The sequence below is a fragment of the Meleagris gallopavo genome, chromosome Z, assembly GCF_905368555.1.
Source record: "Meleagris gallopavo chromosome Z, MGAL_WU_HG_1.1, whole genome shotgun sequence".
NCBI lineage: Eukaryota > Metazoa > Chordata > Aves > Galliformes > Phasianidae > Meleagris > Meleagris gallopavo.
The window spans coordinates 61,272,383-61,416,561 of NC_139435.1; the positions used below are offsets into that span (position 1 = coordinate 61,272,383).

The 144,179-nt window shown below is 36.4% G+C and overlaps 1 protein-coding gene across 1 annotated transcript; it reads left to right on the top strand.

Moving 5' to 3' along the window:
• The first annotated feature begins 5,200 nt into the window (after nucleotides 1-5,200).
• On the top strand, nucleotides 5,201-119,746 carry MAN2A1 (mannosidase alpha class 2A member 1). Its single transcript, XM_085213073.1, has 22 exons — nucleotides 5,201-5,751; nucleotides 17,750-18,010; nucleotides 25,604-25,748; nucleotides 37,481-37,652; nucleotides 39,194-39,321; nucleotides 41,114-41,287; nucleotides 43,391-43,577; nucleotides 49,717-49,894; nucleotides 52,485-52,687; nucleotides 56,867-57,052; nucleotides 57,850-57,964; nucleotides 60,985-61,052; nucleotides 76,310-76,475; nucleotides 77,484-77,720; nucleotides 77,834-77,956; nucleotides 88,094-88,208; nucleotides 90,631-90,764; nucleotides 91,842-91,983; nucleotides 95,017-95,150; nucleotides 108,619-108,813; nucleotides 115,825-115,935; nucleotides 116,822-119,746. The coding sequence occupies exons 1-22, from the start codon at nucleotides 5,617-5,619 to the stop codon at nucleotides 116,972-116,974; spliced, it is 3,462 nt and encodes a 1,153-aa protein (XP_085069199.1). The 5' UTR covers nucleotides 5,201-5,616; the 3' UTR covers nucleotides 116,975-119,746.
• Nucleotides 119,747-144,179: the final 24,433 nt, after the last annotated feature.

Sequence of the window (144,179 nt, forward strand, 5' to 3'; positions counted from 1 at the left end):
CTATATTCCTAGTTTGTGTATTAGAACTGCAGAAACCACCACAAGTTTAAGCAACTTCCTTACTCATACGTTTTCAACTATACTTCAGCTGAAATTAGATGAGGCTTCACTAATTCCCCAGGGATCCCCTCAGCTATACTACGTATCAAGATCTATACTAGGCCAGTGCAGTCTAATTCTAAAGCCATGAGTTTAAATACACATACATTTCTTTAAAATTTACATGACTTTGGTCCTTGTTTTAATCACATCATCTAAAGCAGTGTTTAAAAGCCAGGTACAAAAAGCAAGAAAAGAACTTTGATGTAGTTGAAAGCAATGCCTTATTTTGCTTCACCAGTTACTAATATTTTCGAGAAGAATAACTTGACTGATTGGAATGCCGATTGATTTTTTGCAGTCTGGAGCTTTACATATTCAATAAATGCAAAGACCAGCAAGAACTTCTACACGATACTAATACCAGGTAATGAGGCACTGCAAAACTGTTTTCTGGTTGATTTTTCATTTGGATTTAAATAAAAGTGATCGATCTGACACTGAGGGAACATAAAATGAAAATAAATTAGCTTGACAGAAATGTGAAAGCTTATTGGTTTAAATAAATAAACAAACACGTAAACAAATAAATAAATAAAGGGGAGAAAAAGGAAAAAGAAAGAAAGAGAAGACAGGAAGGAGGAGGCGAAAACTGAAAAAGTGGTAAAGGGAGGAAAGGGAACCTGCCAAGGTAGCCAAATTTCTAAGTTCCTTAAGAAATTCCTGAGACCAATTGAAGTTTTCAAATACAAAATTTGTTGATTAATTGCTGCCTAGTTCAATTATTATGATTTTAAAACACAGTGATATACTTACTGAAGTTACAAGTATTTTAAAATAGATAGGCTAAATTTCATGATTTAAAAGTCATCAACTTGGTGTGGAAACAAATTTCTGTCAGTAAATGCTTTCATAGACTTTTGTTTTTTATTTTTACAATACTGTAAAAATATGGCTGTTACCAGCCATAATTATAGCTTCTCTCCTAGAACGGACTATACTTTTCTTTACCTGAAATTCTGTGATCATTACAAATATAGAAGTTATCCAATTGGGTGGTACTCACACATCTATATTGGTCTGAAGCTAAATATGTTGTGGTATGTATTATGATTCATCTGAGCATGAACACGGAAGTAAAAGTAAGCAGAAATACTTATAGAAATGCTGTGGAAGTATGATGAGGTTTCTTAATGCAAGGTTTGTTAATGATTAATGTTTGTTGCTGATTTTGGATATTACAGTAAAACAAAGCTGAACCTCATCAGAGGTCACTAAGAATCAAATCAGTTCATCCAAGCTTGTCAGCAGAAAGTGATTTCATCTAACCAGTTATGTTTAACCTGGAGGAAACAAGAGCTATTGATTACCTCTGCACTGCTGTTTTTACTGTAGGCTACTTATAGTGAGACTTCCAGGATGAAGCATCAGCCTTCCTCTGATCCCACATCCCCTGAGTGCCACAACCTTTTCTTCTTGGTTTTCACTGTCTGCCTCCTTGTCTCTTCAGCATGGATGTAGATGTCTGAAGCAGGGAAGCAGCTTCTTGGGCCATTTCCCTTGCAATTCATAGAAGACATGCAGTACCTGAAGAATAATTTGTCTGAGTCTTCCTTCCCTTCCCTCCTTCCCTTCCCTTCCCTTCCCTTCCCTTTTTTCTCCCTCCTTCCTTCCTTCCTTCCTTCCTTCCTTCCTTCCTTCCTTCCTTCCTTCCTTCCTTCCTTCCTTCCTTCCTTCCTTCCTTCCTTCCTTCCTTCCTTCCTTCCTTCCTTTCCTTCCTTCCTTCCTTCTTCTTCCTTCCTTCCTTCCTTCCTTCCTTCCTTCCTTCCTTCCTTCCTTCCTTCCTTCCTTCCTTCCTTCCTTCCTTCCTCCCTCCCTCCCTCCCTCCCTTCCTCCCTCCCTCTCTCGCTTCCTCCCTCTGTCCCTCGCTTCCTCCTTCCCTCTGTCCCTCCCTCCCTCTGTCCCTCTCTCCCTTCCTTCCCTTCCTTTCCTCCCTTCCTTTCCTCCCTTCCTTCCTTCCTTAAAGTTAAAGGTAGGGATTAGACAGACAGTACCCAAATTCAAAAACCAATGTCTAAAAAAATTCACTGTAGCAGTTGCTAATGGCTTCAGGCATATCTGTATTTAATAATAAATTTCTTTACGTGACTGCAATTACTGTCTAGCACTTTTGCATAGGTCTATCCTAACCTCAGCACCCAGGTTGCCATCTTCCTCTAAATGGACAGATAAAAACACAAGCCTAAGTATGTATATACATAATGATACTGTTGTAGAGGCACTTGAACTAGTCCTCTCAGACATACATATATTACTACAGAGCTTTAAAGCATAGGACCAGGTACTCCTTTCAGCACCACCCATGACAGCAATTAGCATGATTCTACGCATAGCTTTACCCTCATCTTAAGCTGTGGACTCTCACTACTTGATGCATACCATCAGAACAGTGAACAGTCAGTACAGCTGCTAATTTCCTTACACTTAAGTAATATTCTGAGAAATTGTAATTTATTAAAAGCATTACTACTCTTCTCAAAATACATGTGAAGAAAGATTTAAGTTCATTGCCTTCATTAACTTCAGCTCCAAATGTGAGCACTGTGACCACAGGTCCGATCACTTGCATCTTGGTAAGAACCCTAACAGCAGAGAATCCTTCACCTGCTCTGTGTCTGGGTGACTTAACACGAGATACAAGCCCTGTAACAGAAATAGGAACAGTGACTGTGGCACTCCTGTTGTCTCAGCCACCTGACCATTACTATCTCTCCACAGTGCTCTCATCTCATTCAACAAACTACTTCTGACCTTTTTAACAAGGGAAATAGAAGGTCTGCTGATGTCTGGTTTGTTCACAGTCCTGTACTTCCCCTGTTCAACGAATGAACTAACTGTGACATGAAATAGATGAGGATATATCTCTGATCAAGCAAATGGTGAGCAAAGGCTTCTCTGTGAACCGTAATAATACATATCCCAAAATCCTGGAATAATTTTTTGAAATCTCACTGTTATCCTACTGTAGATTTAAATACAATTTTCCTCTTGGGAAAGATAAATTTGGAGATAACATCTCACACAGATCACTGCAAGGTTGGATTTTTGATATCTGACAGTCAACGGTTTATGGGCTGATTTGGCACGGTTCTGTGACTAGTGAAGCGGAGGGACTTGCTGATCTGCACCCCAGAAAGGGAAAAGGGAAAAGGATAGAGAGATGGGCCTAAAACAAAACAGTGGCAACGATTTGAGAAGAAACGAACTAATTTACTAAATAAGATATCAGAATGCAAGAGAGCACACTATAATACAATACAGTACAATATAATTAGGATTGAAGGTAATAAATCAAATATACTGAGAGAGAGTGTCTGAAAGTTGAAGGCCTTACTCTAATGCTGAGGCGAGACATGTAGTTGGGATGGGCAGAAGGGAGGAGAGCCCAGTCCTGTCACCCTGCCAGGGATTTTCTCTCTTCTCTGAACGCAGAGTCCTCTGGGGTATGTAGTTCTTCTGCTCTTCTGGGACAGGTACCCAGACTGGAGCATTAACTCTTTAAGTCCCAGTGCACTACGTGATGTTGTGATGTAGAATACCAATAATCAAAAATCATAAAACCATGACACTGACCCCCATTAACAAATTGACAAATGGAGAAAGAAGCGCTTCTACTTATTTTCTGTGTGCGTCTGCCACTAGAGGGGGAATAGAGCAAATGTAAGAAGGTAAGAGCCATGTGTTACATACACTCTTTTGCTTAGCAGAACGCTAAGTGTTTCAAAACTCCTATGTTTTATTCCAGATTCTGCAGGAGACCCACCAGCACTGTCCCTCTGTTAGACTGCTGTGCCTTTCCCCCGCTGTCTTTCACCCTGATCTGCCTCATCTCTAAACTTGCAGCTGTTACCGGTCATCGCTCCTTGCCATTTCTGTATAGCCCCACCCTTTTGTCCATCCCCTGTCCTGTCTCCACTGCACAGCTCCACCCTTCAGCCTTTTTTTTGTCTTCCCTGGTATTACAAAAAACAGACCTGAACTGAAACACAGTCTGTGCGCAAAGCAGTGAGCAGTTCTCTGCCCCCACTCACCCCATGGTGCATTGCACCCCCACCTGTGCTGCAGGAGGACTGCGGGGTCTGCCCGTCCAGAACCACCCAGTACTGTTGCACAGTGGGAGAAGGGGAGGTGGGTGCTTTGGACAGCTGGTCTGGGTCTGCAGGTTCTGTGGGACGCTGCAACACGTTCTCAATACGGACAAACTTAGCGAAGATTTGACTTTCTTGGAGCCTTCAGAAGTCTGAATGTTATTGGTCAGATCTTCTACAGTTTTAACAACTTTAGTGGGATTTTTGTGGAAAAATAAATTAAAAAAAAAACACCAACCACCAGTGGCTTTCAGGCTTCAGATCATGGGGAAGTCAGAGCTGCTTGGCAAGAGCTCACACATGCATTGCCAGAGCTTTCAGCACTGGTGTGGTTCTCATTAACAGGCAGCGTGTCCCAACTAGTTCCCCAAAGCGTTATTCAGACACAGACGCTGGGCATGGACGCTTTCAAATCTCACAAAATCACATCCGTCAAAATTAGGAACTAAACATGGCCGCGGTGGAGGACAGGCACCCTCAGCGCTGGGGCCCCCGTCGCTGAGCCACGAGGTGCATCTGCTGAAGCTTGTTCGAGTGTGGAAAACATCGACTCAATCTGGAACTTGGGGCGATCCCATTTGTCTGCGTAACACTGTACGGGAGGAACAGCGTCAGCACAGCGCACAGTCCTCGTTCTGACAAGTCTCTGCCGAGCACCGGGCTGCCGTCGACCACAGCTACGGGCAAAGAACTCCCTTCCCCGCTTCTCTCCAGGCGGCGCCCCGGGGACAGCCCCCTGCTCCGGCCTTCCGCACCGCTGCCCTCTGCGGGTGGGGCGCGGACAGCGCGGGACCAGTGCCCGCACGGCGGACGAACAGCTGCTCCGCCCCGAAGGCCGCCGCTCGCCCCCTCGGCCCCAGGGCGGCGCGGTCCGTTCCGACCCAACCGATCCGCGGGGCGGGAGCGGGGGCGGTGCCGCTCTCGTGACCTGCACCCGGCACCGCCCACCCGCGTGGGGGCGGAGCGCGGCGCTCCGGCGGCGGCGGGGCCGGGTGCTGGCGGGCGGGGGTTCCTTTCGGCGCGGAGCGTGTGCGCGGCGGCGGCAGCGCTCCGGCCGCGGGGCGGGGGAGGAGGTGCCAGACTCCGGTGCCACTTGCCGGTGGCGAGGAGGAGCGGAGCGGCCGGAGGAGGAAGGAAAGCGGGGAACAGCGGTGTTCGCTCGGCCCCGCGGCGTGCCACCACCACTTCCCTGCCGGGTGCAGCCCGAACCTGATCCGCTGCCGGAAACTGCCGGCTCGCCTCCGGCCGCGGCGCGGGGCTCCGCGCGGTGCTCTGTGCCCGGCGCGGGGGGCGACTTCTCGCACTTCTCCGGAGAGCGCTCGGGGCTGCCCCGCCGGAGGAGCGCCGTTGCCGCCGTGCCGCCGCCAACCGGTGCGGGGGCAGAACTTTCCCGCGGCTGCACCGTGCGGGGCGGCGGGAGCGCGGCGCGATGAAGCTGAGCCGGCAGTTCACGGTGTTGGGCAGTGCAGTGTTCTGTGTGGTGATCTTCTCCCTCTATTTGATGCTGGACCGGGGACACTTCGACCACCCCAAAAGCCCCCGCCGAGAGGGCACCTTCCCCAAGGTGAGCGGGGCGCCTTCGGGCCGCGGCGGGGCGAGGGCGAACGAGCGCCCTTCACACCGCGAGGGGAGAGGGCGGAGGGGACAGGGAAGCGAAGGGGGAGGGACGCCCACTTCCTGCCCTCGAGCCGCTATGCCGGGAGTAGCGGAGAAGCGCGGCTGCGCTCCTCGGCGGCGGCGGCAGCCGCGGCGGGGCGGGTGGGCCGGCGGGGCAGGACGCGCGGTGCCGCCTCTGGGCGGCGCTGCCGAGCGCGGCGCGGGCAGGGAGGGGCGGTGCTGCCTCCGGCCGCGGCGGGGCCTGGGGGCGGCTGAGGGGGGCGCGGGCTCTTCGCGAGCTGCGCTTGCAGCCGGGGAGGCTGGAGAACTGGAGGGCGAGCCTCAGCGGCGTCAACAGGTGGGCCGGGGGGCACGCCGAGTTCGCTGGGGCCGCCGCTGTCACAGCGTTGGTTTGGAGCCGGAGGTGGCTCGCAGCTGGCAGCGCGGTGTGGCTGTTGGATGGAGCGTGTCCGAACAGCTCGCCTTGTCTTGGTGCCTGCATGGGTGGAAAGCTAAAAGCTGCGTAGTTGTAGTGTTAAAATAAGCTATCTTTATTTGCAACAGGAATTAAAGTATTTTGGAGAACACGCAGCATGCTGTGCAGGAGGACTGAACTGCTGCGTATAAAGAGTTTTACGTTCTTGCAGTAGTAGACCAGAATTACAGGAAATCAGGAACTGAAGATACCGTTCGTTTTGCTTTCTTGTATTTATTCTGCTTGAGAAATTAAACAACTGGAAGCGTCTTAGTGCAGCAATGAGGTATCAGGTGGAACTCAGAAGGCATGCCAAAAAAGTAACATCTTATTTTTTTGATAGAGTAACTAGCTTCTCTTTTAGTGCAAAGATAACAGCTGACACCATTTTATTTTTGGCCAAGTTAAAAGCTTCAACTTCAGTATAGGAAAGGACACAGCTCTGTTCAGCCTCTGCTTCTTGGAGTTGCAGTTCAGCGGTCAGCTACTGGCTGTTTTTGGTACTAGGAGAATGGGAGAGAAGCAGTGGAGAAGAAAGACCAGACTTTTGCAGCTGCATTTGGTTGGTCTGTAACTCCAGCAGGAAGATAATGTGTGTGGTACTGGTAAAAGCTACTGTAAGTGCTGTTTTAGTGATACGGTCACTGCTAGAATTAGCATAGCATCTTTTATCTTTGTATTACTAGTTGAGTTTAATTCTGGTGAAGAATGGAATAGGAAAGCACATCTTTTTTATGTGATGATTGGTTTCAAAAACTGAAGTGAATATGGAAGATCTATTGGATATGTTCGGTTTTCCGTTGTCAGTATCTTGCAGTTGAAATTCCAATAGTGTAACATTGGTCTTGCAGTGTAGAGTTAGGTAGAGGAAAACATTCTACTGTCTGTCCTCCTCCTCCTCTTTTTTTCTGCCTTTTTCAAACAGAAATCTCTTTAAAGCTGGTTGCTCTCACTGCAGAATCCTCTGCCAGCACTGTTTCACTCCTTCTTTTGGGTGAATGACTACCCTTTTCCTTCCTATTTCTTTATCCTTTGAGAAGATTACATGTTAAGCTGATGGAACTTTTTTTGCTGCCCTTTGGGCTCTGAATAGAATTTTTTTCACTGTTTTAAAAACTGGAATGCTTCTGAGCCCTATCATGCATCAGCTTAAAGTAGAAATGGAAGATGAAGAAGGGCAAGGGAAGCTACCTAAAATGTTTGAGGAGAATATGCTGTTTTAGCTTATAGGAAAACTATGTCACTGTAGCATTTCCAGAATGCTGTTTTCTGTACGTTAAGTGAAACTACTCACAGATGTAAAAACTTCAAGCAGTTTTTGTTTGTGGAAAGCTTTGGCAGCAGTGTATTGCAAGTCTGTGGATACAGGAGGACATTTTTTTCATGATGACAAAGGTCAGGTTTTTTCTTACTGGTTAGAAAAAGGAATTTTTTTATGACTTTTTTTGATAGCTTCAATTTATCTTTTTCTGATCTGATAATGTGTTAGTTTTTCAACTTCATTTCAGCTTTGTTACAGCCCTGCCAGGAGACCTCGCATGTCCTGAAGGTTACCCTTCCTAATGTGTGTTTTATGTAACCTCAGAGATCAGAAGTGGATACCACTGGAGGCATCCTCCACTCTGAAGCTTATGAGTGTGTGTCTGCCTACACTTCAATTTCTGCCAGGATTAGAGCTGGGATTTCTAGCTGGCAGTGCCTGTTGACTGCATTACTTAAAGAATGTGGTACCCAGTGGTAAAATGGTGATGATTACTGTTCAGATTTCATTTACACAGTTTCTTCCAGATGCTATTTGTTGCATGATTTCATGATAGTGTGCATCAGACTGAGGCTTGTGAACCTGTCTACTTTCAGCTGCATCTGCTGTTGTGTTCAAGGATTGCTCTTCCTGAGCTTGATTTCTAGTTTGAGAGTTCAGGTAGTTGTTCAAGTATGCCAACAGAAATAATTGCCAAAATAATTTTGGGAGGAGATCTCCCAAGAAGCATAAATATCCGTAGGCAAGTGCCTTTACATGTTCTCTAACTAAAATGCTTGAAAATGCTTTTCGCTGCTGTGTGAAAGAGAATCTGCGGTCTGACTCAGGAGGTGGTGATAATATCTTCTGTTCAGGGGCTGAATTTGCAAAAGCTGGCTTTGGTAGTCACTTCCAAAGTGAATGTGGTCCATGCACCATTGTGAAGTGGCATTACGGCAACTGTAATAGCACTTGAACTAATGAGATAATTTATAGCCTTGTCATCACTAATGGTTCATTTAAATCATATCAGAAGATCTGCATGTTGCTGTAGATAGGAAGTCCCTGAGAATTTTGGGAAGATTAGGTACCTGCAGTCTACAGAGATTAAGACTTGCCTCTCTTCTGATTCCAACATGTGACTTCATGGATCCTGTCTGATTACTGTAAATGTATCGTTCTTAATGTAGCCTTATCACAAGCTCTGTCCTTCTCTCATAACTTATTTGTAGCCACTGTAGGATCTCTTCTTGGTGTAGTTACCATGGACTGTGGTTTTCTTCCACAGGAATTGTTTCCTTCCTCTCCTGTGCTATTTTTCTATATTTTCCTTCAGTATTACTCTGATGTGGATCTCCAAAGTCCAGAACTGTTACCGTGACTGCTTCCCATTAATACTCTGCTCTGGAAGAGCATTTTACTTAAAATCTCCTTAGAGAGCTTATCAGCAGTTAATAATAACCTGCTCAATACAGTTCAGGCATTGCTATGTGTACTTGTTTTAACCTTCTTATTTTAGTCAGTGTTTTTACTATAATGGTTACGCTAGTTATATAAGTTCTGGAGAGTAACAGCAGAATTACTGCTGCATACCTTTCCCATTTCTCCACTCCTTTAAGTAAACAAATAGAAGCTGCTGGGGAAAGTACCTCCTTTTGGTAAGGCTGTCTGAAAACATCTGTGACTGTGTGAATGGAGAGGAGAATGCTCCAGCTATCAGTTCTTTGCGTTTAGAAAGCTAATGAAAGATCCTGAAAGTGAGAAGGACAAATTGTACAGCTGATTTGCATGCCTACTGCCCTGCCTCGAAATAAGATGCTTCCTGTCTCAAGACACACAAGGATTCTGTGTGTCTGAGCATCCTGTCTCAGGATAGGAATGATGTTTCTGTATTGTGCAGAGACAAGCTCGAGGTGGAGGAATAACCTTAGGTGCATTTTTGTATTATTATTGAATTGAATCAGTCCTCAGCTCTTACCATTGTGTAAATCACCTAGTGAAATTTACAAAGGAAAACAAACAAAAAAAGTCATAGTGTATATTGCTTCTGTCTGTAATAACATAATTCTCAGAGATATCTTGTGACTGTCTGGTGGAATGAGGTTTTGGAATGGTGCTTAGTTCTTTGCTGTGTCTTGTGCACTGAGTGTCAGGTACACGGGATTCTTGGGCTAGATTGATACACCTAAATAAAAATTTCATTCAAATCAAGTCTGAAGTGGAGCAGCTTCACTTGAAGATCCAGTGTTACACAGATGAATATCAAATACGAATAAGCATATATTAATCTATTTCCTATTTTGGATTCAAATAACTTTAATAAGCCTAACTGCTTATTTTCTCAACTAACTTTACCTTGAGCTGAAGTAAATCCACAAAAGCTGTTCATTTACAGAAGCTGGTGGAGTATTTTTTTTGATTCTGAATTTTGCTTGACTTGAGCCTTAGAGAGCATGGTGCACTCTTAAGACAAAGAAATACATTAAAAATCCAATGTTTCTTAAATGAAGTGGAAGATTTGTTTGGAGGCAAGAATATTTTTGCTTCAGAAATACGTCCTTGGTATAGTCTTTACTCTTGTGCCTGAGCAAGTTGCTGCCAGCAACACAACAGAGCATCCTCTCTCACTACTTGGATGGTGACGCTCCGAGCTTGGAAGGAAGCAGGTTTTTTTTCTAACCACTTTCAGATAGCTTACTTTTGGCTTTTATGGGACATATCGTCACCACGTGCAAAGATATTTCTGGAGATATGTTTTTGTAACTCAGATCTGCCACAGTTCTGGTTGATAACCGGAGTAGGATGAAGTAATTGCTCCTTTTTATCTTAAGTCTTTCCCTTAAACTTTATTAGAAGGAAAACACAAACATATATTGCAACTTCAATCCTTAGTGTTTTGCTGTTTTTTCTTTTTCTTTTTTTTTTTTTTTTAAACAGTCATTTGGTCATTTGCTGTATCAAATTCCTTCTCCAGTGCTTTATTATTTCAAACTTACTCTGACACTCTCATGTATGTGAAATGCTTTTATTGGCTCTGTAGCTGCATTGTCTTGAACAGAGATGATGAAATACAGTTCTCTAAAAGCAGTTGGCTTGTTCTTTCATTTCCTATATCCTTCCAGCAAAGGATTAAGGCCTGGTTGTTGATGTTACTACTAAAGCTTCTCTGCTGGCTTCCTGTTTTCAAAGCATCCACGTGATGCTTCATATATTTTTCAACAAAAAATACAAGTAGTGATTATTGCACTGCACAGTGTTATTTAATCTGTGCTTACCAGTTGTTTGGAGGTAATACCACCTGGCTAAAATATAAATCACAGTAGTTTGGAGCAGTAATTGGGGCCAAATACATGGCAGAAACACTGGCAGCTCTCTGAGTCTGAGGACTGAACAAAGGCATCTTGTGAGCTTTGCTCTGGAGTTCCTCTGCTGAAAGGCAGCCTGCCTTCAGTTAGCCTCAGTTTCCTTTAGGTAGCTGTAACTGCAGTGCATCATCGGCTTAGGCTTCATGGTTGCTGTGCCCCTGTTCTGTGCAGTACATACTTCAACTCCCTTCAGTGTTAGCAAGTCTTTATGCCTTTTGCTTTCGAAATCACAGAATCACAGAATGTGAAGGACTGAAAGGGACCTGATATGCCAGAAATACACATCTCAGCTGTAGTTTTGCTAGACATGTAGCGAAGTAAGTGAAATCAGTGGCTTACCTAAACTACAAATGCTTACCTTTTGTTGCTTCATGTTCTTAGCATGATCTCATAAAAATATTACAGCAAGCTCAGTTAGAATGGTTCTCTGAAGGCGGGAAATTTTGCTAGACCAGTCTGGTGGCCTTCTCTGATGGAATGACAGCATTGGTGCACAAAGAAACTGAAGTCATCTTCCTGCACTTCTGCAAGGCCTTTGACAGGGTCCAGTGCCACATCTTTATCTCTGAACTGAAGAGAGATGAATACAAAAGACAGACTACTTGGTGAGTAAAGAATTGTTTGGAAGGTTGCAGCCAGGAGGTTGTGTTAAGTGGCTCTGTGTCCAGGTGGAAGCTGGTGACAAATGGTGTCCGCAAAGGGTTCATCTCAGGACCAGTGCTCTTCAGCATCTTTATCTGTGACATAGACAGTGGGACAAAGTGCATCCTCAGAAATTTTGCTGATAACTCCAAGCAGAGTTGTGCAGTTGGTATGATGGAAAGAATGCCATCCAAAAAGACCTGTACAGACTTGAAAAGTGAGCCCATGTGACCCTAGTGAGGTTTAACAAGATCAAGTGCAAGGTACTGCACTTGGGTCGTTGCAATCCCAGGTAAGAGTACAGACTGGGAGAAGAACTCATTGTGAGTGGCCCTGCAGAGTACTTGGGGATCCATAGACGAGAAACTGGACAAGAGCCATAAGTGTGTGCTTGTAGCTTAGAAGGCCAATAGTGTCCTGGGCTGCATCAAAAGAGGAGTGGCCAGCAGGGAGAAGGAGGTGATTGTCTCTTTCTCTTCTGCACTTGTGAGGCCTTATCTGGAATACTGCATCTAGGCTTGGGGCCTCAAAACAAGAAAGATATGGAGATGTTAGAGATGTCTAGATGAGGCCACGAAGATGACTTGAAGGCTTGAGCACCTCTCTTATGAGGAAAAGTAGGGGGAGCTGGGCTTATTCAGCCTGGATATTGGCGCACCTCATTGTGGCCTTCTAGTACTCAAAGAAAGCTTTGAGAGACAGGGTTTTTACCTGTTCTGATAATGATACAATGTGGGGGCAATGCCTTTTAAGTGAAATAGAAAAGATGTAGGTTAGATGTTAGGAGGAAATTCTTTTCTCAGAGGAAGATGGAGCATTGGCACAGGCTGCCCAGAAAAGCTGTGGATGCCCCATCCCTTGAGGTGTTCAGGGCTAGACTGGATAGGGCCCTGGTGTAGCCTAACGTAGCGGTTGGCAACCCTGCCCATGGGAGTTTGGAACTGGAATGATCTTTAATGTTCCTTTCAACATAAGCTACTGTGTGAGATCATTAAAAAGGTTATTTAGGTAATTTTTACTAATAAAAATAAGTCTTCTCAGTTTAATAATGGTATAAACCTTGACTTGTGCTTGTGACTGATGTTTGTTTTTTTTTCATTGTGTTCAATCTTGCATGCCCACCACCCCGTGGTGCAGACCCTTTCCCTGACACCCAGCTGCCCCTCCCCTGACACAGCTCCATGCCGTTTCCTCAGGCCCTGTCGCTGTCACACAGAGCAGAGCTCAGCGCTGCCCTCCACTCCCTGTGAGGAGCTGCAGGTGCCACAAGGCCTCCATTCAGCATCTGCTGTGGGCTGAACACACCCAGGGACTTCAGCCACTCCTCACACACCTTGCCCTCCTTCTCCGCCTTTTTGACTTCCTTTGTATGCTCCGGTAGTTTTATGTCGATGCATTGTGGCATCCAAACCCACACCCAGTGCTCCAGGTGAGGCTACACAGTGCAGAGTGGGATAGCCTTTCCCTCACTGGCTGGCATTGCTGGGCCTGATGTACCCAAGGGTACGGTCGGCCCTTTGGGCTGCAGTGGCACACTGCTGGCTCCTGTTCAACTTCCTGTTGATACTTCACTGCAGGCAGTGTTTCATTGTGTTACTGGACTTTCCTCCTTGTGCTGGGTAACACTGTGCTCTTTTCTGAAGTGATTCCTTACTACAGTATCAAATACAAATAGACTGGAACAAGTAGGAGACAGTGAGAAAGCAGACTGTTTGGACAAGTTTGGGTCTTGAAAAGAGTAGAAACATAAAGAAATGTCACTCCTACATATGATGGTAGGAGCAGGTTGTTCAGTGCAGCATGTGCATGGATTTTTTTTAATTCCCCCCCCTCATTGGGTGAAGAATTAATTTGGGTTATCTTCACTTTTGACTGAAACTAAATCTTCCAACCCCATATAACTTTGAGGATGCTGAAGGGATGAGCTGCTCGGGTGGAGCCATTCTACCAGAGCAGCTTTACCTAGCTTCAGTACTGCTGGATTTGTTGGTACTTTGCTCTACATAGAATCATAGAATATCCTGAGTTCATGTAGTAGTATTTATCATCACTGTGAAGTGAGAGCTATGTTGCCTTTCTTACTTTTAAGTAAAATCTTTATTTGTATAGCCCTTTAATATTTGAAGGTGGTAAAAATGTCTTTCTTTCATTTCTCTCCAAAGCTACTAAAAAGTAGTTGACTGGCTTTGTAAGTCAAATGATTCACATAATTTCACACTGCATTTCCTTATGTAAAATAAGCATGTAGATTCATAGAGTGGTGTTTAGTTGTCTCCATTTAGACTGAGCAATAGTTATCCAGAAAGTATATCTCCCATTTTCTATATGGTTGAGTGTAACTCAATGTCTTAGAGGAGAACTGCTTCTGTTCTAGGAAGAACTAATGCTATAAATTCTGGGCAAAATCTGCTAGTGCTTATGAATTGCACAGCAATCCATGTTTTGCTGTCCAGTATTTACAAAGCCATTTAGACTACAGTATTTCAGATACAATTGAGTAAGATAAAATTAATGCATCTCTGCTCAGTTATTAAAATAAAACTGCCCTCAACTTCCAATATGTGGAAAACTTTCTAACGTAATTTAGAAAAATACTGTTAGAGTATGATGTTAGTGATCAGTAGAGATCCTATGTGTTTTATCTTCTGTTTTATCTTTTAATTAGACTTATCTGGTGCTCTTCTAATGTGTTGCTAAACTGTTTTACTAGTAAGTTGATATCAATCAACTGGCAGCTAGCAAATGGAGCAATGTAAGTCAGCTACCTTTCTCTATCAGTGTTGAAGCTGAATTCCATTTGTGTTATTGTCTTGATAGCTTACTGTGTTTTTCTTGTTTATTTCAAATTCTACAGTAATTTCATTAACAAATACTACATTTTAAACATTGTATACTTCTACCCACTAAAAATGAGAAAGGAGAAAAGGTGAATATAGATTGGAGGAGAAAAAAAAAGCTTTTGGTAAGGGTTCTGTATGAAATTATGAACAAGAGAGTGGATTCTTGACACTCACTATTTTTATACTAAATGAAATCTGGGATCCAATTTTAGTTTGTGATACTGCTGTTTCTTAAAGTTAAATTCAATAGCTGATATATTGTATAATGAAAATTGAAAATATCTTCAAAATCTACAAAGACTTGGTTACCTGTCAGTTTTAAATTGGATACTGCGTGAGGCAGTAGTTAAATATTCTTTACTATAGCTTATTATTTGATGTTTTCCCTTCAAGCTGAATTATTAAACATCTTGTTTGAAATGTTTGTAAGAGAGACATGATACGTCTCATAGTCTTTGGAAAAGAAAGCAGATAGTTTTAATTAATGTCTGTTGTTAGTTTCCACCATGGGAGGTTAGGTAAAGAAGATGAAATAATTACATGCTTAATATTCTCATAAAAATCACTGCTCTTCAGTGTTCTAAGTAGACTTGAATTCTCTACCTTAAAAATAAATTATTGATGGAAATTTATTGTGATATATAAAATTGTTACTTGAAGATGGATGGGAAAAAAGTTGCTACTTGGATACAAGAAGAAGGGAGCTTAGTTTTAAAATATTTTTGCCGTATAATACACTGTAAAATGCTTGAACATACAGATATTTTAGGGTTGAAAGTACAGAAATTTAAGCAAAACGTCTATCTTATAAGAAATATAACGTGATCTCTGACTTTGGAAGTTTGTGCCAGAAGCTGGCAGTATACACCAATGGAAGGATGAGTCTAAACATGCATTCACTGTTACTTCTTGAAATGTTCTGTCTGCTGTTGACTGCTTGGCAAGTACTCAGCTAGATGACATGAGGTAGATTAGTGGTGTAATCAGTAATAGGATAGTTGGTGGGCTGTTGGTAATCACTATAAGGCTCTTCACTTGAAGGCATAGATAAAATATTTCTAAAACATACATGAATGAGAAGATAAGTTTTAAACAGTTGTATGTTTTTACAGTTGCAGAAGAAGAGTATATAGCGGTGAGATAGGTGAGAATAAAATTTTCACTGCTTAATCATTTGATAATTTTGAGCTATAATCATATGCAATGAAACAGGAAATACCTACAGTAGATGATGGATGTATTTTAGCTTTTTAAGAATCTAAATATCAAAGGCTGCATTGGACAGCCTGTATAGTCTGAATGCGTATTATTTTATATTGGTCTTTCAGAGTGGCATAACTGGATGTTATCTGAGTGTAGAAACTTTTCCGTGGTGGTTTTTTTTTTTTTTTTTGTTTTTTTTTTTTGGTTTTGCATATCAGACTTTGAAAGGGAAAATACTGATTTTATAAAATGTGTACCTACAATATTTAATGTAGTTTGTGAAAGATTCGTTGTTTCTTCTGAGCCACTAGGGGGCATGAGATGACACTTTTTTTTTTCTTCCTTTCGTATGTCCTGTCATCCGCATATTGATCTCATGTTCTTTGTTTATTTTATTTTGTAAGTTTCTAGTATTTGACTTCAGTCACTCTTTAGATTCTAGGGTCTTTGCCTTACATCTCAGTTAACATAATCTGGATCTATTGTCAAGATGCACTTTTGTCTTTTGAGAAACAATAAGGTTTTACATGTATTATATTAAAAACTGTTACTGTTTTCAGGATGCATAACACTAAGAACAGAATGAAACACTGAATCAGCATTTTTTGCATTGGCTGGAAAATGAGGGGACAAACTTACCAACTGTAAAATTTAAAAAAGACTAAAACTTATCTTCTGCATAATTACAAAGAACTGCTGTAGAGATAAAATTACGTAAATGACTAGTAGAGCTCAAGAGGATGACTGGTATCTTGTATCAGGGGATGCATTTTTCTACAGACTTCCAAAACAGAGCAGAATTTAAAATACAGTGCTCATCACAATTTTAAAAGAAGGTTTAATCTTGCAAACTACAGAAGTTGGAATTAGTTGACTTTTGAACAAGGCAATTTGTACATTAAGGAGAAAATGGAAGGCTCTTAAGTGAATGCTTGTCATGGGGGGAAAACGTCTAATACACTGAGGCTATTGCTGATGCTTTTTTATTCTACTTCCTACTTTCCATAGAAAAGTGTTTAACTTGTCATTAAAAGCATAGGTCACAGGAGGGTTGTCTGCTGAATGACTGTTATTTGTATTTTGTGTAATGGGTGAAACATAAACACTTGAATCAGCAGATTATTTTGTTGCAATTACAACTTCTTGATGAAACAACATCAGATACTGTGTATTTTGGGGTCTGTCCACAACTTTAAAAATAGAAAAAAAAAAAACCACTCAATTCAGTTTTGTCTTTTATTGTTGCTAAGTTGAAATCTTTCTGAGGAAAGAAAGAAATTATTATTAAGATTAACTAACCTTAAAAATACGTTAGGTGATATGGCCTCTTATGACTGTGGAAAAGCTAACACATTCATTGTTTGAAAGAAAAAAAAAAGCATATCTAAAATGATTTGGAATGAGTGGCTAGTACATCAAAGAGCAGTACCATTCTAGACATCTTCCTCTCTTGTGCTATCTCTTGTACTCCAACAATATGGTAATTAAATGCCATAAATTGCTTTGTGCTTTAGGTCTGCACCTCTCCTTCCAAGTTTTTTTGGAGCTATGTTGACTTCTTTCAGTGTGTTGATGTTATCTTCTATCCTTCCTTTTGTGGTGTACACTAGAATCATCTATGGAATCCTGTTCTCCAGCTACTGAATATGGTATTCTAAGTGCAGATGCTAGTGGTCTTTTACAGAACAGTATTGATTGTCTAATTATACTGATTATTAGAATATTCAGACAGTTAAGGAAATCTTTTTTTGTGCGTCTGTTAATTTCTCTCCACATTTCCCTGAAAATAAAAAATGATATTTATTGAAACATTTCAATTGCAGAGGGAATAACATAAAATGTATTTATGTCCTGTTAATTCCATCATGAGATGACTGTCTAAAAAAAATGGCTTTCTTTCCCTTTGGTGTTCTGATGTGGTGGCAAATGAAAAATCTTTTGTGCATCTTTGATATACGTGAAAAATTTGATTTAGGCATATTTGGTACTTGAAACAATGTGACCTCTTAGGAATATTTTCATATCTCCTTTGCTATTTTTTCGTGTTCTGAGAGTAGTTTTCTTGTGTTGTCTTCTTTATTTTGTCTTTATATAAAATACAGAATATTTTTGTGATAATGTTACTATTGTGAAATTGATGTAAAAGAAAAAATCAAGAATTAGTCTGAGAATTAATTAAATTTGGATTCTTCTTTATACAGGGGCAGCTTTCAATATTGCAAGAAAAAATAGATCATCTTGAACGCCTTTTGGCAGAAAATAATGAGATTATTTCAAACATACGAGATTCTGTGATCAATCTGAGTGAATCAGTAAAAGATGGTCAAAAGAATCCAGTGGCTATAAACTTCAGTCAAGGATCCCAGTCGGAGCTCTTTCCTTCCACTCCCACTCTGCTTTCAGTTGATTCTGAGGATTGCTTGTTTGCTACAAAGAGTGGAAGTCATAGTTCAGATGTGCAGGTAAGCAGAATGTTTTTCTTATTCTCCGAGCTGCCATTACCTCTTATAATTCTGAAAAGATCTATGTACTGATAAAAGCCTGCAACTTAGCCCCTTACCTAAGATGTAATAGAACTGTTCAACTGACTGTTGTTGTGTTTAACAGAAAATGTTATGAAACTGTTCCCTTCTACCTTCTCTAAACTATCTAGAAACAAAATGTGATTATGATGACCCAACGTGTCAGAGTGCTTTGAAGTTCTTAAAAGCAAACAATCCAAAATTAATCACTGCTTTTTGTTTGTTGTGCAGTATCCTCAGAAGTTCTTAGAGGCTCTCAGATTCATTCCTATTTCCTGAAATTCTTGTAAAGCTGATGTAGAATAATCTGGGAATATTAATCTTGATTTAACAAGGTTTTATATTTTAGTGATATATGTGTAGATGGATCTTGAAAAGAAGATGAAACTTGATTAACAGTTGATCATTTGCAACAATTTCCAGTATTGTGCCCTGTTTTGAATATTATTTTTATATTTTGGCATTCTTTGGCATCTCCAGTTTGTATTGACACTTTCTTCAGAAAGGAGGAACATATCCCTTGTTGACTGGTTGGCATGAACTGGTCAGGATGGAGTTTTTAAAAGTCAAATTTTTCAAGCTGAGTTTATTTCGCTTTCTGGTGCTGCCTGTGAGTTCATTGACTCTTATGTATTCAGTTTTAATGCAGTGTTTCAGGAGTGCAAGAAGTACCGTGTGAAGTTTGTGATCTGTACGGTTTTTGAGATTCTTGTGGGAGTGCTATAAATATTCATAGTACTCTAAAGTAAAGATTAAATTTTGAATTCCAGCTTTCTCTCATTCTACAAGTGAAAGTATTTCTATTGTAGACAAAAAACAGTGGATTTAAGGTGAATAAGTTTACACATCTGAACAGCTGTAACCTCTGATTTATCATTTATAACACCTTTCAACTCTTCAGGGATAGGCATTTCCTTAATATGTCTCTCACAGAGAAAGATTTTTAAGGGTAGTAATATCTAACTTTTTGTGTTTGTGTTGCATGTTAAGACTTATGCATTACTGTCTTGAAAACAAGTTAAGGCTAGATATTTAACAGGTTATTCCTCACACAGACTTCTTTCATATTAAGTTTTTTTAGGTGCATTAGAAATAAGTTAAAGTGGATATGCATGTTGTGAATTTTGAGGTAAAATGTTTTGGCTTAAACTAAATGACCTGTTAATTTGTTATGATTAGAAGGTGTTTTGTAGCAGAGAGTTTGTTCTATCAAATAGTCTTACTGTGCTCTTTATATCAGTTGTATCTTCTGTGGAAATAAACAGGAGAGTTACTCTTGGAGCTACCTATGTCATTTGCTTTAGGATGGTTTTACTCACTTCTAAGTCTATACACATGAATATACAAGTAGCAGGAAATGTTCTCCATCCTGTTCCTGGATTCTTACTCACACAGGCCAAGAATCTCAGTGTATCATTACCTTACAGTCATGAGGTTATCAGCCATCTATTATTAAGTAATTTTAATACTGCTTTATATACAATTTATTGTTGTGCTAGTCTGATGTGCATTTCAGTTATGGAATCTAAAATCTTGGTGTTAGCAGATTTCTGGTAGCACCAATTAACCTAAGTTAACTAATCTAAGTTACTGTTTTTGAATGCCCATACGATTTAATAACTCACCAAAGATGATATACTCTGCAACCTGAGTTCATTTGTTTTCATCTAGATTTTTATAAAGAGTAAGAAATTCTGAGCAGATTATTTGAAGAACATTTTTTTAAAAAATTAATTTTTAAATAGCTTATGAGTGTTAATTATCTGTTGTTCATAAATATTAACTTAGAACTGTAGATTTGGACCTTTATTCTTCTGTGCTTGTCTTTAGAGAGAATATATGACAAAGAAATGAGAGAATAGAAAGAAATGAGAGAGCATAGATGAAATTTAATGTTTGGATAATAATTGCTATAGAGAACGAACGCAGAAGATGCTTCACTGAATAAATTATGGGAACCATTATAGTTATCCATAATGGAGATACAGGAGAACATTAGGAGAACAGATTCAAATTTGGATTAAAAACCTCTAATATTTCAATGAGAAATATTACAAGGTTTTGTTATACCAAGAGGTTTATTTTCTTTTCATAAACTGGAGGAAATGGTATACTAATAATATGAGAACCAAAAAGTTCTTGGATAGTATTGGTGAAGGATGATTTTTAATGGGAAAATTGTAAAGAAATGATACACTTAATTACTTACAACACCCTTCCTACTTTATGGTGTAATAGAGCTGGCTGCTGAAAATAACATTCAACTGAGAACTGAGATTGTGAGGTATGTCCTCTTTGTCCCCTTCAACCACTGAACCTTCTAATATTGTGCATGACAATGTTACTCTGTTTAAAACTGAGAATGAGTGGTGGTTTTTTTTTGTTGTTGTTGTTGTTTTTTCTAAAGAGAAAAAAGTGACCTGAAGAGGCATGAACTGTGTTTTTATTTCTTTAGTTTGCACATTCACAACTTCCCTGGGTAATGTGTTTCAGTGCCTTACCACCCTGTAACTAAAGAATTTATATATAACATCTAGCATGAATTCTCCCCTTTGTAGTTTAAAGCCATTGCCTCTTGCCTTATCACTGTCAGACATTGTAAAAATTTGGTCTGCCTCCTGTTATAAGCTCCCTTCAAGTAGTGGAAAGACACAATGAGGTCTCTGCAGAGCCTTCTCTTCTGCAGGCTGAACAAGCCCAGCTTCCTCTAACTTTTGTTGCAGGGGAAATGTTCCAGCCCTCTGATCATCTTCATGGCCCTCCTCTGGACCATGAAGTTCAGGGTCTTGATTCTGTTTTTTTTTTTTTTTTGTTTGTTTGTTTTTGTTTTTGTTTTTTGTTTGTTTTGTTTTTGTTTTTTTTGGGTTTGTTTTTTTTGTTTTTTCCCATGACCATATTCCTTGAGATCATGAACTCAATCAGGACATTTTTGCTTGACTTTTCATTTATTGAGCTCTTAAGCTTGGAATAGGTGATTCTTGAATATTAACTAGTATTGTTCGGTCCTTCTTCTCTTCAGGGCATTATCTGTTGAGACTCTTCCAAGCAAAGAGACTGAGGTCAGCTCTTTTGTAATCAGGTCTTTGTTCTTCCTTTTTTACATTTACATGAGACTTTGAACTCTATCATTTCCATAGTCGTGTTTGACCATCCCCCAAAAGCCCCTCCTTGTTTGTGTGGGTGAGATTCAGCACTGTACCTCTCATTATAGATTGTGATGGAGGCATTCCAGGAAATTCCTGTTTGTTTCTGCCTTGCTGTGTTGGTAATTGGCACGAGTGAGCTACCCTTGGTTCTTGCAACCCGGGCCTGCAAACATGATGGTGCTCCCGTCTCTCTGCAGAGGACCTTATCTGCTGATCTCCTTGTCAGGCAGCCTATACCAGTCACCCACTGCAATCCATCCAAACTATCTTTTCAATCCTTACGGACAATCTCTCAGTTGGCTCCTTTGTCTATATATAGGCAGAACTCCATGCACTTGTTTTCTCACGTAATGAGTAATTCCCCTTCTTTGTCTTCCCGGTCTGTCTTTCCTCAGGAGCTTGTATTCCTTCATTTCAACACTATAGTTTTTGGAGCCATCTTGCTTTGTCTCACCCTTTGCTTGTTAACCTTGTCAGTTATTTCCTCCCTCACAGGTCTGCTGACAGCTCTCTCTTTTACCCATCATTCCTAGCAGAAAGCTCTCCCTACCACGGGAGCCATTCTACAGGCAAAGATCACTTTGGATGCTCCTCACTGGGCAGGACAATCTCTTCCAAGCAGAAACTGGTCTGCAAACGGGGTCACAGAATCCCAAATCCTGTTGCCAGCACCACTTCTTCACCTGATTATTGATCTCTGCTGTCACATCTTTTCCCTTCAATAGCAGGATTGAGAAGAATGCCTCCTGGGCCTCCATGTCCTTGACTACTGCCTCTAGAGCTCTGTATTCACTTCTGATACTATACATTTTGCCCCTGGCAGTATCATTTACAACCATAGAAGAGCAACAAGGAGTAGTAGTCAGGGGGCTGAGCAAGCTTAGAGCTCTGTAACAGCCTGCATGTGGACCTCTGGCAGGAAGCAGACCTCTCTAGATGGCACTCCAGGTCATTGAGACAGTTATTTCAGAGAACTCCTGAGTTGCAGTTCCCAGATCTTGAAACATGTGAGCATAGTGTCAGATCCCTTTTTATCTAATATATATTTTATATATATATTGTTATATATTAATATATATTATCATTATTATATATTGAGTATATTGTGGACTGTAAGCATCTTGCAGAATGCAGAACCTTTATGTGAAATTCAGGCATTGCACATGAGAAAGACTCACAGGAATATATGTGCTTCCATGAATTGTTGCTTTTTAAATAAATATATTTTTATGCCTGATACTTCAAAAGAATTTTTCAGTCATAAGGTCTATTATTGGTAACTGGCAAATTTGCAGAGTATGCACTTCATTTTCTGTGAAGGATGCATTTCATAGAAGAATCATAGTGCTTGAAAATCAAATCCTAGAAAAGCAAGGAAATGTTTTTAGCCTAATATCCATACAACCCTTCCTTGTTCTCCTTGAGCTGGCAAAACAAAATGTATGTGCCTGCTACTGTTGCAGCTGTATTTTCTGTTAAACAATGTTGTTCAAAGGTGGAAGCAATTGTGGCACAACTGTGATGGGAAATCATCTCATGCAACTCAGATATTTAGTCAAGGCCCAGCTGAGGCACTGCTAGTTCTAGGTTTATGATGGCTTATATTCCAACTTGTGTTTATGTGCGTGCACAATCTTAGCCCTGAAAACAGTTTGTACTTTATGTATTTAAATTGTATTTTTCCTGAATGTATGCCTTTCTCCTAGATTGTTCTCTCAAACAGAGTGAGATTCAGTGGCTTTTTTTTTTTTCTGAACGCATGTGAAAACTGACAATTCCAAGTGCTGTGTTTTTTGCTGTTAATCCTTCTTAGCTCAGTCACAAAAAGCAGTTGTTTTACTTGAGTTGTTGGATCAGTTGTAGAAATCTACCAAAAGAATAAAACTCTTTCTTGACTGCTGTTTTCAATTTTGCCTATTTCTTGGGAGTGCTGAGTAAATTTCACACAGCTGACATTTGTTTTGTGCCCAACTAAGCCTCTGGCTTGATTTGTAAGTCAACAAAAAATTAGTTAGAAATGGCTTTTTTTCCTCGTTTTAATTCTTGACTGACTTGAGTATAGTTATACTCATAACTTCTAAAATGCATGTGTTTGCCAGATACACTGATTAAAATGAAAGGGGAAAGAAGTTTGGGTGTTGGATCAGTTATGTGCTCCAACTGTGCAAATAAACAGATGAGAAATATATGGATCTAATCTGTGTTTTGAGAATGCTGAATACAAATTTCTAAAAAGCTTATATTCTTCTGAAAGTCAAAGGCAAAAGCGAAAAATGTAGTTTGATGGAAGTTGAAGCAGCAATTTTGGTATTTGAAGGAACTGGCTTGGGGTAGCAAATCACTGGCATATAGAAGAAACTGCTTAATAACAGAGCTGTCAAGGTTTTGACTTTCCTACAGTTACTGCTTTATTGTTGTCTTATGGTGTAGTCAAGTAAAAATATCCCATGTAATGAGGATTTTTTTGGCAGTTTATACATACTTACGGTACAAACCCATAATATCTAAAGCTTTTAGAAACTGGAAATTCTTTTATCGTGATTCATCTTGGAATAACTCATACCTACCTTTTAGCTGCTGTTAGTGAAGCATTATAATGTGTGATTAAGCAGTGTGTTTACATTGGCAATCACAAACACTGTATAATGTAGGAAAAAACAGCTTCCAGTGAAAGGCTTGAGATGACTTCACGCAGAATCTTGTCTTTTTAGGTGGTTACCAAATCAAAATGCCTTACTGTGTTAGAACTTCACCTGAGTAACTCTGAGTTACTCTTGTTAGAATAACATTTTTGCCTGTAATATCTTCCTCTGGCATTACAAATGTCTGATGTTACTGCATGTATTTCTAGTTCTCATTGGATCCCACATTTCCATTTCTTTTATCCCTAAATAGTAAAGTCAGTTTCTGCTTTACTAACTTCCTCATCTCTTTCACTTGCTTTCCATCCATCCTCCTGCCAGCTGAAATGCTCTTCCTCTCAGTCCTTTGCTTGCACCTTCTTTAAAGAGATCTGCTTTGCTTGGAGGAAACTTCTGTTTGTTTTCTGTGTCTTAATGATCTTAGAATCATAGAATCCTTAAGAGTTGGTATGTCTGTGGGCCATCTAGTCCAATTCCCCTTCAATGATCAGGGACACCACAGCTAGATCAGGTTGCCCAGGGCTGTATCCAGCCTCACCTCGAAAGTCTCCAGGGATGGGGCACCATCCACATCACTGGGCAGCCTGTTCCAGTGCCGCACCATCTTTCTTCACTGCAGAAGAATTTTTCCTTCTAAATCTACCTTCTTTGAGCTTGAAACCATTTCCCCTTGTTCCGTCACCACAAACCCTGCCAAAGACTCTGTCCCCTTCTTTCTTGTAGCTCCCCTTTAGATACTGAAAGGTCCCTATCAGGTCACCTTGGAGCCTTTTCTTCTCCAGGCTGAACAGCCCCAGCTCTTTCAGTCTGTCCTCATAGGAGAAATGTTCCATTCTGTGGATCATTTTTGTGGCCCTAGTCTGGATGCTCTCCAACAGGTCTATATCTTCCTTTACACGGTTTTGCAGTTTTGTTCTGAGATCGATGTTCTTTCTTAAATAGGAAAATGTAACTTATATCTTCCATGCTGGTTCGTTTCTCATCTTCTCACAAAAGTGTGAACATCATGGAATTTGTGTGCTGAGGAAAATAATAGAAAAAAAACCCCAACTTTTTATGCTCTTAAAATTTCTGCCAACACTGTTGTAGCACTAGTTAAAATAGCTGTCTTGTCCTTTTTGGGATGGTATAAGATAGCAACTTGAAGTTCTATTTTGTTCATGTTTTGAGCCTAATATAATGCAGTTCAAATTAACAAATCTGTAGTTTGCTCGGCTACACCTGCTGTGAAATTAAACTGAAATTGTTAAAATCCTCACCTTCTGAAAGTATTTTTTTTGGCTTTAGTTATCAGCTAAGTGCACAGCTTTGGAAAGATCTTCATGGAATGAAACCTGTTGTTACTGATACATTGTGAATTGCTTTCAAGTTGAGAAAGACTTTAAACTAGCTATCTTTGTAGGTGTTTTTTTTGTTTGTTTGTTTTTTTTTTGGGAGGGGCATACTGATTGTGAAAATACATCTACTTCTGTTCAGATTTTAAAGATGAATTTAAAAGGTAGTTTTTGTTTGATTTTGTCGGGGAAAAATGTTAAATGATATCTTTATCTAAAACTGCTTACGTGATTCAAAAATACGAAGCAAATTTTGGAGGTGTGTAAGGAGCTTCATCTTGTAATTAATCTCTCCCTTTGTAATGAACAGGCTGATCCAGTATTACTGGTGATTTTTGAAGAAAACAGCTTTGGTTAAATATATATATATATTTTTAAATTAATTTCTGTTTTATTTTTATCCCTTTTTAGATGTTGGATGTCTATGACATTCTTCCTTTTGATAATCCAGATGGTGGAGTTTGGAAACAAGGATTTGATATTACCTACAATGAAAATGAATGGGACAATGAACCTCTTCAAGTTTTTGTTGTGCCTCACTCACATAATGACCCAGGTAATACTTTCTGTTTGTGTATGTAGAGGCTTTTGAGTTAAGTAAGATACATACTACCATTTCTGTTAAAATCTGAGTGTTTTTGAGGCATGCTACATAATTTGTTACATCTAAGTTTAGTAAGACAGTCAAACAGAAACATAATTTTAATGCTGTTGACTTCAAGGGACAGCTTGTTACAATAGACTTTGTATTTGCATACATTAAATGGAGTTAGAACTTGAGTGCTGTTATTAGAAGGTAATGGTGATTTTCTGTGTTTATGTTGCTGATAAACACAGTTTATTCATTGGTGCATCAAGTATCTGTTCTTACTTTGATTTCTTAGTGTAGCTTGGATATTAAATCCTCAGCTGCTGCTAAAGGAATGTATTTTCTGGAAGATGTTGCACAGTCAAAAACCTCAGACTTGCCATTAAAACTTTCTCTATTCAACTCTCTCTGTCCCCTAGCCAAGGAGAACTATAGTGGGATAATATGAAGTCTGAATTTAAACTGAAATCTGACTGAAGTAAGGCAGGTAATTTGAGTGTAAGTGACTTTGAATACACTAGGTGCTCAGGAATAAAACAGAATGAAACCTGTAACCTGGAGTGACTGTTATCCAGTTATAACAGCTAAAATAGTGTATTGTAAAGCTACTCAGAGGAAGTCACAATACAAACTCTGATCCACGTTTTTGTTGAGCTGTCTTTAAACCTGTGTCAATGTGTTTCCTTTCTGGTTGTGCACCTGAAAACTTTTCCAATGGAAGCTACACTGTGCAGTTGTCTAATGAATGTGAAACTGCTATAAGAATTTGCAGCACTTTCTAAGACTCTCAGTTCTTTATAAAATGGGTTATGGAGTTTACCTTTCTCCCTTCTTTCTAATGATGCTAATAATATCATATTCTAAATGGAGGGAGTAGATTGGGATCCCATTAGAGGTCAGTTGCTGAGTGTCACCTCTATCCTCAGATGATTTTTGCTAGATTGAAAAATAACCTCTGCACAAGGAGCTTGATGCTTGGAGGTTACAGGTAAAAGTTTAAAAGGGCTTTGCTTAAAACTTCTTAGGTGTCCATTCACATCATGAGGTTTGATAAAAGCTCAGTTATACTAATTTCTCTTCAAGTGCGGTATATGACAGTGAAGACTAAGAGCCTGCGTTCTGAGTCAGTGTTTTCCTTGACTCTTTTCTGTAGAAAAGAGAAGGAAGTCTCTTCTGTAGGACAAGAGACTTTTTTATCACTGAAAATTATCTCCCAGATCATTTGTTCTGATAGACTTTTCCAAGCCTAAGCAGGAGATAGATGCTTTCATGTTCTAATGCTAAATATGCTGTTTTATAACTGCCTAACTAGCTAGATGTATCAGAATGCTAGATTCTGTCCTTTGCCTACTTTGAAGTACACTATTCTGTTTACTCTCCATACGAGTTCCATAACAGAACAGTTTTTGACAAGGTGAGGGTTTTTTCTTGTGTAAATTTTTTTCAAACATAACCCTTGGTTCTTTTTTTGACAGGTTTTAGTAATCCTGTTGTCTTTATTTTTATTGTTTTAATCTGATCTGTAGACACTTCATCTGTAACTGTGTTCTATGTAAGATCAAACTGGTATGATTTCATTCTACTACCTGGCCTGTCTAACCGATGCTTCATACAGAACTGAACATGTATTTTGTTATTCTGGAAGGTCTCTTTGGACCTAACCTTCAGCTTTCTGACCTTCATTCTTTTCCTTAATCTTTGTATCTACTGATAATACAGTTATTGAAAGGTTTGGGTTAGAAAAAGCCTTAAAGATCATCTAGTTCCAAGTCCCCTGCTGTGGAAAGGCTTGGAATACTCCAGATGGAGCCTCATTAGGGCAGAACAAGTGTAGCCCAGGATACTGTTGGCCTTTTGGGCTTCAGGTGTTTGCTGGTGATTCATGTCCAGCCCCTTGGCTACCAGGACCCACAAGTCTTCTCCATAGAGCTGTTATCAATGAATTCTTCTCCCAGTCTGTACACACATCTGGGATTACCGTAATTCAAGCACCATTCCTTGCACTTGGCATTGCTGAACCTTATGAGGTCCTCATGGGCCACTGCTCAGGCTTGTCCAGATACTTTTGGATGGCTTCCCTTTCTGTTGTATCAGCTGCACTACTTGGCTTGATATCATCTGCAAGCCTTGCTGAGGGTGTACTTGATCCCACTGTCTATGTCATTAATGGTAAAGATGTTAAGGAGTTAGCTGTCCCAGTACCAACCTTTGAGGAATACCGGTTATCACTGGCCTCCTCTTGGACGTACGGCCGTTGATCACAACCTTCCAGAGGACTGTGACCACCCAATTAAATAGTCCAGCCTTTGAATTTGTATCTCTCTAACTTAAGGAGAAGGACATGGTGCAGATCCACATCAAAGGTCTTGTGAAAGTCGAGGTAGATGATATCCATTGCCTTTCCTTTGTCCACCAGTGCTATTGCTATATCATATAAGGCCACCAGCTCAGTCAGGCATGAGCTGCCCTTTAGTGAAGCTAAGCTTGGCTGTCTTGGATGAACTCCTTGTCTCACACGTGAGTAAATATAGCATCCAGTGGGATCTGCTCCTAATAAGAATCATTGGCTTGTATTATCCCAGGTCTTCCTTTCTCCCTTTCTTAAAAATGAGAGTGATGCTCCTTTTTTTCCAGTACCTTCACCTGACAGTTGTGTCTTTTCAAATGTGATGGAGAGTGGCTTGGCAACCACATCAGCCAGCTACTCCAGGAACCTGGGATGCATGTCATTGGACCCCATAGATTGGTACACTTCTAGCCTCATGAGGTTGGCTTACACTAACTCTGTTCTTACATTGAGGAATTTTACCCCCTCGGCACCTGCCTAGAGGTTGAGTGATGTGAGAGGCGTGAGAAGCCTGACTGCCAATGCAGACCGAGGCAAAGAACTTGTTGAAGAAAAGAACTTCTCCATATTGAAGAACTGGTTGAAGCCAGTTCTCCCTTCTCATTTATCAGAGGGTACACTTTCCTTTGCCTTGCCTTATATGGCTGATCTAGCTAAAGAATTCTTTCTTATTTTTATATCCCATGCCTGCTAAAAGAGCCCATCAAATGGGGCATACTTGCACTCCTGACATCCCCATCAGGCCCTTGCAGGACTTTGGCATTCTGGAGATCTTCACCATCAAGGATGAGGGCAGTTCCATTGCTCCGCAGGGGATCTATCTGGGTGCACATGTTCACCCAGTGTAGTGGCCCGTCTGTCTGGGTTTCATCATCAGACTGACTGTTGTGGCAGGTGGTCACCATGTTTGCTTCAATAGAGCATTGTACCCTGCTGCTCTCAGAAGAGAGATAACGGGCTGTCTGGTGGCCAGCCTGGGCAAAGTGTTGAGCGAAAGGCCGCACCAGACCCTACTGTTGTGCTGTGCCTGCTACACACTGTCACTGTGCTCCTGGTTGCTAGGACTGCCTTTGTAGGTGTGGACGTGTTATGCTGCTGCTCCTGCCCCCTCCCACACCTCCTTAGCAGGGTTAGGTACTCCTCACAGCTGTGAGTGGTGCTGGGGTCTCCACAGTTTGTCACACTGTGATTCCTCATTCCACTCCACAATGTATCTGCACTGGAGCTGATGGCATTGGAAATTCTGTTCTGCCTCCTTTAATCAGGCAAGCAACTGCAGTAGATTTTCACAGCCAACAACTTTTTGTTGCCAGATGACCACTGACGTTGGGTGTCAGTCTCAGTTTCAGCTGAGATGGAATTTTTTTCTTCAGAGTTATCTGATACGCTGATATTTTTTTGGTTCTAGAGAAAAAAAAAAATGTTGGTAACACATTGATGTTTGTAGGTTTGTAATTGCAGATGAGCAGTGCTGTACAAAGCCAAGGCTGTTTGCAGTGAAGAGCTCAAGAAGTGGTGAGGGAACAGAATTAGGACAGCTGGATTAAAGTGATATTCCGTATCATATGACATAAAGCAGAAGGAGTTTTGAAGGAAGTGGGACTGCATCTTGCTCTTTTTCACTGCTCAGAAGGCTAGTTGGGCATTGTTTGGGAGATGGTTAGTAATTGCTTGTGCATCATTTGTTATATACATTTATGTTTGTGTGTGTGTATACGTATGTATATATAGTCATAATTATTATTCTTTTCCTTTTCTCTGTCTGAATAAATAGTTTTATTTCAGCCCATGAGTTCTGCATTTTTCTCTGTCATGTTTGGATGTTTGTTGTCTGTGGGAAGAGAAACCAAACGAGAGAGAAGCAAAATGAGTTGCCAGTATTATTAAAATTCTAAGGCAGACTTTGCTAGAGTTGTCCTGCCAGCCTCTTTTCTTAAACAATTAATTTCTTGTGTTGTCACTTACAAAACTTTCTTCCCTGCAAGTATGCTTGCAGTGTGTCATTTCTTTAATTTTACATCTGAGTGGTGATGTCTTTTGGTGTGCTTGAAAGTTCAGTTTAATGAAGTTTAATCTGATTCTACCCTGCCTACTCCAGCAGTGCTCTGGCCCACTTCCAAACACAGAGGCGTTGGTCATAATGAATTTTGCTTTTGAGATGGATTTTTACCAGCAGTCAGTTGTTTATTTTGGAGGGAGTCAGTCGTTAAATCTGTAAGGTACTTGTTCTTCCAGCTCTCAGAAAGAAGTCCTCTGTGTGGTTGCCTCTTATATAATAACATTTGAGTAATTCTGTGAAGTTATGAGACCTGTCTCTTTTTTTTCTGTAGTGATTTCTTTTTTTTCCCCTACATAGGGCATTCCTGAGGTCTTGTCCAATATCTTGGCTGACATCAGAGATAACTTTCACCTTTCATCTTACTGGCGTCTTGTTTTGGCTAACACCTTTAATATTAATATCTAAGTGACACATTTCTTTAATATAAAATCTGTATTTAGGAAACCAAGAAATCATCATTTCCTTGTGCTTACAATCTAAATGCTTTCAATCACAGTCAGGTTTCTTAACTGATACCAAATAGCATTAGACTGAGATATAGTACTGGTATGTGTAATACCTGCCATCTCTTCAGGTATGATTGTGTGAGATTGATTGTTGTTTGCTTTAGGTAGAGTGTTACCAGAGAAAATCTCCAGGCTTCTGGTAACAGCATTTTAGTGGAATTGTTTGCAGTGTGACAATGCTTATTAATAAGTGCTTGAAATAGAGAAAATTTATCTACAATAGTGATGTAAAATCTCTTAAGTATAGGTAATGGTTACATGATTCCTTTCCCCCAGAGAATTAAAGGAAAATGCCTTCTGGTGAAAAAGCTTTAAGATATGGTGAACCTACACTGTAAAAATAAACAGGAAAAATATTTACCAATAAATAGGGTTGGTTGGTAAAGATGTAACTAGAAGCCTGTATTGTATTTTCTTATCTGAGAGTGCTTTAGCTTTTCACATAACCAGTTATACCTCTGCAATCTGTAGCTGAAAGGCAAAGAAACTGCCCTGAAACAGAATCCTTGAGTGAAGAAAAGGTAGTTTTCAGTTCTGAGCTCTGTGACACGTAGTCTGATGCTCTGAAACACTTGGTATTATTAGATTCTGATAAATCTGGCTTGCCTTCTTCCATGAGAACACAACCAGGACCTGCAAAGTTAGATCTCTTCGGTTCTTCCTTCAATGATAATATATTCATTAATTATTGGGAAAATAAGTATAGGAGAATGAATACCTCTCATGCTTTGGATGAGTTGCAGACATAATTGTGTTTCAGCTACTGGCAATCAGTGAAGATCAGAGCACCTTGCTAACATGGATTCAAAGAAGACTGGCCAGCCTCTGTAGCATTTATTGCTGTATTGACTATGAGCTTGATAATGTTTTTTTTTTTTCAGTTAGTTATTGTAGAATTAAGACGTGAAATTTGTAATACATATGTGTACATATGATTTGAGTATTTGTAGCTGGATGGGTTTATTACAGGCATATATAATACAAGCAGCTCTTAAGTAGAGTTTAAAAAGATTGAAACATTTCTTTTTCCCCCAAATTTCTGCCTGCATAAAAGATATATGTGAAAATGTATATGAATGTATATCAGGCCTAAATAATGCTTGGAGAAACTTCGTTATTTGTATCATCAGTACCTTTATCTTACTAGCACAGACAATAACTCCTTTTTATTATTTAAGATTATCTCCATTTCTCAGATGGCTATCTCTGTAGCTTTAAGAAATGGATTGAAGAATTAAGATAAAAGAAAATTTAAGCATAAGATTTTAAAACACCATGTAGTTTCAGGTTTGTTTTCGGTTGACTACATCTGGATATGGTTTTCAGATGGCTTAGTTTTCCTGACATAATAGAAAGCTAATTAAGGCTGTTCTTCTTAGCCATTAAAATATAAGAACAGGGTGATGGTGAACCAGAAATTAAATATCAGTTGAATTGAATCTGAGTTTATCTTTCAAAGTTTCAGATTGTAGACTGTGAAATTGAATGTTTACTGATCGATGTGTTCATGTTGTTTTCAATAGGAAATTTAAAAGACAATCATTTATCTTCATTTAGACCTTAATAAATGGCCACAGTGTTAAACAGGGGATTATGAGAAGATCATACAGTATAAACTGAATGGTGAAGATTTAATATTTCTTTGTGGAGGACGATGAGGTCTAGGAATAGAGATGGCATTTGCAGAGCTGGGTGTTTATTTGATTTGTTTTGTGATGTTCTGAAGTATAGGAATCTCAGTTTTTATTACTGGCTTCTCAGTATTTCTGTGGTTGCATGTAAGGTGGTAGATAACTTTTAGGTAAAGAGGTTTTCTTTTCATTTTTATGTCAGGACAGTTCCCTGAAAATTGACAGTACTGTTGCAGAGAGCATGCTTTTGATTAATGATCAGTATAACTTTTCTTCCCATCTTAGGCACAAGGGCAGCAGATTTGTTATGTACACAGAAGAAATATGCCTTGCATTGTGTAAGCCAAACACATTATTCTCTCTATACTTTTTTTAAGTACCTCATATTTCATGACAGATTTTGCTTTTGGTAATCAAGTAAGTTGTTAGTTATGATTATGAAAGTATGTGTGTAGCAAGTATGTAATAATTCTTGGAATTTATTGAAGAAAAATCTTTTACAAGCTGAAGGATTGTACTGGAAAATAAGAATACTCTTTTACTGTTTTAGTATAAGGATTTCTCCTCCTGAACAGTATTACTAGAGAGAATAACTTTGGGTCAAGGTCATGTTCTGCTTATGTTCTGAATTAGCATAAATATTGCAGGTGGCTTTCTGTCATTTTCTGGTTTACAGAAATGACAGAAAAATGAGAATTAATCTTAAGACTGCTTTTTCAGTTAACTTTACTTCAGAGACAACATACTTCATCAAATTTTCTTTCCCATTCTTAGCCAAGGAGTTATTCATGGTTATTGGATAGGCACTTTTTTGTGAAATTAGCATTGAGGACTTTGTCACGAACTTTGTCATGAAAAAAGCAAAGCAATAAACTTGTTTACTTGCTTTAGTTAGTTTTGACATGATTGATAATGAGATCTCTAAATAAAGCAATTGGTGCAAGGACTTTAAGGACTTTTGTTTTTAATTGCTGGATCTACAAGCTTTTGGATTTTTTATTTCTAGTATTTGTGTTCTTACTGAATGTTCCTGTGTATGATTAGTTAAACACATGCACCATTTTAAAATTCTTGAAAGCACAGAACTAGTGGTTATGTGTCTGCCAATCTTGTCTGTTGTTCTTTTTTTTTTTTTTTTTTAAGCTTTCCATGTTACCTAAAGCATGGATATAATGTGAATCTAGACACCCTCCTTCAGCTTTTTATAACAGCTTTTTGTCTTCTTGGAACTGGTTAATTTAGTGTAGAACTGAACTATATGAATTAAAACAAACAAACATACAAAAAAAACAAAAAACAAAAAACACAACCACCAACATTTTTAAAACTAATTTGGGTGTGCATCTTAAAGTTCCAAGAATTGAAGTTTCACTACTTTGTTGTTTAACTTTTCTGAAAAGCTATACAGTGCTAACTGAAATTCAGTGGTTTTACTTAATTGTGCAGTAAAATTGATAAACCACTCAAACTTCTTTTTTTCAGTTACAAAAAGTATCAAAATGTGAACTTTGGACTAAATTATTTAATCTGATCTACTGTAAATTAAATTGGCAGTAAAAACTGCTCTCAAAAATGCATTTATGTAGTAACTGATAGTATTGTAGCCATTCACTAGATATACTTTTATATTTTCAAGGTTGATCTCTGATTCTTAGCATCATCAGGTAAAGTGCTTTTATTTATATAGGTTACTTTTTGTATTATGCTAGTTTGTCCACTTCTGTTCCGATTTTTGTTTTGAAACTTGTATCTCTACTTGCATGTTCTAAAGTTTCAGGGAGGAACTGAAATGGGAAGTATAGAGAAATGCTCTAGAATTTTTTTGAACATCAGTTGTGTTGACTCTGGGACATGACTCTTGGATTCTGTCAACCAGAAAAAAATGTGTAAACATTAGGAAAAGTGGAGATAGAGGTAGTAAAACCCCAAACAGCTAGATTACAATTTGTGGTAAGTGAGGAAAGCTGAAAATTTTTTCACTTAAGTGGACAAATATGAGTGAGGCAATCCAAGGCGTAGCAGTACACCCTCTACTCCTATGTCATACACTTGCAGGAAAGGAATGTAACTGGCAAAGCCCTAAATAGTCATTAAATCAAGAGTATCATAAGAAAATTAAAGACAATATTTTTTTCTTGTTTATTTAAAATTTTATTTTAAGAAATATCACACTGTAAGTTTAAATTGAGAATTGTGACTTTGCTGATGTAACTATGTTTAATTTTGGCAATTGTAGCTTTATGTTGCTTCACTCTTTCCACAGTATTTGTATTTGTTTTTTTTTTTTTTTTTTTTGTGATCCAAATACGGTGGTAAACCTTTTCTTTCAACTTAGGAATAAACACTTAGCTTATGTGTAAGCAAAGTATGAACTGGAGTTGTACTAAAATCTTAAGTGATGTTAGGGACTGAGATGTGAATTAATATTTAAGGTTATAGTTGCATGTAGGTAGCAATTGCAAGAGAGTTTGTTTATTGTTCTCTTCAGCTTCTGATACTTAGGTTTGAATGTTTCTGGCTCAGTGCAGAGTTGGACAGTCTCCATAAGTAAAGGGTTTAAGAGCTATCAATTTAGAACTGAATGTATCAAGTGCAGGGTACCAAATGTACAGTAATGACATGTCAGGTGTCTTTATGATGGCTTGCAACTAATTGTGTGAGTGCTTAAATTTTTCCTAAGACTTCCTCAAGATTCAGAGTGCTAATTCTACCTGTATAGTTTAGCTGAACATATATTAAAAACAAGTCTCCAAGATTTTTTTTCCTACATTATAATGTAATTTTATGTCATTTGCTTTGTTACTTGCCCTTGTCATTCTTTATGTTGGTTTATTATTGAGATTTCCTATGATGTTTAAGACAACTAATTCAGTGTATACTCCCTTTTGTTTCCGCAATGTAGTCAAGTAATAAAAGCATGCTAAAATGGTTTATGATGATGACATATTTCTGCATATGAAGAACATAAAATGATTTGAATGGTTTCACCTCATTCTGCATGAGATTTGTGCTAATGTGAGAATGTTATCCCTTGCAGAAGAAATTCCTAGTAAAAAGTTGTGGATTTGTAGCCTGCTACATGTAAATCATTTGATGCAGGTATCAATGAAATATTTATTTGGTTTGTTAAAATGTAAATTGGAAAAGATTATTTATCATGTAATCACAATTCTTTGAGTGAAAGCTTCTGTAACAAATTACCGATTGAAATAGATAGTGATTTTATGCCAAACTCTTGGGCAGAATTTTGATTAAAACCAGCATAAAACTAAAATAAGTTCAGCTTGTTCTCTTTTTTTTTTTTTTTTTTTTTTTTTTTTTTAGCCATTGTGAAATTGTAATTTACTGTCAGCTTTTTGTATTAAGCTTTTTTGATGAAAAGTATATTTCTCATCTGGATTGAAAGCTCTCAAATTAACTTTCTTAACAAAATGTAGTCTTCTTTAAATTTCATATATGAAGAAACATAGATGTGGAGATTCTTCTAGATACAGAACATCTTGTTTGCTTGTTTCTTTGTTGGTGTTTTATTTTAAGAACATTGAACTAGCACTTTTCCTCAGGAGTGTTATAATTTTCTTTTCAAGGTAGAAAACGGAAGTTTTTGGAAACTTGCAGCATTTTTTTTGTTCCAGAATACTTCTGTTTGAATCTGACCTTTCCAAACTTGAGTGCAACCTGAAAATCAGACTTCACCACAAAGTCTGATGGTTATTTCTAGTTTCTGTACTTTAAATATGTGTACAATTTGATGTAAGCAGGAAAGTAATGTTTTGTAGAGCAGTTCTTCCTAAGATTAATGCCATCTATTATTATCATGAAAATACAGCAGAATAGAATCTGAATATTGATTTAGAATTGTTATAATAACAAATATAGAGTTTATAATTATACTGAAATCTTTTGCATTTATCCAACTGTTTTGAAACAGTATTAACTAATTCCAGAACAGCTTAATGCTTATAGTTGGCATTGTCATATAATAGCGGTGACTTCACACAACAAAAACCAAGGGGAAAACTGATAATCAGCGTGAAATCATTAGGGTCAGATTTATCTGGATGAAGTCCTCACATCTCATGGGAACTTTCACAAAATCTTAAAATGTAGGTGCCCTAGGGGTGGTTTGCAGTATCACTTGTGTTCTTCTGTACTTACTGTTTATTACTGAAGCTCAGCTGCCAAGTCCCTTTTGGCAGCACCGCATTCATGACAAGAGCTGGTATGAAGAGTAGGAGTATTCTGCTCGTGTGTTAAGTAGGCAGGTTTATCTCCCCCCTCTCCCAGTTGCAGTTATGGAAAGAAGACAAATCTTCCAAGTTCTGTAGTAGAAGATGAGTGTACCTTCTCATATAAGGTGTTAGGTAAGGAATTTTATGGAAGGCTATGCAGTGTGAACCCTGAATGCATGATTAATTAGATATGCATCACTGAGTTGATACATTTTAGCAGTCATTGCTGATAGACATCTGGTAAATGATGCTGGAGTTGTGCAGCTGGGCTTTGTGCTGCTTAGTTGCTTCCATTTTACTTCTTTACACCTGAGGCTGTGCAATACCATTAATCTCTTTTCATTTTCTCTTTAGGGTCCATGTATAATGTGTTTCTAGTAATTTTGCTATGTAAGATTTTTTGATAAAGAAGAAATTCAAGGACAACTACGGGGATGTGTATGATGGAATAAGTCACAAGCTGAGAAGACACCAGTTAACATATAGTCTTCATTTGAGTGAGATGAGGAAACATAATGGAAATTATCAAGGGATATGAATTTGCAGATATTTACATCTTCTTTTGATTTCTTCATTTCTGCTTAAATTATTAAAAAAAAAAAACCCACAAGTTAAAAATCTGCATATTCTCAGCTGATCGAAGTAGAATGCCTAATAATCTGCATATTTATAATACAAGAAAATAAAACAGCTGAACTTTGTAAAAAAACAAAAACAAAAAAACAACAAAAAAGTTCCCTCTCCAAAAAAACAAAAGAAAAAAAAACATGAAGCCAACAAAAAACCCTCAGAATTTAGCACTGCAAACTGGCTAAAGCATGTAAAATTCAGCTCAAGTTTTTGCAGGGAGTGGAAAGAAGGTAGATCACTAAGACTTTTGAAAGCAACTTAAATTTTACTTTTTTTTTTTTTTTTTGGACTTAGGTTGGCTGAAGACTTTTGATGATTACTTCAGAGATCAGACACAGCATATCTTAAATAATATGGTTATTAAACTGCAAGAAGACAACCGAAGGAAATTTATTTGGTCTGAAATTTCTTACTTTTCAAAATGGTGGGATGGAATAGATAGCCAGAGAAGGGATGCTGTTAAAAGGTTTGAACACTTTTGCTACTTCTTACATTCCATATTGCATGTTTTGATACTTCACGTGTTAATTGACTACATTGTAAACTTCATATTTCACTTGTGATGCAAAATTACTAGTACAAGTGCACTAGTCAAGTACTGATTTTTTGGTTTTGTTTACTGTTTTCCAATTAAAAATTAAAACTGTTACAAGAAATATGATATGATTCTGTGACAAGTAGAGCCTTATTACTGATTTGCTGAAAAATTGTCTAGAAGTTTCCATGTCCAATCTTGAAGATGTCATTCAAATTGTTATTAAATTGTGATTGTAAGCCTAACTTCTTTATTTGAAGACATGTTCAAGTACTGACATTTGAATAAATTGTGAAATGAGATTGTTCCTTGTTAAATACATTTTTTAAGACACGTGGCACTTCCAGTTGTACAACCTTACTCCTCTAATTTATTTTTAAAATCACAAGTTGAAATATAATACAAAAGTAAATGGGTTTGCCTAGGCACTGAAGTGAGAAAATGTGCTCCTTGATAAATAAGGATCTAGTTAAGGGTTTTGAAAAACAGGTGTTTAGTTTTTAATGTGCTTTGCTTCAAGACTGGATCCAACCATCCATAGCTCACCTCTGTGATGCTCTTCTGCTCATACTCCCCCTTCAAGATGCATGGGGTGCAGTATACGTTAGGGTTATTGAAGCCTCACAACTGCAAAGCTTATGCAAACCTGAAAATCTTGAAAATGACGTGTAAATTTTTAAAATATTTTTCTAATGTGTGAATATATGTTTGAGTTCTTTTCTGAGATTGAAGAAATACTTTGGAACACCGTAAGAGGTAAATGATGTTAAGGAACTACGTGCTTTCTTCAAGGAAATTAGATATTAGTTTAAATTGCTGCAACAGTTAGGGAAACTGCACTGGTAACTTTTAGCTATATGAATTACAATACTTTTATTGGTATTATCTGTATTAGATTATTTTAACAGTTATACATTAGTGTACAACAGTAAAACTAAATTATAGAGACAGTCTGATGCTGGAAGCATCATTCTATCATTGGCATCTTAATAAAGAAACTGGATCATCTTGTGTTTCAAGAATGCATTTTAATCAGTGAGATATTCTGCAGCCTTTATATATATAATAAACTTGAAGCTTTATTAAGCTCTCTAAAACAATAAAAGGAACAAAGGATGGGAGATGTTAGTAGCGCTTTAAATGTGACATCTCACTCGATTGACCTCTAGCACCATGACATGTACAGTATTTTATTTTTATAATTTATGCATGAAATAGCTTATTTCCTGACTTGAAAAAAAAAAACTGCAGTAGAGCTGTAGTTACTGTTGTACAGAGACATTAAAAAATTCACAGTTCATGTATTCATTTGTTCACTGTTTGATTAAAAACAGCATAGTCCAATGATGGAAGTAGCATCATCCAGATTTTGTTATTGTGTCCCTTATAAATAACTATTGGATATTCAGAAATTGATTTTAAAAGTGTATTTCCAGATGCAAGGTTTTGATCACAGTTTACATAATTTTCAGGTTAATAAAAGATGGGCAGTTTGAAATAGTTACAGGAGGATGGGTCATGCCTGATGAAGCTTCTTCTCATTACTTCACTTTAATTGACCAACTGATAGAAGGACATCAGTGGCTAGAACGGAACTTGGGTATGTACACTGAATTAAAAGTTGACTTTATTAATACAGCTTTTTAAAAAATATATCATGTGCTTAAGAGGCTTTGCGTGCTCTGCGTCCCAGAAGTGTTAAATCAGATCTTTATAGTGAAAGCCATAAGACTGACTAATATTTGTAACTGCAGTTTGCAGATAAAACAAACAAACAAAAAAAATCTTCCTAGATGAAGTGTACTTAAATTATGTTCTATCCTGACGTGTTTTAGTGGTCTTTGAAAATTGTTATTCTGTGTGTTTGGGTCTATTCTGCAGTCAGTATATTAATTGGACTTCTATGTAAGATTATTAAAAAAAAATCTTAGAGTAATTGTAAAACTTAAATCTACTCTAATATCAAAATTGTTTGCATTAAAAAAAGTAAACAAGTAAAGACAACACATTCACTTTCAGAACGTTGAGGAATTATTGCAGTAAGGTATTTTTGGCTTACTTCCGTAACAAGAGAGAACCTTTTCTACAGGGGAATTATTTATTTAGTGATTTTAATGATATTTTAACATTATCCCATTTAATTAAATTATTTTGAAAAGCTGTTTTACTATCATCGAATCATAGAATGGCTTGGTTTGGAAGGGACCTCAAAGATCATCTAGTTCCAGCCCCCGTTGCTGTGGGCAGGATGGCCAACCACATGATCAGACTGCCCAGGAATGCATCATGCCTGGCCTTGAACACCTCTGGGGCTGTGGCATCCATAACTTTTCTGGGCAGCCTGTGCCAGTGCCTTGCTGTGTTCCAAGAACTTCTTACTAGCATCTAACCTAAAACTCCTTGGTTGTTTTTTTTTCAGTTTTAATCTGTTGCCCCATGTCTTATCACTATTTGTAAATACATATTTGTGAAAAAAGTTGGTCCCCCTCTTATTAGAGATGTTCCAGCCCTCTGATTGTCTTTGTGGGTCCCCCCCACCCCGCAGTATTGTGAGATTGAGATCCAGCTTGAAAGACCAGAAAGGAATAGTAGTTTTCTGGCTTTATGATACCTGGTCTCTTTTTTTTTGATGTCTCAAATGCAGCACCTGGTGAACAGCAAACAGGGTTTTTTTTGTTTTGTTTTGTTTTTCTGTCGGGTTTTTCTTTTTCTTTTTTTTTATGAGAAGGTAAAAATGTAGAGATGATGGTAAGAGATGGTAAAAATGTATCCAAAAGACCCACACTGAAGAATTATTTAAACAAGAGGAGGATACAACTTCTTTATTTGCTAATATGAAATTAAATTAAAAGGCAATAGTAACCACTATGATTCTAATGTTTGCCAGCCTAGTAAATTAATTCATTTTGAAAGAAAAAAGTCCCAAAGCAAACGTAGATTAAAATTATTTAAATTACACTGACTGAAAATTAAACAAGTCACATCATGTTTTCATCTGTTTTCATCAGTTCATTTTCTTTCAACATTCCTTTCCAATTGTAACATCTGGAAATGACTTAAATGAGGAAGTTTAATTATGTTTCCACGTAAAGCTGTTTGAGACAAAATGAAAATAGTATAACAATATAGGGTACTAATCTCAGTTTTTTTTTTTAATGCAGTTAGACAGCTTGCCTCTAGGATATTTAATTTTTTTCATAAGTAATTATCTGTTTAATTCTAGATATTTAATTTCAAGGTGTGTTCTGGAGGAGGCTTAGTACTCAGCTGTGTATTTTATTTTATTTTCTTTGAGATTCTGTATTTAATGGTCTGAACTATATTGGTACATGTTTCTTTCAATGAACAGTAAGAATTTTTTTAATCCATTTTAACTTTTTACTTGTCAACAGGAGTAAAACCAAAGTCTGGTTGGGCAGTTGATCCCTTTGGGCATTCACCAACAATGGCCTATCTTCTGAAACGCGCGGGATTTTCAAAAATGCTTATACAGAGAGTTCATTACTCAGTTAAAAAACATTTTGCAACTCAGAAGACACTAGAATTCTTTTGGAGACAGAACTGGGGTATGTGTTTTTCCTTTCTGCAGTGTGTATATTTTGTTTATACAGGGAAAATGTGGAGATAACTTGAATAAATACTCTGAAAATCTTTATAGACAGGTTGTTTAGAGTAGTTAGTCCAGAGCTAAAAAAAAAATTGAAATTCCATTAAAAAAGAAATATACTATTAATTTTATTTGAGGATACATTTTGTAACAAAATGGAAAAGTGAATACCTGAACGTTAGGGAAGGGATTAAAATACAAAAGCTGCAGGTTTTTCTGTTGGTCGTCTTATCATACTGTTTCTTCACTTTTGAATGTGTTTTTATTTCATTTTCCTTCTCCCATCTCTTTTACACAATCTGTGGGGAGGAGAAAAGTATTTCATGCTTTTTTTTTTAATTTTTTTTTTCCTATTTCCCACTTAAAAACTTTGAACAGAAGTTCACCTTCCTTTCAAGTGTATAAAAAAGTATACTTTACTTTTAAAATTAGTGTAATTGCTTTCTTATAATTTTTAATAATTACATGTTACACAGTTTGAAAGGTTTCATAATTAATGTGGTCATTGTATCTTAGAAAACTGATATGTGTTTAAATGAATGTGCTTTTCCATATGAATCTTTTGTTGTGCTTAGTATACTGTTCCAAGTCCTTACAAGCTGTGTGGTGAAGATATGCAATCAAGTTTACTTTTTGCTTTTTTAAAATAAACTGGTACATCACTATTTTGTCAGTACAGAGCATAACAAGTTTGTTTTGTACTTGCTATTGAAAGGTAGTGATCATTTTGAAGTTTTATGGTATCTGTATGTCGTTAATCAGAAATTGTAGTGAGAAAGGTACTCAGGGAAGGCAATCTGCTGCACAAGCAAACTTTTCCTGAGGAAGACATAAAACTGTGAAATAAAAAGTCTTTTAGAAACAATTCAGAGGTTTTTTTTTGTTTAAAGCTGTATATGCCACTCATTTAATAGATGACTTAACTGACCTGCCCATTTAAAATGATTGCATGCATAAATCACATTTATGCTATTGATGTAGTGTTTGGATTTCAGAAGAAGGCTTTTCAAAAGAGATCACAGATCAAAGTTCAAAGCATGCTCATCTGACATAATATGTAGGTGTAGTAACTGAGATGAAGATAACTGCTGTAGTTGAAAAGTAAATACAAATATTAGTGGATAATTGCCTTTTAAGTCAGAACAAAGTAATACTAAAATAAGAGTATTTTAATTAAAGATCTGAAGTGGAATGACAAAGACTTAAGGTTTTGAAGAGTAGTTTTGTGTTACTGGCACATTTTTCTTAGTATACAGGTTCTTTGGTACATCAGCAGCATTCATAAAATGCTTAAAGTGTGTAGTGAACTAAACAGCATTTGGAAGTTTTACCACATGAGCGAATTTAGGGTTCATTTAAGATCGGAAAGAACTTAAGATTTTCTTTGAAATTAAATTTTGGAATACCTTCTTTTGAGAAGGACCAAAGTTTTTATACAGCTCTAATTTTAGTGGGACAAACTTTAAAGAATGGACTGACTAATTGGAAAATTTAAGAATTTAGAAGTGATCTCAAGCTTACATAGAAGTATATGCACTTCTATTTACAAGTATCTAAAATGTATTTTACAAGTCTATGGAATCATGCAGGTAATGTAATGAAGTCATGAGTTCCAGAAATCCAGATACTGTTAAAGCTGATTAACTCAGATGTGCTGAAGAAAGTAGCATCATATTTATTTATTCTGAGGGAGGCTATTGCATCATTTTATTCATTTTTGTGTAGTTTCTTCTTTTTGTTTGCTTGAAGTACAAAAATATTTTTGTTCACCTCTCTAATTCTGGAAATAGTCAGCTTTGTGTGAGTGGGAAAAATCTCAAACATTTTCTTCATACATTTCCAAACCACTCAAGCTTTTTTGAGATTCTAATTGTCTGGATCCATTTTTAGCCTTTATTATTATGTTAACCATACACAGAAAAGTTTCTGCTCTACATAGAATTCAGATACGGATATTCAAAGCAAGAAATTGTCTTGGTCTTGGATTGAGATAGTGGAACTGATTTCGTTCTGGCAAATTAAGAATTTATAGTAAAGGTTTGCTCTATTTATTTAATTCCAGATTTGGGATCCAGTACAGATATCCTTTGCCATATGATGCCTTTCTATAGCTATGATATTCCTCATACTTGTGGTCCAGATCCAAAAATCTGCTGCCAGTTTGATTTCAAACGTCTTCCTGGAGGAAGAGTTAGCTGTCCATGGAGAGTTCCACCTGAAGCCATTCACTCTGGAAACATTCAACACAGGTACAATTTTTTCATATTCTGAAATAAGAAAATAACTTCAAAACCAGACAAATGAAAAATTGTTCTGGTCTAAGATGACAATTATGATTAGCTTGAGTGAGTTTATGTAGTTCTTAAGTGAAATATGTAGTGGGAAGATAATACCTAGTGTTTGCTCTTAAGTTCAAAGTATAGTAGACAGTGAAGTTTGAAAATAGATGATAATTAAGGAAGACGCATATCATTTATTGTTTTCCATTTCTTGTCATGTGAGTTTACAAGTTTTATAAGCTCTGGTAAGTCCTGATTGTAGGCATGCTAAATTTTTTCAATTTTCCTGTTCACTTGGGCCTTGCTGACAATGTACTGCAGTACATCCAGTTAAACTTGTATGTATTTGGTAATGAAACAGGAAGAGAAAAACAAGCTCAAATGTTTCTCTTGCAGAATGTCACTTCAGTTTATCTTACTGTTTCAAATACTTGCCCCATTCTCTGCCCATACTCCACTCCATTCACTCTGGTTTTGAATGCCTCAGGAATCCAAGCAGTTAAGTTGTTGCAGTTTATTGTTTTGTTTTCTGAGAACTTTTTATAGTTGTTTTTTTTTTTTTTTTTTTTTTGGTATTTAATAACTTTGAAAAAGTTTTAGGTTGATAGGAGAAACCATAAAAATAATCTTGAGTTGCATCAACTTTCTGATAGTTGTTCTCTTTTTGAATGAAAGTTTTTTTCCCTACCACTATTTACCTTTTTTACTTCATTTTCTTAAATACAGGTCAGAATTCTCAAGTAATTTGATGCATCTAAGGATCTGTATTTGGTCAGGACAGTACTGTCAGTATCACTGGACATTCACTGGTACAGCTCTGAAGTATCAGTATTATGCAAGTTGAAGTATATAAGTGATTTTTGGGTGTGAGTGGGTTATTTAGCTCCTTCAGTATCAGAATAATGGTTTGTGGTCCTAGTTACAGAAATTCTTTTAAACTTTCTGAAGCATATTTACAAAACAGAAAAAGCAACAGTCATAGAGGTAGTACTGTGTGTATTTATCAGATATCTTTATTGTTCTTTATTTTTGTGCTTCTGTAGTTCTAACCACTTTAACATGGGCCAAAACCATATTTCATAAGGTTTTTTTTATAGTATTTAAGCTTATACTATAGAAAATGTGGAACATTGTTTGAGAGTTTATCTTAAGGGAAGTGGAATCCAAGTCCACATTTGGAAAATTCTGTTAAGTATGTGCCGAATAACTGCTGAAAGCAGGATGGAGAAAGAGAGGTTTCCTGATTTCTGACTGTAAGTTTATGTAACACTATAATTAAGATTGTTCCAATTGCCCTACTTCTATAATCATTTTGAATATTCCACTGTGAAAGGGCTTTCAGTACAAAATCTAGCTAGTAGTTATGTAACATGTGGTTCACTGTAATTTTTGTGAGTTCAAGATGGTTTGATCCTTCCAGTGGAAGACTTAAGGGATAGTGGGGATAACACAGTTAAATATTCTGTAACTGCAATACAGTGAGATATTTTTCCATGGTATGTCCTCACAGTACTTGGCAATCTGTGGCCTAGGTATCCTAGTGTAAATGCTTTAAATGAGTCTATGTCCTGTGTCTTGTGTGTCCTGTTTAAAGAATAAAAATATTCAGATGCACTCGAGTTTAGAAAAAAATGAGTTGTTTTGATAATGTTAATTGAATTTCAAAGTTTTACATATCCATTTACTGTTTTGAAACTAAATAAACTGTAAGATGGAACTGCTAAAGTTTTTTATTCAGGAAGACTGTATTCTGTGGTCCTGTTTACTGCCTTCAGGCCTTTTATAACATCTGTGAGTACAAGAGAAGTCTATGAAGGTGTTCAAAATTATAGCAAATTGCTGAGTATGGCAGCTTTAAGAATAGCAGGATTACTTTAAAGTTTTAGTCTAGATGCTGACGATTTAAAGTGAGCTACTGTCATCAGAAATGTGATTTATAACCTTAAAAAATTATATCACAACTGTCATGTTTTAGAACTAGACTAGAACAATCTAGTTTAGAACTAGAAATGATGATAGGAAAAAAGTACTTTTATTTGAAACTAAAAAGGTGAAAGATGATGAGAGAGCAATAGTTATGATAGAGTACAGATAAAATTTTCAGTTACTGAGTGTTTATCATTAGTAAGGAAAAGCTCACATGTATTTAGGTCCCTGTTACATAAAGAAAAATCTTGATTATGTGACTCAATTTGTTGCAACAAGCGTATGTACGAGTGGCAAATGGTTTAACAAATACTTGAAATGTGCAGGCTATGAGGATAATATAGAGAGAGTCAGTTTGGAATGCAGTTTGAGCTTTTTTTTTTTTTTTTTAAGTTTCAACTTAGCTGGGAGATTCCAAGATGCCACTTTTGTGTAACAATCTAAAATAGACCTTGTGTTAGAAATGGTTCATTCATCATGTTACATGGAATCAATAAAAGATGAGTGGCAGATATTTTGTGAAGGTATGATCAAGTTGAGGTATATCAAGTATGGTCTCAAAAACTTAGTTTTCAGTAGATAATTGGCAAGTGTAGATAGCATGGAAATGCAACAGGTTGGTAGGCACTGTCCAAGGAGAAAGTGAAACTGACTCATTGTCTTTGTGTTCAGAGCCTGGCTTCTTTGCATTTGTGACACTAAAAAGAGCATAGGAATTTCCACTTCAATAGTGTAGTTTCAAATAACCCCATTAAACTTTAGGAAATACTGGTTTTCTAGAAAACGCTAGCAGTATAACTCATATTTAAAGAAAATGTTGAAATATTGTAGAAAACAAACTTTTCCGATTGGGCCTGTGTAACAGAAGTTTTGTAGATCTTTATGAAGAAGAGACGGGAGAAATACAGGATTAATTAGAAAATCTATATGTCACAAGCTTTCCAAGGCAAAGGTCTGTAGCACAGTCATATCTCTCATTTCTGGTTTGTTTCTTGAGTGAAAAAAATATAGGAGATCTACACTACATGGAGCTGAATAAAGTAGTATTTGATACATTAAATTTAGAGGCTGGATTTACAGTAGTGATCTTTAATCAATACTAGAATTGCAATTAAATTGATGAAACATTTCAAATATTCAGATGGGATTGCTTTTGATTTTAATACTGTTATGGCTTTATGTGCATTTTAAAGAAATACTTGATCAAGAACTTAGGACTAGTAGCTGTTGGATTTATCGTTGCCCTGGAACTTAATTGCAATAAAGCAAGGAATGAGAGAGCCACCTAATTGAAAGCCTGCCCTTTTTAAATTACATCTCAGAAAAATATTGGTTATAAAGATTCTACATGCCTAATCTTTCGATTGTACCCTCATCTACATGTTGAAGTTCTAGCTTTTGAGCAAACAGCTTGTACCTGAGTTAAAAGAAAATACAGATTTTTTTTTTTTCCTCTCCTTGAATGGAAATGAATTGTTCTGTTTGAGGAGGTATAGCTTGTTTTGATGAATATCTCTTTCCCATCTATAGATTTAGGAAAGAATTAGATCTGCAAAAATGGACACTCAGTACTCTACAAGCACAGAAAATGGGCTTTGTTTCTCTTCCCCTACTGCTCAGAAGCCACTTTAGTCATTCAGCTTCTTTTTCTTTATAATTGATGACATTGCTCAATGTGGAACTGCGAGTAGAATTAAACTGCTTTTGTGGCACTGGTGTTTGCATTTGATCTCAGATTCCTGATTCTTGAGTAGGGAGTACTTAAAATGCATAAAGATCTCCTTCACAAATTCACCTGAATAGCAAACTGCAGATCAACCAAATAGTTTTGTTTTCTAGTTGAGATCATAGAGCGAAGAGTGAGACCCTGATGCTTGATGTACTGTATGGACTTTAGTTGTGACTTCACAGTCCCTGTTATCAACCTGTCATATTGGAATAACTATTAGCTGCTGCAAAATTTCTTGTGATTTCCACAGATTCGTGGCTGCTGCTTCTCCTTTGGTAACAGCAGGAAAACCATCTTTGTCAATTGTTTTTATTTTTGATGTTGTTACTGACTTGGCTTATTAATATTATATTGATATGTTGAGAAATGCATTATGTGTTTTGTCGGTAATTACAGGAATTTTTAACTATTTAAGAAGCCAGTAAAACGGTGTTGCTTCTGTTAAAATATAGCTGTTGTTACGTGGCTAGAAAAAGTTTATCATGACTAATCCATATGGTTTTCACATTTTTATTCAGAAGGGTAGAATAAACATATCTCAAAGTCTACCTAATATCTTGCTGGGGGACCAGAAAGTGAAACTCTTTCTCAATGTGTTAGTTTTTTTCTATGAAAGTATTTTTCATCTGCAAGTTCTGCCTGCAGGTTTTTGATGACTCTTTCTCACTACTGCCTGTGAGAGTGATTTAGGAAGTTATTAGAGCGCAATTTCTCCTGAAACAGAATTTTTAGTAGAAGATATACTTGACATGCTACATTAGATTTTTCACTGGTATTTTGTAATGGAACTAGTTTGCACTGGATCCCACTGCTCCCCTAAAAATATTTAGGTATTGTACAGATAAAAGTACTTTGAGCTAATCGCAAATGACACTAATGAATTCTGCAGTGAATTCGGAAAAACAACAACAACAACAACAACAAAAACTATAGGAAGCCATTGAGGAGAGATACCAAAGGCAAATACAGCAGCAACTTACCTTTCCTGAAGTTCCGTACTTTTCAAGAGGCTGTAAAATATTTTTCTAACAACAGAGTGTAATGAAAAATATAGTCTGGCTTCTTATAAGGTAGAAATACCAAATTTTCTGTTATGTCAGTTGTTGTATTTGTTGTATGAGAAGGAAGACTTCACATTTAAATCAGCATCCTGTTGAATGTGATGGAAAATATTGATTAACACTTGGTAATATTGATAAATATTTGGTAATCTGATCTATAAAGTATGCTATAGTAAAGACAGAGGGGAGGCAGAAGCATAGTTATTAGTTGTTTGTAATCTCACGTTGGCAGAACTGTAGCTATTCAACTGAAGGTTTTGTGCTGATGTCTTCCTCCCATCACTATACATTCAGATGTATTTACTCAGTACTTACAAAATTGAATAAGAAAATGTACAAACACTGACTTGTTGATCAAATATGGGTTTATGGATTTCAAAGGTGTTTCGGTTGTTACAGAAATGTTTATATTTTGAGTACAAATTCAAAGTAGATGATGGCAAAACATCTGTTAAAATTCTGGGAGAAAAAGATTATTGGAATCTGGAATTAGCTGCTATTTTCAATTTAAAACTTCATCTCGTTCCTACTTCTGTTCTCTTGCATATGTTACTACAATTTGTGCTCCCTAATAAAATTATTTCCACATCTTTAATTAAAGAGAATAAACAACTGAAGATTTTGGTATTGACCTTTTCACTAACCCAGACTTCATACTTCGTAACTCCTAGTGTTCTTAATCTACTGCTTAATGACAGAAACGTGTTTTCCTTGTCAAAGCACTGAGTGGATGCCAAACAAGAATATCACGGCTTTTTCCTTTTTTTTTTTTTAATTGTTTGTTTGGTTTTGTATGTTGGGTTTTTTGTTTTTTTTAAGGCTGTTTTTGAGGTTAAGAAGGCTTGACTCTAAGACAGGAAGAAGTTGGCTGAAGGGGAAACAGTGGTTATTAATAGCAGTCTTCCAAAAGAAATCTTTTTTGCAAGGCTGAAGTTACTCCAAGATTAATTTATGGGCAGTTATTCTGTCAAGGATGTGGAGGTATGAATTAAGGTGTCTGAGTGAATTACAGGAGGGGATGAGAAGAGATGCTTATTATTTTAAATAAGGGCTGGAAAGGATTAGGATTCTTATCCAAATATAAAGCAAGTAAACATAATTTAAACTGTTAGTTCTGACACAGGAGCAAATTGATGCAGACTAAACTATTGTTTAAGATCTTGATACGCTTTTTGGAAGATTTAATTGGCACAGTTTCGGCAGCGCAGTTCGTTGAATGTGGTGCCCCAATAGAAGGAATTGCATCTAGCTTTTAATTACAAAGTGAAACAGTGTGTTATGTCCTTTTTAGAGTCACCATAATGCGTAGCTTGATGTCAAATAATTGTTTCAAATACTTATCTTTATTCTTCTGTTTTCTGAATTATATTATTATTATTTTTTTTTTTCAAAGGGCCTGGATGATTTTAGATCAATACAGAAAGAAGTCAAAGCTTTTCCGTACTAAAGTTCTGCTGGCTCCATTAGGGGATGATTTTCGTTATGCTGAGAGCTCAGAATGGGATCAGCAGTATCAGAACTATCAGAAATTGTTTGATTATATGAATGCTCATCCTGAATTGCACGTTAAGGTAAGTAAAAGTCTTCCTCATGTTTGTGGAGAAAACTGGTTCTCAGTATTCTGAAATACAGTGGTAAAACACTAGTAGTTTTGAAGCAAAACATTCCCAGTAGTACTACCTGCTTGAAAATTCTAAGTAATATTCAAATTAGATTACTTTTATTTCACAGAGTTCAAGTTTAGTTATTTTAAGGCTCACAGGGTTTGTCTTTGTTATTTAAAATGATTTGATTTTCTTACTGGAAGTTCAGGAAACTTATGTCACTATGTTTGGATCCTCATGTTTTTATGTCCTACAGAATTGTAACAAACAAAAAAAAGTTAACTGAAAGGTGATTGCTTGCACATATTTTTACTATTAAAATAATACTGTTTAATACAGTAAAATCTGCGATTAACCTGACTACAGAAGTAGTGAATTATCAAATGAAATTATCCATATTCTTTCATTCTACTGTGTAAAATGTGTACTTCAAAGTCTTCTACAGTATATTCTTTCTGAAGTCTGTTACATTTTCATCACTTCTTAACATGGGTCTAAGAGGTAGTGGAGCACAATCTTGGTTTTTCTTATGTATGAAGTGAGAGCGCAATTTTTTTCCCCCATATTTAATCTTTTTAAACCTGGTCTACCTTTTTCACTTCTTTTTCAGTTTGTGCATACAGTATATACCCTATCTTCTCTCAATTCTCCCCCATTACCCTAATCATGTAGGTTTGAGTAGTACATTAGTTCTTCCTGCTGGCTTCTTGACTGGTATTCTGTGTAAAAAGGATGATTTGTTGGGCTGACAGCTTGTCAGCATCCGTCTTCTGTGAGGTATGAATGACATGACAAAGGTGAATGTTTACTATGGAAGGGAATAGTCCTAGAAAATACTCTTTGGTCATCTTGCAATCACTATCTTTACTAGACTGAGCAAGGAGTTATTCTTTGGGCACTAACAGCAATAGAATTTCTGTTATCTCATTTCCTACTGATCGGAGCTATGTGAATTCATCACTGGGGCAAAAGCTGTGGGCTCTGCCTCTGGTATTGTTCTTCAAGAACCATTTCTGTAAGGTTCTGCTCAGGAGTCTGCTATTATGGTTCTAGGAGTCTACTTCATTAGCCCTTGCTTGTCCACCTGAATTAATACCTTGGAAATCACAAGACGTAACAAGCTCTTTTTCTGGTTTTTAAAACTTATACACAAAAATAAATTTAATACTCTTGTTTATCGGGTGTACTGTGTCCAGGCCTGGGGCCCCCAGTACAAGAAAGATGTGGAGCTCTTGGAACAGGTTCAGAGGAGGGCCACTAAGATGATCAGAGGGCTGGAGCACCTCTCCTGTGAGGAAAGGTTGAGGGAACTGAGCTTGTTTAGCTTGGAGAAGAGAAGGTTCTGGGGTGACCTCATTGAGGCCTTCCAATGCTTGAAGGGAGCATATAAACAGGAGTGGGAATGGCTGTTTACGAGGGTGGACAGTGATAGGACAAGGGAGAATGGTTTTAAACTGAGATGGGAGTTTTAGGTTAGATATTAGGAGGAAGATTTTTCACTCAGGAGGGTGGTGACACACTGGAACTGGCTGCCCAAGGAGGTTGTGGATGCCCCATTCCTGGAGGCATTCAAGGCCAGGCTGGATGTGTCCCTGGGCAGCCTGGTCTGGTGGCTGGCGACCCTGCACATAGCAGGAGGATGGAATGAGATGATCATTGTGGTCCTTCTCAAACCAGGCCATTTTATGATTCAAACAATCAATATCTAAGGTGCTTTGTTTGGATGCAGCACTATTAGCCCTACATTCCATCTCCTTATTTATTTAGATTTTGCTTCTTTTTTTTTTTTTTTTAATATATTGGTATAATTTATGCATGCAAATATAATCTTAGCAGCAGAACTTGCACGCTGCACCCTCGCTGCACCTTCCCAAGTGAACTTAAACTTCATAGGCAAATAAAAGGTCACGGTCAACTTCCTAAGAACTTAGAGTATATAAAATGTTCACTGTTCTGCCTTAAGAGCCATGATGACTAGGATCTTATTGGTTGCACAAGGTACTGTTTTCTGTCTTTGTAGCCCTAAAGCTTGCAGGTACTGTCTTTTGATCATGTTGGATCTCAACAAACAATTTATTTAAATGTAGGTTAAAAAAAACCCAGCAAACTACTGACATTCATTTTCAATTTTCTTATCAGCAGTCACTTGAGATCTACATATAGTATAGATTCTAGATTTTGGTGTATTACATCTAGTTTCTTGTTCAGTCCGGATGTCAACTTAGATGATACTGAGGAAATGCTTTGCTCATATATTAGATTTACACAAGAGAATACTTTTACTCCTTTTTGAGAATTAGTTTTTATTTTGGATATTAATGCATACTTAAAATGGAAAAAAAAAAAAGTTTTTCATATTTCTTGAACGTAAAATTCATGAAGAACTTCTGAAAGAATCATTACCCTTGTCTGAAAAGCGTGCAGGGAAATATTATAGCTTAGATTTCTGTTATAATTCTTCTTGAGGACTGACATATTCCTGGAATGCGTGTGTATCATTCTCTTCATATGTCTAAATAAAGAAGTTGGAACTACAGTCATTTTTATTTTCTTCCAGGCCCAGTTTGGAACTTTATCAGATTACTTTGAAGCTCTTCACAAAGAAAGTAATTTGGGTGAAAGGAGCAGCAGCTCATTTTTCCCTGTATTAAGTGGAGACTTTTTCACCTATGCAGACAGGGATCATCACTACTGGAGTGGATATTTTACATCACGACCCTTCTATAAACGACTGGATAGAGTCTTGGAATCCTACTTACGGTAAATACTGTTATCTAATAAGTTTATAACACGTCATTTAATATGTGAGAGAGATGAATGTGTAAATAAGCGTGTTGGATAGGTGGAAAACTAACTGGAAATCTGTTTTATAAATTTAGTTATAGGAAGGATAGCACAGTAGTCTCCCAGTAACGATGAGTAGTTAATATACCTGAAATTTCATCAGTCCACAGAAATACAGTGATATTTTTTCAATCCGAACAAGTAATTTGCTCGTATGTACTATTCAAGTGACCATAAAGTCCTGAATCCAGCAGGTTGCATGCTTTTTATTTCTGTATTTGATCTAGATAAGTGTCAAATCTGTCTTTCCTCAGAGTTTTGGAAGGATTTCAGAGACAGTTTAAAAGTAGTCAAGAACATACCTCAGACTGTCAGGATTGCCTTGCTGTAATAAGTGTTCGCATCTTTTTTTAAAAGAAAAATAATTATTACTCTATTAACATGGTAATTAAGTGGTTTTCCTTTGTAGTATGTGGATCAATAATAGTCTGTGGATCAAATGCATTGCAGAAACACTAAACTGTATTTATGGCTCCAGAAATGTATGCAAATTTGTGACTTGTCTATTCCCAGAACTTGGGGATTCTGTTTCCAAGGATGATTCTTAAAATGATGCTTTCTCAGAGGCTTTTTGTTGTTGTCTTTTGGAAGGACCTTTTGAAGTATAGGTACTGGAATGCAACATCTTTTGCAGATCAGACCCTTTTGGGCTATAGAAAATATGTAGAGTGATGAATGATTCTTAAAGTATTTCTGATCACATATTTTTGTGTTGTAATGGCAGTACTGGAGGGAGCAAGAAAGGTGTAATATATAGGATTTCAGAGAATCTGAAATATGGTAAAGTGTAGATTTCACAGACTTGATAAAACCTTTACATGATCTGTAAGGTCTGTTTATCTTGTAATTGTAATGGCTTTTTTAGCCTTCTGTCTGAACTCAAAGAATATAAATAGATCTGAGGAAAAATAGTGAAGAAGTGGAAAAAAGAGCAAGACTTAAGAAATTTAAAATTGAGGGCCTGAAACTTAAAAAGGTGTTTAGGAAGAAAAGATGTAATAAAACTTCAAAAGTCTTGAACTTGCAGTGAATAGGAAGAAGTTAAGAATTTTCACAAATTTCAAAGTATTGAGAAAGGAAACTGAAGTCAGTCAGCAAAGAGGTGAAAAATAAGACCAAAGTTGTAAGGAATGGTAAAAAGCAAGAAGTTTCCTTCAGCATGTAATGTAAAAATACTACAGTAAAGATGACGAAGTAGTCTGTAGTATTTTCGTTTTGGAAAATTATCAATGCATATACCTAAAGCTCGTTAATATGATGCTCTTTTTTATGCTTCATATTTCATATCATCTCGATGCTGAAATGTTTTCAGTGTTGGCTTAGTACTTTCCTATTGCTTGTCATCTAGCAGTTGTGTACCTGATCACTGGCTGTTCTGAGTCTTCCTCTTCCTGTTGTGGAAGCATTTCATTCTTTATGCAGCTTTTCAAAATGTTTTCTTACACAATTTTTTTTTTTAAATTAAATTTTCACTTAAAATATCTTATCTCTTTACGGACTCATTTTTCAAAACTGAAACAGTCTTGTTGAAATGTAAGTCCTTGAGTGACAACAATTTTAGTAGATACGGTGTGCTTGCAAGGAGTGTTCACGATATAATTAGATTTCTATTTTAGCTTTACTCATCTGGGATTTTCTTTTTTTTTCTACGTACTAGTCAATTTAAGAGTGTTTGCAGTCTTAATTTTATTATCAGAAAATAGTTACACTTGATTAAATGAACTTAATGAGAAGAGGCAATTTGAAATTGAGATATCTGGCTAAGGTTTCTTGAAAACAGTAGTGTAATGGGATGGTCAGAGGTAATAAAGGTCTTCAAAACTTTTTCATCATGCCACCCCAGCTGTAAAAAAATAAAATAAATTATTACCTTCCTCTTTCTCCTTCCCCTCATTCTGTAAATTCAAATGTCCAAATGTCTCCTGAACACTGAGAGGCATGGAGTATCAACTGTCTTTCTAGGAAACTTCTTCCAGTAATTGACTACCTGCATGGTAAAGAAATTTTCTTAATGCAGAGTTTGTATATTAGGTGCTATGGATCCCCAAATTATAGTCCCTTCCACATTCTTATCCTTCTTGGAAGTAGTATTTTGCTGTCTGATGTTAGGCTGTGAAGTGAAAGCTGTATTCTGAGAGAGTGGCTTTACAGCATAGATTTGCTAGTCTTATTACTGGGTCCTGTGGTCAAAGCCTGTTGAACTTACGAGATGTTTATTAGTTCACTTTTACTTACTAGATAAAATGAAGAAGGTGAAGAGAGTTGGGAGTAGTTCAAATGACCTTGTGTATTGTTCAATGCAAGACCTTTACTGCCATGCTTTTTTTGTTTTTGATGAACGAAAAAGCTTAATATTTAGTTTGTTTGCAGTTAAATGTCTGTAGTTCAGGCAAATGTTTTGAGAGAAAATAATTACTTGATCCATCTGCTGCCTTCTGTGAAAAAAGCTTAAAAATATTATTCAGATTGGATGGAATCTGTTTCAGTAATTATCTCTTTCTACCATGAAAAATTGTCAACCTCTGTAAGTCATTTTCCGTATGTTATTGCGCTGTGAGAAATGAAGACTTGGGGAAGCAAATCAGGTCAGAAATCTCCATTTGCACTTGTCAGATAATTATTTTAGATTTTGCAGAGTAGTCTTAAACAGTAGATTTAATCTTCATTATACTCAACTGAGCTTTTTTTAAAATATATTTTGCTAGTGCTGCTCAACATTACCCGGTAATCTGTAGGTTGCCACACAGTTGAACGTCCAGAATAGATGCTGAAATAAACATGTATCTTAATTGTTGATTTGAGCTTTCATAAGTGTTTTACTCTTTTTATGTTGGAGGTAGTTTTTCTTAAAATTCAAGTTCTAGCAGTACATAGCAACTTCCCAGCTTTTAAAATTGGACATATTAAGTGTACAGGCTAAAACATGTCAAAGCTAGACATTTACAGAAATCTTGAATATTAACACATTGTTTTTATTGAAAATGTAGGAAATTGAAATACAAAATTGTATTATAATTTCTTATACCCAGGTGCAATATGCAGATGAAATTGTGATTTGATATTTTCATATTAGAATACTTACAAAGGTGTGAAAATTCAGTTCTGGCAGATGGAATAAAAATAACTGTTTGGGTATTTGACAGCTTAATTCAAGTAAAATACCTACTGAGATCACATATTTTTCTGAAAGGCAAAAGAGTTCCAAGTGTTCCTTTTAGAGAAAGTGGCTAAGTCAATTAAAAAGAAAGATAAATTTTTTTTTGCACTTCACACTAGTAGTACGTAACTTCTTGGTTTCCTTTAACTGTGAGGAAAGTTCATTTTTAAAAACAGAACTCTAATATTGTCAGAAAAGGAGATAAGAAAAAGTTAACAGATGATACCCAAAATACTTTACAGGCATCTTTATTAGGTATTCAGAATGACTGGCAATTACAGTATTTTTGTAAAATAAATCAATACTCTCATGAAACTAGTTGAAACCTAATGATGATGATTTAGTGCCAGAAGCATTAGCATAAGAAATTAGATAGAAGGGCTTCTCACTGTGTTCAGTCTAAGCTTTTTTTTGTATCCAGAGTTCCTACATATCAGATGACTATTTAGTGTGGATGTATTATGTAAGTCTATATATATATTTGTGTGTGTGTATAAATATACGTATTTCAAATTACACAGAATTTACAGATCAGTATATTTGAGACGATGTTATTTTATAAACAGTTCCTTTTTGAAATAAAACCCATATATCCTGTAAGACAGTCTATCTCTACTGTATATATTTCAAAATCTGGTCTGTATATCTCACATTTCTGAAAATCTTATGCTATTTTATCTATAAGGATAACTATATAACTATTTTCTATCACTGACGAGCATTGCAGAAAGCTTACAAGGTGTAAAGCTAGTTGATGATGATGTGCAGTCAGGATTTTTAACTGTTTGAAGCTAGAGCAGGCTGAGAAGTACTAGATTAACATTTAAAGGTCTCATGGAACCAGATATGTCAATGCAAGTTTATTGCTCAGGTAGAATGTGTCTTGCATTTTGCTTTTTAAACCTTTAAAAATATTTCATTTTTCTCTACAATTTCAGAGCAGCTGAGATCCTTTACTCCTTGGCTTTGATACAGTCCCATAAATACAACAAGATGAGTGTATTTCCTTCAGTGGATAACTATAAATTGCTGACAGAAGCTAGGAGGAACCTTGGACTCTTTCAGCATCATGATGCTATTACAGGAACATCAAAAGATTGGGTAGTTGTGGATTATGGCACTAGGTAATTTACTATAGATGTATACACTTAAATCTCATTTTCCTATTACTTTTTTTTACAAAAAGGTTTGTTTTAAACGGGCACACATTCCAGTTTGCAAAATGCTCAGTTCTAAAAGTGTAATATTATCAGTTACAGTAATGTCTGCATTTTATTGTATAGGAGATATGCTGCCTATTGGAATATAAAGCATTACTGAATTTGACTGATCGTTGGTTGATTGTTCAGCATGTCTCTTAAATTGATTATTATTATTAATTACTATTTAAATTGCCTTTAAGATAATCTTTGAACCTACTGCGTTCATGGGGAATAATCTTAAATTTCAAAAAACTATTGATTTATCTATAAAAACAGATTAAAACATATAAGTTAGTGCAGTGTGCTCCATTGTGAGAGATAAAACAAAAGATTTTCTTCACTTTACAATTAAAATTACACAGCTGTATATTTAAGAATCTTTAAACTTTGTATCAGTTGAGAAAATGGAAGTGATGTTAATCATTTAAATGATTTTTATGTTCCTGATGGTTTCTTTAATCCTGCTTAAATACAGTCTTCACTCAACAACTTTTCAGGCCAGTCTTCCCTTCAGGTATTGGAAATGAAAAGTATAAAACACGAACTTCCCTAAGATTAACACTTTATGAAATAATGGTATGTTGGGGGCATACATTTTGTGGTATAATAGTGGAGTGGAAATTACATTTTCAAGATGCAAACTAGGAATATAATCAAATTCAGCATAAGTGACAGAAAACAATTTCTGAAAACTAATGCTACTTCAAAAATTTTAACAGGCTTTTCCATTCTCTAATGAACTTGAAGAAAGTGATAATTGACTCTGCTCACATTCTTATCCTGAAGGATAAAGGTGCTTATAATTATGATATATCAACTCCATTCCTTAAGATGGTAAGCTATATTTCTTTATTTTCCCTAAAAAAAAAAAAAGAGTACTCTTTTCAATACAGTTGAGTGGCCTGGGAAGGGTCAGATCTAAATTTGCTGCTAATAATTGTTCAAGAACCTACTTCTTACCACTGTTCATACTGAAGATGTTGGAAAATAAAAGGTGAAAACTTCAGCTGTTGATGCTGAAAAGAAGTTCACAACTTAAATAATTGGGCTTATTATGTTCTACGTTGTGAATGACATAGTTAAATTGAGTATTTATATTTTCTTACAAGTTGCATTTATTGATAATTTCAGGAGTATAGAGGAATGCATGAATATGTTATGGTATGCAGTCCTGTAATTTGACATAGCTGGTTACTTAATTTTTTTTTCTTACAATATTTTCTATCTTGAATAGAAGTATAAACCAGATTTTCAGGACAAAGTCTAGACAAGCCGTGTGCTTTTTTCTTTAGCTGAGCTCATTGTAAACAAGAATCTACTGAAGTTAGTCAGCAGTGGATGTCCATACGTCATTTTGAGACTCACTTTACGAGAACGCCCTAAAGAAGGGCACTTGCTAATATTGTTTACTTTCACTGTTCTTAATTTTTCCCCTTCCCAAACACATCCTGTCCACTTTGATGGCTAGGTAATCTTAGGAATTGCTACACCTGTATTAGATTGAAAATGAGATGCTTTAATTTGTTAGTGTATATGTGTATATATAGTGTATATATATATATATATATATATTTAGTGTATATAACCAAAGCATGTCATAAGGCCTAATATTCCCATACTTCTGTGGATATTTCATAGAATCAAAGAATGGCTTGGGTTGGAAAAGACCTCAACAATCATGAAGTTCCAACTCCCCCTGCCATAGGCAAGGTTGCAAACCTCTGAATAAGTACTACATGAGATTGCCCAGGGCCCATCCAACATGGCCTTAAACACCTCCAGGGATGGGGCAACTTCTCTGCGCTTCACCGCTCTCTCAGTAAAAAAAAACTTCCTCCTCACATCTAATATAAATCTCCCTTCATTAGTTTAGAACCATACCCCTTATCCTGTCACTATCTTGCCACATAAAAAATTGATTTCCCTCATGTTTCTAAACCCCCTTTAAATATTGGAAGGCTGCAGTGAAATCTTCCTGGAGCCTTCTCTCTTCCAGGCTGAACAAGCCCAGTACCTTCAGTCTGTCTTCATAGGAGAAATGCTCCAGCCCTTGGATCATCCTTGTGGTCCTCCTCTGCACCCTCTCCAAAAGCTCCACTGTTTGCTGTGATGGGAACCCAGACTTGGATGCATACTCCAGCTGGGACCTTACAAGGATAGAGTTCAAGAAAAATAATCTCCTTTGTCTTGCTGGTCACTTGTCTTTTGCTGTAGCCCAGCATTACTCTTGACATATGGTCTGCAAGAGCACACTAGTGACTCAAGTCTAGCTTTTTGTTCTTTAATTACTGACACCACCATTAGCTAAGCATTTTGGTCAGCCATGAACAAGAGCCTGCATGCTGTTCTTGTAAAAATCTGCACCAGTGCAAGTGACCTGCTTTTGCTGTAATCACTACTGAAATGCATCACCCACCACTTCACTGTGCTCACATCCATGATTTGATTTCCATAAATATCCAGTGACCACTGATGAATGTCATTGGGTGCCTCTTTTTTCCAGATGGAGAAGTTCAGTGACACATCTCTGCTTCATATATGCTTCCATGTTGGCAGCATTTTGTCAAACTGCCCCCCTGCTGCAGTCTGTCACACAGCAACAAAATGTAATAGAACATTTTTGAGAAGGTTCATCCTCCTACTCCTGTGCCACCAACATTCACACTGACCTCTGACGCTGTGGGCCATCATAATAAAGTAGGAGGCGGTGGTTTTGGAATAGCCCTCACAACTGACTGGACCAGTCCTGTATATGTATTTAATTGGGTGCAGAAAACCAGTTTTCATATATGTGGCAACAGTTTGATTTGAAAAACATTTTTTTAAGGGTGTTTTCTGAAGTATTCTCTGGAACTGGGAGCTTTTCACTTCAGTTGCAATTTTTATAGCTGTCAAAATTGTATGAACCAATGCAAATGAAACTGTACTGTTGGCTGTTTTCTTGCTTAAAAACGAAGGTAATAGTGATAGCAATATCACTACCTAATTTCACTGAAGCTGGTATTAGAGAATAGAGAAACTAGTGAAAAAGAGGAATTTATGTATTCTGTGAAGCAGTTCTTGAAGCTTGTCATATAAAATCAAACACACACCCCTAAAGTATTTTTGAAGATTTATTTATGACAAGATCTTTCAGAAGACTAACCTTGAAGTCTGTGTGACAAAAATAGAGGATTATGGGACTTCTGTGAGTAAATAGAAACCTAGTATTATATAGCTGTTTGCAGAGTTTGAAGGAGGTTGGTGATAATAACATCTGGCATACAAGAATGAAAACATGGACTTACAATTTGATAGTGGTTAATTATAATAACAGACACTAATAGAAGCAGAGATTTCTCACTGAATTCTTTAAAGTGAAGGTTTCTTCTGTCAATTTAAAGAGTCCAAAATCTTTACTGATTCTGTGTCTAAACCATAAAAATTACAAATCACTTTTTGAGAAGATGTCTTTCTTTGTAATATGCTAAGTCAGGGTTCTAATTATGGTATGGCTAGCATGTTTTTGTACTTCATAAAGTGTAATCTTGTATCATAGAATCACAGAATCATAGAATCTTTAAGTTGAAAATCACTTTGTCATCTGGTCCAGCTCTTCTACAATGAACGAGAACATCCAGTGCTACATCAGGTAGCTCAGGGCCTGATCCAGCCTCACCTCCCTCACTGTAAAAGTCTTTTTCCTTATGTCTAAACTAGATCTACCCTCCTTAAGCTTGAAAATAGTTTCTCTTGTTTTATCCCAACAGACCGTGCTGAAGATTCTCTCCCTGTATATTATATATAGTACATATTGTATATAACTAATATTTATTAGTGTATTCAAAAGCTAATTCATAATCGTTATCTTGTAGGATGATGTTCAGTCTTCCCAAGATTCCTTGCCGCACAAGACAGTTATAAAGCTGACAGCACAACCAAGGTAAATAATTCATATGTTATTTAGTGTCTGAGATTCTTCTAGTAATATATGTTTTCTCCACTAACTGGTACTTTTTATGCTCTTTCATTGTTTTCTGATTTTCCTTTTAAATAAAGGTACAATACAGTTTAGCATGTTATGCTGATGTTATTTCATCTGTTTGAAAGAGGACAACATTCTTTCAGTATATGGAAGTTTCTCCCATTGCAATAATTCATCTGCAGCAAGTGAAGTAGTCTGATTACTATATACTTTAACAGCATTGTAATTCTTAATAAATTATGACTGAGAGCAGAAAAGTATTAACTGAACATAACAACAGCTGGCTGGATTGCATTGTGAATTTTTGTAAGACCTAAAAATCACAATGTATAAATGTATATCTATAAAGAGTCAATTTTGAAGCTATGTTTTCTCTTACTTCCAAATTTCCACTGCAGTAAAGATTCTTGCTTCTTTATTTATATCTTATTCTAGAGCATTCAATTGTAAGTGATATCTTGCTTTCCCTATAAATATTCAATATGCAAACTCAAATAACTTAGGCATTCATTAAAACTGATACATCTAAATAAACTGAGTAAGATGGAGAGCTGCCATGTTTATCCATAAAATAATGCAAGGCTATTTTGTTCTTACAGAGCAAGAGATTTAAGATTAATTTAAAAGTAGCGAATGTTGTTTTTCCAATCTTAGTATCTAATTTCCCTGTTTCTGGCAGGCAGCAAATTAATAAAACTTGCTTGCCTAACTAATGGAGGTGACAGACTATTATAACTGCTGCTATTCAGAGATTCCAACTTAGAAAAAAATGAATTAAGTTTGGTCCTTGTGAGCCTTTGGAGGATGCTTCAGTTCTCTGAAGTTAAATGGATGTAATGTGTGTGTATGTATGCACAGTTTTGATACAAATTTGTCTCTAGGACAGTCATGTAAACTTGCAAACTTTTTTTTTTTAGTAGGAATTTTTGTCTCTGTGAACTGGATAGATGTTAAATAGCTTATTTTAAATTTGTTGTCCAAAATGGTTTTAAAAAAAAAAAAAGCAGATGCCTATTTATTTAACTATTTTTTTTCAAATTTTTCAAAACATCTCTCTAAAAATCTTCACTAGTACAGCGTTATATGTATTGTAATAAACATTTGTTTGGCTGGAAGCAAACTGCTCTTGCCATTTGAGTATAATTTGAACACTTCTGCTTTTCCTTGCCTGGTTTAGATGTTGAAATTTTGCCTACCTTGCTCCTGTCCCTTGGCAGGCTTTTTGTTTGCATCCAGTGTGCCACGTGTCTCTCTGCATAGCATGCTTAATTATTAATTATTTTTTTTTCCCTTTTGGATGTCAGAGCATTTCAAGTAATTCCTTTTTTATTTGTAGTTATACGTTAAGTAGGTAAACATGTTAAACTTCTTTATTATGAAATTGATATTATACTAGGAATCTTTTACTCTTGTGTTCTGAACTTATGTTAGCTTTCTAAGGAAAAGATGATGTTTGAATAGTTCTGCTAATTTTTAGCTTTTGTGGTATTCTGAAGGTGCCATAAAGTCATATAGTTCACCTTCACCTTTCAGACAGCGTGTAATCAGAGCTATGGGTGATCAAATACAGAGATTTAAAAAATAAAAATAAAAAATTGTAAACGGCAGGAGAAAAATGACAAGGTAATATTGTTATTGCTGCTGGAAAACCTGCTTCCTTTTTGTAATGATTTCCTGTTTTGAAACACTTTAGAATAATGCTTAAGTATACGCTACTGTATGTTTCCTCTTCTGTTAAGGTTTTTGTTGGAATATATGTATGCTTGATATTTTCTCTTTTAAACAGGAGCTTAGTCTTGTATCTCTGATCGTATTCTGAAACTCCAATACTACTATTACCATTGTGAAAAGGTGATATGTTAGCTAAGACAGTAACTTTTGATTGCGTATATATATGAATGTTACTATTATCTGTGTGATTTATCTAGGGAGCTGTTTTATTCCAATACAATCTGAAATACAAATTGATAAAATATTATTGAGGATTTCTGTGTTTAAAACTCAGATGCTGAAATTTCTAAGATAAATTGATTTTTCCAATTAGAAGTTTTGTTATCATTATTGTTCCTGTCTGTAGCATAAAATCTCTAAATTTCTTGCCCTTCCAGTGTTTTAATATGGCATTACTGGGGACAGAGCTTCATCAATGTAACTGATGAAATGTTATTTCTCTTTAACTGGCTGAGTATTTAGCTGTCTGTAGTTTTGCATTTCCATGTCAAGGTCTTTAAAAAATACCTATATACTCAATCAATCATTCTTACAGTATTTTGATTCATATCATAGATTTACAGAAATAGATTAGAATAGGTCTTGATAGGATGCTGCTGAGATTTTTTTCTTTCGAATCTCAGTAATTAGTCTTGATATTGTCAATTTCAAATCTGATGTTCAACAGAAAAATAACTGATTGTATACTTGCCTCTTTCTTGTCCAGTCTTTATTTTATTTCTTAGTTCTTCTTGCTTGTCGTGATAGCTAAATTCAGTAGTAAATGCAGAAAACTGGTTGGACAGACTGCATGCAAGGGCTCGTACAACTCGGTTGCATGGAAAAACAGAACAGAAATAATTCTGATTTTCAGTAGTTATTGTTCTAGTTCTAGTCTATTGTTCTAGTACAAAGTTCCTTCAAGTTGTTTGAATGAGTTAGTTCCAAGAAGATATCACTTCTAGTATATTTGGTGGTATTTTACTCCTCACCTATACATCTCATTTGTCTGTAGAGTGCTTTTGCCACCTTTTTTCTGAATCTGTACCTTTAACAGAAAAGAAAGTTTTGATTTTTTTTTTTTTTTTAAATGGAGTGTTTAAAATTTTATTGTGACTCTGCTATTTTGGAGCACTGAAGTGGTCCTATGATCAGATATTTGAGTGCTGAAATTATAGCCTAGTGAATTAACTAAATCCCTTTTAAATACTGGGGGGAAACAGCTCACCAAACTCTGAAACACTCATTAAATACTAGATATTAATAAAGTAAAATTTTGACAGCACTCCTCTATTTCCCTTACCTATGTAATTCTTGGTGTAGTTATGGCTACTTGAATGGTGTTTTATGAACAAGGTTACTTAGATGAGAATTCAGTTGAAAAGATCTGTAATCACCTTTGCCAATGCTGTTAATTCAGTACTGTTCCACTTGAACAAAGGGAATAATAGAACAGAGGAAAGAAGAAAAGCAAATAGAAGAAAAAAGAAACCACATGTAACTGAAAGAGCTGTGTCACAGTTCATTTTTTTTTAGTTCTGACATTGCTTTTAGAAACACTAGAACTCAGTGCAATACTTCTAGATTTAGTGGACTGGCAGGTTTTTTTGACAGCTTTTTTGCTGCTTTAATGCATATGGTCAGCAAAGATGTCTATTTAGTAAACATATTGCCATTGAGTGAAAAAAGACTGAGCAATAGAATTAAAATGGAGGTTTAAGGGGAAGCAAAAAGTAAGAGTTTACTCTGATTGAAAGGCTTTTCAAAATTAGGAGTATGAAAACTTGAAAGTTCTGTGATATGTTCTGAAAGGTTTTAGGATCAATCTCACCCTGTATGACATTCTCATGCTTGATTTGAGGTTTCATTAGGGTCTAGCATTTGAGGTATTTTACATTTTGTGAGTTTCTCCTTAGCAGGGACACCATTTTATTGTTTTTCAGTTTTGTTTAAAATGTATGGACTTCCCATGGCTAGCTTAGACTTCTGTTACTTCTCCAACAGCTTAAAATAAAGAATTGTGTCTACTGTTATTTTGATTTTTTTTTAATGTGCAAGGCTAGCAAAAAGCTGCTCTCTCTATGATTTGTCACCTGCTCTTTTCCTTGTGGGGAATTCATGAAATGGTTTCCTGGTTATGTTGACCCTTTCCCCACTTGTTTTTATGACTGAATGAGAGATTCCAGGGTAATTAGACTCTCAGGAATTCAAAGGAAATCAGTAAAGCTTAAACCATTGTTGTTATTTTTTCTCCTAGAGCAGAGACTGTTTTCAAAAGGAGATGCTATTTAATCTGTGGCAGAATCCTTCAGTTTACTTCCTTTAGATAAGCAAATAAAGCTGAAGCTGATGGTATTCATGCCATCCTCTGCATGTGAGACTTGATGTGATTATTTAATATATAAACAAAAAGAAGCTTCATGGTTTTTGAAAAACTGTAGCTTCCATCTGGGAAACAATGCTTTCTCAAGATAATATCCAACCAGATGTGGAACTACTTTTATTCTGTTGTGAAATGAACAATTTCTGTAAGAAGCCTTAGGGACAGTTCCTGTGCATGTGCTGTTCAGATTTTGCATTATACTTCTGTTAAGAGTACTGTTCTTAAATATAATCCTTGCTTCTTGGGGCAGGTCTGCCAGAGGTCATCTTTTCTAAATGTCAAGAGACTGTCATGAGAGGATTAACTTCTTGCCACCAATTTGGTTGACATTGTTGCTGAAGGTGTATTAATATGGGCAGCAAGATTTCCCAGTCGTTTGTTTACTTTATTTTCCGGAGACAGGATTGCATGCTAATGCAGTACATGACCAAATACCTGAATTGGTTCTCTCTATCAGCTTGAATTTTTTAGTATAACTGTTTGGCACAAAATGGCTAACTTAGGAGAGAATCCCAGGGTATTATTTCTGAACAGGATACACTGTATTTAGTCTCTGATCAGTGATTTCTTTGAAGATCTTTTAAAGAACCAAGTATTTTAGTGATATCCAGTTTATGAGAGAAAGGTTCATTTATTTTTCCAAATTGAGGAGATAAAATATTCTCTGCCATTATCCTTGTTTCGGTATCTGGTAACAGGCTGTATTATCGACAAGGTTTTAATATAAGTTGTGTCCATCCTATTATGTACACTTTTTTTTTAATTTTAGTTTAAGATTTTGCAGGTTAGTTGCCTCTTCATGAATTCAGCTGACGAGTATATCCACTGCTTTCTCAACATTTTGTCATTCTGTATAATTAAAGCTGAGTTAATACGTACGTGATACATGATAATAAATGCATGTACAAAAGTTAAAGCTTGTACAATGCTGCAGTTTGTAAGAAGATGTCAGGAACAAATTTAACTGAAATGGAAATCTTGTTGGCATGAGTTGACTATCAGAAAAGTTAGTCTCATGATGTCATGCAATTGATTGAAGCTTCAATAGCAACAGAACTTAGCTTCTTTCTGAACTAAGAAGGTCACCATGGATTGGAATAGTAGTTTAATACTCTTGTTTGGCAACTTCAACTTCGGAGGATTGTGTTTTTTTAACCTCTTTTTCCCATGTTTCAGCAGTCCTAACAGTTATTTATTGTAGTTTCAGGAACAGAATGTTCTGACAGCATTTGACATTTTAATCAAATACATTTTAATTACATTTTATGTGTTCATGAGTTCTGAGGTAAGGTACATATATATGTATGTATTCCTATGTATCCCTAGTTAAGTATTAAAACATTTGGTGGGAGGGGGAAAGATGGCTGAAACAAGGATATTTAAAATGATCAGTGGTGGAGTGGGAAATCTTTAAAGAAAACAAGGAAGAACACAGTAGCATTTAAAATGAAGCCAGAAATACTTGCAGGAGTTTATATGCTGTTAATAAGCATTCTTCTTTCCCATGAGAAACAGTACCCTTTTCATTTTTAATTGGATGAAGTAGTGATAGCAGTACGCTCAAACTTTTGTTTTCATTATAAGTTCTGTGTTGTTATCTGTGAGGGAGGAGGATAGGATGAATGGTCATTTAATGAAGCCTTAAGAGAGTTTTATTCTGTTAATAACTCTTAATTATGCTTTTGTATTCTTAGCATAGTCGTGCAAGCAGTCCAGAAACTAAAAAATCACTTTAGATAATATACGAGGAGTTATATTTTTAGTTTCTAAGTTAAGACTGCTTAAGCTGAATATAACCTAATTATTTTTTTAAATATATTTAAGTGCTAATCTCAGTGTACAGCTATGTCTGATCAGTTTGCTAGATTTCAGGTGACCTGAAGTTACCATTAGCAGATTCTGCATGTTATAAACTCAAGCTCATTTTGACTCAACAAGTGTTTAGATTTTTATGAACATCAATCTGGTGCAAAAGCAAAGAGGAACTTGGCTGATACAGGGTGACTCAGACATCACTCAGAGTTGTGAAACATCAGTTGACATCAAGACAAGATAAATATCTAGGTAAAAATCATTCTAATAGGAACAGTGATTTTGAAATAGATAAAATAAAAAGCAGGTAAAATCACTGGGCTTCATATGTGGAATATGGCTGTGCAATAGTCTTTGTGACCAGAAAGGGCAAGTTCTTCATTGACATTCAGATAATAGAGGGGATGAAAGGCATGGAAGAGTTAACATCACCTTAATTCTCACTCCTTCTTTAATGTTACAAGAGTTCTTCAGAGATTTCAATTCTTATTGTATTGGGTTTTCTACTGTTTGTGTGGATTATATATAGACTTCTTGGAACTGGCCCCTGAAGGAGCACTGTCATTTTGTTAGAAGTTTTATTTGGGAACTCTGAAGCAGAACAAATAAACTAAGGGATGAGGGTCTGCTTTGATGTAAGGCATGGATCTTAAAAACTGAGAACTATGGTTCATTTCTGAATTGCTGAAAAAATTATTTATTGAGAAGAAAAAGGCAGCTTTTAGTTGCAGTTATTTACACTCAGAAGCTTCTTGTGGAATTGATCTTTATTTTTCAAAACTTAGTTTTGACTGTCATGTCTCTGAGTTCATGCTCAAGAAATTACATTTCAAACATTTAAACATCATTCTTTCATTGCATTTCAGTTTCTTACTGTCAATACACACAAGGGTAATTTTGTTTACTATCTTTTGAAATTGCATTTGCAAAGTTAGACCAGAGAAGTAGATGATACACTTTGTAGTATTTTATCTTTGTAGTTTGCCAAAACTCTTATAGTATTTTCAGCGTGATGTATAGCATTTCAGCAATTTTTGTTTGGGTTATAGTGGTAGTGTGAAGCTATCTTTATCAGATAATTGTATTCGATGCTTAACTTCCTTTAATAATTAACATTAAATAGTAAAAAGAAAAATTCTGCAATTAGATGTTATATAATGTTCTGAATTCCACTGAATACACTGTAAAGAAAGCATAATATGAAAGGCATTAACAATAGGCTAACAACCAAAAAGAATAGCTTAAAAAATGAAACTGCAACAACAACAACAAAAACTGGCTTTAAAACAAACAAACAAAAAAAAAAAAACCAAAACAAAACAAAAGCAAATAACCAGTGATCACTATGAAGGAGTATGCTAGTAAAGAACTGAATACTAATGAAAAACTTAGATTGTACACAGATATTTGTTGTAGGGGTTTTGTAAGCAGAAGCCACTCTTTTCCAGATTGTTCCAATACTTGTATGCTATTTCTTTCTTTTCTTCCTCCAGGCTCTGGCCCTTCAGCCTTTTTATTGGAGTTACTTTGAGGCAATACTATAGTTAGTCCAAGTCTGTCAAGGCACAGTCTGAAGTGATGTGGCATAATTAAGTCTTTCTGTTCTTCTGAACCAGATTTTTTTTCCCTTTTAAATGCAGATTTATAAAGCCTACACTACAAGAAGAACAAGGAAAGGATTTTAGTGAAGGCACTTCCTGATCCTGAAAAAGTCAGGGGGCTTCAAGCCCATCTTGGACTTCAGACCTCACAACTTTGTGGTAAAAGAAAAATTTAAAATAGTGCCTTTGGACTTGATCCTTTTATCCTTAATTGGAGAGTAGTGTTGTGCTCCAAATTAGGTAATGTGTGCCACTAGAATCCATCCAAGTCACAGGAAATACATGTATCTGGCGTATGTAGTAGGTACACAGAATTTTACAAGTCATGTCTTAGGTTGATGTTGGTTTTCTGTGTGTGTATGTGTGTTCTCAAAGTTTATAGTTCTTACTGTGCTGTGGTCTGTGTTTATTGTAAGTGCTGTTTACTTGAGGGTGTCCAGTAGTTTGTTCTTTAGAAAGGCTCTCAAAAGTTGCATTCTCTGTAAGAGTAGGAGGATTAAATATTTGTAGCCTACTTAATTTTTTGCCTTTTGCATGAGCTATGGGTATAATAAATATATATCTGTATAGTTGCAGGATGAATTGATAGGTGTGTGAGTTCTCTTACCTTGTTAACGACTGTAGAAACGACCTTTTGTTTGTCAATAAGAAGGCGTTAAATGAGTATTCAAAATTCTGAAATGGCAGGATAAGAATCTTGGAATCTTTTATTAAGCACAGAATCACTGTTTTTAATTATTTATATGTTAATCAGAACTGTCAGTCTTTAAGGCTCCTACTGAGAATATATAATTTTAACAATTTTGCATTAGCTCATTCACCACTGAATTATTGTGATATTACTTAATTTACGGATAGCATTTCTTCATGTCACCAGTTTCATTCTGTAATGAAAAGTTGACTTACGGTTTCTAATTTCACTTGTTTTTATACCTTCTGAGAACAACACAAATTTTATTGTATGTCTGAAATTTCAAGTTTCTACCAGTTCTTATTCAAGATCTATAAATATTAAACAGGCTTCATTTTACGAAGACAAAAATCTTAATATGTTTGTATTATTTACTTTATTGTAGATATCTAAGACATTCTTATAAAGTTTCATTGGATTATGAGAATTATAGCTGAGATATGAATTTATTTTGGTTATATTTGTAACAATATAGATAGTCTAAAATCCAGAACCTTAAATTTACAAGAAGAACAGATGGATGTGATACAGAGCATATCACCATTACTAGGCATATCTTGTTAAGTAAGCCGATAAATATTTTTCGACTTCATATGGTCATAGATTAGGTCCTCTAAAATCATCAAGTCCAACTGTTAAATTAATCTAACTTTACCAAGTCTGCCACTAAACTATGTTCCCTAAGAATTTTTTCTTTTATCCAAACTAAACCTCTCCTAGCACATCTTGAAGTCATTCCTTGTTGATTCCTACTGTTTGTTGTTTAGGAGAAGAGATAGACCTTGCTACAAACTCCTTTCGGGTAGTTGTAGAGCCTCCCCTTCTTGGGCTAAATAATCCACAGCTGTACTCGTAAGCGCTGTTTATTAGATCCTTCACCAGCTACAGTCAATGAAACGTCCCTGGAGATGCTATCAGAATCAGAGAGGAACTTGTCTTTTCTCCGGCAATGTATAGTAAGACTTTTCAGACCACTCATACTTGTGTGTATTTGAGTTACATCCTTTGTTATCCAGCAGAAGAGGGTGGATGTGTTTTTTTCTTGTTTTTTTTTTTTTTTTTTTTTTGTGAAAAGTGAGGCACAAACTAAGCAATAAATGAATTTTTTTGATCAGATCATAAAATCACAAAATGCTTTCATTTATATCTATCATATGCTAATAAAATAGAATTCAATAGAATATAAAATTTGAAGTCATACTAGGAACAATTTGTATGAGATTAGAATTTAAAACTTTCTTAAACTGGAAACAGTTTAGTAATCAAACAATTGAATAGAACAGATAAATGGAAGTACTCGTCACATGGAAAAGCAGTGTAGACTAATCAACTAGCCATTATGGAAGCAGGAGGGGAGTACGCATTAAAGAATATCACAGATTCAGAGAGCAATATTTGTATGGTGTCAAAAGCTATTTTGCTTTTGGTTGATTTATATGGAAATGTTTTATATAAAATAAAATGGAAATACTGTGTCATACTTTGGATGATGAAGGCTTCATAAAAAATGGGGTATCTAGTTTTTAAAAATGTGAAGAAATGAATGTGTGGGAATGCTTAGCAGAAAAACGAGTAATAATCTGAAGAAACCATACAAAGTGCTTTATGACTATCATCTGTTCAGCTCCAACAGACTAATAATTGAAAACATGAGACTGACTTACAGGTTTGTTAGAAAGACATTCAGTTATATTCCACTGATTGTAGTGGAAGAAAAGAAGAGGTGTTTGGAAGAAGTGTTTGATTTTAAGTAATGAAAGCTTTAAATATATATAATCAAAATGGGTGATAGACCTGTAGATCAGTATAGATAATTTGGGGCATTTTCTGGAGCAGTAGCTGGCTGCAGCATTTCTCATGTGTGATTTTGCTGAATTCCTCTTTAAGAGGTCAAACTGAAGCAAACTCCAGACCAGTGGTATCCTGGGCTCCATCAGAAGAGGGGTGGACAGCAGGGACAGGGAGGTGATTGTTCTTCTTTACTCTGCCCTCGTGAGGACCCATTTGAAGTACTGAGTCCAGGTCTGGGGCACCCAATACAGGAAAGGTGTGGAGCTGCTTGAGAAGGTCCAGAGGAAGGCCATAAAGATAAACGGAGGGCTGGAGCATCTCCACTACAACGACAGGCTGAAGGAGCTGGGTTTGTTCAGCCTGGAAAAGGGAAAGTTGAGAGGAGTCCTCATTGCAGCCTTTCTAGTACTTAAAAGGGGATTATAAAAAGAAGTAGAATCAGCTTTTTACTCAGGTAGATACTGATGGGACAAAAGGAACGGTTCTAAGCTCAAGGAGGGAAAGTTTAGATTGGATGTCAGGGGGAAGTTATTTATGGAGAGAGTGGTGAGGTGCTGGAAGAGGCTGGCCAGCGAGGTTGTGGATCTTCTGTCCCTGGAGGTGTTCAAGACCAGGTTGGATGGGGCACTGGGCAACCTGGTCTAGTATCGGATCTGGAGGTTGGTGGTCCTGCTGTAGCAGGGGGTTGGAACTTGATGATCCTTGGGGCCCTTTCCAACCCAAGCCATTCTATGATTCAGGTTTTATTAGTACGTTTGTCTTTTTTGTCTTTAAGTTACCCTTCAGACTTACAAAACAGCATATTTTGTAGTAACCAGTATGCTATAATGTCATTAATTTGTTTTGTACAAACTATCTTTAGATCAATCAGAATAACTAGAGAAATAGAGGTTTTGTTGAGAACTGGTTGTTCTAATGAGAAAGCGACTCTACTTATAAGTGCTGTCCTTGATGCATCTGCAAAATAATGCAAAATAAATCTGCATTAATGCAAAGTAAATTGCCTGCTTAGAATAAATAATTTTCCTTCTGGCAAACTTCATTTTCACACTTGACAGATATATTTACTATGAAGGAAGAGTGTTTCTTTACTTCTTCTTATGAAAGAGCTGGCTGTATTGCATCTTAAATGTTTCCAAAGTTATACATTTATTTTTTACTGTGGACAGATAAATTTCTGATCAGCTGAGTAATAACTACTATCAACAATATTAGTTGCTTGTGAGAAATGCTAATGCATATTTCCTAACACGCTAGAAAATTCTGGATTGTCACTTTTCCCCTCCCCGCTTATATATGTTGCATATATACCATACCTATGTGTACATATCCAGTTGTATGTATATAGGAAATATCCTAAATCTCTTAACGTCAGACTTTTATAGTTAAGCTGGAATAGTTTGACACAAATATATTTTTTTCCCTTCTGTGAAGAAAAAAGAAAAAAAATCAAAATGGAAATAACTTTTTGATATTGTGTTATTCTATATTTGGGTGCTACTGTTTTTTCTTTCTTTCCTACATACAAATTAGGAAGAAAATTATTTTTTGATAGGTAACAAAATTTGGACAGATATCCACAAATATCTCTGCAAAAATACATTCAGTATTTTGTTACAGACTTAAGAACTTCAAAATTCAAAATTACCTGATAAATTGATTTCTTTTTTTTATTCGGTTTCCCATTTAAAAGCAGATTATGATCCAAATGGTATTGATGGTAATTTAAGGTATAGAGGCTTATACTTCATTGCTTTGTGTTATGTAAATTGGAAAAAGTGTGTTTTTCATGAATCTGCATTTCAGATTCATGTTGCAGATGGGGAAAAGATTTTAAATAATACTTGCAGAGTCAAATTTTATTTGAAACAAACATGAATCACATGTAAATAACTTCTGAAACTGGATTAGACTCGTGATTTTTCATACGTGATATTTTCAATGACTTCCTCTGAAACTTTGTTAGCTCACTTTCTTATTAAATAAGTTTTGATTAGGACTAAAAGATATCTTGAAATACTGTAAAATATTTAATACTTTTAAAGCTCAGTTTAGAAACTGATGGAGTTGTAGAAAAAAAATATTAATCTTTTTGAAATAATTATTTTTCTTCCTTTATTACTTCATAGCAGAAATGCAGTTGTGGGCTGCATTTGTGGGTGACGTTTTCTGTAATGACACAGCTTAACTGAAACATGTAGCTTTTTTTTTTTTCATATACAATTGAAAATAATTGCAGTGGATTGTTATTTAATAACAAACCTTGGATAGTACCTCAGAAATATCACAAATTATATTAGTGCTTTTACATATGCACAATATTTATCTTACTGAGTATAAACACTTCTGTCTTATTGGGAAGAAAAAAAAAATACTGTCATCTTGACAAGATTCCTATCTCTCTGCTACTGAAAGTCTGTCCTACCACTACTAATTTTTATGGCTGCATCACTTTACAAGTACATAATACACTTAAAATACATTGATTCAAGAGGGTATAATACATAAGGAACTTGACTCAAGAGGCTTTTTATCCAAATATCAAAAAGCATATGTAATCAGATGAAATACGGTGATTATATGCCAGTTGTTAAGATATGGGCCTTTTGATATGGGAAATTGCTGGGAATATTTTCACATAAAAATCCTATTTATGTAGTGGAAAACTTGCATTTACTGCAGTCATATAGTATTACTGAAAATGAATTGTAAATCTAAGTTAGAATTTTACTTACAAGATTTCCCATGTATAGAAAGAATATTTCTGTAATGTTCTGATAGATGAGAATGATGATATACTGTGAGCTTTGGTACTGCATCTCTTAGATTTGTATTGTTCCTGAAAATTTTTACGCTCTTCTATCACAGTATATGAAAAGTACTTAAAAAAGAAATGTGTCACTAATCTGTTTGGGGTGTGTTTTTTTTGTTTTGTTTTGTTTTTTGTTTTAAATCTTCTTTGATCTTCTTACTTCTAGGACATTTAAACTTGAGAATGGTTTTGTTTTATATTGCTTTTAATTTCACAACCGTTATAAAAACAATTATGTTAAAGTTTAAAATCTTCAGTGAAGCAAGAGTGTATTAATAACCTACCCAGTTCTGGAGAAGGCTGTCACAAAGTCATGCAGAAGTTGTTAAGAACTTCAAAAGCTCACCTAAAATAATGTTAACTGTTGTGTCATTTACTGGGAGTCCTCAACATGAAATTGGGCCAAAAAACTGTCCCCGTGTGCTTTTTGTGTTAGTTGGCAGCTTGCTATGGCTAGATACAAGGAAAATAATTGGCATGGACAGCAGTCATAGTTTAAAAATCTATTACAGCCTCTGATTTTTGTTTATTCAACAACTGAAAAGTTGAAGTTGAGCTTTCCTTCTGATTATGAAGTAATAGGGTGGTATTGTTGAACAGTGAGATTGAAAAGAAGAGACAGATTTTGATGCAAATGAAAGGAGGGAGCCAGTGCAAAGTGGGAAGAGGTAGCGTAGTCAGTGTTCATAAGGATTTTCAGTATCAGTGAAGCAAAACTGCATTTGTTAAGATTAGAGTAATATTGTAATAAATCAAAATGAAAACGCAGCATGGAAGGAGAGTGGACGAGGTTTAGCAGTATAAAGGAGGAAGGATGTTCCTTGTGCACCTGTATTACATCTGTAGTTTAATGGTGGATTAAATTTTGGTGAAGATTGTACGTATAAGTAGTTTCTCTCAAAATGAAGAATTAAAATTTGTGCTTCCTCATTAACTCTTAGCAGTTTGCTGCTCTCTGTCTGTCCGGAAATCTTGCTATTTCACTATATCCAGTGTATAAACTCAGTATTTCTCTCTCCACTGCCTGCCCAACTTTGCTGAAATTACATCAAACCTGCCAGCAGACCTCCCTTTCTTGTGGTGGTTGTGTAGAGGGCCCCCTCAGCTGACTTACATGGGGAAGAATGGTTTAAAGGGCTTAGCTATGTATAAGTAACTTATTCCTTGGATGTTAAAGTTTGAAGATGATAATTGAAGTTAAAATATGAGAGAGAATGATAGAATGAGAGAAAATGATGGAAGAAAAGATAAGAGAAAATAAAGAAAACCAGTCACAAAATCCTGAGAAATTTGTATATAAAATGGCAGAGAGGATAGGGAGACTCTACTTCGGAAATTCTGAAGGAAGGATTTCATAATTATGAGGGAAGTATTGTGGAACCCAACAAAAGATAAGATTTCATGAAGAAGTAAAATTTGTTTTACAGTGGAAACATCAAGAAGGTTGTTGGTTCTCACATGTATTGAAGAATTATAAATTTTGACAAGAATGTTTTTTATTATCAAAGACAATGAACAGAAATGAATAGGGAGAAACATCAGGGAAAAATTGTGAATTGCATGCTCTTGGAGGGTAGTAATGAGAAGATGAGAAATACAATGGTAGTCTTACAAATGTGTGAGTTACAAATGTTCTGGTACCATTTTATTTTTCAGTATCTAACTATATGTGAAACGGTAAGGAAAAAAAACGCTTTACAATTTCCCCTTCAGTTCAAGTTAAATTATTTTGGTTAATGACCTAAACGGTATGCCAAAATGCAAGAGCAGGCCTAAGATTACATACAAATCATTTGTTCTGTACTCACCTAACAAGATTTTGTAGAATTGTACAGAGGCTTAGATTGGAAAGGACCTTAAAAATCATTTAGTTCCAACTATGGGCAGGTTTGGGGTTTGGCACTAATTCAGTGTATAAGCACTCAGTTTGCATAGAGAATTCTGGTAAATTATAATTTAAATAATTATGAACTTTCCTTTATACCAAAGATAAACTAGCTTCCTTGAAGAATACGAATCAGATATATTCATTGATAAGTTATGTTTAAAGGCAGTTAAGATTTTAACAGCTCAGCCTGAAAAATCCACTTGAAATAACCTATATATTAATACTTGCAGCTATCTATAGAAGTAATCTAGTAGTTAAGATGTGAAAGTCATCTATTTTGATTGTACACTGTTTTCAGAATTTTTTTTGTATCTGGAAAATAAGAGCTTTAAGGAAGGAATCTTCCAAAAATTGATGTTCAGTATCCATTGTTTCCTGGTTGTATGGCATATTTATTTGTTGTGATATGTACCTGTTGTTCTAACATTGTTTTGAACCTCTGTATGTAAAATTTATGTGTAGTAGTATTAAACCTGAAGGAGGAGGCTTCTTTGCCAAAAGATAATTTGACAAATTTATTTTTGCAGGTATCTTTTGATATATAATCCTACTGAACAAGAGAGGTTCTCAGTGGTTTCGGTCATCGTGAGTTCACCTAGAGTTAAATTATTATCTCCTTTGGGAAAACCTGTTACTCTCCAGATTAGTGCTGTTTGGGATGGAGCAACTACAATATCACATGAAGCCTATCAGGTATGCTGCTTGAAGTGGAACAAAAAAATTTTTTTTTTATTCGACAGATACTGTAGATCCAGAGTAAAATAAAGTGAAACATTAATGTAAATTAATGTAATAATGTAAACTTTAAGTATTGTCATTTCTCTCTTCTGTAGTTAATGACATTAATTCTGTCATTTTAGGGAAAAAAACATTTTTAACATTAAATTAAAATCTTTCTTAAGCTGATAAATTATTAAACTTCTACTTTCTGTGAAAGTAGTGCCTCCTATATTTCCATGGAATCTACAACAGATACAGAGAGTATTATAACATTATTTAGTACAGGAAATTCTCAGTTACAAGACATGCTTTTTCAACATAGTCACTGGCATTACCTATGCATTTTTGCCAGCAATGAAGAGCCTGCATACCATGCTTATAAAAATCGTATGGCTATCTGAAACATGTTGCTGTTGTCACTGTGGAAACACACCAAAGATAATTCGATTATTCTTTTCTGGGTTGTTCTCTGTGGTAATTAGACAGGATAAAGACAAAAAAATAAAATTAGGTATCAGGAACTTAAAATCTAAGCAACCTGTTTTGAATGGGTTAGCTTTGACTATGGCTCTTCTGTGCAGGTGACTTTCTATTCCTAAACGAATAGAAACCAAATATAAGACAGTTGCCTTAATTTCCTGTTCAAATTTCTGGATTTTTACTTGCATTTTTGGTTATATGTAGGGTTCACATTCAGTTGATTTGCAGCATACATCTGTAATAAATAGTGTATTTACTCAGAACTACACATCACATATTCAAAATCATTGCATTGTGTAAGTGATCTTGATATTAAGCAAGTCAGTAGTAGGTACTTTGGTTTGTTAATTCTTCACGTATTTGAGATTTTAATTTTGGAATACCATTTATAATTTCATATTCATTTACTAGTAGCAACAGGAGTCATTTTGAGCATATCTTTACTATAAGAAGTTGATATTTTCATCTTTACAGTAATGGCTTTCTCTTTGTTCGCAATAGATCTCTTTCTTGGCACATCTACCACCTTTGGGGCTTGGAGTTTACCAGCTTTTGGAAGTTCCAAATTCAGAAGCAATTTTAGCAGACTATAATATATATATGAGTGGAAGGGATAGTGTGCAGGAGAAGCCAGACAGATTTTTCAAGATAAAAGAGATGCAAAATTCTGTGGATAATATAATTTTAGAAAATTCTTACATGAAACTATGGTTTTCTGGAACATCTGGATTACTGGAGGTATGTTGCATTACAGTTCAAAACACTATATGTTATCTTTATAAGAATTTTTGTTCTTTTTTGTGGAAACTTAACTCTGCCAAACTATTTCAACCATGATTCTCTGTCCTTAGAAAATAAATACAAAAGAGGATGGTAAAAACCATCAAATGAAGGTGGAATTTGCTTGGTATGGAACTACCAGTAATCGTGATAAGAGTGGAGCTTATCTCTTCTTACCCGATGGAGACGCCAAGGTAAACTTGTCTTTGCACAGAGATTCTAATCGTGTAGTAGCTTGAAGCCTTCTGTAAATATAACTTAGATAAATAGCTTTTGCTAACATTGAGGTACATCTGTGGGACTGTATATAATCATGTCAGTTATTGAAATTATTGGTATGACTTTCTTCTTTGCAGTCTTGAATTTGGTTTTTAAAACAAAAGGAAAGCATTACGTTCAAAGTGCAAAAATATGCAAAATATTTGATTCACCAAAGAATTTAAGATGCTAGACTTTACAAGAAATTAAGTGGGATGTGACTATTCACAGTCTGTAAGATCACTTTCAGTTTGTACGTTGAAATGTATAGGAGATACTGATTGATCAGTATTTGCACTTTTCCAGTTCTCCTGATTTCTTGGTGGTGATTGTGGAGCTTCCAGCTCAGAGTGTAGTTCTTTTTAACTGAGATTTGTGCATGTAGCTTAATATAGCAGTTAAGATAATATATAGAGAGAGTAGCAAACCAAGCATCTGTTTTGGTTAAGGTACCTAGTTGCCCATCACTATTTTAACTACGTAATTATTGGAAGGTAACAGAATATTCCTACTGGTTTTCTAGTTGGAAATTCAGAAATTACTGTGTTTTTAAGCTGGCTTTATGTAACTAAAAGAAATCCACTGTAGCACTTCTGGGATGGGAATGATGGTATTTCAGAAAATAAATGATAAAATAATGAACTGTTGTAAGAAGCTTGGTAGTTCACAACATATGTCCTCTGCACATTTTCTTCTGGGGAGGTTAAAGTTAAATGAATAAAATAAATTTAGATTTGAGTTGGCCCCTATAGGAAATATGAAGCAGTAACCATTCTGTTGTATTATGCAATCAGTCTAGAACTGGACAGAATAATTTCCTTTTCTCTTAGCAGTCTCACGTAGAAACATTCTGTTTAAGATCTGCCAGTTGGCAGTTTTGATTTACATAAATGTTTGTATCCATTATGTTCAATAGGGCTCAGTCTTAAATTCCAAATGTCATAGATTTTGGTTGATAAATACCCAAACAATATGTAAAAGCACTTTTTTTTTTATTTTTATCTTTCATCAGCTATATTTTCAAACTCTTGACTGTATTATTTTAAATGCTACTTTGTCTTTTGCTTAAAAACTGTCATGGGTAAAGGAATGTATCATATGAGTACAAGTGCAGCTAGAAAATAACATATAGACTGGATTTTCATGATCAGTGGAATAGAACTACAGTTTTACATAATGTAAAATGTGGTATGTTCAGATTTTTGTAGAATAAAAATGAAATCATGATATTTTTAAAAAATTCTACTTCACCCATATACAAGCAGGATCATTTGGTTAGAATTATCCCACAATAATTATCCCACTGGGAATAACAGTGTGATTTTATTGCAGTTTCTAAAACATCTTCAACTAATGCTTGCTTTCTTAAAAGAAATGCCATCTGTTCAGAATTATCAGTGTGAGGTGGATTAACTAGCACTTCCTAAGTCCTAATGAGAAGTGGCAGTAGGATAATGTATAAGCAGTTTTCTTGATTGTGAATAGGTGATACTTTCCTATTTTTTTTCCATGTTTTACAAAAAAATTTGTAAAAAGTATGTCATAAAATCACTGATGTTGGAAAAGGCACATAACATCATCAAACCCAATTATCCACCTAACATCATAAGTCCACTGCTAAAGCATGTCCCTAAGTGCCTCATCCACATGTCTCAAATCCTTCCAAGAATGGCAACTCTACCACTTCTCTGGGCAGCCTCTTCCAGCACTTAAGCATTTTTTCTGGGAAGAAATTCATCCTGATATCCAGTCAAAACCTTCCATGATGCAACCTTAGGCCATTTTATTGAGTCCTGTTCCTTATCACGTGGGGAAAGTTTGACAGCCAGGTGCTGCACACAGTGGTTAGCCTTGTAGAATGCCGTAAAATTGGATGCAGTTCATTAACCTTAGCCTATCCAGATCCTTCTGTAGAGCCTTTCTACCCTCAGACAGGTGAACACTCCCACCCAACTTGGTGTCATTGGCAAACTCACTGGGGATTCACCCAATCCCCAGCAATGATGGGGTCATTGATAAAAGTATTAAACAAAGCCGGTGCCGACAGTGAGTCCTTAAGAATGCCACTTGTGACCATTCACAACTAATCTTCTGTAACTTCGTTCACAACAACCCTTTGGGCCCGGCCATCCAGCCTGTTCTGACCCAGCAGACAAGAGCATCTGCATCCAGTTTCTCCAGGAGAAAGCTGTGTATCAAACGCTTTGCTAAAATCCATGTAAGCTACACCCACAGCTTTTCCCTCATCCACTAAGCAGATCATCTTTTCATAGAAGGAGATCAGTCAGGCAGGACCTGCCTTCCATAAACCCGTACTGTCTGGCTTTGTTCAGCTGGTTGTCCCTGTTTCTCCTTCCTGCCCTTCCTGTAGATGCACGTCACTTTGTCAACCTGTAGTCATCTGGGACCTCCCCACTAAGCTGACACTGCTGGTATGTTTTTGAAAGTGGCTTGGCAGATACTTGTGCAAGCTCTTTTTGCCCCCTTACGTGGATTCCATCTGGAGTCTTAGATCTATGGGTGTCCAAGTAGTGCAGTAAATTGTCATCAGCAAACTTGATGAGAGAGTGATCAATCCTACCATCTGTGTCACTGATAAAGATCTTAAAGTGTACTGGTCCCAAGATTATCAGCCTCCACCAGGACATGTAGCCATTGACCATAACCCTCTGGCTGCGACCTTCTAAGCAATTCCTTATCTTGCAACTGTAGAGAGATAACACAGTGCTCATCTTGCACATATGTATTTTCTTCAAAGTATCACAGAATCACAGAATCACAGAATTGTAGGGGTTGGAAGGGACCTCTAGAGATCATCGAGACCAAGCCCCCTGCCAAAGCAGGTTCCCTACACCAGGTCGCACAGGTAGGCGTCCAGGCGAGACTTGAATATCTCCAGAGAAGGAGACTCCACAACCTCCCTGGGCAGCCTGTTCCAGTGCTCCGTCACCCTCACCGTGAAGAAGTTCTTACGCACATTCGTGCGAAACTTCCTATGCTGCAGCTTATGTCCGTTTCCCCTCGTCCTGTCTCCACGTACCACTGAAAAGAGACTGGCCTCACCACTATGGCCGCCACACCTCAGATATTTATAAACCTGGATCAGGTCCCCTCTCAGTCTTCTTTTCTCAAGGCTAAACAGACCCAGTTCGCTTAGCCTTTCTTCATAGGGGAGATGCTCCAGGCCCTTCACCATCTTTGTGGCCCTCCGCTGGACTCTTTCCAAGAGATCCCTGTCTTTTTTGTACTGGGGAGCCCAGAACTGGACACAGTACTCCAGATGAGGTCTTACCAGGGCAGAGTAGAGGGGGAGGATCACCTCCCTCGACCTGCTGGACACGCTCTTTTTAATGCACCCCAGAATGCCATTGGCCTTTTTGGCCATGAGGGCACACTGCTGGCTCATGGCCAACCTGTCATCCACCAGGACACCCAGGTCCCTCTCTGCAGAGCTCCTCTCCAGCAGCTCATCCCCCAGCCTGTATTGGTGCATGCAATTATTCCTTCCTAGGTGTAAGACCCTACACTTGCTTTTGTTGAACCTCATCCGGTTTCTTACTGCCCAGCTCTCCAGCCTGTCCAGGTCTCGCTGAATGGCAGCACAGCCTTCAGGCGTGTCAGCCAATCCTCCCAACTTCGTATCATCAGCAAAATTGCTGAGGGTGGCCACTATCCCCTCATCAAGGTCATTGATGAAGATGTTGAACAAGACCGGACCCAGCACAGACCCCTGGGGGACACCACTGGTTACAGGTCTCCAGCCAGACTCTGCACCACCAACGACGACCCTCTGCGCTCTGCCAGTCAGCCAGTTCTCAACCCACCTCACTGTCCACTCGTCTATCCCACACTTCCTCAGCTTTGTTATAAGGATGTCGTGGGAGACAGTATCAAACGCCTTTCTAAAATCAAGGTAGATTACATCTACCGCTCTTCCCCCATCCACCCAGCATGTGACAGCATCATAGAAGGCCACCAGGTTGGTCGAGCACGACCTCCCCTTGGTGAACCCATGCTGACTACTCCTGATAACCTCCTTTTCTCCCAGTTGTCTGGAGATGGTATCCAGCACAAGCTGTTCCATCACCTTTCCAGGGACGGAGGTGAGGCTGACAGGCCTATAATTACCCGGGTCTTCCTTCTTGCCCTTTTTGAAGACCGGAGTGACATTGGCTATCCTCCAGTCTTCAGGGACCTCCCCCATTCTCCAAGACCTCTCAAAAATGATGGAGAGCAGTTCGGCAATGACCTCCGCCAGCTCCCTCAGCACACGTGGATGCACCCCATCAGGTCCCATGGACTTGTGGACCTTAGTACTGCCTAGGTGCTCACGCACGTCCTCTTTCCTGACTAAAGGGAAGTCTCCCATTCCCCAGACTCTCTCACTAACCTCCAGGGTGTGGGAAACCTGAGGGAGAGCCTTTTCACTGAAGACAGAAGTAAAGAAGGCATTCAGTATCTCTGCCTTCTCAGCATCCCCCGTTACGAGGACCCCCCCTCACTTAGTAAGGGGCCCACATTCTCTCTAGTTTTCCTTTTGCTATTAACATACTTGAAGAAGCCTTTTTTATTATCCTTTATCACTTTAGCCAAAGTAAAGCAGAAACAAAAGATAATTAGGAAAATACAGGCTGTATCTTAAATTTTTAAATGTTAGTGATGCTGACATTTTTGCTGACTGACAGTATTACCAAGATTTGGAGGAGAGGACCTTTCTGTCACACAGCACAACAGACACACAATATTACATCCTTTTTATGAATTGAAAACCTTTTTCTTCTGTGATTTTGTGAAAGATGAACTCTGTACTCTGTTTGATCTGCGGTGAAACATCACTGTTCTATAAACAGGCTAAACTTGTTCACTGTATTTTGTTTTATGTATTTAAGACAAATCAATTTATGATTACCTACTCACAAGCTGTGGTCAACATCAGTAAGGAACAGAATAAAGCGATTTTTCCTAGAGTCAGAGCTAACTGTTTGTGGGATCGATATGAGTTGTTCTTTTTCTTGCTTTACAGAATAATTTTTCAATAAAATAGACTTTTTAGATATGTCCAAGCCGGGAAATTCTCTCTCAGGCAGCTGTGCTTATGCACATATGTATGTACTTAAGTACTCTCAGAATTTATAATAATAGATGTTTTTATCATGCAGGATCTCTAGTGCTGGAATTTTTCTCCATGTCCTGTTCCCTTTCATGCTTTGTCTCTGGACTTGGTTTCCTGATTATAGTCTCTAGCTTTTACAGTAGCAGCTAGTAAAAGCTGCTGCTACTATTTTTTAAAAAAAACACTTCTTTTAAATGACAGATCCCTTTTTATCTCCTACCTATTGGATTTACTTGTCAGATAAAATGAATCCACGTTATCTAACTGCTTTAGCCTTGAAGCCCAAGCAAAAGATAACAGTATCTGCATCTTTATTAGCCAGATTAGAATGTTCTGCTGCACAAATGGAGAGTCTGTCCATTTAGAATATTGTTCTGTATCCTTCTTCAGATCTTCCCTCTGAAACAGGTAGAGGCCTATTCCTCAAGCGTGAGGAATGAATGCTTTCCTTGTTTTTGCGTGCCTGGTAACAGGAAATGAAATGTACTTAGGGACAGTTAGCTGGAGAATGTTCACAGTACTCCAGTATCAGCTCCCTTTGAAGTGTCTTTTCTTTCCTTGGCGATGTGCACTTCCTTTAAGCATCACAAATATTACTTAGAGATCTGCCCTACATGGTGCTTTTTTGTTTTTTGAAGCATTAAAATTCCTATTGTCTCTCTGGTACCATGTAATTCTTAAAATAGTTCTTAGCATTCATAGCATTTTATTTGTTCTCTGAAACATTTGTGTGCACTGCCATGTGAATCGTAATAAGCTACTGAGAAGCCACTTTCCTTGACTTTGTTTTGACTTCTTGCTTTAAGTTCCAAGCATATCAAGAGCAATTGAGTCTCTGCTGAGAAGCTTTCTTCTGGTGCGGAAGTCATGTGCTATACCAGTCCTGTCCCAGAAATTTATAGGCTATATTAATGTTGGTAGTAGATGGTTAGTAGTACTTCAGCAGAGAAGTCTTACTAGCCATATCTCATGCCTTCAAGCTATAACATGCCATGCCAGCTTCTATGAAAGCCAATAAACTTTTACATGAAGGTGAGTATCCAGTCATTCCTCTCCCATTGGCACTTCAGCACTGAGTTCTTTCTGGGTAGCTTAGAATACAGCTGGGAGCGGCGACATGCTATTCTCCTCTAAATAGTCTCTCTTTAAATTTCTACCTCACCATTTTTTCATCTTCCATGAGCAAGCTGTTATATTTCCCTCGAAAATTGCTACTCAAAAATGGTTTCTGAGCCCCTTGACCCATGATTCTGTTATCCCATTTTTGAAAACATGGCGAAACAAAACCTGTCACAGAAGGCTGCTGAGCCTTGGACAATGAAGCTGATACCAGGGAAGCTGAGGGAAACGGGTATTATGGCGACTATTCTTTTTAACTGTTTAAGAAATGAAGTTTTGAAACTGTACGTGAGCTTTGAAAATAGTTCTATAGTTGTTTGTTCCTTTCATTTAGAAAGTGTCTGAACAGCAAGAGACCTATTTTTGCATCTCAAATCTTCAGATCAAATATATCTTTGTTTTTCAAAGTCATGATAAGTTCACAGGCCTTTGTGCATCTCACTAGGGAAATTTACAGTGTTACTAGACTCATTGTTCATTCAGTGCATAAAGTTTCCCTGCTTAAAGGCCTAATTCATTGAAGTATTTTCAGTACGGCAAATCTGGTCACTATGTCTTTACAGGTTCTGAATGCACTATGCCTCCAGATGGCTCTTAAGATTCTCTTCCTAGGATTAATGCTTTTCTAAGTGATAAGTATGCATTAGGAGTATTCCTTGTTCCCTCGGTACCATACCTGTTCAAGTTTCCAATTTCCCCACAATCAGAAAGCAGCAAGCATCGTTGAGAACTTTTGGTTTATATTTCCACGAGTTACTTGGGAAAAAAGTCTGAACCCCTCTTGACTACAACCTCCTGTTAGGTAGTTGTAGAGATTGATAAGGTCTTCCCTGAGCTGCAAACTAAACAATCCCAGTTATGTCACAGCTGCTCCCCTTAGGACTTGTGTTCCAGATCCATCTTCATTGCCCTTCCCTGGACATGCTTCAGGGCTTCAGTGTCTTTCTTGTAGTGACCCCATTGATTGGAAAAGCTGATCTTAATATATGTACAGCTTGGAGACTGGCATATGAACATAGTTTTTGTTGCGCTGCCTCAGAACCTGAGAACTGTTAAGTGTATCTCATTTCAGCTTTCTACTGGAATTGGAACAAGGTATTTTGATAGTAGTTGTCAGTATTGCCATCATTTTTCATGCTAACAGGTTAGTTGGTATAACATTCCTCCAGTTTCTTTGTTTTTTTTTTTTTTAATTAAAAAAAAAAAATGATCTACTTTTAGTAAGTTCACAGACGGCAGATAGCATCTTTCCATTTTACTGTTTTGTTTTTAGATAAATTGCAGGGCTGGAACGGATTGGGCCTACTGAGAAATGTTCTTTCAAACAAAGAAATGAGGCCATAAGCTAAGTGTTACTTTGCTAACAGAATGTTAGTGGCAGACTGCTGCTTATGTAATTAGTGTTCTCCTCTGCAGTAATTGGTAAGGTTGTTTGCTTGACCTGAAGACCTCAGGTTTCTCAAGCTCATTTTCTGGTAGTTCTCTTGGCTTTTTGCCAAACTGAGGATCTTCTTGCTCTAACCACCATGGAGGATTTGGTAAGGTTTAGTTATTTCACCTTCCTGTCAGTAATGCACTTCCTCTATGATGTTTTAATCTAAACACATGTTTTAGGAGGAAATAGTCACAGCTTACATGAGTTGGTCTTTTCTGCTTGTGTGATGGGTAAACACAGATACCAATCTGTTCTGCAAGGGGAATAGGAGAGATACAGTTTCCAGTGACTGATCTTGTCAGTTTTTCATCAAGGCAAGAGAATCCAAAACCTAGCTCATATTCTAAGCTGAGGCCTGATCTTCAGACATTTGTTATTGTAATATACTAATTCACCTGGCTTTCTTACCCTTTTAATACTTAACTCCTCCTGTATTTCTGATCTAGCAAATGTATTTTTCATGACATCTGGACTGTTGTACTGACAGACTAAGACACTTTGGAATTTGCCTAGCATTTTCTTAGATCAACTGTTGAATAGCTTTGTTTTCTCATAAAGGTTTCTGTACTGCTTAACTGTATAAAATGTTAGTGTTAGTTGAACATAGAGAAAGAACACTTTCTTCATGAAATAATATATGTTACCAGAGTCTAAGAAACTGTGAGTCCTCTACAAGACTGTTGTACGAAGCATTACTATAGCCGATAGTTGCGGAGTTGCCTCTTGGAACTCTGGCACTGTTTTTGTTAAACACTTGTTGTTTTTTTTTTTTTTGTTTGTTTTTTGTTTGTTTTTCCTTAAGCTTTAACTATAAATATGTGACTGGAAAGTCTTTGAAAGTCTTTCATGTTCTTTATTATGCAGTACTTCATGAAATCTTCTCTGAATGTACAAAGAAGCATGTTGCACTATATCTATCTGTAATTATTCTTCTCTGTCATGTTGTGTATATATATGTATGTACGTGTGATTTTTTCTTTTTGTCTTCCTCAAGATACTTTTGATCTTTGGAGTTATTGCCCTGTCTGTCTTCTGATAATGGTGTGCATGTAGAAGGGAAACAGTCACCCATTAACGGCTTTCTGTTGACATTCATCAGAATACTTTTCAAGTATATATATTTTTTTAAATATAATGTTTTTAATGCTTTTTCTGTTGGTACTTTCACAAATATTGTTTTTTCTTTTTTTCTTTTGTGCTTAATTCTCATTTTATTCATTTTATCTTTCTTTTTTTTTTTTCCTTTTACTTATTTTTTACCTTTTTTACCTGAAGAGACCTTGTTGTGCTCTTTTAGTATTTAAAGGGCCTATAAACAAGATGAAAACAGATTTTTTTATCCAGTCTGATAGTGATAGTACAAGGGAAAATGGTTTTAAACTAAATGAGGGTAAATTCAGGTTGGATATTAGGAAGAAATTCTTCAGTCAGAAGGTGGTGAAGCACTGGGACAGATTGTAAAGAGAAACTGTGGATGTCCCATCCCTGGAGGAGGTGTTGAAGATCAGATTGAATGAGGCCCTGGGCAGCCTGATCCAGTGGATGGCAACACTGTGCCCACATCAGGTGGGTTGGAACTGGATGATCTTTAAGGTCCTGTCCAACCCAAGCATTTCTATGTCTATGCTTTTTTAAAGCATAGTCTATACATCTAGTTTGAAATCAACTGTTGAAATCAACTTGTTTAGCTGAGTCTTGGCATATGTTGTGACTAAATAGTTATACTGCTTTGATAACCATTCAGCCAGTCTTTGAGAGAGGAAACACACTCTAACTTGACTTTTCTTACCTTTTCCCTGTTCTATCCTGAGTTCCAGGAAGCTCCCCAGTCAAAGCAACTGTAGGTGCTTTTGACTTGTATTATCCCTTCTATTTTCAGAGATATGCATGCAGGTCTGTAAGACAGTGCAAAGGAATCTATAGGATGTGTACCACTGATACAGTAAACTGTGGTCCAACAGAAGGCAGTTAAGCCCCCATCTCCCATAAATGATGAAACTATGGTATTTGATTGCTGATTAGCAAATATAATTTTGCTATCATTAAGCTCATAGATATTATACTAGTATAGTACATTTTATAGTAGTATAGTACTGTGTTTGTAGGTCTTGTATCCATTAATTGTTGTAGAATACCTTTAAGATACGTTATGATGGTTGTCATAATTTCAACTAAAGGAAAAGTATGACTTAAAATAAAATTTTAAATAAATAAAATAAAATTTGGTGAATTTATGAGCAGCAGTGATTAATTTTTTCCAAATTTTTAGAATACAGTATAAGTTATTTGAAAACAACCATAAAAGAAAAGACACAAAAAAAAAGCTATGAAATATTAAATTTATACACACCATTTTATGCAAAATTTTAAAATAATGAAATAATTGTGGTTTGGTTTTTTTTTTAGCCTTATATTTTTACAGATCCACCTACTGTAAGAGTTGCTCGAGGAAGAATTTTCTCAGAAGTTGTATGTTTTTTCCACCATGTGACACATACCATGCGACTCTATAATGTCCAGGGTAAGAGCTGTAAACTCGATCTCTCTCACTGAATTTTCTTTGGTTGTTTTTCAACACTCTGGTCTTGTGTGTGAATAAAACTTTTGGCCTGTTACAAAAACTTCTGGCCTGGTACAGCGCAATGAATATGATCTTTTTGTGAGCCTTTTCCTAGCCATTAAACTAACATGCTTAAACATAAAGATTTCTTGGAGACTCTCAGTATTAGAAAATCTTACAGTGTAGATTATCAATAGAGCATTCCAAATCTTTGTTGGGCCATTTGAGAATAGATACTTATAAGTTATGAAAAGGAAAAATTGTACAATATATTTTGGTATGATTAAAAATTAAAAAAAAATATTAATTTTCTTCATAGCTTTAGACTTACTGGCATAGGTACAGTGTCTTCTCTAAAATCACAAAGAATGGCAACTTATCTGAGACCAACATTAATAGCGAAGTAATTCTAGATCAAACTCTAGACCACCTCCCTTATGAATACAGTCCAAGATTTTACATTGTAATTTGTTGAAAATTCTGAAGAAAAATGTTTACACAAGATAATTTTACGTGATCAATATGTAAAAAGGGTCAGGGGATGAAGACCCGCTAGTCTAAATGTACTGAGTTGCTGAAAATGCTTGAAGGAAGTTATTTTGATATGTGGATTTCAGTAAACAAAACTGTCAAGCAAGAAGGAAAACTGCATAAGAAGGTTGTTTAAGGTAGTAAAGGGGAGAGAAAACATTTGAATGAATCTCTCGTGTGTTGAATGAGGTTGTTTTGGAATAATATTTCTTTATAATATTCCTTTTTCTTTTATCTGTTAGGTACCTGCTAGAATTGTTACACTTTCACAGTTCACAAGAAACGAGTTGTCAATGGAAATCTTGCTAGCCATTTTCTAATGCCTAAGTTTTTCCCTCATCTAGAGTTCACTAATTAGTTATGGGTTTTTTTTGGCAATTTGTGATTTGTAACACTGTTTCCAGTAATTACATCATTACCTATCCAGTCATTGTATTGAAGTCCTGTACTATATTTCCAGCTGCTACAAGGAAAGATCACAACTTTTTAAATACAGTTTCACTATACTTTTGTTGTGTGTTTTTAATGTGGATTTCTTCATATGAAATGGCCTTTTGACTTTACATCATTGTTGTAGTGAGGTTGGTTTTATTGGCTTTGTAAGGAAAGCTCTTTATATCGTATTACTTTATTTAAGGAAGGTATCTTGAATCTCAGTACATATATAAAGTAAAAAAGCAAGCGGATAGAAATATACACATGTGCTTGTGTGTAAGCTTCATTTTCTTTTTAAATAGACATGGTACTCCTATTATAATTACCTACTTGGAAACGGGTGCAAAGCCTGAGCAATTGGCTAATCTGATTTGACAGAAGTTCTAAGTTTAAATTTAAATGGTTTATTTTCTTTCCATTAGTGTCTGTGGTTGATATTAGTGCAATTTTGTTATTTTTTTCATCAGGCTACTTATGTTTTATTACGTTCCATAATTGTATTTTCACAGTAGCTCAAATTATGAAATACGGAAGAACTGACTGTAATTCATGCTATATTCATTTTAAAATTGTAAACTGAAATCTTGTATCCTTGTTCATTGTCCGCATGGTTTTATTGCAAAATATTTGGAAAAGCCATGATTAAAGGCAAAGAGTGGAACACATGGATCCACCTTGCACACACTAGGCTTGGGAAAATAGATTTAACTAAAACCAAATACTTTTCAGTTAGTACTGTGATATAATCACCATTGATAAATATTAGGTTTTTAACAGCTGCTGGTACTAATGAAGGTGAAGTTCAGACTTTAAAAAAGAAAAATGAGGAAACAAATACAGATTTTAATACCCTTCTCATCTCAGCTAACAAAATCAAAAACCTGACTATATTTTACACATGGAACATAAAAACTGAAAGATGCAGATACTTTCAGCATTCCATTCTTGAAAATTTCAGGGTATTTAAGAATTTGTAAAGAGAAGACCTATCTGAGGAACATTCATATTCTCAAATAAAACTGCCATCTGTACTGGAAAATTATATATGTAGGAAGAAAGAGACTGTACTAACCTCTGTGTGCTTAAGAGTGTAGGAATTTTGTTGTGAACATGTTGTGAAAAGAAAGTTGCATGGCATTTTCTATTGATTTATTATAATCTCCACTGATTCTTGTCATGAATATTCTAATTATTAAGTTCTGTTTCTGTTCAAAGTTTCACACTGACTATTTAATGAGTACTGAATTAGAAACATTTCTGTATCATGTGGTACATAACTGACCTGACTTAAAATGCCTGTTTAGACATGAAAGGAAAAATAGTAGGGGAAAACTGTATCATATTCTGTGATCACTGGAATTCTTATACCTGGGTTTTAAAAATTTTAAGTTCTTGAAAAGTGTCTTTTTTCATTTAGGTTTGGAAGGCCAGTCTCTTGAGGTTTCCAATATTGTGGATATCAGAGGAGAATATAATCGTGAGCTTGCAATGAGAATTTCATCTGACATAAACAGTCAAAATAGATTCTATACTGATCTTAATGGATATCAGGTAATTATTCTCTACTAATTCTAAAAGACTAGAGTCTCAGTTTTCAACTAATTTTAAAGAATGAGTCAATCAAACATTCATGTTGCAGTCAACTTTATCACTTCAAAGAGAAGAGACTTTTAGAATGTATCCCTATTATAAAATTGGTTTAGGTGAGATGATGTAGCAATTGTTTTCTTTCAAATTGCAAAGTTCATTAACTGTACCTCTGTATCCTTTAGAAAACAAGAAGTGTGATACAGCAATACACAATAAGCCTTTCTGCTGTTCTTCTAATATCTTGCACACCTTTTCCTCTTCATCTATTTGATTTGGGCTTTTGGTCTTACACAAAGCATAAGCATACTTCCTAGTAGAGTTACTGAGAGTAATCTAGAGAACAAATATTCAATGCTGTGATAGAGATAAGTAGATGATGCATTTTCAGAGTGTAATAATACACACTATTGGTAATACATCTGATGAAATAGTATGACTGTTCTTCTTGGACTTCGAAGCACAGACAAGGAAAGTGTATTTTCTTTTCCTGACCTTCTTTCCTTGCTGAAAGTTGGTACTGTGAATATACTAAAAGCATGCTTGCTGTTCTGCCTGTTAGCGTGTAGAGCTGCATTTTGCTAGAGATAGTGAATATTTAAAAGTGAAAGTAATTTTAATACTATTGTTCATTTTTATGTACCATAAAGGAATTCCTCCAGTGCTTAAGTCCCCATTATATACCAACAATTGCTTTTTCTGCTATCTTGAATCTATTCACTGCTGGCTCTCTACAGGAGAAAATATTTTCTCTCATTCTATAGCTGATTATTCTTTTTTTTTTTTTTTGTACATTCCCTTGATGAATCTTTCAGTTTTGAAAAAATGTTCTTTGATCTGAAAGTACATTGAAGTTATCATTTCCAAATAGGTACTTTTAGCCACAAATCTCCAAAAAGCTAAATAATACAGTTGAGTGGATACTTTGGTGCTGGTTGTCAATCATTTCTTCTAAAGCACATGGGATTGATGTCTGAGAATGTCTTTGAAATTCAAATGGATAAAAAATATATTTTATCAAGGTCTGTGTTTGTACTGTAGATCCAGCCCAGACTGACGATGAGCAAATTGCCTCTTCAAGCAAATATCTATCCTATGACTACAATGACTTATATCCAGGATTCTGGTTTTCGTTTGACACTTCATTCAGCTCAGTCTCTAGGCGTTGCAAGCTTGAAAAATGGTAAGTAAGAGATAGATATTACGAAGATCTTTTCATTATTATCTGAAATAGTCAGTTCATTCAGAGATTACTACATTAGTATACCTACTCATATTTGAAGAAAACAAATAAGTTTCTCCAGCTTGACTGGTTTTAAAATATGTCTATAGAGAAAGAGCTGGAGATTGTTCTCATGTGAGATCCTGTCATCTTCACTGAAAAATATGTCTCAAATTAGAGGAAAGTGATCATGAAAAAGACAAAATGATCTAGAAGTTGTCAGAACAAGGTATATTTCATCCAAGAATGCTGATGAAACTCAAGGATGAAACAGCATCATTAAGTCGTTTTTACTCTTTTCTACTCTGCTCTGATAGGAGAGGGCTGATTCTTCATCTGATTTTGAAGTAGAGGGCTTAAGGTGCAAGTGATATGGACTAACATCCCTATCAAGAAAAACAACAGCAACTTTTTGAAAGATTAGAATTGTTGAAATGAAGAATAAGAATTACCTCTGGTGAAAATCAGCATTACTTCTTTTAAACTTAATGGAGTTATTTGAAAGAGTTGATGAATATGTTGACAAGATATAAATAAAGCAGCCAACCAGAAGTTCTGCCAAAACTTACCTCTAATTTTCTTTTCAATAAACTTTTCAATAAAATGTCCATCCTGACAGACTATGGATACCATCCTACAACAGCAGAAATATTAGTAAGCCTTACTCATTTTAGGGCAGGGAGTTTTTATATGTTGGTATTTCCATTAAGTAAGTAGGTGATGAAGACTAAGTCTTCAGAGGCTCAATTGTTTGAAATAGAGCCCATATTTGTACTTCAGCTTAGTCTATGCATCACGAAATTACATGCAGCCTGCAAGATGCAGAGAAATCCTCTGTCTTTCTTCAAATTAGAGGAGTTAAGGTAGTGCTGTATGCAGTATTTCAGATAAACATCAGGGAGAAATTGTTTTTCTGTGAGCATTGGTTTAATCCAGTTGAGCACATTAGAAATTTTTCCCCTAATCTAGTTACATCAAAGAGCAAAAGATGTATCCCATACTTGTTAGTGATGTTAATCATTTAATTGTCACTCAAGGTCCAAGAACTAGTTAGCAGCATTAAATATTTACTTTGCATCAACTATGTATTCATCTCACTTGCTATCATTAAATAATGTTTTATAAAATTACTGTATTCACCATATTTCTCCTGAGGATATTTGAAACTCCTTAAGAACAAAAATGAAGCTGAAAGTTCTTTGTGCTCAGTGTTTTGTAACAATTTTTGTGAAGGGTCCTGGAAGAAAAATCAAAAGCATTACAGTTGAAGCAGATGCCTTAAGTAGCAGACAGTATGTCTCAAGGCATAACTCACCATTTGAATTTTTCTGAACAGCTGATTTATTTCTTATATCTCCTTCCTGTATAAGAGAGGCAGTTTTTTACTATGAAACAGTTAACCCATATACTGTTAGACAGTCCAGCAGTGTGGAGTTGGATTTCTTACTGAATAGTTATCAGTCTTCAGTATTAGCTTCTAAGAGATTTGATCAAAACCCATAAAATGCATTTGCTATGTCTTTATTGCTTCTTTTCTGGCTCTCTTCCATTTGTGGGATTGGATGTGTAATCTTTCTTTTAATGTGAGATGTTGAACATCATTCATGATATAAGTCGCATCCAGTTCTGCTCTAATTCACTATTTAGTTGATTATCCTACATGCACTAGGAAAGACCACCTCCAACTAGATTGCATCTACCGCTGCGAAATGGCCTTCCCTGCAGTCTAATGGATAATTAATGGAGTAGCAGCAATCACTTATGTCCTGAAGCCTCACAAAATCCTTTTAATTCCATTTTAAGCCAGAAGTTTTAGCATCTTTTTTCTTCAACCCAATTTTCAGATGGTTTTTACCTGACTTCAGCAGTGCTTATTATTTTGTTTTTATGTTCTGTTCACAATCGCCTTAAGAATTATGAGCTGCATTTTGTCACCTGTCACCATCCTAGCTTCTTAAAGAATGCTGGAAACTTGTCTGTATCATTTCAGATCTTAATTGCCTAAGCATTCTTTGAAGACTTTGATAAAAATTTATCATGTATTTGTTCTCCTTACTGTGGTTCTAGCTTTTTTCAGACATGCTACATTTGTCTTTCAACCCATGTTCGTACTGTGATCTATGAAAACTTACTAAATTGAGTTACAATCCTAGCTTTATTTCACAGTACTAAATATGAAGGTTTTTTTAATAAATTTCCATCTAAATTCTGATTTGGATACACAAAATCTGTTGCTTTTTGATCTTTTGTTGGGTTATTTTTGTGAGGGAAAGGAAGAACCAGTATTTAGGAAGATAGGAGATGTGTAATAACCTCAATTACATACCCTGAGCTGCATTCCCTCTGGAGTTACAAATACATAAATTAACTTATTTTCCATAAGAGTATTTATGATTTAACATAATGAGAAAAGAGGTGGTATTCTCAATGACAGTGCTGTAGTTCAGTGTATAAACTCAGATATTTATACTTAGTTTTCATCTGGTATTTTCCTTTTTCCCTCAAGTGAAAAAAATGCTTATATTATGGTATTTACTACCTGCTTTTTCCTTAAAACAATTTAAAAAAAAAAAATAGTGCAATGTTTTATGTAGCATTAGCTGAAACATTTTACAATGCATTAGCTGATGTCCCAATACAAAGGATCTCTCTGCAGCTACTTGAGGTGGTTCTTCTCTTGATGTTTGATGCACCAAGCATCCTTGTTGCAAGAAATGGTTAACAGTTTTTCATGCTAAATTTCAGTGTGGAGAACTATGTTAAAAAAATTCACTAAACCTTCTACTGGATTATACACTAAAATTTTGGAAGATTACAGCCAAAATCATAGAGTATTCTTATTATCAGTCCTAATAATTTGAATCTACTATTAATTCTCCATGTGAACGAGAAAAATTGTGATGTTTATAATTCATATTTCAGAATATTTTTCTACATTTATTAGAAACCTAACATACTTCTATTACCACTACAATTCCTATATTGTATTTTCAGGCCAATTGGAAGTAATCATGGATCGTCGACTTATGCAGGATGACAACCGTGGCCTTGGACAGGGTGTCCAAGATAACAAGATTACAGCTAATGTCTTCCGACTTTTGCTAGAAAGAAGGCATGGAACAGATGTGGTAGGAATTACTGCCTGGATTTTTCTGTCTGATTAAGACATGAATTTTTATTTCTGTTGTAAAAGTAGTGAGCTTAGTAAAGAAGACTTTCAGTGAGCAGTAGAACTAAGAAAGTACAGCTTTTCTGGGGAGTTTTCTGAGATTGCTTGCACATTCTCACCATAAGCTCTACATTTTTAACAATCACAGAAATACCTCCTTTCTTACACTTGTCTTCCTCCATTATCTGTCACCTGGATAAGAGGTGATAAGTATTTGATATGTTTCGGAGATTGTATATATATTGATTGCATTACTTCAGTGCATCACTGAGGTACTGTTGTATATTTCTTCTTTAAATATTTATTGGCTTTTATTTCTATTTTTCCAAGAAGCTTGTAGGTAATTAGTGAGACTTTTCCTTATCAGAGTTTAATGAAACTGGAACAGTGGTAAAAAAAATAATTTGGAACGAATGGGTGGAACAAAACTGAACTTAAATTTCTTGGGAAATAAAATTTAACAAGAAATATTTAGATCTAGCCGTAAGTCTCCTCAGTTCACTTTGGTTTTGGAAAAATAGAGACCAAAAAAAGCCTTTTTTTTCTTGTACATCTTGTTTTAGTGTTTTATATATACATATTTTCAGTTAACTTCCATTAGAAAAGGATACCGTCTACCATTAGGAAAGGATAAAATGAAAAGTACATTTTTGTACTGAGACAGAGGAATCGTGGTGACAGCCCTGAATAGATTTTGAAATCGTCACATGACTTAAGATGAGTAGTTGTGTACTGAATTGCTAATAAATATGCAGATAAATGGAAATAAATTCTGTTTTATGATGGATATCACCAAGCACTGTGAGAGGTTGATAATATCAAGCCTGGAACTAATTTCAAACATGATTGACATTTTTTTCAGGTTGTACATATTGCTATAATTTTCTAGTTCCTCATCTGTGTAACATAGTACACTAACAGTTACCAGTGTGGTGTGGAAATATCTGATCCACTGAAGTGCTGGAAACATTCTAGCTTTGACAGCAGTGGTTGTTACCCAGGTTAATCTATCTTGGTAAGAAGAAACCTGCAGAGAGATCTATGCTGCCTCAAACTTTTTAGTACCCAGAGTAATAATATTAATTAAATTAATTATTTAATTAAAATAATTAAATTAAAATGCGAAGTAAATTACAATTATTGGACACAGAAAACAATTTTTATATAGCAAGAAATACTAGGGGACTACAGGAGTAGCGTGCCATGGTGCTTGCATCTGCACTGTGTGTAGTTCAGGTATTTTCCACAGAATCATAAAATACTTTCATAGGTACCTCTGGAAGTCTTACTGTCCAGACCTTGCTCAAAACAGATCTACTTCTATATCAAAAGAGGCTTAAAAATGATTCAAAGGACTGATCATTGATTTAGATTGTGATGATCTGATGATGATCGGACTGTGATTGATTTGAAGGGTTGTAACACACCTGTTGCATACTTGTAAGGGAGCTTCTTTGATACTTTTCCTCCAAAAGAAAACTCTAAAAGTGTGTGCATGCGCAGACTCCTCTGCAAAATAACATGGGTTATTTTATATTTAGTGGGTTGTTAATTGTGATTGACCATCAGTTTGAACTCAGGACTGCATCTTTCTGATGTTAGATGTGGAATTCCTCAATAGTATTTCTAGCTTTCTGATCCTTGAAAATTTTCCAAATATCTGTAATGTTTTCTGATTCTTGTTACTTTCATGTGTGTTGAAATAAGGAAGGGGGAGTACTCCCCTGTCTCAGTGTTTCCTAAAATATGCAAATATATTTTTACTGCATTGTTACTCAGGAGGTTGTTGTTAGAATCATTAATAATAGCCCTGTCAGAAGAGATTATGGAGAAATTATATGCAGTTTATGTATGCGATGGGATGCACTGTGTGACTCATACACTGACCTTAATTTTGTTGTCAAGACCTATCTTGTTATTTACTTAAGGAACAGTGGAAGGAAGGAGAGATTTTTGATCACTTGGCATCTTTGTCAGTACAGGCTTTTCCTAAAGTAGTTTCCAATTTAATACTATCTCAAAAAAGTTCTTACGAGTAGGAGTCTTTCTGCTCTTTGGGAAACTTCTACTTGGGAAAAGGAATGCAATTGAAGTCTGGTACATGAAAATTCTTTAAGATGAACTGAAATAAATGTGCATCACTTTAATGTAGTTGCTGTAGCCTAATCCTAGTGTTTCCTGGATATTGTCTGTTGAATTTTAGCTCATCTCACCAGTAATAGGTATTCATGCTGATAGCATCTCCATGCAAATGGCTTCAGGTTAGTTTAACTGATTTTGCCCTGTGCCCTGAATTTGGATACTACAAAAAATGTATTAACTGACAGGATTGTACATTAAGTAAGCTGTGTACATAGCAAGAGCTGGACAAATCCTATTTCACTTTCAATTACACTCATCTGATTTACTGCTAACTTTGTCTCTGAGCCCTCTATTGGTGTTATTAATATGCTTTGATACAAATTCTAGATACATCTTCTCCTAGATGTAACTATTTCTGCTTATGTTCATTTTGTCCTTGCAAGCTTTAATTGCCTCTGCACGTATTTTTGACTTTTTTCTCCTCTTCATTCATTCCTCTTTTTCCTCAGATCATTCTGAGCAAGAATCAAATGCATTTTATTTTTAAAGGGATCATTGTTATCTGAAAATGAAACAGAGCACAGTTATAAGTACCTGTCTGTCAAAACACTAAGTGCTGCTTTATTTTTTGAAAATATAGTCTTTATTTTATACTTATTATAAAATTCATTAAAAATAAACTTTAGTGCCTTTTCTTTCCAAGACTCAATGTTTTATATTAGTATAAGAATAGGAATGGCACAAAATTTGTATGAAGGAGTAATATATTTATTTCCTCAATTGCATTGTTGGAGAAAAAGGTGCTATTCCAAGCAGACGTGTTCTTCTTCATGTTTGTATTTTGTACCTTAGCTTGACTTGTTCAGCTTTTATAACTGGATTTATACTGTAGCTTCAAGCAAAGAGCCAGTAGCTCAAAAATCTGCTATTATTTGGGAAAGGTTTTTAGAGAAACAGTTTTACAGGCCATTAATAAAATCACAAATATGTGGCAGTCATATAATCAAACTCCTTTTTCTCCATCACATACAACCGTTCTTTTTTCTTAAGTAACTGTCAGTACCACTTTCTCTGAAAATATATGCCTGATTATATAACCATTCGTCTGATTATTGAGTTGTACTTGCCTCTTATATGAAGTGCCTATTTATAATGCATATACATACTTCATGTAGTAGCCATTTACTGTATGCTGCTATTCATTACCATATTTTAGCAAGTGTAATTGTGAATGGTTTTGGGCTGCTTCGTCCCAGTTCCATAACTAATGGAGCAGAGGGACCCACAGACCCACATCATGGGAGAGGGTGAAGGGAAAAAGGGGAAAAGGAAGGGAGATGGGCCTAAAAATAAAAACAGTGGCTAAGAAAGAAAACTAATTTACTAAGTATGATAGTGGAATGTGAGATAACAGAATATAATACAGTGTAATTGGAAATGAAGCTAGTAAATCAAATAAAATGAGAGAGAGTGTGTTCAAAACCAAAGGCCTTACTCTAACACTGAAGGCGTTCTAACACAGCTAGGGAGCACATATTACAGGGATGAGCAGTAAAAGAAGGGACAGTCTCATGATGCAGTTTTCTCTTTTCCTCTAAATAGAAAATGGAAACAAAACAGTAAAAGTCTTCTGGGATATGCAGTTCTCTTCTAAGAACCAGTTACATGGACATACTGACAATCCACAGAACTGGAGCATTAATTCTTTAACTCCTGGCATGCTACCTGATTTTATGATGTGAAATACCAGTAACAAAAATCATAAAACTATGACACTATGAACACATCTGCAGTGAATTATACTATTTTCTTGGGTTGTTTTCATTTATCTTCTTTTGTGTATACTTGCCTGTCAATTCTTTTTAGAAAAATAGTATTTTACTTCAGTAGTATGTTTAGTATTAAAGCTTGGTTTCTCCATTCCTAGCTAATGTTGCTGGCCAAAGTAGGAAAGTATGTCTCTTCGGAAGCTACTCTGAATTGGTGCAATTTGGAATCTAAACTTTGCTGTATATCCTATTCTAGGATGACCTGGTCATTTCCTCTGCAAGTTCTTAGGGCAGAACAGAGTTCTTCATTAAGGAAGGAGAGATGCTGCAAGCCAGGCTTCTTTTCCTTAAATTCTCAAGTAAAATAACTCCAAATGGTATGATCTGTTTGCATGTGGAACAAGTAGTTTCTATCAACATGAAGAATTCCCATTAGCAGCAAATTTCTGGTGCAGGTAGCTTCACTGGAGATAAAAAACAGGAGATACTGATCTATATTATTCTTCTGTCATCATAATCACTTAGGGAAGCTACTTCCTCATCATAGTGCAACTCCAGAAAATTTCTGATCTGTGTTCTGTCATCCTCTGGGACAGCAGAAGTTCATCCCAGTCAACTGGAAGCAGTATCTTGCAGAGTGTCACTTCTACATCTCTGGCATGCGTTATTTCTTTGGGTATTAAGTCAATTCTCCTTACTCTTGCAACATTACTGGAAAACACAGACGTTAAGAGTAATATAAAATAAATCAAATTGGAGGGAGAAGCTATGAATGAAGTATAAAATTCTTTCATTGTTCAAAATGTGTGTTGTAATACCTTTTGTGCAACTGTAGGGATGGCTTCATACTTGCCAACCACTAAGTGTTATGGTATGCTTCTGGTCATGGTGGCTAGTTAATTTTTTTTGCTCTTTTGTAGCTGTTTGTGCTACAAATAATCTATTTATAGAATGTGATTGATATTATGGCATCTGACTAAAGATTAATTAAATTAAACACAAGGACCTTACAGTGATCAAGGGACCAGCAAAAAATGAGAGCAACCCCAGGAACCTTTTTTAGGGAGTAATGCAGAACACTGAATTGGCTACTCTTGAGACCTGTGAAGAAGGTCACTTAGTTTCTTACTGGTGTGAATTTCAACAACATGATTCGGTAGAAATCACTTTGTAAAGACTAAGGAGTTGATTGCCTGTAAGTATGCCAGACTTGAGGGATTTGTAGAGGGGAAGAACTGTGTTTTAAAACAAAGCACGCACACAAAAAAAAGGCTTGGTGTAGAGATATTAAGGGGAAGAAACGTAAGCAGAGTAGGATTGAGTGAGTGCAAGAATTAGATGGAAAAGGGAAATAAAAGGGTCTATGCTTGGTTACTACAGACAATCCTATTTCTGTGTGAGTGCATCATTTACTCTGAGCCTATGAGAACATTTAGACAGTTTCAGATCAGTATAAGAAACGAGGAAGAGATTTACTGGTTAACTGTTGGAGAAAAAGACCACAAGACTGAGAGAAAAAAAAATGACAGAACTAGCTGCCAGTTACTGGGAAGACCCTTATTCTGTGTGTACATGTGAACTGCTAGCAAACTTGAAGGTGATGTGTAAGGAACCTGTACCAGAAATGATGTAAAGTCTGATATAGCGAGTGGTTAAGAGATCTAAGATTCAAGCCTGGATATCAGACAGACTTAAAGTCCACACTATTGAGGTGTCAGTGGATATTGAGTTAATACAGTGAACAGTTGAAATACAGTTTCACCAGTGAACTTTAGACCTCATCAGCTGTAGGATCAAGTCAGGTCTCTTCTGTTTATGTTTGAGTGCTCTGTGGGTTCTGTTAAAGGCTCTATTTTCATTTGTGTGGCTAGTCAAGTAAGAGGTGTGTGTTTATGTGTGCCTGTTGAGGATACAGGCCTTGCTTCTGCCTGGAGTAGGAAAACAGGACCACAGCAGTCTTTTGTCTTTTGAACTAGGATAAGAGTGGTCTTAGAGACCACCAAATTTGAGTCTTAACGGCCTGGGAAAAATAAATTCCCTGAGGACAAAGTTCACTGTATGTGCTAATTAGTAGAAGACATGGGTTTCCTCACTTGCAGTCATAGATCCAGCTCTGCTGGTATGAACACTTTGTGGTTGTTTTAGAGTGACTCTAAACCGACTTGCAACCTCATGGCTATCTGACAGAGCCTCATAATTTTTGTGTCGTTTATAATTAATCTTCAGGGACCCCTTTCACCTTGTGTTTTTAGTGTAGCCTCGAAGTAAATATAGTGAAAATATTCCATTCTCATAGGTAAAGACCTAGCATGATCCTTAAAAAGGCTTGAAACATGTTACTAAATTAAGGATTTTTGTCCCCCAGGATTTCAGGAAAGTCTTAGTGCTTTACAATAGCAGAAAATAATCTGCGGTAGTGTTCTTGTTCAGAGACTTCATAAGATTTCAGGGCAGCTTTGTGTTCAGAAATCGGGTTCCTGGCTGATATTTCTGATGGCAGTTTATCCAGATTTCCCTAAGAGCATAATTCATTGTAGATGACTTATTCTTTTATAAGTATTTGCATATTGCTCGGCTGAAGAATCTTGTGCAACCTCAAGATCTTAACTGTTCCAAAATCAAGGAAGGTCTTATCACCTTGCCTGATTTTTACTCAATCGTAGTGTATCTTTACTACCACTGGCAAGGGTAAAAACTGCAAGAAGTGATGGACAGTATTTTCTTCAACATGTGGTTGCATTCGCCAAATGTGGGTGGTATTCTTTGTCACTGAAAAGGAATTATTCATCTCAGAAGAAAAAAAGTTTTTTCTGTTGCTTTCTGCTTTTGAAGTGGATGAAAGTTTGGAGATCCGTTGTAGGCTGAGGAAGATCTGAATATGCTTTTCACAAACGGATAATTCAAAACTCTGAATAATCTAGTTGCTTCAGAAGGAAAATTGATATAAGTATGTAAACATGCAAGATCCTTTTATCCAGTCTGCATTAGCGTCTAATTGCTATTTGTTCCGCTACCAGTGTAAACTCCATGTAATATTCTTATTGCCTTCTCAAAAACACTAGTTTTTATGGGCACAGTAAATTCTAGCTCTAGACAGAGATGGAAAGGAATAGCTGTACATCCATATCTGGTAACTTTCTATGAAATCAGAACTTGACATGATCGGTTTTTTTGTGCAATTTTGTATAAGTTTAAAGAAAGTGCATCGGATTTTTACATCCAGGCCATCTTGCATGCCTACTATATCCTACTATAAAGATGAAACAGTTTAGTGCTTGATGTCAGAGTCATGAATTTGTCTAAAATCAGTTCCAAAGAAAATCTGAGTTTTCTTACAAAATTGGGAGCTACAGGGCAGTGTGCAGGAAGTTTGCGTAATCTTTTCACTCTTACAGACACTTTTCAAGTGGAGAACGCATTACATAGGTAAGCATTCAGGGATACATAGGTAAGGATTCAGGGATTTTTTTTGCTTTGTAATGTGTGTATTTTAAAGATAAAGCAGCAGTACTTAACTATCATGGATTTTGCCATATTGATGTAGTCAGTGATATTGACTGTCATTATGCCTTTAAACATGTTATTATGGTATCACCCGTATGGTTTCCTACATAGAGGCAGTATCTCAGCTGACCAGAAACAGATTGTCAGTCTTTGAATATCACAGAAGAACTAGTTTTTCTTTCCCTATTGGTCTTTGAGAAGCCTTAGATACTTTAGCTGACCATCTCAGTTGCTGTTTGTTGCTAGGTTATGATGGAGAAATATTTAATAACATTGCCTGTCTTTATTTTGTAACTGGAAATGCTCTGAAGCGATTTTTTACTTCGCAGATTGTATTTTCCAGATCAGGAGCATTTTTCTTCTGCCAGTGAATTTTCATAACCTATGAAAGTTACTAAAATTTGTTTCTTCACGCAACATGAAAAGAAGTGAAGGGGTGTTTCCTTTCAGGAACAGTACAAGTGTTTTCGTCTGCATTCCTTCATTTTTCAGGCCTAAAATTCTATTTCTTTCTAGACTTTATTGGAATGCACTGAGATCCAAAGTCACTATCCACATTTCAGCAGCTCAATCAGATTGTTTGGATGCTAGTGTAGTTTTAGAGTTTTTATTTGTGTGGAAATATCTTTCCACATTTGCGCTGTTCTTCGTAGAGAAGTATCTAAAGGAAAACTGAATAATGAAGATTTGTGATTTGATTCTCTGTCTGCCCCGGCTTGCTTTCCTTAATTTTTTGCATTGTAAATTTAAGATTACTTGCCTTTTGAAAAGTTAATTGTTTCTCTGTTAGCTCAGTTTGAAGTCCAATTATCAGCTGTTTCAGTTTTACTGTATTCTATTCTGTTCATTCTTCCGTTCAATTACTAAGTGATTTCTGAAGAGTTTAATTAGTGTTTTTTCCCCCTCTAATTAAAGACCCCAGTTCCTCAATTTAAACTCTTAACAGAGAAGTGTTTGAGACTTTTCTTAATGTGTGCCATTCTCCTTTTATTGATAGAATAGCTCTTGTCTGCTATAAGGACACATGCTAGAGATGAGGCTATGTTTAGAATTTGTTGCACACTGTAACATAGTGTTATATTGGAGTCTGTTTTGCTTTATTGTTGTGTTGTTCTAGTAGTTGTTGTTGTTGTTTCGTTTTTCTCATGAATCTGAAAATTCAGAATTATTCACCTTACTTTTGATTACAAAGAAAGAACAAATATGAGGATTTGTGTACATCTTTGTAAAATCATTGCAGGGTTAAATTTCAAAGCAGATTGTTTCCAATCGGATAATTGTATGTGAATGTGCTACAAAGTAGTTTTAAAAAGCAGTATTTAGTTTGATTAGAACAAATTAAGCCAGCTGTATCAGTGGCATTTGTCAGAATCTTGCCAATATATAATGTTTACAAAGCTACCAGTGGAGCTAGGTTCCAAACTTTGACTGTTGAACATTGTCACTGAAATTGAGGAAACAATGTCAGTTCTGAGAGAATAGTACTTTAATTAGATGGAGACTGTGGGACAGTGACTTCTAGAATCAGTGAGGTTGGAAAGGCCAGTAAGATCATCTAGTCCAGCCATCAACCCATGCTTATGGCCGCTCTAGACCATGTCAATCAGTGCAAGATCTATGCCTTTCTTGAAAACTCCCAGGGCAGTGACTCCACCTCCTCTTTGGGCAGGCTGTTCCAATACCTCAGCATTCCTTCTGAGCAGAAATTTTTTCTTCACGTCCAACCTGATGTGGCATCAGCAGAGTACTGCTGGAAACTACACACATAGCAAATGTTTATACAGAGTAACTGTTTTTCCAAATCTGCTCTGTTTACAGGAAAAAAGCCTTCCCTTCTCTGTATTTCTACAGAGTCCTATTTAAATGTTATATCATTTGACTGAGAAGGGAAGGCATGCTCCACTCCTTTTGTGAATGTAATGCTTATAGGGCAGAGAATTGGGCTTTGAAGTGTTCCTTCTGGATTTTTTGTAACAGCAAACAATAGTCTTGGTGATGTTTATAAAACCCCTTTCCTTTATTTAGTCTTCTGGCAGGTTTTGACACTTGCTTTACTCTCCATTCCTGTTGACTGCAGCTGTTCCGTTGGTGCAGATTGACATTCCAGATATGGAAATACAAGATGCATCATAAAATCTCCATCTTAGTGCAGCTTTTAGAAGTTTGAATTTTGATGATGTTCAAGTTGGATGTTTCTGACTGTGATAAAACATCTAAACACATCAGGAGCAAAGATGAGTGACCAGAAAATGACCAGAGTCCCTCAAGGTCATTTTCCTACAATCTTCAGTTACTTCAAGAATCTAGGAAGTTGAGAGCCACTCTTTGTGTTTCTGATCAGAGTTTCCTGACTACTTTGTCCATGACAGTAAATGGTTCTCTCCAGCCTATATTCTTCTTGAAAGTTGTCAGTGTCTTTACTTTCATCTCTTCTCAACTGAGACTGATTTTACTGCATCTTTACAGTAAAAAAAAACCCTTCTTTTTCAAAATTTACAAGGGCTGCTCTGAAAGAAATGTCTCCTGTTTTATTATGCTTGCCCACAATGTCAGAGGCAGATGTTGGTGGTCTGGCAGTAAAAGTTAAACCTTACCACCAATATTCTGTTATATTGTTGCTATGTGATGGCAGCAGAGGAGCAGTCTGGCAGTATGGTGTCTGACATGGAGGCGTGTATGAAGCAAAGGTGGGTCATTGATTTCCTCCATGTGGAAATAATGGCATCTGTTGACATTCACTGATCCTTGCTGAGCATTTATGGAGCACAGGCTCGTGTTCACTGGCAAAAATGCATAGCTATATTGAAAAGTAGTGTAGCTGAGAATTTGCTCTATCAAATAGTTTTACAGTGCTCTTTGTCATAGTTTCCATGGAAAAAATAGCAGGTGTTACTTTTATTACTTCTGCTAACCTTAGATAAGGCTTTGAAGGGTTCAGACCTAGCAGATTGGCCCACACTCTCTCTTAGAATAATGCAATTGGAAGGAGCCTACACAGATCCAGACAATAGCCTGAATGCTTCAGAGCTAACCAGAAGTTAGCTAAAACCCTGTTATCAAGGGCATTGTGAAATGCCTCCCGAATATTGACAGGTATGGAACATCTGCTGCCTCTCTAGGAAGAGTGGTCCAGAGGTTGACCACCCTCATGATAAAGAAATTGTTTCAATTTTCAGTCTGAACATTCTCTGGCTCTACTTTGTGCCATTCCCACAGGAGCAAAGCCTCTGCTTCCCATCCTCAGGAAGCTGCCAAGAGCAGTGAGGTCACCACTTGGCCTCCTCTTCTCCAGGCTGGACAGCCCAGTGTCCTCAGCCTTTCCTCACAGGAGATGCCTGCCAGCGCTATACCAACTTTGCTGCCCTCCTCTGGATACTTTCAAGAACCATTTCTGTACTTTTCATATTTTGGAGCCTGGCACACTATTAAAGGTTAGGCTGCACCATCACTAAGCACAATGGAGAATCTCCTCTTTTGCCCAGCTGGCTGTGCTGTGTTTAATACATTATGTGGAATTTCCTTTCTGACTGCCAGGGCACACTGCTGCTTATGCTGAGCTGCTGTTAGCAGCACCCCCCGGACCTTTCCTGCTGAGCTGCTCTCCAGTCACTTGTCTCCCATGTGTGCTTTTATCTCACATTGCTCTATCCCAGGTGCAGCACCAGACATTTTGACTTCTGTAGGACTTTGTGCCACTGGTAACTGTCCAATGCTCCAGTATATCTAGATTCCTTTGCAAGACCTCTCAAGCCTCATGAGAGTCACCCTTTCCTAGACATGGCTGAGAATTCACCAGATATTTATACAGTGATCTCTTTATTACTCTCAAGTCAAACAATACACAAATTTGTCTCCTGTCATTTCCCTATGTTCCAGATTTAGGAGATTTAGGAGAGGTTTTAACTCATGGATGTCACACTTGTCTGATTTTTTTTTTCTATACATAGAACACAAGCATTCTGTAAATTCTCACTTCTGTACATGTCAGATGACCTCAGCACTGTAGTTCCATTCATAAGGTGATAGTTGATTGAATTAGTTATTAGGTACTGTTTCAATAATGAATTGTGGCTCTTCTTTAACTATGTGGGATGTCTTAGAGTGAAAATTTGCATGTAGATAAAACATGGAAAAAAAAATTGGGACGTACAACTCTTACTTTGATGTGTGTATAGTGTATGTTTGGCAGTGGTCAAAACCAGGGGAAGAAATGGAAGAACTTGAGTTCTAGCAAAGACTGTGTTGTGAAATGCTTTGGAGTATGCACGCCTACAGTCAAAAGGTGCATACAGAAAACTAATCTCAAACAATTGTGATTGCTGGACAGTGCTTTTGTCTTCTCCTGCCCTCCGGTATTGCGGCTGGAATTAGGATGAATTTGTTATTTGACTAATTCATGTGTCATTTTTATCATATTTAAGGATGCTACTTTTAAAGTTCTCTGATGTATCTAATCAGGTTCTTTTACAGAAAAAAAATGATTGAAGAATAATAAGAAAACTGATGATAAAGTGTTGTAACTGATTTCAGCACATTTATGGGAAAAAAGTAAACAGCATTTGTTTTGAGGTCAAACTGACCTTTTACTTGAAAAAAACACGTATGTGTATATTTTCCTTGTGGGTTTAGGAGTTCATGCAGTCACTTGAACAGAAGGCTTCTTTTGGGGTTAGTTGTATTTTGAGCAAGTCTGCTCGTATTTTAATCAGATAAGTGGAAAATAACGTCAAAAAAAAAATTGCTGGTGATGCTGAACTATATAAAATAATTTAAAAAATGAAGGTAACTGTAGGATCGCAGACGGACTTCAAACTAATTAAGCATGCAGTAAAATAGTAGATGAGGTTCAGTGTAGATGAATGCAATGATGCACATGGGGGAACTCCTTTACAGCTATTAACTTCTTCAATTTATGGAATGCAATTTTGGGGATCATAATAAATCCGTAAAAAGATTAACCTCAATGCTTAGTAGCTACCAAACAAGCAAATTGCTGTTAGTCATTGCTATGGAAAGAACCACCAACAAAACAGAAATTATCAACTTGCATCAAGTCAGCTCTGGCATTTTTTTCAATTGCTACTGTCAGATGTATTTAATACTTCTGCAAAGGTAAAAAATTAATATGTATGCACATTCCAGAATAGGAATTACTATTACGGTTGTCCATTATGAACTGATAGATAATCTCCTTCTTCGATTTAAGCATTCCTATTTATTTTTTAATTTAATGTTTTCAGCCTATCTTAAAATGCAAATTTAAAATGGCAAAGTTTAAGATGCTGTAAACTTTTTGCAAAGTCTTCACTAAAAGTCGCCTGTTTTTAGAAGTAGGAATTTTATCTGATGAAGAATGCAAAGAAAAGTAAGAGTAAAAATAAGTTTTCACATGTTTCCTTGACTGAATGAAAGTGACTTTTTAGGTTTCTTTTTCAGGTTCTTATAAAGCTTTAAGTAGCTGGTGTGAATATGAGGACTTATTCATTTCAGGGTTTGTGATACAGTTTCTGCAGCCATGTAAAAAGCTCTCAAAGAATGGTTCAGTAAAAGCCAGGAAAGTATTCCCTTCAGTTTATGCTGGCGTAGTGTTGAAATAAAACCACTGAAAGTAAGCTGCGTTATAGATCAAGATGAAGATTAAAGTTCCTCCAGAAAACAGTTTTAAGATACTAGTTATAAAAATAAAGTGAGAGGTAGGATTCAAGTGAATCTGAACAAAGTGTGAAAAAGTAAGAAATAGAGGAAAGAAAGTCTGCAAAGGAGTATTTTGGTTTCTGTATTCAGGTAAATAATGAATAACACAGCAGTTTGCTAACATGAGAAGCTGCATAATGGTATAAAAGGAGATATCTAATTACTATTTTAAAAGACATAGTAATGATTTGTAAATCTCCTACTACTACTAAAGACAACTTGCAGGTGAGTAGAAGTTTCCAAAAGTCGTTGAATGGACGTTCTATAGAATAAGAGTTCCTCTTAAATTACTAGAATCATTAGTAAGGCAAATGGATTTAGAAGTTCAGACATTGGTATAGTAACTTGATTCTATAATTGTTTTCTTATGTTTTACAGAATGAAGAAAAGGCATCTGTCAGTTTTCCCTCACTTCTTAGCCACATGACGTCATCTTTCTTAAATCATCCTGTAATTCCAATGACAACAAATGCAGATTCAGGTGTCCCAGAGATGCTGAATACTTTTTCTCCACTCATGTCATCTATGCCTTGTGATATGAATATAGTTAATCTGAGGACAATCCAATCAAAGGTAAGATCAAGCAGCTTTTTAATCAACAGTTTTATTAATATAGTCCAATCAAGTGCTTTACTCTAGGAAAGTAGCTTATGAATTTCATACATTATATGTATTATACATGTATTTCATATATTATATAATGTATTTGATACATTATACATATTATAACTATATTGTGATGGCTTGTTTTTGTTAATTCTGCAAGAATTGTGATTACACACTGGTCATGAAGGATTGCGAAATAGAACAACTACTTTTTCACAGTGTACTAAAATGCACAGTACATTATTCTGTCTCTGGAGAGGGCATATTTTCATAGATTTATCACAGTGTGAGCAAAGAAAGGTTTCTTAGATGAAATACTTCAGCCTCTTCTGTATTAAGAATTAAATTTAATTGAAGTAAACCTTGCTCTGAGTATACTAGTTTTTGCTTTTAAAAAAGCATCTTGTTACGCCTGATTCTATTTGGTGGACCTGATGAAAATCCACCACATATTAACACCCACTGGAATAAATTCTTACACTATTCTTAGACTTCAGTACAAGACGTTTTTTAACTTTACTAATATCAACCTACCATCCAGGCTTCTTGTGAAACTGTTTTCTAGTATGTTTTAAAAACAAAACCCAGGCAGTGTCTGAATTTCAGCTGAGACAGAATTGTTCTCTTCTACCAGAGACACTTCTACCAGAGTATCTGGTATAAGGTTTGGTTCCAAGAGAAAAGCAGTGTTGATAGCACACTGATGTTTATAATTATTGTTGTATAGAGCCAAGATCATTCTAGTTTCTCAGCTCATACTAACAAAGGGCTGGGAGGAGACAGAATCAGGACAGCTGACTTAAACTAGCCAAAGGGATATTCCATACCATATGACATCATGCAGAAGGAGAGATTTGAAGGGGGTGAGAGTTCATGTGGCTTTCTTCCATTTCTTGGGGGACTAGCTGGGCATTGGTGGTGATCTATTGATTATTTATCACTTGTTATATACTTTCATGCGTGTATATATATAGATAGATAGATAGATAGATATCTATATCTAGATATAGATAAGCTATAGAGAGAGAATTCTTTGTTTTCAGCTTTTAAACACCTTTTAAAATGTGGGTATTTGAATTTTATGCAGTACTGTGATATCGCTCACCAATTTTACCATCGATTAAATCCTTTTTAATTCTTCTGTACTTAGATACTTACAGTCTAGAGTTGTCCTTTCTCTCGTAGTGTCTCCATTGTGGCTGAGGTAGAACTGCTCATTTCTACTGGTGCTGGACCTTATTCAGTGTCTGCAAAACTATTTTATCAGTTGATCATTTTCAGTCTCAATCATAATTTTAGAACTTAATCAGTTCACTTTCTCATATTTTCTGTTAGTATTTTATTCTCACATGAACTCCTTCTGCTATTATTTTCTTGTTTTCAGTTATAAAGTGAAGTAACTCATGATTCTGGAGGTCTAATGCCCTTGAAGAGTTAGGAGGAAACTTTGTATTAAATTAAACCTTTATGTGAAGTTCATGCTTCGCTGTAAAATTTTTCAATTTACCTTGGCAGCTCAGTGCCACCTGTTTTTTTTCCAGCATGTCAAGTTAGGGGCAGACCTTCTTCAACATGCCACCTTTTCAACTTTAGGACCTAAATTTCTTGCCCTTTTTTCTATGATGCAGTAATGAAATCCATGAAAGGGAAAGATGGCTGTGCATCAGCTGTTTTGTTCAGTATTATTCATAAGTGAATTTTACGATTTTAACTATACTATACTAACAGCATTATCCCTTGGCATAAAGTTGTTTGACGCTATTATTTCTTCCCTGTCCATCAAACTACACTAGTATAGTTCAGTGCTTACTTGACTGATAACTCTAAAGTTTGCAGCATAACTCTGTATACTTCAAAGTGAAAACTGTTAATAGGGACAGGATGGGGGCATTTGTTATAAGCACAGAACAATTTTCGCCCAAGCAGAATCACAGAATGGCCAGTGTTGGAAGGGACCTCTAGGATCATGAATCTCCAACCCCCCTGCCACATGCAGGGCCACCAACCTCCCCATTTAATACTAGACCAGGCTGCCCAGGGCCCCATCCAACCTGGCCTTGAACACCTCCAGGGATGTGGCATCCACAACCTCTCTGGGCATCCTGTTCCAACACCTCACCACTCTCTCTGTAAAGAACTTCCCCCTGACATCCAACCTAAATCTTCCCTCCCTCAACTTCAAACCATTTCCCCTTGTCCTGCTGTTATCTATTCTTTCAAAGACTTGATTCCCCTCCTGTTTGTAGGTTCTCTTTAGGTACTGAAAGGCTGCAATGAGGTCACCCTCCAGTCTTCTCCAGGCTGAACAAGCCCAGCTCTCTCAGCCTGTCTTCATAGGGCAGATGCTCCAGTCTCCCGATCATCTTCGTGGCTCTCCTTTGGAACTTCTCCAACATCTTCCTGTCTTTCTTGTACTGGGGGCTCCAGACCTGAACACAGTACTCCAGATGGGGCCTCACAAGAGCAGAGTCGAGGGGAACAATCACCTCCTGTCCCTGCTGGCAGAAATGGTGCTCAGCTTTGCAAAGACTTTTCATGCATGCCAAAAGGCCTTTTCAAATCATTTCTGATTTTCTGCCTCCTTTTTCTGTTTTCTAAGAATGTGAATGGCAAATACCATAATTCTGGCCAATTGATGTGGTCGGTTTTTTGTTTGCTTTGTTTTTGCCAGAAATGTAGACTACTCCTATATAGCTTTTGTTGTTGAATTATATAACCATTTAGGTTTGAAAAGACTTTCAAGATTATCGAATCTAACCATCCACCTAACATCACAAGTCCACTGCTAAAGCACGTCCCTAAGTGCCGCATCCACATGTCTCAAATCCCTCCAAGAATGGCGACTCTACCACTTCTCTGGGCAGCCTCTTCCAGCACCTAAGCACTTTTTCTGGGAAGAAATTCATCCTGATATCCAGTCAAAACCTTCCATGATGCAACCTTAGGCCATTTTATTGAGTCCTGTTCCTTATCACGTGGGGAAAGTTTGACAGCCAGGTGCTGCACACAGTGGTTAGCCTTGTAGAATGCCGTAAAATTGGATGCAGTTCATTAACCTTAGCCTATCCAGATCCTTCTGTAGAGCCTTTCTACCCTCAGACAGGTGAACACTCCCACCCAACTTGGTGTCATTGGCAAACTCACTGGGGATTCACCCAATCCCCAGCAATGATAGGGTCATTGATAAAAGTATTAAACAAAGCCGGTGCCGACAGTGAGTCCTTAAGAATGCCACTTGTGACCATTCACAACTAATCTTCTGTAACTTCGTTCACAACAACCCTTTGGGCCCGGCCATCCAGCCTGTTCTGACCCAGCAGACAGAGCATCTGCATCCAGTTTCTCCAGGAGAAAGCTGTGTATCAAACGCTTTGCTAAAATCCATGTAAGCTACACCCACAGCTTTTCCCTCATCCACTAAGCAGATCATCTTTTCATAGAAGGAGATCAGTCAGGCAGGACCTGCCTTCCATAAATCCGTGCTGTCTGGCTTTGTTCAGCTGGTTGTCCTGCACATGCCATATGACAGCACTTGAGATGGTCTACTCTATGACCTTCCCTGGTTCCAAGATCAGAATGACAGGCCAGTTAATCCCGTTTCTCCTTCCTGCCCTTCCTATAGGTGCACATTGCTTTGGCAACCTGTAGTCTTCTGGGAACTCCCCATTTACTGAGACTGCTGGTGGCTTGGCAGGTACTTGTGCCAGATCTTTTTGCCCCCTTATGTGGATCCCATCTGGAGTCTTAAATTTTGGGTGTCCAAGTGGTGTAGTAAAATCATGTCATAGAATCATAGGATGGCCTTGGCTGTAAGGAACCTCAGAGATCATAGAATCGTAGAGTCATTTGAGTATGGAAGGTATCTTTAAGTTGCAAAAGAGCCCATCTTTTATATCAAAATCTCTCTGGATGGCGTCTCTTCCTTCTGCTGCATCAAACATATCGCTTAGGTTGGTGTCATCAGCAAACTTGGTGTGCATGCACTCATTCCTATCATCTGTATCATTGATAAGAATATTAAAGAGTACTGGTCCTTCTTTCCTTTTGACTGAAAGAACTGAAGAAAAAACAGCAAATACTCCAGAGTCCCTTACCATTATTCCTATGATTTTGTAGTTCTTGATTAATTCTCTCATTGCTCCTGCCTGTACTGCTCATGCCCACATGAAACAGAAGCAGTAGATAATAGTCAGTGGGCAGTCAGCTTGATATTGTCTTGGGAGTGAGTCAGGATGTGTTATGGAGTACTTCCATGTCTTTCCACTAAGAGTCATTCACTATCACACATCACCTTTTCTTTGTTGTACTGGTTGTTACACAGGGAGCAGAATTTCAAGAAATGATATCGTAACAGTTTCATATAAAAGGGTACTAAATTAATATATATATTTAAGATTTAAGGTAGAAATTAGAATTCATGAAAATATATTAAAATGTAAATGAGAAAAAGGGAAATTCTCACTTCACTTTAAACTCTCGTCCTGTGTGGGGGAAAAATGCCATTGAGTGTGATCCCATCATGCAGGAATCTAACACCATATATCTTATTTGACAAAGATGTCTACTATAAGTGGACAGGACATTGAGATTTAAAAACTGAGTGCATTTGTCCCCTTATACCAAATATAAATGCTTTCTGTTGTACAAGATTAAGGATATTTATGTTTTCTAGACACAAAGAAATTTGTTACAGGTTTTCATACAGGTTTATGTTTAGAGGGTGTATGTGACATAAGTTAGAGTTCATTTTTGCTCATACATTTCCTTAGTTGATATAACAATAGATAAGTTAAAGTAGTGGAAACTGTGGTAGCTTGCTCAGTCGTACACTCTTTTAGTAATGGATTATGGATGCTTTGTGCATATTAAGTCCTAGAAAGTGTAAAATTTTGAGTACTGTTATCAAAGCTCTCTTCCCAAAGGCACCATTAATTACCTTTACGTTTTAAACATTTTGAATCTTAATTAAGGTAATAATTAATTTTAAAAACTTAAGAAGTGAAATTTTCATACTGTCATTTATACTGTATTTGTTATACAGGTGACTACAAGGTAATTCTATTGAAGATAGATAAAGTTTTGATACTTTCTTACTATCTTGTCATGCTTAACGTCAGTTAACCCCATCAAAAGTCAGGCTTTTTTAGTATGAATTTTAATACATCTCTAATCTGATGTTTAGACAGTAATATTTTGTGTGCATAAAAATGTCTACTTTTAAGTGCAGCACTTTTCCATGTGGTTGACAAAGTGACAAAGTTAGGTGTTACATAGTTGGAAACTGAAAATAATCTTGATGCATTATTATTAGTAATTTAATTAAATGGAAGTGGAGCCGCTGTTTCAGTAAACAATGTAAGAACTTTTTCAGCCACTTAGTAGATATTAAGTAAGGGTATTAAACCTGTTTAAATTGTTCTACCATGGATATCATTCATTAATTAACAATATGATTTTAGATGGTTAAAAGCTGTGTTATTCATGAAAATCTTCTCAAACTGAGATGTGCTTTGGTTTTGTAAACTGTGCAGCATTTTTATACGTCAGCATCTTACTGCAGAATATCATATTTCAGGTCCACATACTGTTGGGTACATTTTTGTTGTTCTGAAGGGAGAACTTGCTTAAAAAAACCACCTGAATTTATCATTTTGTTATCAGAATTATATTTAAAACTGTGAATTTGTAGTACTGTGAAGCTATGTCCTGCTGTATTTCAAAGAAACTGGTTCAAGTTATTGTTCCAAGATCTACTCTATTAGAAGAAACTTGAAATGGATCTTAACACCTAATCTGTTGATATTGTTTATTTGTTGTGCCTCAGAGAGATAAAGCTTCACAAAATGTCTAATGCTTGTTGACTTGGGCTTCTCCAAGGCAATAGATCTTATTGAAGTAACAAAAATGAATGTGACTCTGAGAGAGATTACTGGGAAAAAATGTCAGTGCTCAACTCAAGTTAAATAAGGTTTTAAAAAACAAACAAACACCTTATTAAATATTTAATAAAATGAAGGGCTGAAGAACTAAAATAGAAAATACATGCAATGAAATAAATTACATGATAGAAAATAAATGACTGGTAAGTATAGTGATACAACAAATGGCTTGTGGCATGTAGGAAAACTCATCACAGGCCACTTGTGGGTGCTTGAAGATAGTGTGCCTGCATATATATCAATAACATGAAGTAGAATTTCATTTGTTACTCTTACTGTACAATTTCATTTTTTTTTTTTTTTTTTATGTTTTACTGTATTTACAAAGTTTCCCAGTCATGGGAAGCCTTCCATATTCTAGGATATGACTTTTCTGAAAAATATGTGTCAAAACAAGATTCTGACTTCAAGTATTTATGTGACTGTTTGTCCTAAATGATTTTAGAAATTTATTCCAAATCAGAAATTTGAGATTTAGGATTACTCTGTGATGCCTATAGAGGCTCAAGACACCACATGTCTTATCTGTAATTATTTAATGTTTGTATGATAGTGTGTGATTTCACACATGTTCTAAGCCATGTGAGATTTTATGGGGCAGATTTGCAAAAGGAAAATTTGATACAACATAGCCACAGTATTTAAAGCTACCTATTGTAATTACTTTTACATATTGTAATATGCTTTCTAATTTCTTTTGTTTTTGCCATATAATTTTCCTGGGAAGCCAATTAGTAAAACTGTGATAGATACACTTAAATTCTGAGTCTTCTTGTGTATATGAATTTATTGAGCTCTGAATTTTTTTGTTCTCCACCTAAATTCACATTTGATAGTATCTGTGTATGTAAAATCACTATGCTATTTAGTCATTCTTATGTTTAATCTTATAGACAATAAGGGAAACATGTTCAGTTTAGGCTGAACATTATTTAAGACATGAGTGGTTCCATCATTTTAAGGCGATGACAATCTTATAAGGTCTTAAAATGTCTTGTTGGCTCTGCAACTTTCTGAGTAACTTTTGGTTTGTTTGCAGATAGATACTGAGCCGTCTGATGAAGCTGCTCTGATTCTTCACAGAAAGGGATTTGATTGTAGGTTTTCAAACAGAGATGTGGGTCTGCTCTGTTCCACCACTCAGGGAAAGGTATACTGATATTCTATGGATATTTTATCTTGCAAGTACTGCAATAACAGTGATATTTAAAGTAAATTATTGTTGAAGTGTAAGTCGATATTTCTCGAGAAATACAGAATTATAGCTAAGTTTATCTTGAAATCTACTTTCTATTTAATAAGGATGTGGGTCTGCTGTTGCGTGGAAATTACCATGTAAGCATCTGCAAGTTAAGTTTTAGATCAAATTTAGTCTTACTAACTTCCTGCAAGTGCAGTTTTTGATATAACAGCAGTATTTCTCAAACACTTTTTGAGTGTTATAGTATGAGCAACTGTATCAAAGAGAATCATTTTAAAAATTCTGAAGTGTCTTCTTTTGAATATTTTTTTTTAATTTGTCTGCAAGTCATGTGACTGGTACTTTGAAAACTTCCTTATTACAGCATATAAAGCATACAAATAGCTGAATGTTCTGCAAATGCTATTGAATTGGTGTGATATGCAAAAGCAATTACATGTAAATCATACAGCTTTATTGCAAAAGATACCATGGGCAGTAGGCTGGATAATAATTTCTAGAATCTCTAAAATTTTTTACAGCAGATCTTGAAACAGATTTAGAATATTGTTGAAAAATTGTTTGTTTGGTTTTTTTTAGATACAAGGAGAATTTTAATCCAAATATTTCTGATCATGTTTTAAATATTCTGGTTTACCTTACTTGCTTTGAAAGCAAACTCTACGTAAAAAGATTGAATCAAGTGTATAGAGTGTGGGGTGTTACAGTAATTTTGGTGCAAGGATTGTTGCACTGATAATTGTAAAGGGTATTTGACTAGCATTTTGGAGATAAAATTGAAGTAAAGGTTAAGGTACGTAATGTATTTTATAATTTATTTATTTATTTTCTGCAGGTAAAGGTGCATAAACTCTTCAACAAATTCCATGTGGAAAGTCTTACGCCTGCATCTTTATCTTTGATGCATTCACCTCCAGATGCCAGAAATATAAGTGAAATAAATATGAGTTCCATGGAGATAAATACATTCCGGATTCGACTAAGATGAAGTCTGGATGTAATACTCAGATAGAGAAGAGGAATCTGCAATTATCTCCTCAAAATTTTACGTGCAATAAGAAGCACATTATTACTATTCCAGCTTCTGGATACTGTGAGAAAAACATGCATTGTCTAATTTTTATTTTTTTCTTACCAACACAGTGAAAAGCCATGTTGCAAGCAACTTTATTTTTTTCATAAAATGCCAACATCAGTATAAGTTAACACATTAGTGCAACAAGTGAAGAAATTTATAAGGATGTTAACCTCTCAACAGATTAAATCTCAGGTTAAATGCTAATTATGTTTCTGGTGTTTTAATTTTCCTAAGAAGGGGATTGGGTTTTAAACAGCTTTCTTTGCAGATTGCCGATAAATTTATGTATAAATAGTTCAGTGTAGAAAGCCCTGATTCAATTTTGAAACAAAACACAATAAAATGTACTTGTTACTAGCTGATTTCCAAAAACATGCAATCATTTAAATGAATGACAATAATGTCAAATTATTCCACAATTAATTTCAATTTATTCAACAAAAAGGGGATCTTTAATTGTGGTAAAATGAAAGCCTGTAGTACTTGTGACAAGTGGTGGTAGATTTTAATACATCTGCCATTCACCTGAATTATGTAAATAGGAAAACATGAACCTACAAAATAATTTTGCAGTGGAAACATTTAATAAAACTCCCTTTTTGTTACTTGACACACTGGGATATGTGCAATTATTCCATTATGCGTGATGAGAAATGTCCATGCTTATCATGATTACAAGATTTTTTATAAAACTCATTTAGATATCAATGTTCTCTGAAGTGAGTTTTCTATTTCAAGATTACCATATCAAGATAAATGTGCCTTATTTTTTGATATGTCTTGTTAAAATTTTGGTGTCTATGTTAATGTTTTTTGGGGAAAGGTAGTTTATATAATACTTAAGCTGTGTATCTCCTGTTTGACAATGCTGGCCACACTCTGATCTATGTCCTCCTGCACCAAGTTTGTACTATCTCATTCTGAGCAACTATTTGAATGTATTAATATGATGTCATAATATGAAACAGACAAAAATTACTGTAAAATCTAAATTCAGCTGCTTTCAAGGAAATTGCAATTCGGCGCAGAAAGTTGATAATAAGCAAGACATAGTTTGCAAACCCATCAAAACGTGTGCTTGCCTGTCACAGACTCTGTGACCTGTGCATTCAGAATCATGTGCCTATATTTTAAGCATAATTTCTCAAACTTGTAACCTCAGTTACATTACCAGTGTTCGCATGTTCACATTACTGAAGAATGAAGTCTTACTTTTAGCTTTATTTCCACATATTAACTAATTCATATTTAGTGCTGAAGCCATTCAAGTGTGAAAAATACTCCCTAAGTAGAGATACTGTTTACAGTTAACACACATAAAGATACACTTGAGTGTTATCCCATTTACTAGTCTTCATATATCTTCTTACCTTTTCCATCTCTTGTTTATGCCTTTCAAACTTCATTGCTTATCTTCAATACTATTGCATGAAAAGTCATTGTAACTGGTAAAAAGGTGTGCTATTTTCTAACTCTAATAATACCTACCGTATTTAATACCATCGTTATTGATCCGTGATTTATTAGATGATATCTTGTAGCTGCAGGCTATCTTAAAATGAATGTGAAGCTCTAATTTTGTGCATTGTCATGGGTTGGGTCTCCATCAGGATTGCGTAGATTTGCCCTATTTGATTCAATCTACTGTATACTCTGTAGTTAGTGGAAAACTTAGCAGGATGTGGTGCAAGTTATGTAAAAAAATATAAGAAAAACTAACCACAAATGAAAGAATCAGAGAGATCCAAGAAATTGATGTTTTCATGCAATAAACATGTACTGTAAGTTTTTCTGAGCTATAGTAATTGAAAATACTTCTGTTGTTGTTGGAAGTCAAAGCTCGGTAGACTCGGCAGCAGAAGGTTCTCATAATGTTTATTTTATTGCATTGTTAGAATTAAAATGCTTCAGAGACTTCTGTTTGTTCTGTGCAAGAGAGCTTTCAAAATATTTCAAGTTTTGTGAAGCAGAAGGGTAAAATTTTGATGCAATAATGTTTTGAAGTATTTTACCATTGGAATTGCTTCCAAAAGATCAAATAGCTTTGTACCTTTCATCGTCAGCTGTACAATCATGATGCCTGTGTCTTTCTTAACCAGGAGATTTAGTCATTGTTCTCTTATTTTGCATTGCTTTTTGTGTAGCAACAGAACAGCCTTCAATCTGGAATTGAGACATTCCTGAAATCTGTAACTAAGTCAAAACTCTGAAGTCTGAAAATAAATTTTACGTTAATTGATTCAGAATGTGACTATTGATTTTTTTTTTTCCAGCAGTTCACAGTATCGCCTTATACTAAGTTTTTTGCTATGAGATTCCAGTGAAGTTTTTTTCCCTGTGTATTCACCTTTCAACTTGATTATATTCTTTTCTATTTTGTAGCTGCTGGTTGTAAAACTACTGGTTAAGAAAACCAAACATCCTTCCTTTCATCCAGGATGGTTTTAAAGACAATGCTGAATGAAAAAATAAAAAGATTTGAATCTTGTAATTATTTTCCATACTAGTAATACCTGTACTGATTTTTTTATGTTCCTCTTAAATGTCTTTGTTTTTACTTACTCATGTTGTCTGAAACAAACTGATTTAAATTGAAGGTTTTTGATATTTTGTCTTCGAAGGTTTTATATCTTATGGGGATATGTAAAATAAGATCTCTAATAAAAGATAATGTTATTGTGAGATGTGTGCAGTATTGTTAATTTCTTAGCAATAACTAGTTTAAAACTTAAAGTAACCATAGCTTACTGTAAGGACTTTCATACATCAATAGCACTTGAGAATTAGGATTATATGTAGTGAGATACGCTGCTGATAAAAGATGCCAAGACTAAATTCAGAAGTCTAAACGTGACTACAAGAGATGGGAAAGTGATGGTTATGTCTTTCTTCAAAAAAGAAACCTTGCACTGATTTAAAATAATGAAAGTGTAAAATAACTGATTTTTTGTTTAATTTGAATTAATTTTATTATTACTTACAGCATTTGAGAGTAATGGAATGAAAGCTGTTCTTGTAAATAAAGAAATACTCCATTAGAAAATACAATGAAATTAACAGTTCAACTGTTATATTAGATTGAATTCTTTTAAGAAAATAATGTAATGCTAATATACTGTAATTGCATATTACAAGTTGAGCAGGCATAGGTGTATTGCAGATTTGCTTCCCAAAATGTTGGAGCCAGAGAATAACGCATTGCAAAGACAGCTAGTATAAATTTCTCAGTGCTTGAAACTAATTGGTGCTGGACTGGATAGTTTTAGCTATAAATGTAAAAGCACACATGCAAGGGTATCATGTAAGTCCCCAAGATTTTAAAGCTTATATTTCTGGATAAAGAATAAAAGTATAAAATGTCTATTTGCAGTGGCAATGGTGGGTTTAGATCCAATCTGAAGTACCACATCACCTTTTTATATCATCCTGCCCTGAAATCGACTGATACCATCGTGACCATCTAGACAAAGTATTCCAGTTACAGGTAAAATCTTTCTGAAATATACTTCACTGTATTTCATGTATGTGTGGGTGCACGATATTTTAAAATAGTAGATTCCACATTTCTCTACGTGTCTGTAGTAATATGGACACTTGGATGTTTTGCTCTAATAGAGCAAAGATGATTGTGGTCAGGATGTAGCCTTTACTGTCTGTGGGGAGAACATACCACCAACAAATATGCTGTGCATAGGGACTGTTGTCTTGGATCTTCCTGCAGTTTCCCTTCTGGGTCTAGGTGTGTTAGCATAAAGCTCAAGTCACTTAACGCCAGGACACTGTGCCTTCCCTATCCTTCAGGAAGGACAGATTAGGACTTGGACTTTTGTCCCATATGCCCACAGTGAGGTCGAACTGAAAAATTTGTGCATGCCCTAGAGATAAGAATGCTGCAGCTTTACAGGCATTCTAAATCAGGCCCTGCTCCTGCAGCTCTGTACACTTCATCTGGGTATTCCTGTATATTATGGCAAAATATCACTTCATATGGCTGTCTCTCAGGAAGTGTTTGAATGTACTGTTGTTTTTGATAAGACTATTTTTTTATGACATTGAAAACAAAAACAACAACAACAAAAAAAGTCTGATATACAACATAAACTGAGATGCTAAACTGTTTGATTCTTTTGGGAAGAAAATACATAAAATGCATTTCATAGAGCTGTGACCAAACAACTACTAGGTTGTGTTTGTCCTAAATTAGTCCTGATTTAGTCCCATTTTAAAATTCAAAAAAATAATAAATAAAATAATCACCAGTTCTTTTATCTATGTGTAAACTGTTCACAGATTTTTTCCAAGTTCATGACGATGGCAGTCAGTCATCTTGGATAAGACTATCTATGACTCAATGATTGGTCATTAAGATGCTCCATACATTTTTCTACAGTCAACTGTCTTGTAGAACTGCAAAAAGCAAACAATCATCTCAATAGAGAATGAATTTTTACAGTAGGGGTTATATTATTATAGGCAAAATATCCGAAACTGTTGGAACCTGAAATCTTCTACAATACGGAACATAGATAAGCTCTTTTCAAAACAAGACCACTGGAAATTTTTTAGGAAAAATAGATGACCTGTAAGCAGGACCTGATTCTTTAGAGCAAAACTGAGAAGCAACCATAAAATAATCAGCCAGTCTAGACACGTTAAACAGAGAGGATCAGCAGTCTGATTGTGCTGGAAAGGAAAGTTTTCTAGAAGATAGATGATAGTAACGTTTTGAATGGTCTTGAGTTTTCTAGCAGAAGACAACCCCAATGATTTCAGCAGGAAAATATCATTAAAAGAAAATAAGCAGTTCCAGAAAAATACCAGTAAAATGCAATCAATAATACTGATGCCAGTTAAATGACAGTTCTGGTTAAATGCTATCAGTAATACTGTAAGTTTACAGCAGTCCTTCACGAATCTCATGAAGACTTGAGAAGAAAGGAAATTTTCTCTCATAAAAGTCCATTATCTTTGAGAAAAGTCCTTTATGACGTACTTGGTTGATTTGGCATGGTGGCCAAAAGGCATAGTTGTGAAAATGAACAAAAAATAATTTAAAAGGTAATAATATTGTTCTACCCCTCTCTCAGTGCAGCCCAGGCTACTGTTGGCCTTCTGAGCTGCAAGGACACATTGCTGCTGACTCAAGTCTTTTCTGCAAAAGCTATTCTTGAGGAGTTCTTCTCCCAGTCTGTAAATCTCTGAGATTGCCCTAAGGTGTAGTCCCTCGCACTTGGCCTTGTTGAACCTCATTAGTTTCCCATGGGCTGATTTCTCAAGCCTGTTCTTTGGATTCCTTTCTGTTGTGTCAACTGCACCACTCAGCTTGGTATCATCAGCAAACTTGCTGAGGGTGCAGTCGATTCCACTTTCTATGTCATTGATAAAGATGTTAAAGATCATCTTCCCTCAGTGGACTTACGAATCCGCCTGGACATAGAACTGTTGACCACAACCATTTGGCTATGACCATGCATGTGATTCTGTTTCAGTTCTGTCTCAAATCCATCTTTCTCCAATTTAAAGTCAAGAATGCGGTGCATGACCATGACAAAGACCTTGCACAAGTCCAGTTGCCCTTTTTTTGTGCACCCATGCTGTCACTCCACACAAATGGTCAGGCACAATCAGCTCTTAGTGAAGCCATGTTTGCTGTCTCAGATCACCTCCTCATCTTGCATGTGCCTTTACATCTTTTCCAGGAGGATCTGTTCTATGATTTTTCCAGCCCAGACTGCCTCCACTCTTTGCCTCTTTAATGATCTCCTCTGCTCTGGTGAGCACTAGGTTCAGTAACACTTCACCTCTGATTGTTCTGTCCAATACTTGAACCAGAAAGTCATCCTGAATGAACTCCAGGAGTCTCCTGGACTGTTTGCAGCCCACTGTGTTGCTTTCACAGTAGACATCCCAGTGGCTGAAATCCTTCACCAGGATAAGAAAATGCAAGCACAGCTTGTTGTATCTGAAGTGAAGAGTTCTTATCCACAACCTCCCCTTAATCAGATGGTCTCTAGTAGACCATAGACATCATATGTTCTTTATTGATCCAGTCCTTGATTTTTATCCACAATCTCTCAACGTGTTCAAGGCTGTTTCTCAGATTCTTCACATTCTATCCATTTCTCAGCTTAGCAAATAGCTATCACTCCCCTGTAAAAGGCAAATACAAGGATTTTTATTTATTTATTTTTGTATTTTTGTATTTTCAAATGCCTAGTGGAAATAAAATACAGTAGGGATAATCCTTGCTCTCTGAATTTCTTGTTTAATGTCCATGAATATGAAGTGGAATATCATCTTTGTTCTACATTGTTTGAATTATTTTGAACAAAAATCTGTTCCAAACTAAAATAAATTCATAGAATCAGAACCATAGAATGGCTTGGGTTGGAAGGGATGCCAAGGATCACCAAGTTCCAACCCCCGTGCCACAGCAGGACCACCAACCTCTGGATCTGGTACTAGACCAGGTTGCCCAGTACCCCATCCAACCTGGTTTTGAACACCTCCAAGGACAGGGGATCCACAACCTCTCTGGGCAGCCTGTTCCAGCACCTCGCCACTCTCTCCGTAAATAACTTCTCCCTGACATCCAATCTAAACCTTCCCTCCTTGAGCTTAAAACCATTCGCCCTTGTCCTATCACTGTCTGCTCTTGTAAAAAGTTGATTCCCCTCCTTTTTATTATCCCCTTTTAAATACTGGAAGGCTGCAATGTGGTCTCCTTGCAATCTTCTCCAGGCTGAACAAGCCCAGCTCCCTCAGCCTGTATTTGTAATGGAGGTGCTCCAGCCTTCTGGACCTTCTCAAGCAGCTCCACATCTTTCCTGTATTGGGCACTCCAGACCAGGACACAGTACTCCATCTGGATCTTCACGAGGGCAGAATAAAGAGGGACAATCAACCCCCCTGTCCCTACTGGGCACCCCTCTTCTGGTGGAGCCTAGGATATCATTGGACTTCTGGGCAGAAAGAGCACAGTACTGTTCCTGTTGTTCATATTCAGTTTTTCGCCCACCAGGACTCCCAAGTCCTCTGCAAGTCTGTTCTCAAGGAATTCTCTCAGTCTGTTCACATATCTGGGATTACTCTGACCCGAATGTAAACCCTTGCACTTTGCTGTGTTGAACCTCATTAGGTTCACACAGGCCCACCTTTCAAGTTTGCAGAGGTCCCTCTGGATGGCATCCCTTCCTTCTAGCATGTCAACCGCACCACTCAGCTTGATGTCACTGGCAAACTTTCTGAGGGTGCACTCAACTCCGTCATTGATCGAAGATATTGAAGAGCACAGATCCCAAGACCCCTTGGAGACACCACTCATCACCAGCCTCCACCTGGACATAGTGCCATTCACCACAACCCCCCGTCCATGGCCTTCCAATCAATTCCTTATCCACTGAACAGTCTACCCCTCAAATCCATATCTCTTCAATTTAGTGATAAGGATGTGGTGGGGAACCATGTCAAAGGCTGTGCACAGTTCCAGGTAGATGACATTGATTGCCTTCCCTTTGTCCACTGATGTCATCACTCCATCATGGAAGGCCCCAAATTGGTCAGACGTGACCTTCCCTTGGTAAAATCATGCTGGCTGTCTTGGATCACCTGCTGTCCCTCAAAATGAGTCTGAAAGGAAACGTCAAAAAATTGTATTCAGCTGTTACAAATGTGTCAGTTCAGAATAGAGCATGATTACTAACTAAGTACTTCAGTCAGCATAATAGAAGTCAGGTATTCACACCACATGAAAACTATTTTTATATTTCCAAAACCAGTTCCATTGCTTTTACTTGTACCTTAGTAAATGAACACTACTGATTTGGCAATTGACTGTAGGAAAGAATGAGCAAAAGCTCAAATGTAACTGTAAGATAAGCTTCATTAAAAGATTTTTGCACAGAGATTCACAACCTATTCACTTAATTAGTCTCAAAATAGACAAAATGAATAATGAATTTTCAAAAAGATGTGAAAATTCAACAAAAATTGGGGCCACTGGACTATGAGCCAAGATAATAATTGTGTTAAGCTGAGTTTTATTATTAATAAATTAATAATAAATTAATAAAAAATTAATAAGTTAATAATTGTGTAATTAGTGCAAGGAAAGATGCCATATTGTCATGATTTTATAATTTTTGTTATGGGTATTCCACATCATAACATCATAATTCCCTTTCCTGAGGCATGGATCAGTGTGTTGCTTCACTCCATTAGCCATTTCCCTTCCAGAATAAGTCAAGAGTGACTGAAATGAGAAACCAATGTTTTGGGAGAATTTAGCAGCAGATCCGGATCAGAAATGAATCTGTGACCAGAAATAAATCTCTGTCATTTGTTTGTTTTGTTTTGGGGTTTGGCAAGTAGTTACCACATTGTGGCATTTTTATTTATAATGTATGAAGTATGAAGCAGTGAACCATGTAAAAGCTAATCTAGTGGAAAAAGCTATGGATTTCTTCCTTAATAATGGAATGGGAAAAAAGAATAAATACTCCCAACCAAGTAATACAGAGCAATCTTCTATATCCAAGACAAAATAATAGCTACTGTTCACTTGTCTAACTTGAGACTGCTATGAGTGTCAATGCTAAAGTGCTGCAATCTAGGTACGTGTCAGTAGGAAAAAGGGGGAAAAAAAGTAGCAATGAGATCCTATTGAACAAGACTACATCCAAACTTGCAAGGATTCTTCCTCACTTCTTGGCATCAATTCTGTGTTTAAATTAAAAACACAGAAAAAACAGCACCTCTATCCCCACATATTTATTTTATCCAGTTACCTATTTTATCTGGGAATATCCTGTCATCTCTGTCAAGATTTCTAGAATTCCACAATATAAGGTCAATAAACGTCCAGTTCACATATTTACTGCAAATTATGGTCAAATTTTACCAGATTTACCAGGCTTTTTAGACATGCCCTGTTTCATATTGGTACTGCCTAAGTCATTATGTTCCCAAAGCCTTGTGACCATGGTGACAGATAGCATTTTTGATAAGCAGGTCACAGAGTGACTGCATTGGAAAGGTGATAGCAGTGGTGTAATGGCAGATATGGAAGTATGGGTAGTGAAGTTAGAGTTTATAATTGCTCTAAAAATGAGGACAATCACCAATTCAATGTCACTTGACTTGACCCCGAGTGGACACTGAGATTCAGAGGATTTTTCTCAACTGGCGATTGAGGAAATGGTGATTTTGCAAAGATCAAGTTTGTGTTATACACTTGGCTTTAAAAGTAGGTACTGGCACATGGAAACTAATACAAAGGCCAATGGAAAAATGTTTTCATGGCAATTCCAGATCTCTGACAATAAAAAGTGGTTTCTCTTGTCTTTCATAATGCTTCATACTATGTTTCAGGGCTCTTTTTGTTTGCTGAAAGATGGTATCTTGGTACAGCCTTTGTGGTGTCTCTCATTTAGATTCTGTTTATTGACTAAACCACAAGGATTTCTGATCAAAGTATCAGGCAGCCTGAATGATTTTGATTTTATAACGTCAGCCCTGGAGTTTCTTTAAAAAATAAAGAACAACAAAGCTGGTGAGGAGTCTGGAGCACAAGCCTTATGAGGAGCAGCTGAAGAAGTTGGGTTTGTTCAGACTGGAGAAGAAGAGGCTCAGGGGAGACCTCATTGCTCTCTGTGATTACCTAAAGAGAGATTGTAGTGAGCTGGAGGTCAGCATCTTCTCTCGTGTAACTGGTGATAGGACTAGAGGGAATGGCCTCAAGTAGTGCCAGGGGAGATTCAGGCTGGACGTTAGGAAATACTACTTCTCTGAAAGACTGGTCAAGTGCTGCCATGGTGCAGGTGCTGTCACCAACACAAGGAATGTTTAGACATTGTGTTGAAGGACATGGTCTAGTGAGAGCTATTGGTGATAGATGGATAGTTGGACTTGTAGATCTTTTCCAATCTTGCTGATTTTATGATTCTTTGATTCTGTGATCTTTCATACAGGATACATGTTTGGATACACAGAATTTTTTTGCAAAACCAAAGGCCATACTAAAGAAAAGCTAAAATCTCATTGAAAAAAATGAGTATTTTGATATTTTCTTTATCATTTGACCACTAGTACTACCTTAAGAGAATTCTCCAGTTTCTGCAGTCATATTTGGTCTAATCTGTGGGACTAGCAAATTTGAAATTCCGTAACAATTTTGATTTCAGCCCTTTTTAAACCATCACTCTTCAGGAAGCAGCAATAAGTTTGATGCAGAAAAGATCTGGATTTCTCTGAAAGAGGAATATTTTGCCTATGTTCTAGTAATTAAAAGAAATATAATTATTTCACTAATCAGAAATGTATATAGGATAGTAGGCCAGCACTCAAGACATAAAACATTTTAAGGCAGAGAAATAATTATGTAAATTTATGGTACTGGCAAATCATTAGGCAAATATCCGTCTTAGAAGTACAGTTCTTTGAGTCCATGAATTAACACATTAACAAAATTAACTGATTCCAAGTTAGGGAGAATGCTTAGATTCCATGGGAGAGAGGAAAATTTGTTGATGCATGGCTCTACTGTTGACTTCAAGAGGAGAAAGATTTTGGGATTGTATCATTACTTTAAATTGTTGAACTTTCTGCTGTTTTCAAAACTTCAGTAAAAGCAAACAAAAATTTATCAGGAGGATAAAGGAAATCTGTCAGTGGAAAACTATTACAGAAAGTAGAACTGGGTAGCCATGTAGCCAAGATCATCTCACAAAACTTTTTATTGACATATCTGAGATTTGGCCTTATGACTATGAATAGTGTAAGAAGTTTGAAGTTTAGCAATTAGAAGCAAAGATAATAATGAATAAAGGCATATTATCTTAGGAAACATCCAGTCTTTAGTAAGATTAGGATGTGGCAGAAATGACTGACATGGTGACTTGTTGACGAAAACTAGAAAGATGAGTATAGCATCTGGTTGCACAAGAGTCAGAGACAACCTGGCTTGCATATTGCAGCATTTCCCATAGTTGTGCATCAGCAGGCAACACTATAAAACTCTTATTTGAGGTCTTGGAAAGCACAAGTGGATTTCCATCTTTTGGACAATGGAGAAATCCTGCTAACTCAAACTGATATTCATCTCTGTTTGAGTAGAGAAAATGTGATCATAACTTCTGACGAGACAATGGAGAAACCTTTTGAAAAAAATAAAAGTGAATTTGAACTCTGAAAAGAAACCCTGCTTGAAAAAGGTAGAGATCCTACAACTGTTCTGACCCATATGAACAAAATAACATACAACTTAAGCACGTGTCTCAAGAATTTACAAATTTCTTCATTAAATGTTTAAAGGAGACAGGAAAAACAACCACAATATTCACTCTGAGGTTCTAGCTGAGGAAATGTTCTAAAGCCATTGTGCCTACGAATTAAAACAAAAAGACAGAATAAGAAGTTCTTGGAATATACTGATGTTCCTCAGATTGATCTTGAAAGATGGCTTACTCTAATGGACAGAAGGAGGAATGAAATTATTCTAAACATCAGTTGTGGATAGAAATAACCATCTTTTACTACTTCCACAGTGATGAAAAGACTAATTTCAGTGAAGATTTTTGATGGGTGTAGGACTTTATTTTAAATACATGGTTGAGAAATACAATTATATTAAAAAGGCAATGTCACATACATCTTGCACATGAAATTTTTACACAGATTTATTGTTCATTCTTGATTTAGCTTCTACCCAGCATTTGAATGCATCATTGTGATTAAAATTCTCTATTTATTACTACCATTCTACTTATTTAGATATTCTGTTCCAAGTTATTAGGAATGTTGAAAATTGGAAATGAGACCTTGGATATGTCTCTCTATCTTAAAGGAAACGAGTGCAAAAAGCAAAAGTTGGGTTGGGATTAGATGTATTCATTCGTGTGCAGTTTGTCATGCAGTAAAATGTGAAAAGCATTCAGTAAATTCACATAGGAGGAAACACTATGATAGCAATTATATAGACTACTGTGGAAAGAAAGATTTTCATCACTAGATGCTGATTTCTCTCCTCATTCTCTGCACTCAGTCTACAGGAGAATAAATAGGTCTTCTACAGAATGAGTCGGAGAAATATCTACTCTAGGTGCACTGAAGCATTCACTGCTTGGCACTCTTCCACATGTATACACGACTACCAGTGCTCATAGATTAGTCTTCTGGGGATTAACTATATTTACTGGAATATCACCTTACAGTAGATCTAATAGGTTGGACAGAGAGGTCTCATAGCCAAAAGAATATCTATTCAAAGGGAAAAAAATATAAATGGGAGAGAGATAAAAGGATACAAAGTCAAAAGGCAGTATCAGTTGGTTTTGGAGATTGATATAATAATTTAGTTGGAGTAAAGACTGTAAGATCAATGCTACCGAATAGGCTATCCTTCTATTCTTCCTATCAATCAAGGCTGGGCTGTTGTTGAAAGCTGCTCAAATCACTTCTTTTTTGTCTGTGAACACTCTAGCAGCTGAACAGAATCACAGTTTTTCACTTAGTACTTGATTTAATGAAAACACGGAAGCATTTTGCTGATCATCAGCCAAAATAGTAAGCTGTGTGACTACCACCTGCATAATGCTAAAGCTTTGATCTGCACTGAAACACCAGGGTTCCTGTTGGAAGAGCATGTTGTCTGGCAGCATAAGAGAAATGCTCTTGGGAGAATCAAAAGCTATTAAGTCATGATGCAGATTCACATTGCTGTTTGTGAGTTTATTTTCCTCCAGGAGAGAAGTCCAACACATTTGCTCATGCGCATGATGTTTTCCCAGGTGTGGAGGTAGGTACAGCCAACAGTGTTGGGCCACAGAGCACGTGAGGAGGGAACTGGGTCCCCACACTTAGGTAGTAGTGACTCTGAGAAGCTGTGCCAGGCAGGCAGGTGCCACTCAGCTCTAGAAAGCAGATTGCTGGTCTCCCCCAACAATTGCTGATATTATTTGCTATTAGGCAACAGTTACACTTTGTGCAGTCAGAATCGAAGTCTAGTTAGACTAAGTCCAGTTAAAATGGGAAAAAAGGATAATTTGCTTTAAACCCAAACAGGACCGTCCGTAGCTTCCATCAGCAAAGAAATACATGACTCAAAATCACAGTTTTTAAATGAACATTTTCATACTTTCTCATACTTCCTGAGTATTTAATGCGTTAAATATCCACTACATAATGTTTTGAATGTTTAATTTATTCTGCAAAAATTGATGCATTATAGTATAGGATCAGTGAGTCCGTGCTCTTCCAGAAACCTTTTCAAATGCATGTAATTCCTTTTTAAAGCAAAAAGGAGAACACAAACTGACTCACCCACCCAAGCTACCAACCAAACAAAATCATAGAAGTCTGCAGTTAAAAGTTATGTGCTTATTACATTGCTTAGCAGAGCAATTGCAGTGATTTTTTCCAGTGTATATTTTTTAAAATTCTGTAGTGTCCAGCTACTTTTCTTGTTTGTCATTTAATTTTAGGAAATAATTTTATTTCACTAGGAGATATTACTAGGAAATCATAGATGTTTTGTTTTTTTTTTTCCCCCTCAACATAAAATGTTGTTAAGATCTTTTAAAAAAAAAGAAAATATTTTAAATTTTTGATTTTATGTAATACCTGTACATTGTTCTACCTTCTTGATCATTACAAAATCTTTAATTAATACATAAATCTGTTTATCTTGGTCTTTCCTTTGCAATTTATGTAAATTAGAATGTCACTTAGAGATTCAGTCTTTAACTAGAAATACTGCATTTCCAATTTATAAATAGATTATTTTCACCATTCTGCTAGAGTTTAGGCAAGAGAAGCATTTACACTGAATTCTTGTTGCCATGACAATGGCTTTGGTCTCTCTCTTACTTGGAAGAGCTCTCTTTCTTTTCTCAAGCCTGATTCTCGGCTTGGTCTTCCTTCTCCAATCCTCACATGAAGAAAGATAACGTTAACAGAAGACTAATAACAAACAAGATAAGAAAAAGTTTGATCATAAGTATGCCTTCAAATACAATTGAGGAAATGCTGTGAATGCAAAATCCTTAAAATGCAGGTCTACACTTGGCCAAGCTTGCCTGTCTATGCATCTCTGTATTCATAAAAAAGTCAATGTAGTTCACTGAAGGACATGATAATTTTCGTATAATTTTCACTATAATTTAGGATGTGATGAGGTCTGTGACTGAACCCAGCTGCACAAATTAAAATTTCATTTACATTTCTGAAGATCTACTGAAGCTTTGACACCTCAGCAATAGGGACATTTGCACACTTTCTGCATTGTTCAGTATTCAAACATTTCCTGTTAAGACCAGCAGTCAGCTGGAGAAGTTCTATCTTAACCTTCATCTGAAAAACCATGGCTCTGACCACTTCCCCTCTTATTACTCCAAAGCAAATGCAATTCTGAATTTAGGAAAGAATGTTTTACTATTTTTGCTTCAAAGACTTCTGAGTTTTTACCCATGTTCTTTATCTCATAGAATGTAGTGTACTATTCACTGACAAAAATCTCTGAGTTTTCTCAATGGCACCATTCTGTATGTGTAGCATTGTTACAGTTCTTCCAGCAGAACATGGCAATAGTTCACCTAGTGCAGACCACATGCGCATCTTGCTCTTTATCAGTTATTTTACTAGTAGTTGCATGTTTGTTTTTCCAGTAATTTGTTACCACTTGCAAACATTTTCCTGAGAATATTGTAGAAAGTAAACCACCTATGTCGAAAATCCCCACCTAACTTACATATTAGAAGATCCTAGAAAGTGTCTGAAAAAATAAGAATAATAATCAGTGCCTGCAGCTAACTGAAGTGAAGGTTAGTTGTTGGATTCACAGAGGTACAGACAGGTTATATTCTATACAGGCAACAGTATTAACCTTCTGTTCACATCCAATATAAATTGCACTTGTAGATGAATTTGGCTGCCAAGCCACTTTAATATTGATATATCTGACTTCCTAGCTTCACAGATATAGCTAAAAGCTGTAGTTTGCAATAGCAGAGACAGAAAGACCCTATGCATATGTGATCACAGCCACTCACATCATTAAAAATCAGTTGTAGATCAAAGAAAACTGGTGGATTTGCACATCCAATGTTCTGCAAACATGTCCAGTGCTTAATGTGTTGGAAAAACGGCATTCTTCATTGCATTTTCCTTTCCAAAATTATGTCTGATGTAAGTTGCTATAACCTCTGTGGAATGTGTATATTCTGCCTGTCAAAGATGCTGATGATACTGTTCTTTAGCATGAGAAGGCTCTTGGATCCTGCTAAGCTTAGCCCACATTTGTTCATTCTCTCAAGATGACAGAGCTATTGCTCTATTGCTGTAGTTTAAAACGACTATCCTGAACTTCAGCAGCTGTGCAGAAGATTGCACTGTGTTTTAGGTGGTTATGCAAGTGGTCTAGAGAGAACCTGTTTTGTTTGCATTTTCTAATCTGAGGGAGAGTCTACTGTGTGTTTTCCATGAGAAACCCCAGCTCACTTGGTAGCAAGCTCAGATTTCTACTCATATCAGATAGTAATGAGTACAAGTCATAAATTTTCAGCTATTTCAACTAGTCTTTCATGGTGATAGAATTCTACAGCTGCAGACTGACAGGATTATCTGAATTGATTTGAAGTATATCTGTAGTCTTGAATTTGTTCTCCAGATGCTTACTGGAGTTTCTAGGGATTCAGACTTGGAAATTTCACTGTTAAGTTGAAGGGTTAAGTTTAAGGGCCATAGGGGTAAGAAAGCTCTTAATTCCATGCAATTCAGTTAAGTCCTCTCATAGCATTTATTCTCTTTACTTGTTCTACTATTCTAATGTGCCTTTTTCAGTGAGTTTAATTCTGCTAAATTCGTCTATGGATATTAAAGGAAAAAGTACTAGAAAAGCTATTCCAAGAAGTACTCTCTTGCATAGAAGAGAATATTTCTGACAAGTCAAATCGTTTTATATTGGATTAGAATATGTTTTAGAATTCACAATGAAGCCATCTTAGACACAATCAATTATAGCTACAGAACAAACATTTTAATTTGGGTGTTAATTTGTGGTAAGACACACAAGATATGCCATGCTTAGAAGTAATGAGATTCTCAGGAAGTTTGTTTCCATTCAGCTGCTATTGCTAGGAGTAAGGACATTAGGCTGTGAATTTTAAGAAAGATTCTTCCCTTACACACATCACAAATATATTGCCCCTCTGCCAGCACACAAAGCTCTTCCAGCTCCACCAACCTCCTCTGTAACAATAAGGCCAGCTCTATAAGACTTGAAAAGTTCTGATGCTTTTGGAGACTCAATTGACTCTCCTATTTTACTGAAAGCTACATTATTTAAAAGCAGAACAGCTTATGATCCTCCACAAGAAGAACTGACACTAATTACTCTTTTTGTATTTTTTGAATTCTTACTTTTTTTTTTTAATTAGCTTCATAAATAATATTCATTAATATTAAGCTGTTAAATACTGAAGCTTTCATTTTTTATAGGTGAGAGTCAGAATACTGCCTGTTGTAGATGACATCTGTTCCTTAGCTGGGAGTACACAGGGTAGCAGGGAAGGAGGATAATATTATGAATAAATGTGCATATGCAGCCTAATTATGGGACGAATCTTGGCTCGAACGGCTAAGTTGAAGATCTAAATTTGCACATTTTCTTTCATTTGAATGAATATTCAAAGGAGATACTTGTCTCATGAGTATTTCCCAGGGACCAAAGATTTAAATATATAGAATTTTTAAAGAATGTATACACACCTGGATAACCTCACTTCACTTTTTCCTTGTAGCTATTGAAAGTAATGAAATATGAGAAGTGATGCCAGCTAGAAACAGTGGCCTGCTGTATGACAGTCAGAAAAGGTGGCTTTTTTCAGGACTGAGATCTTAAAAATTCTGATGTATGATCGTTTGTCCTGGCTAGCATGATGGCTGTGGAGGAGCATGGTTAAGTGGAGTATACATTAGAAAATTAATGTGGACTAAAGTAAAAATCTATCCAAGTATTTTACTTGTATGCCACTTACCATGAGATTGTTTAGCAGTTCAAACATCGCCCTACAATTACTTATATTTTCTGTCTGTTTAGCTTGTGTGTTATGGTGCGCTGTGATTTCCATGTGCTTACAAACAATACAATTAGGGAATTTACCTAGTTCCAAAAGGATGTAGATTAGCTAACTAATGGTGTAGACTGATAATGGGATGTAAAGATCATGATGGGTAATTCTCAGTTACCCGGAGATCACTTTCTGTAAGGTTAGTGATTCCAGTTTCCCTCATTGGTAAAAGTGGTTTAACGTGGCTCTTCTCCAGTGCTAGAAGGATTTCATCCCTGAAATGCCTAGGGCCCATCACTTTTTTTTTTTTTTTTTTTTTGTCTGATTTGATTGCCTGCTTGAATTGTGGTGAAAGAAATTGCTCATTAGTTCATTTGAGAGTAGATGATATCCTTCAGGTCATGCTCTCTGATATTACTAGTGAATACATATGAACCAGACTTCTCTGGGAGAGTTCATCACCAGGAAGTGGACTGATATGTATCAGCTTGGTATAAGCTGCCTTAATTGTTGAACTGCTTTGTTAGACAGACTGTGAAGTGCTCTCTTGCACTGAGACACCCATCGCTTTTCAGGTGCTTGGCTGAAACTCTCTGTCATTGGTATTAAAACTGATACCACATTTCCTTTGTTTGCTTCAGGTTTTCCTAATTCTTAAATGTCATTATTTTCTTCTTCGTTACCCACAGGTTTATAATTTGATCAGCATCTTTCACAGTTAAGGTCATCAATGAGACGTGCTTCTGAAGACACAATAAACAGAATGAACATATGCATGTTTTTCACCACATGCAACATTTTTTGTGGAGCCTGAGCACAATCTAAAACTCCCAGCAAATCATTTTTGAGAACAGCAGATAGAGGCTGATCTACACAACAGGTTTTGTGAATATTCCCCCAATGTGACTACATCCAGAGGTAATTATTAATAAATAAATAAATAAATAAATAAAAATAAAAAAAATTGGGAGGACAATTAAGGATAACTGTTGTTTCTCTATGAAAAGTACCAATGTATGCTCCCATAATCTACCAATTTGTCTTCCTTCCTCACAGTTCTAACTTCAGATGCTTGGGCTGAGAGGAAGTGGCAGCTATCCTAACTCTTTCATTTCCATATAGATTGAAGAGCAGAAGACTTGGACTGTTCACGTATGAGTAAGTGCATATAAATCCTTGCTTAGCTATATCAGCACACATGTACCTATGTTGTGAATGTATATAAATGGATATAAATTCTGTACATTGTTCATTTCAACAGTGAGAACAACGCATAAATACGGATAGACTGAAATATAAACATTTCAGTATTGAATATAAGCCTTTCTGAGTGTCATAAGCATAAATGGAGACTAATAAGCATATATCCAATTCCTCATCTATTACAAAATCTACACCTCATCACCACTTCTCCTTATTAAAAAGAAAAAGTGAAAGAAAAAGAGGAAGAAAAAGAAAGAAATAAGGGAAAAAAGGGGTGAAAAAAAGGAAAAAGAAAACAAAAAACAGAGAAAATTGCAGTAGCCTTTCTGTTTTTTTTTTTTTAATTATTATTATTATTATCAAATTTGGACTTTCATAGGATTTTTTCTTAACTGCTTTTTGATAATGAGTTGTGATATTTTGATTTTTCTCCCTTTTTTTTCTTTCTCTTTTTTCTTTTTGAAATCACTGCGTTCCTGTCCTGCTTGCCAATAGACTAAATCCATACATTCAAAGAAGAAAACACCCCAGTACCAGACTAACCATATACATAAATTATTAGAGGACAGTTCTAATTTTGTTAGAATCGTGGCTGGCTACTTCTAAATTAATCTTTTAAAATTCATAAATATGCAATAGTACTTACCTATGATCGATCTACAACCTAGCAAAATATATCTGATATATATATTTGATGATATTCCTCTGGTATCTAATCTCTCTGGCTTGAACGTTCTCCGCCTTCAGCAGCTTCAGCTGAATGAAGATTAAATTCTTCTTAATATTTATATTGTCTTTGGATTTCTTTGAAACTAGAGTCTTTCCTGTGAATGAACTATTGACATTTCCTGTAACACATTGTCAGGAATAGACTAAATAAACCTGAAACAACATTGATAGAGTTGATATTTAAGCATCTTCCCTTAAACATATCTTCTCTATTGACACGTAGATATCTTTAGTCAGACACATGTTTTCATTCTGGACTTGCATACATTAGTTGAAATTTTTTCTCTAGTTCGTATGTTTCCATATACTTTTGGCACTACAAAAACTATTGAGGATCAAGTCTTGTAATATAAACACTAGAAACCAGACAGTGGGACAGGGAGACAAATTTTAGTGTGGCAAAATGCATGTGAGAAGTTGTATATTGATACATATACAATCACAAGCTTCAATTAGCAGTAACTGAGGAAAGAGATCCAGGAGGCACTGTACATTTCCCTGAAATTGCCAATTCCAGCGCACGGTAGCAGGCAAGAGGGAAAACGAAGCACTAGTCTTTATTGCTAGATGGAGAGTCAAAGAAAAAAAACAGAAAATGCTGATGTGATTTGAACAGATCAATCGTATGCCACTATCTTAAACACTGCCCGCAGTTTCAGTTATTTAATTTTTAAAAGGCTATAGTGGAACTAGAAAAAATATTGGATGGCTAACATGAATGATGAGTCTAAATTCCATGTGAGGAAAAGGAGTAATGCTCAAAATAGAATAGAAAATAATCAAATGGCAGAACTGAAAGACATTAGTAAAATTATGAATCTCTAAATGCCGTGGACACAGTAGATAGGAAGCAACTTACTACTTTTTTGTGTAAGAAGAAGTGTGTAGCATAGCATGTAATCATTGGGTAAAAGATTTAAAACAAAAACAGAAGTAGAACGACTAGTGTAAAATCAGTCTTAGAATCCATAGAATGGCTTGGGTCAGAAAGGACCTTAAAGATAATCCTTAAAGTTCCAATGCCCTACCAAGGGCAGGGTTGCCATTCACCAAGTCAGGCTGCCCAGGACGACTCAACCTAGCCTTGAATGCCTCCAGGGATGGGGCACCCACAACTTCTCCAGGCAACACGTTCCAGTGCCTCACCACTCTCTGAGTAAAAAACTTCTGCTTAACATCTAATCTTAATTTCACTCTTTTACTTTAAAATAATTCCTTCTTGTCCTTGAACTATCAGATCATGTAAAAAGTTGTTCTCCATCTTTTTTATTAACCCTCTTTTCTTGAAGACCACGATGAGGTCTCCACAGAGCTTTCTCTTCACCAAGCTAAACAAGCCCAGCTCCCTCCATCTTTCCTCATTCTAGAGGTGCTCCAATATCTTGATCTTCCTCATGGCCATCTTCTGGACCCACTTCAATAGCTTCACATCCCTGTTGCGCTGGGGGCCTCAGACCTGAACCCAGTACTCCTTGCAAGAACAGAGTAGAAGGGAACCTTGCTCTCCCTGCTGACTACACCTTTTCTGAAGCAGCCCAGGATACTGTTGGCCTTCCAGACTGCAAGAGCACACTGCTGGCTCACGTCTAGCTTTTTGTCCACTAGAACCTGCAAGTCATTCTTTGCGGGGCTGCTCTCAATGAGTTCTTCTTGCAGTCTGTACTCATATATGGGACTGCCCAGACCCAAGCACATTGCCCTTGGCATTGTTGAACCCCATTATTTTCTAATTGGCCTATTTCTCAAGCTTGCTTAGGTCCCTTTGGATGGCATCATTACATTCAGTGTGAGGCCAAAATATGCCAGAAGCACACGAAACATACACCGTCTTAAAACATATAATTGAAGATGAACCAAATGTTGCTCTTGTGTTTGTTTTTTTTTTTTAATTATTATTATTTTTTTTAATTCACGCTTTCATAAGAAGAAAACTTTTTTAGACTATGCACATGGAATGCTGACTGACTAAAAAGAAAAGCTGTTTCAGGTGAAATTTCAGCTGTATATATTATGTTGTGCTAAAATAAATGTCAACAGAAAGACAGCGTAGAAGTTGTATTGATTTAAGATTTTCAGACACTAATAAAATAATGTAGAACATCTGGATAATTCATAGTTTGTTTCCCCCAAAACTTTATTTGATAGCTTGAGTAACTTTTGACAACTGTTTCAGTCTGTAGCATCCTTCACCATTCTTTGTCTTGGAATTAATGTCTTCTCCTAACCTGTCAGAAGTCTGAACAGTCATGTTTCTTTTCAGTTTGACATAACATATTTGTATGCTTCCATTACTTGACTCTGTATCTGTCTGTTATGTGACCAGGTATGTCTGAGCACCTGAACTTCATTCATGCAATGCATGTCTGGTAATGTCACGGTGAGTATACTGAGAGCCCCTTGGGAAAAAAGGATGATAGGAAAGAGACTGCAGCTTCCCCCAAATATTCTTCAGCCTCCCAAAAAGAAACTCTCAAGTCTGTGTCCTGTTTCCTTTCCACATGTAAGGTGGCTTGGGAAGAACAGTGGCAGAGAGTGGGCTGAAAGCCAAACAGCTTTGGCAGCAGCATCTTATCATGGAATGAAAAGAATTCCATATGGCCTTTTTCATGTTGGAGCTGGAACTGAGCCATGACCTGATAAAACAGGAATATATGGCACTGTTATATTGCATTAGTATACTCATACTTGGTTTCCCAAGGTCATTGATGAGAACATTTTAATAACATCAGTTCTAAAACCAATACTTAATGAAGTTCCTAATTGCCCTTCTCCAGCCCAGTAGTTCCTCTTTCATCACAGGTCTGTGTTATCTCCCTTTCAGGCAGTTCCTTGTCCATTTTTAAAGTTCAAATATTAATTCCCAATTCTTGTTAATGCAGTATACACTCAAGCTGTTTCATTTCATCAATTATAAATGCATAGATACCTATATTTATTTCTCTGTCTCCAAATGATGATAAGAGCTTTTTTGTTCTATGCTAAGTCCTGTAATACTTGAGCTAACCTTAATATGATTCGTTAGTAATTGTTAAAAAAAATAGCGTAGCAAGTAATATCAAAGTGAGAGATGTAAAAATTTAATGCTACCATTATTCAACTGAGAGGAAATTCACTTAATATAGTTCATTATAGTTGATGAAATGATTTGCTTGCCATAATATAGTCGAGATTATGGATTGGGAATTCAAAAGCTCAATGCTCGGACCATCTGAATAATTTTGTGGGTAAACTTGAGTAAATAGGATTGAATCTATTCCATATTCCTGCTGGCACATGATACTCTGCTGTGTCTTGAGGCGCAAAACAAGGCTGGCACAGGGCAGATTCCATCCCCACTTCATCCAGTGAAACAAGCTCAAGGCATCTGTGCATACAAAAAACAACTGTGCAAAGGACTCAAGTGATTCTAGCAGGCTTGAAGGGACTTGGATAGTGCACAGCTGAGAATTAAAAAAAAAAAAAAAGAAAAAAGAAAAAGAAAGAAAAAATAGAACAAAGAAAAAAACGACAAAAACCCCACACATTTTCCTTGTAAAATTAGTGTAAATCTGCATTTCTTTTATTTCTTTGTTGCTAAATCTTAGCAGTTACATTATAGCTCTGCATGAGGGTCAGCGCTCTACATGTGTGTTCTAAGGCAAGATTATTGGTCTCTCTGTAGATGATTTTGTAAAGAGGACCTGACACTCTATATAGTGTTAGTTTCACCTCTACTTATTTATTTCTCTTTACAACTCCAGGTGAGTTAATCTGAGTTTTCTTTTCAACAAGGTATTTACAAAAGTGTTGTTCAAGATCAGTGAAAGGTAAATGCAAAATTTACAATTATATTCTGAATAAGTCTCACCAGGGCTTCATAAAAAAGAAAAAAAAAAAAATCCCTTGTAAAAATGTAAAACTTGTGAAAAAAGGAATTTAAAAAGTTGAATTTGATCGTGTACCTCCAAAAGGTTTGGAGATGAGGTTTAGGTTTACTTTGAATAATTTATGACATGTATATGATTTTACTTGGTTAAAATATCATCACTGTAGCAAATAAACATATTACAGATCTCTACAAAGACTCTTTTTGTAAGAGAAGTAATCCTTTGTTGTTGGTTTTTCTATCCCTTTTTGGCAGCACTCAGACTTTTCAACCTAAGATCTTCCAACCTACTATTTTAACCTATTAAACACAGCACACTGGAACAAAACTCCTAGCACCATGAGGGAAAAATTACTTGTTGATGGAGAGCTTTTTTTTATTTTCAGCAAAAAGGGTAGAGGTATGCATTTTTATAAATGAAATTGACTTCAATGTGCTTTTGAGGAGAAGCAGAACAGCTGCCGTACAGATTTTGAAAATGCCACCATTTGACAAATGTGCAACGTAAGTACAATGACTTCAACAAAATTAACTTTAAATTTTCCATCAGCAAGAGACAAAAAAAGTTCAAGATTAGTTATGCATTAAACAATCAAATCATGGAGACTAATTGAAGAAGGGATGACCTTGAAATGGAAGTCATACAAAAAAAGGAAACTGATTAGTCTTTATGTCTCTGTTGAGTAGAACTCCCTTTTTTGCCATTCATTTAATAAAAAACTACGTGTCCAAATCTGAAATTCATGGAATAATGAATGCCTCCCTACTAGAAACTAAACACCCAGAATATCTTTTTGTGTGTACATCTGTACAAATACATAGAGATTTGCTTATAAGCAATGTTGAGGAGCTTCTCAGATTTTACTGCCTTTTGTGCAGTTTCTACTGAGAAGAGTGTATTAAGAGCTCAGGGAGTCTTCCATGCATAGAGGAGATCTTTAAATTTTTAAATTAGAGTACAAGGAACAGGTAATATTTAAACTGCAAGTTTTGTAGGAGGAATATGTATGAAGCATTTCAGGCTATATAAGTTATATCTTGTTTTACAGAAAAAAAATAATTGATTTTGATTAAGGATTAGCCAAACTGCATTTCTTGTAGTAAAATATGAAACCAGATGCTCTGATTATTATATCACTAATTTGCGTAACAAACTTTTTTTCTTTTTTTTTAATGTTCCTTCCTCTAAGGTTTCAACAATATAAAAACCTTAAGTTCTGCTCCAATTCAGGCAAACCACCATGCAGTTTTAAAATTAGAATGCCATCTCTTAAAATACGACAACAGTTTTGTACAAAAAGTAGAACATTTTTCCAAGCAGACACAGTGAAGTAGCTGTGGGGTTAGCAGACATCAAAGGCATATCCTGAGTGCTTCCAAAGTTCTCCAGTTATCTCTTTGTGAATGGGTTTATGTGATCTGCTGGTATCCCAATTCAGATACTTCCATACTGCACCTAACTGAGTAAACACCTGAAAAACTGTTGAAAATTTTAGGGTGCAGCTATGATAGGCGTGACACTGGTGAGAATCATACCTTGAAGTAAACACCTTGTCCTTCTCTACCCATTTCAGCATTAAAGGCTTCCTATCACAGTGTGACTGGCTGTTTTCATAACTGGGGAAGTCTAAGTGCAGCATTTTTTCAGCCTGGCTGAAAAAAACCATAGCCTACAGAAGATAAAGTATTAAAAGCATTAAGCAGCTACTGAATCCAACAGGGCAATGAATTTAAAAGGAGATAAGAAAATGGCCTAAGTAAAAAGTTGAAGGGTCATTGACAAAGAAATGTATATGCATAATGAAGACGAGTGGAGGATTTTTATTTGTGACACACTCTGTATCTGAAAGGATCAAAAGATAGAAAAATGTCCAAACTTCATATAAATGTAAAATATAATGAAAATGTATTTAATCAGAAAGAAATAATGTGAAGCTACAAAAAACCAGTGACATAATTTAATAACATTAACAGTACCCTGGAAGGGGACTAGATCTTGATTAGGTCCAAAACAACAAAAGAGATTTTGGAGGAGCAAGGAAGAGAAAGAAAAACTGAAAACCTCAGTATGAGTTTTGACATAGCAATTCATTGAGCATCAGAAATAATCACTAAACATTAGAATGTCATTCATAAAATGTGGGCACCACTCCAAAGCAACAAGAATGGTTAAAAAAAATAAAAAGAGATCTGAAATATCATATGTAAATAAACCTAATTTTAAATGACAAAGCTCAGAATCAGAGAGCACTTGAGAGGACATGGAAGCCAGGACACTGATCACCATTCACATGAATTTTGAAAGTGTCACGGTTTTATTATTTTTGTTTTCAGTATTCCACATCATAATATCATGTAAAGCACTGGGAGTTAAAGAGTTAATGCCCAACTTCTGTGGACCACTAACTTTCCGAATACCTGGCTCTCAGAAGAGAAGAACTACATACCCTAGAGGACTTTCTGTTCAGGAAGAAGGATGAAGCTCCTGGCAAGTCTCAGGACTGTCTTTTCTTGCTGTCTGACAATGTATGTGCTCCCCAGCCATTCAAGTCAGAGTAAGGCCTTTGATTTTGGACAATCTCTTTCTCATTTTATTTTATTTTATTAGCCTCAATCCTAATTATATATTGTATTATATTGTGTTATCTTGCATTCTTGTATCACATTTAGTAAATAAACTTTCCTCCTCAGATCATTGCCACTGTTCTGTTTTTAGGCCCATCTCCCATCTCCCTACTCTTCCCCTTTTCCCCTTTTCCCCCTTTCCTGGAGCGTGGGTCTTTGAGTCCCCTGACCCATCAGTCACAAAACCAGGCCGAACTGGCCCATGAATCATTGACACCTCACCCCCTTTTTGGGCCAGTAAACCTGTGGGCCGGCTGTCCCCCTGTCACAGACATAAACAGATCTAGAGATAACTCTGTGACAGCAAGAAACAGAATTATATAATTTTAAGAAAGTCTGTAAAAGCTTGTAAGAGGTGTACGAAATTCAAAGGTGGCAATAATTCAACAAATTCCCTATAAAATATGAAAGGAAATAAGTTATTAAATGACATTTAGTAGGACACTGATATACAAAACAGTGCCTTGCCGGAGAGAGACTTCAAAAAACAAAAAGCAAAAAACAAAACAAGAACAACAAAACAAAACAACAACAAAAAGGTGGAATGTATGGGTATTATGTAGGGAGTTTTATAAAAAAGTGTACCTAAGACAGAAATCACTCCAAAAAAAACAAAAAGCCTAAGAGTAAAAACAATACAGCTATTTCCATCAGGAATGCTTTTCCTCCAGCAAAGATCCCTTAGAACAGTATTCATTATAAGAAGTGAGCCTAATCTAGCTGACCTGCACAGTAATCTCCAGATGCTACCTTGGGTTGATGTCCTGTGGACATTAAACGAAAACATTTATACAAGATAAAAGAAGCTGAAGGAGTTAAATGAGGAAGCAGCAGTGATCATGAACAACTCCAGGAAGAACAATTTCATTTGTGTACAGATGACTCCAAAAGGCATATTAGCATAATCCTCTTACTGGCAGTGTGAAAACAGCTGCTCAAAACTGAAGACCACTGGTCTCTATGTGAGGCAAGAGGACAGAAATGTAATGCCATAAATGGAGAGGAGCTATCTGAATGCAAAAAGCTTAAAGACTTTAAAGTAGGCAAGAATTATCTGAAATGGAACAAAAATCTCAACTTGTTATTGCTAGTAGGGGAATTGCAGATTGTCACTCTTTATCCTTCCCGCTTTTCCCCCTGAGAGAAAAAGGAAAGGATTCTTTTCCCTTACTACAGGTTGACATGAATATTTAAAAGCAATGAGAATAAAAACTCTCTCATTTGGAATTCACTTTAATTTCTCAAAATTCTTCCTAGCCCATGCCATTCTATTAAGCGTCCCAAATAAAAACATCACCAGTTTTGGTCATTTGGAGTTCTTTTGGCATTTAAGTGTGAAATAATGTAGAAAAGTTCAAACACAATACAGATTAACTTATTTAATAAAAAAAAAAAACAACAAAATGAAAAGTATGAATTAGTGCAGATTAAGGTACTGCTTTGCAGAGACCACGAGGAGAGCATAATGATCTTTAGCATGGGCAGCTGAGAAAGTATGTTTCTGAACTGTTTTGTCAGCTGAAAAAGATATGTTTTGATATGTAAGTGAAAGTTGGCTTAATACCAGAAAAGAGGTTCATAATATATAATGGAAGGATTTGAGTAAAAGGATGAATAAAGGCCGTTAGAG

What these genes read in the sequence shown, in the direction of transcription:
- MAN2A1 (XM_085213073.1), top strand. Translation starts at nt 5,617, where the DNA reads ATGAAGCTGAGCCGGCAGTTCACGGTGTTGGGCAGTGCAGTGTTCTGT. An exon ending in AGAAGGGATGCTGTTAAAAG is followed by an intron (nt 37,653 to 39,193) that starts GTTTGAACACTT and finishes CATAATTTTCAG; the next exon opens with GTTAATAAAAGATGGGCAGT. An exon ending in TGAGGACAATCCAATCAAAG is followed by an intron (nt 108,814 to 115,824) that starts GTAAGATCAAGC and finishes GTTTGTTTGCAG; the next exon opens with ATAGATACTGAGCCGTCTGA.